At 44.7% G+C, this 144,179-nt stretch overlaps 2 protein-coding genes, 1 pseudogene and 1 gene segment (V, D, J or C); 2 read left to right on the top strand and 2 right to left on the bottom strand.

The window, feature by feature from the left end:
• Positions 1-15,606: 15,606 nt before the first annotated feature.
• Positions 15,607-41,668, top strand: LOC144682588 (Ig kappa chain V-III region MOPC 321-like). The segment is given in 4 exon segments: positions 15,607-15,807; positions 29,977-30,339; positions 31,827-31,939; positions 41,383-41,668. Coding segments are annotated over 4 exon segments (726 nt in total).
• On the bottom strand, positions 18,622-18,717 carry LOC144683144 (U6 spliceosomal RNA; annotated as a pseudogene).
• A 15,682-nt stretch (positions 41,669-57,350) lies between the features above and the next one.
• Positions 57,351-100,114, bottom strand: pnpla4 (patatin-like phospholipase domain containing 4). Of its 4 annotated transcripts, XM_078545056.1 has the most exons (8): positions 99,495-99,690; positions 98,503-98,584; positions 94,767-94,951; positions 84,488-84,582; positions 77,257-77,392; positions 69,101-69,166; positions 59,342-59,494; positions 57,351-57,496 (listed from the first exon to the last, which is right to left on the bottom strand). In XM_078545056.1, exons 3-8 carry the CDS (start codon positions 94,944-94,946, stop codon positions 57,365-57,367), a joined length of 762 nt encoding a protein of 253 aa, XP_078401182.1. In that variant the 5' UTR covers positions 94,947-94,951; positions 98,503-98,584; positions 99,495-99,690; the 3' UTR covers positions 57,351-57,364. The 4 variants fall into 4 exon arrangements, with proteins under 4 accessions (XP_078401182.1, XP_078401181.1, XP_078401180.1 ...); XM_078545055.1 differs by lacking the exons at positions 98,503-98,584; positions 99,495-99,690 and adding an exon at positions 99,998-100,114; XM_078545054.1 differs by lacking the exons at positions 98,503-98,584; positions 99,495-99,690 and adding an exon at positions 99,959-100,080.
• A 3,207-nt stretch (positions 100,115-103,321) lies between these two features.
• On the top strand, positions 103,322-143,538 carry clns1a (chloride channel, nucleotide-sensitive, 1A). Its single transcript, XM_078545051.1, has 7 exons — positions 103,322-103,614; positions 116,200-116,336; positions 117,733-117,846; positions 122,129-122,254; positions 129,293-129,469; positions 134,171-134,237; positions 142,875-143,538. Coding segments are annotated over exons 1-7 (741 nt in total). The 5' UTR covers positions 103,322-103,495; the 3' UTR covers positions 142,876-143,538.
• Positions 143,539-144,179: the final 641 nt, after the last annotated feature.

Genomic DNA, 144,179 nt, shown 5'->3' with positions numbered 1-144,179 from the left:
GAAAGAAGGGGAGAAAATTGGAGGGTGAAATGAAGAAAAAAGCAAAATGGATTTTTTTTCTCTTATTGTTAACACCAGTGTAATCATAGGAAGAGTGCCCGATAATCCGATTGAAAACATATTGCATTACATTCTGTTGTTCACAATAGACTAGACTCAACACTTTGGTTAGGCCACCCCTGTGCTATCAATTGCCACAATCCTGAATGTATGATGCTTGTTTTCTAATTGTTGACCCTCAGATTGGGTTGAATTTTAGTTTCAATGTCCCGATCCCAACACTAGGCTGAATTTTAGGTTGGGAACCTGGAAGTGTTCCTGGTTCCCACCCTCCCTGGTCACCCCTTCGCACTCCCCCCTCCCCCCCACCTTCCCCCCTCAGCAAGCCTGTCGAACCCCGCGTCAGACACAGTGTGCCAAATGGGGGCGATGTAGCAATGTCACTAGACTAGTAATCTGGAGGTTCAGGCTAATGCTCTGGGGACAGGGCCTCAAATGCCATTGAGGAATTGAAAGCTAGTCTCAATAATGGTGACCATGAAAATACCATCGATTGTTGTAAAAGCCCATCTGGTTCACTAATGTCCCACTGGTGAAGGAAATCTGCCATCCTTACGTAGCCTGGTCTACGTGTGACTCCAGACCCAAAGAACATGGTTGACTCTTAACTGTCCTCTGAAACAGCCTAGCAAGCCACTTAGTCCAAGAGCAACAAATGTTGGCCCGCTTGCCAACAATGCCCATATCCCATAAGACCATAAGACCATAAGACATAGGAGCAGAAATTAGGCCATTCGGCCCATTGAGTCTGCTCCGCCATTCAATCATGGCTGATAAGTTTCTCAACCCCATTCTCCCGCCTTCTTCCCGTAACCTTTGATCCCCTTACCAATCAAGAACCTATCTATCTCGGTCTTAAATACACTCAATTACCTGGCCTCCACAGCCTTCTGTGGCAATGAATTCCACAGATATCCCATGAAAAAAATGAAAAAAAGGCTTCCCTCTGTGCCATAAATGTCTATACGAACATACCAACAGGAGCAGGAGTAGGCCATTCAGCCCCTCGAGCCTGCTCCGCTATTTAATAAGATCATAATATGATTCTAAAAATGTTAATTATTCCACTATCTTCTGTGGATAACAATTTCGGAATCCTAAATTCCAGCTATATCCTTTTCAATCTCAGCCTTGACTCAGTGAGTCACTGAGACTTGAACACAAAATCCAGCTAAGAGTCTACGTTGCAGTACTGAGGAAATGCTGCCCTGTCAGAGGTGCCAGTTTTTGAACGTGATGTTAAACCAAGCCTGCTCTCTTAGGTGTATGTAAAAGATCCCATGACACTATTTTTCAGAAAAACAAGGCTGTTCTTTCTACTGTTCTGCCAACAGTATTAAAACTGATTCAATCACTAAAAGTTGCAAGGCTGTAAAGGAAGCAAACTGAGCATTAGGCTTTATTTGTAGAGGGATAGGATTGAAACCTGTATCAAACCTTGATTAGACCACACTTAGAGTACTGTATGTGGCTCTGGGTTCTATAGAAAAGAGAAAAGCCACTGGAGAGAGTTCAGAGAAGATTTAAGAGGACGATGCCAGAAATGTATACATATCAGGGAAGGACTGACAGCCTGTGTCTCTTTTATCATGAAAAAGGCAGGCTGAAGGGTGGCCCAATAGAGCTCTTTAAAATTATGAAAGGTTTGGGCAGAGTTGATACGGAGAGAAGGTTTCCTCTTGTGGGGAAGAGCACAACTGGAGACCATCAATATAAGATAGTCGCCAAGAAATCCATTTGAGAATTCAGGAGAAACTTCTTCACCCAGAGTGTGGTGACAATATGGAGCTCACTACCACAGGGAGTGGTTGAAGGAAATAGCACAGACGCATTTAAGGAGAAGCTAGACAAGCATTTGAGGGAGAAGGGGATAGAGGGTTAGATTTAGATGACAAAAGATGACAATGTTTATACTCTACTCGAGCCTCCTCCCATCTTTCCTCACCTAAATCTGCCATCGTAATGCTCTATTCCCTTCTCCCTCATATATTTGTCTAGCTTCCCCTTAAATGCATCCATGCTATTTGCTTCAATCACCCCCTGTGGTAGCGAGTTCCAGTTGTATAAAAATTTCTGATCATCGAATATTTCCCTACATTACAACAGTGACTACCATTCTAAAATATCTCATTGGTTATACAGAGCTTTTGGACATACTGAGGTCATGAAAGGCAGCCTATAAACACATGCTTGTTCTTACTTAACGACGCTGCTGCTGTACAAATGCTTAAAAACCTGCAATAGTTCGACCATTGTGGTCAGGTTCATCCCAGGGAAGTTTCATGGCTGCAAGGAAGGGTGGGGGGGCAAGTGGCGAGAAGGGTTTACCCATGATGGCCTGGCCAGCATGAGAGCTCGACAGGCTTGCTAGACCAACTGGTCATTTCCTAGCCAGTCAGTTGTATGTCATACCTAATGAGCATGCCAACAAGGATAATTGAGCCAGGTTGAGCGTGTGCAGACATTGGGTCATGTAAATACTGTGGCTCCAAGAGCAGGTCAGAGGCTAGGAATCCTGCGGGGAGCAACCCACCTCCTGACTCCCCAAAGCCTGTCCACAATCTACAAGGTACAAGTCAGGAGTGTGATGGAATACTCTCCCCTTGCTGGATGAGTGCAGCTCCAACAACACTTCAAGAAGCTCGACACCATCTAGGACAAAGCAGCCCGCTTGATTGGCATCCACAAACATTCACACCTTGCACCACCAACGCACAGTAGTAGCAGTGTATACAAGATGTACTGCAGTAACTCACCAAGTCTCCTCAGACAGCACCTTCCAAACCCATGATCACTACCATCTAGAAGGACAAGGGCAGCAGATAGATGGGAACACCACCAGCCGGAAGTTCCCCTCCAAACCACTCACCATCCTGACTTGGAAATATATCGCCGTTCCTTCACTGTCATTGGGTCAAAATCTTGGAACTCCCTCCCTAACATGCACTGGGTGTACCTACACCACATGGACTGCAGCTGTTGAAGAAGGTGGCTCCTAACCACCTTCTCAAGGACAATTAGGGGTGGGTAATATGCTGGCCTAGACAGCCCACATCCCTTGAATGAATTTTAAAAAGCTCTGTAGTTCATGGGCATTGTGTGAAAAGAAGAACAGAAACAAAAAAACAATGAAAGCTGGTGCAAACACTAAAATAGAACCTTCATTTCCTGAGCACAAGTTAGACCTCTGAACAGAATCATTGCTGTAGTGTTCCAAAGCATCTTTGAGGCAACTTTATAGGTAAGTATGACCATTTTAGTATGAATTCGGCACTTTTTAAATGTATTTATACATTTAATTTTTAGATGTATACACTGGACTAAGAAACCAAAGTGGCAAATGAATATGCTTTAAGTAAAGTTTTTAAGAAATTTTATTGGTTAATTATATTTTTAAAAGACGATTGGCAGCTTTTTTGAAAGACATAACTGGTTGCTGGTTGCAGATTGTTAGCTTTTTCCTTACTTATTTAATGGACCAACTAGTATTGAGGTCAGCTCACACAACTTCTTTCACTAATCGTTGTGAAAGTTAAATCAATCACTAATTGTTTCATGCTTGCTATTACTGAGACTGACCTTCATTCCAGATATTTTTTATTAATTAATTGAATTTGAATTCCACCTGTTGCTATGTTGGGATTTGAACACATGTCCCCAGACCATTAGCCTTGGTTTCTGGATTACCAGCTCAGCACCATCTCCCCAATAATCCATGATATGTGTACTGTGCTACACAGAAGCCCCAATTTAACTAGGAGTGGGTGGGTTAAGGGATATGAGGTTTGGGATATTTTACAATGCGTGCAATTCTGAACATCACAGTTTCGGAAGGATGATGAGACCTTGGAGCCAGTACAGAGGAGATTTATCAGAAAGGGACCCAAGGATGAGGGTCTTTAGATATGTGAAGAGATTAGAGAAATCAACCTTGGCTTGGAACAGAAAAGGTTAAGAGGGGATTTAATAGAGCTGCTCAAATTTACAAAGCCATTTGATAGAGCAAGTAAATAAGGAGGAATTGGCAGGAAGTCCACTAACCAGAGGACACAGATTTATGGTAATTGCAAGGAAACCACAGTAGGTAGATGAAGAGAATTCTCTTTCACGGCAAGTTGTTATGATCTGGTATGAGCTGCCTGAAAGTGCAAGGGAAACAGATTCAATTGTATCTTTCAAAAGAGAATTGGATATATACTTGAAAAGGAAACAAATGGCCTCCTCTTGCACTGTAAGATTCTATGACACACATGCATTTTTCTGGCAGTCTCCCTTGAGGGAATGGAGTCACAAAAAGGTGGGTGGGATTGGGAAATCAGGAGCGGGGGTTGGGGGGGGGGAAATGGTTCCCAACAAAGTAAGTGAGGGGCTGGGTGGGGTAGGGGGTGTTGCAGGTGACTGCAGGAGTGGGATGCAGGTAAAGTACAGAGGAGGCACAAGATTTCCACCCCTGACTCTCCCAGGCCACAGGGAGCCTTAAAGATACACCTACCAGTGTCTCTTCTGGCCCAAAGCTTATGACTACCAAACACCATTATTGTAAATAATGAGTGTTATATTGGCTGGAGGATGTATCAAAATATTCTGACAAATTGTAAAACGATCACAAAGCTTATCCTAATTCTTTGTAATGTATGTTGTATGTTTTACTGGGCTTGGTAAATATGGGTCAGAGGTGGATAAAATTTTCTTGCCAGTCATTTCATTTCAATGCCGGTAGACAGATAATCCTTTCATGATCACTTTGATTTCTCTTTTGCAATCTCCGTTGCACGCTGTTTATTACAACCTTTGAAGCAGCATCGATGGAACAAGAGATAACAGCAACTAGGGCGAGTATGTATGTTAATGTCCTTTCAGAGCTCCCTCACTCTGAAATCTTCAAAGAAATGAGCAGGAGAAACAGCAGAATGTCATCATTCTGACTTGGTTTCAATATAAAATCAAATCTCCCTTCAGTTTGTACACTTGGTGCTAATGTGGCCATGTTATGTGCGATTGCCTATTGGATTGAATTGATAACAAGGAACAGGCCACTCAGCCCAACTGGCCATGTCCATGTCGATGTTTATGCTCCTCATGAACCTACTCTCATATTACTCCCAACCTACTAGACAAGGCCCACATTCCCCAAAATAAAAGCAAAATACTGGTGGCCTAGAATAAAAAAACAGAAAGTGCTGGAAGGCCCGGCTGCCTCTGTGGAGGGAGAAACAGTTAACGTTTCGAGTCCAGTTTGACTCTTGGAACCAATGAAGGGTCACATTGGACTCGAAACGTTAACTCAGTTAACGTTAATGCTGCCAGACCCGCTGAATTTTTCCAGACCTTTCTATTTCCACTCCACACTCCCTTGAGTTTAGAAAGGGTCATAGTTTCAGAATAAGAGGTCGGCCATCTAGGACTGAGATGAGAAGAAATTTCTTCACTCCCGGGGCTGTGAGCCTTTGGAATTTTCTAGCCCGGAGTGCTGTGGATGCTCAGTCATTGAGTCAAAAATCCGTAGGTTTTTGGACACGAAGGGAATCAAGGGATATAGGGATAGGGCAGGAATGTGGATTTGAGGGAGAAGAGCAGCCATGATCTTATTGAATGGCAAAGCAGGCCCAAAGGCCCAAATGGCCATCTCCTGCTCCATTTATGTTCCTAAGTACTTCACATAACCCTCACAGCAGATGAAACATTAGTACCCAGACCGGAAATGTTATCCCTTGCACAGTTTTCTCAAAGGCCCATATATCGCTGCCTGTAAGACTCCAAATAATCACCCAGATTGGTGCAGTTATAATTATTATATCTATGAATATGATAAATACCTTTCTTTACAATGCATCATTGAATTTGAATGGTCCCTTACTCCAAATTTCAATTTAAAGCTTTAGGAACAAATGTTATCCTCAGAGATGATTAAATATTTGGGAAATCACAAGGTAATTTCAGCTGCTAAAGTCTGCTAATCTCAGAACATCTTAGCATTTCAGTTTAATAAGGAAAAGCCTACAGTCTCCAGAGGAGGTCTTGTGGTGCAGAGGATAGTGTCCCTACCTCTGAGCCAGAAGCTCTGGGTTTGGATCCCACTCCAGGACTTGATGATCAAGGAAAGTGCATTCATAACATCACTAAACTGGTTGAGGATCAACTTGTACATATGAATTATGAGCAGGAGTAGGCCACTCAGCCCCTCGAGTCTGCTCCGCCATTCAATAACATCATGGATAATCTGAATGTAACCTCAGCCCCACATTCTGGCCAACCCCTGATAACCTTTCACCCCCTTGTTAATCAAGAATATATCTAGCTCTGCCTTAAAAATATTCAAAGAATTTGCTTCCACTGCCTTTTGAGGAAGAGAGTTCCAAAGACTCACAACCCTCTGAGAGAAAAAAAATTCTCCTCATCTCTGTCTTAAATGAGCAACACCTTATTTTCAAACAGTGACTCCCCCCAGTTCTAGATTGTCCCACAAGAAACATCCTCTCCGCATTCACCCCTTAGGATCTTAAAGGTTTCAATTAAGTCACCCCTTACTCTTCTAAATTCCAGTGGATACAAGCCTAACCTGTCCAGCCTTTCCTCATAAGACAACCCACCCATTCCTGGTATTAGTCTAGTAAACTTTCTATGAACTGCTTCTAACGCATTTACATCGTTCTTCAAATGAGACCAATACTGTACACAATACTCCAGATGTGGACTCACCAATGCCTTGTACAACTGAAGCATAACCTCCCTGCTGCTGTGCTCAAATCATCTCTCAATAAATAATAGCATTCTATTAGGTTTGCTAATTACTTGCTATCTAAATATAGTACATCCACCAGTTCCCCTTTATCCACAGCACATGTGACTCATTCAAAGAACCCCAATAAATTGGTTAAACATGTTTCCCTTTTACAAAACCATGTTGACTCTGCCTGATTGCCTTGAAGTTTTCTAAGTGCCCTGCTGTAACATATTTAATAATAGTTTCTAACATTTTCCCTATGACAGATGTTAGGCTAACTGGCCTATAGTTTCCTGCTTTCTGTCTCCCTCCCTTTTTGAATAAAGGAATTACATTCGCTATTTTCCAATCTAATGGAACCTTCCCCGAATCCAGGGAATTTTGGAAAATTAAAACCAGTGCATCAACTATCTCACTAGCCACTTCTTTCAAGACCTTAGGGTGAAGTCCATCCAGACCTGGGGATTTGTCAGCCCGCAGCCCCAACAATTTGTTTAATACAACTTCCCTGGTGATTGTAATTTTCCTGAGTTCCTCTCTCCCTTTCCATTTCCTGATTTACAGCTATTTCCGGGATGTTACTTGTGTCCTTTATAGTGAAGGCAGAAGCAAAATATCTGTTCAATTCATCCGCCATCTCCCTGCTTTCCATTATCAATTCCCCAGACACACTTTCTATAGGACCAACGTTCACTTTGTTAACTCTTTTCTTGTTTAAATATCCATAGAAACTCTTACTGTCCGTCTTTATATTACTAGCTAGCTTTCTCTCATACTCTAATTTTTCCCTCCTTATTAATCTTTTTGTCATTCTTTGCTGTTCTTTATATTCTTTCCAATCTCCTGAGCTGCCATTCGGTCTTTGCATAATTATGTGCTTTTTAAGTTTGATACTGTCTTTAACTTTTTTTAGTTAGCCACGGATGGTGGACCCTCCCCTTGGAATTTTTCTTTCTCTTTGGAATGTATGTATTCTGTATATTCTGAAATATCCCTTTAAATGTCACGACCTCTGTTGACCTATCCCTTAACCTCATTTGCCAGTTCACTTTAGCTAACTCTGCTCTCAGGCCCTCATAATTGCCCTTATTTAAGTTTAAAATACTAGTTTTGGACGCACTCGTTTCTCAATCATATTATGATCGCTGCTACCTAGGGGTGCCTTCACTAGGAGATTATCAATTAATCCTATCTAGTTGCTCAATACCAGGTCTAGTATAGCCTGCTCTCGGGTTGCCCCCAGAATGTGCTGTTCTAAGAAACTATCCCAAAAACATTCTATGACCTCTTCATCTACGCTACCTTTGCCCATCTGATTTTTCTAGTCTATATGTAGATTAAAATCCCCATGATTATTGCTGTAGCTGTCTAGCAAGCTCCCGCTATCTTTTTTTTATACTGTGTCCTGCTGCGTAGTCAAAATTAGGAGGCCTGTACGCCACTCCCACAAGTGACTTTGTGCCTTTATCATTCCTCATAATTCAATATTCGCATGGCAAGCAGTATGAACGGAGGAGATTTCTGGTCAGCTATTCTTGATGCAGAGTTGAGCCCCTCAAGCTATAGCCCCTAGCTTCAGGCTAGTTACCTGTTCCAGGGAAAACAAGCTCTGGAAAACTGATGTAAGCATGTGTTTTGTCTGTCTCAAGTGTCTCTAGATGTGGAAAGTCTACAGCCTCTCCAACCCTAACCGACTCTCAGCTTTTTCATCCCTAATACACTTCCTGACAGTCAATTGTGTGGTGTAATCTGCCCCTAAATTATCATTCGCCAATCAGACACCCGCTTATCCTATTCGTAAGGTTTACCTTCACCCACACTTCCCAAGGCTGGGTCTTGGAAGCCCAACAGAGGCAGACGGGCAGGCAGATGGGCCTGGAATTTCTCAGCTTCAGCCAGCCTACACAATGGTGGAATAGTGGCTGTGGCCATTTCCTTTTTAAAAGTGCTGAGAGGGCTCTTCCATCTTGAGGTTCCCCCTCTCTCTCTCCTCACCTGCATCAGCGAGCCGCAGCTCCTTCAGCACTGAAGACCCTCCTACTGGCCCTCCAGTGTCGGGAGCCTGTCCGCTGTCCTTCATTGGATGGCACTAATTGGCCATCCCTTTGAAAACCATGTCGGGTGGCTATTTCCGACATGGTGCTGGCTCAGGACCCGGATGAGATCCTGAAGTTGGGGTCCCAGCCTCAAAACAAAAATCCAGCCCCAGTTCTCCATATCTGAAAGTCAAGCCTTCTGTAATCTCTCATAACTAAATCCTCTGTTGTCTGGAATCAGCTTTGTAACTCTTCATTTCCTCCAGGTCTTCAATGCTTCATTCCCATGGGACTTGATGGTTTCTGCATTGCTGGTTCCAAAGAAATATCATCTTTCGATAGCAATCTGTGACGGGTGTGAAAGAATGAATATCTGATTAATTTTTGAGGCTTTGGGGGGGGAAAGAAATAGCAGAAGTTTAAGGTTGAATAAATGAGATAGAATTTCAGGTTTTCTTTATTCTTTCATGAGATGTGGGCGTCACTGCCAGGGCCAGCATTTGTTGCCCATCCCTAATTGCCCTTGAACTGAGTGGCTTGCTGGGACATTTCAAAGGGCAGTTAAGGGTCAACCACATTGCGGTGGGTCTGGAGTAAGTAGGGGACATTAGTGAACCAGATGGGCTTTTAAGAAAATCCAATGATAGTTGTCATGGTCACCATTACTGAGACTAGTTTCATATCCCAGAGTTTATCAATTCAAGTTAAATTCCACCACCTGCTGTGGTGGGAGTTGAACCCATGTCCTCAGAGCATTAGCCTGGGCCTCTGGATTACTAGTCTAGAGACATTACCACCACACCACTGTCTCCCTCTGGGTAAACAGGACAAATCCAATCCAGCCAATTAGCCTCATCTACTCATCATTAGCAAAGTGATAGAAGGTGTCATCGATAGTGCTACCAAGTGGCATTTGCTCAGCAACAACCTGCTCATGATGCTCAGGTCGTGTTCCACCAAGGCCACTCAGCTCCTGCTTTGGTTCAAACATGGACAATAGAGCTGAACTCCAGAGCTGAGGTGAGAGTGAAAGCCCCTGACATCAAGGCAGCATTTGACTAGATCAAGGAGCCCTGGCAAAACTGAAGCCCAACTGCAGCTGTTTCATCAATGACCTCTGCTCCATCATAAGGTCAGAAGTGGGGATGTTCACTGATAATTGAACTTGCACAATGTTCACCACCATTCACAACTCTGCAGTCCAACTCCATATGCAGCAAGACCAGGACACCTTTCAGCCTTCAGGTGATAAGTTGGAACTAACATTCACATCATAGGGGTGCCAGGCAATGACCATCTCCAACAAGAGAGAATCTAACCATGTCCCCTTGACATTCAATGGCATTACCATCACGGAATTTACCACTATCGACAACCTGGGGGGGTTACCATTGACCAGAATCTGAACTGGACCAGCCATATAAATACTGTGGCTGGAGTTTTCCGCCCCCTTGGCGTCGGGTATCATGGTGGGCATGAACGGACAATATGGTGAGACCGACAAAAATCAGTATCATGCAGTCATGAAACCAGGTTGCAATCATCTTTTCCCACTGCCGCACGTTGGGAACGTCATTTAAATACATCTGCATATCATTATAATCCCTGCTCATCCAACGCCAATGAGTTTCACAACTGTACATAAACGATGTGCACCTCATGACGGGCACTTCACTCAGGGCTTCGAGGTTTATTTGTGACTTTTATTCGGGCAGCACTCACGGCCGTCAGCGCCAGGCTTCACAGGCAGCACCACATCACTTTTAGTGGGGCTCACGGGCAGGTCTCTACCTACCAGACCAGCCGTAAGGCGGGGGTGGCTTTTCAACGGCTGCAGGGCTAGGGTTTGCTTGGGGAAGGGGGAGAAGTGGCCTCAGGCAAGGGAAGAGGCGGCAGGACGAGGGCTGTACTGGGGAAGGAGGGTATCCCAGGGTGTGTGTGTGGGGGAACATTGTTGATCAGTGCAAGTTGCCTCAAGATGGTGAGGGTTGAGGAGGCAGCCTCCAGAGGAGATGAAGTCGGATTGTGATGTGAGGATGTGTGTGAGGGAGCATGGTAATATCCCTTGAGCTGCCAGTGAGTGAGATGCCAGTGAATGTGTGAGGTCCATGTGAGTGTGTGAGTTTAGAGTGATAAGATGGTTGCCTTATCCTAGCGCATGGATGAAATCATCCATCCATTCACTGCACTGGATGGCCAACCTCTTGTGTGCAGCATTGGCACTGACCACCATTGCCACCGCCTCCCAAGCCGGAGTGGTGAGACTGATAGGCCTCCTGTGGCCAGAGCTGGGGTGCAGGACATCGCGGTGGACCTCCATGACATCCAGAATGCGCCCCAGGGATGTGTAACTGAATCGGGGGGCTTCACTCCTCTTGGCTTTTGGGGCCATGTCTTCACTGGTGCCCTCCTGGACTGCAAGCATTGAGAAGTGTGCACACAGCTGCAGTTTAAATATGGCGCCCTGTGTAAGGTAACAGCTTGGCGGGCAAATCTGAGGGCACCCATCAGCGAGACGGCATGCTTCCTCTGGCTGCATAATTAATGAGGCGGGAATGGGATGCTACAATGCGAAAAGCCGTCATTGCGCCTACTGCCGCACTTAGTGCAAATCCAGGACAATTCCGCCCTGTGTCTACAAGAGCAGGTTAGAGGCTAGGAATCTGCGATGAGTAACTCACCTCCTGACTCCCCAAAGCCTGCCTGCAATCTACAAGGCACAAGTCAGGAGTGTGATGGAATACTCCCCACTTGCCTGGATGAGTGCAGCTCCAACAACAGCTCGACACCATCTGGGACAAAGTCATATCTAGCACAAAGGAAGGTGGTTGTGGTTGCTGGAAGTCAATCATCTCAGTTCCAGGATACCACTGGCGGGTGGGGTGGCGGATGGTGGCACCCCATCCATCACCTTAAACATTCACTCCCTCCGACCCCGGCGCACAGTGGCAGCAGTGTGTGTACCATCTAAAAGAGAAACTGCATCCACTCACCAAGGCTTCTTCAGCAACACCTTCCAAACCTTCGACCTCTACCACCTAGAAGGACAAGGGAGCAGATAGATGGGAACACACCACCTGCAAGTTCCCCTCCAAGCCACTTGCCGTCCTGACTTGGAAATATATCGCCGTTCCTTTACTGCTGCTGGATCAAAATCCTGGAACACCCTCCCTAACAGCACTGTGGGTGTACCTACACCAAATGGACTGCAGCAGTTCAAGAAGACAGCTCACCACCACCTTCTCAAGGGCAACTAGGGATGGGCAATAAATGCTGGCCCAGCCAGCGAAACCCACATCCCATAAATGAATAAATAGATGAAAACTAAAAAAGTGATTAATTAGTTGCAAAGTGCTTTGGGAGGTCCTGTGGTTGTGAATGATGCTACAAAAATGCAAATCTTTCTCTTTAAAGAGTGAGCTTTTTGGTTTTGAGCTGAGGTCAAGAGGTTGTTATCTTCAGTAAGTGGTGTCCTGCTGGTTCACCACCTGTTATTTCTTCCCTCATTGCTTTGTCTTTGGAAGAACACAGGAAGAGGTAGAGGCCATTCAGCCCCTTCAGCTTGTTACGCCACCATTCAAATGAGATAATGGCCGAGCTGTATCTTAACTTCACCCATCTACCTTGGCTCCAAATCCTTTTATTCCCTAAATCTAAGATATAATATTAATTGAAGTCGCATCTGCTACTTTATGTAGGAGGGTGTTCCACACTTCTACTAGCCTTCGCGTGAAGAAATGTTCCCCAACTTCTCTAATGAATAAAAGTGAATGACTGCGGGTGCTGGAAGAAGAATCATAGTGGCCTCGAGACGTTAACTCTTGTTTCTCTCTCCTCAGATGCCGCCAGACCTGCTGAGTTTTTCCAGCACTTTCTCTCCTGGACTCTGATTTTAAGATTATGTCCCCTTGTCCCAGACTCCCACAGCCAGCTGAGGAGTTTTCTCTCTATTTACCCGAGCAATTCCTTCCAAGATCCTAAAAGAACCTCAACCAAATCACCCTTAACCTTCTATATCCTGGGCTGGGGTAGGGGGGGCGATCTCACTGGGTTTGTGTTGTGCCAACGTTGCCCAGCCTGGCAGTTCCTGCTGTTATGATCAGCATCCGGTATTTGTTACACCTTCCATTCCATCTGCCATTCAGTTGTGGCCAACTATTTTGCTTTGTTTTAGCAAGTGGGCAAAAGGTGAAAAAAATGGGTTTACCACCAACTGGCAGTTTAAAAAAAATTCTCCTTAAGCAAGGTTGCAAACATGCAAATATTTTTATATTAACAGATCTAACGCAAAACCTCTGCAGTCAAATTACTATCTTCATTGCAACACTGGAAAAGTGATTCATTGGTGATTCACAGAGTGCTTTGGGAGGGTCTGAGGTTGTGAATGGCGCTTCATGAATGCAAGTCTTTCTCTTCACAGATTGAGCTTCCTTCTTCACTCCTGTACTTCTTTAAATACATGGGTTTCTAGTTATTCCCTCACCAAAGACTTTAACAACAGCAAAACTTCTCACTGTGGAAAAAAATTACATAACGCTGTCCATGTGTAAAAAAACAGGTCGAGGAATATAAATACAAATTTTGTCAAGAATTTGGTTGTGACTTTTATATAGTCATGAAATATGAAAGTCTAATTGAGAACTGTTTCCATCGGAGTTGAAAAGGCAGGTTTACGCCTGATGGGGGCTCAATAGTATTCAAGGAATGAACGCTCATTTATTTGCTCACAAACACTCAAGATTTCCTTGACCAAGATTTCCCGGTTGGCGAGCGAGGGGGGCGGGGCCTGCTCGCCGGCATGTAAAATGATGCGGGATGACATTGGGCGGAACTCCCGACCTCACCCCACCTCATTTAAATTTTCAGGTCGGCGGGGGCTCAGCCAAATCAGCTGTGCACCCGCCGACCTGTCAACAGCCAATTGAGACACCATTGACAAAGTCATTGACGTAATTAGTGGACCTGCCCGTCCAACTTTATGGTTGGCGGGCAGGCCAGGAGCCCTGGCGGGCATTGGAAAAAACATGAAACCTCACGCATGGGTGGGATGAGGTTTCATGTAGGTTTTTAAAAATTTAATAGAAGTGTATTTAAAAGTGATGGACATGTCCCAACTCATGTGACAGTATCACATGAGGGGACATGTCAGGGAAATTTTTTTTTTTTGTTTTTAACATTCTTTAATATGGTGCCAATCTCCCTGAGGCAGCACTGAGCCTCAGGGAGATCTGTGCGTTCTATCGTGCGCATGCGTGAAAGAGCGCACTCTGTGCTCAGGGAATCCCCCCCTGCCCACACAGGGAGGGCACAGCACTTCCTTGCAGACGTCACGCTGGGCGGGCTTTAATTGGCCCGCCCATGTAAAATGGGGCCGCGCCCCCGATCAGGGGCACCAATCGGAGGCGTCGCCTCGCACTTGCTCCTGAACTTCCCCCCCAACGGTGGTGGGTGCTGGGAGAATTCTGCCCCTTGAAATCTGCCTGTTCGAATCTTAGCATCTATCAAACAGCTTCCTGACCTTGTTCCTTGTAAAGGTCCTTGTTTAGGATTCAAGTTTCATAGCAACATTATAACTGTTCATGCCTTGAGTCTAAGTATAGAACGTGGCAAGCCCGTTGGAGTTAGACCACGTAGAAACTCTGGAGAGTACTGGCCAGTGTTCCCCCGAAGCCAAGGCTTCCTCAAGCATCCCTAAAGGGTTCCACGCAATTTTTAGGTCATTTAAAAATGGTACCAAACTTTTCAATATATTTTGTTCCTACATTTAATGTAAAGTAACCGTTAAAACATTTGCGCTTTCATTTATTCATTTAATTTTTTTTTACTTTATTTTCATTTTTTTAATAATATATATATATACAGTTGGAGGGGAGGAGGGAGAGAAGGTTGGGGTTTCACAGAATTTCACAATATATTATAGGGTTCCTTAACCAATGAATAGGTTCAGAACCACTGGTATAAACTGTTATTATCCTCTTCATCTGTAAAATTAACATTGATGTATTATTTCAATTTACCTGACAGCTTTTCGAAAATGTTGTCATTAAATGTAGTGACTCCTCACATTTAGCACAAAGAATAGCTTTCGAATAATAAGTTGCGTCAAATAATTGTCCCCGCCATTTTGCCACACTTAACCAACTCCATCATCTCTTCTACCCCTCCTATGCCACCCTCCCATGCCATCGCCTCCCTCCCATGCCAAACCTCTCATCTGATTCCTTCCAATCCCTTCCATGCCATTTCCATCCCAAACCCTCCAACAATCCCTCAAGGAAACACTGTTTCCAGCCAGGTTAACTTTGCTGTCGGGGTCCCCTTACCTTACACTGCTTCTGATCTCTACTAACGCCACCAACCCCTCCACCCCGCCAACCGTTGGCGGCTGCATGTGCATCAAGCGCTCCAGTCCTCCATGCACTCCACATGCCTCTCCCCGCACCATGCACCACCCATCAAATAAACCCACCAACAGAAACGCCAATTAGACTGACCAGCAGTCCAGACAGGCAAAAACTGAGTATTATTATTATTTATATATAAATCATCTCTGAATGTGATGCAGGTATACAACAAATACTGATCTGAAGAATAAATCAACCTTCTGTAATCATAGGAGGTAGAAACTTCCCACATAATAGAGAATAATTACTGTGTAGATCAATAATTAAATGCACATGTGCACGTATAATGTCTATTTTTCTTACTTTCCTGTTCAAAATAATTCAGGTAACTCCTCTCAACAAATTTTAATATAAAGTACCGTTAAGATTTTTTTTTTACTGATCTTTTTTATTGAAAGGAAATGACTGACTACAAAGAGAGCTTTCACAAGCACCCTGACTGATCACACATAGTGCTTCCGTGTCTGGAGAGGAGCATCTTCAACCTTGATAAGTTGCTCAGGAGGAGAAGGACATCTTCTTTCAGCAATGCTTCCTTTAATGTGGTCACTCCCGCTGATAGCTGCAATTATATACTTACCAGGTAAAAGAAATTCCCACTTTCTTGCAGTGTGATGCATCTGTGACTGACCCAGCCAGTTTACTAGTTATGCTAAGAGAGGGAAGTACAATCAGCAACTCCAGCCTGCCATACCCCAGAATGTTGGCAGCTTGCTCCAATTGATGGCGAGTTCCTGATCTCGGTCTCACTGTCAATTGTGGAATTGAGAATAGCAACACTTAAACAGAGACGGGGTGATGGAATTGGAATGTCAGTCAATGTTCAATTGATGGCAGAACAGGCTCGAGGTGCTGAATGTTTCTCTGTTCCTATGTCACGGAGAAAACCTGGTAAATTCAATGGTAAAAAGATATCTTTGCCCTTATTAAATGCACTTACGTGTCTCTCAGAAATATATTTGCATATAATGAATGCGCTTGAGAGTTTAAATGACTACCTTTCCATGTGTATTGCCTTGCATTATAATGTAGATAATGTTTTTATAATTTTTTCATTATTGTTTGTTATGCTGTTTGGTACTTCAATTTTGTCTGTAGAAATAACTCTTGTTTGTTTGCCCACACAATAAGTCACCAAACTCCAACAGTAACTAACTGAACTGATTTAATGAAGTAAGTCACAGAATATTATTAAATCAAATGTTTCAAAATTAGAACTTTTTTGAATTAAAGCTGACCAAGTTGAAATAATCTTAGATGGAAATAAAAGTTTTATGATAAGTGCTACACTGTATCTTATCTTAATTTATTAATACTTTATTTAATTAACTTAATAAACTTTAAAATAATATAATATCCCTAAACCTGTTGATGTAAATGCATTTATTATTATTTCCCTTTTAAAATTATTTAAAGAGGTGCTGTCAAAATCAGCTCTTAATTCCTTACGTTGTTTTCTTTGGCTGTCTTTACTTGAACAACAGTTTCTAGTTATTGAGATCTTTAGTGTCGAAATCATCCCAAGACACTTTACAGAGGTGTCAGAGGAATAAATGGTGAGTCAAAGAAGGATAGGTTAGTAAGGGTGACCAAAGGCTTGGTCAAGGAGGTGGGATTTAAGGAGGGTCCTAAAGTGAGGAGGAGAAGCAGGAGAGACAGAGAAATTTAGGGAAAGAATTCCTGAAATTTAGAGCTTGCTTGCTTAAGGTGCCGCCATGAATTCTGGCGCAAAAGAGAAAGGGGCTGCATTGGAGACTGGAGTTAAAGCAATGAGGAGTTTTGGGGAGAGGGCTGTATGAGTGGAGGATGTTCCAAAGATAAGTAGGGTGAGGTGTTTCATACATCAGGATGATAAAATTAAAAGGAACATTTTCAAGATTGGAAAACCAGGAGCTAATATAGGTTAACAAATCAGAATGATTGAGTTAAAACAGGACCATTGAGAATTAGCCCAAACATAAAGAGCAGAATGAGACCCATGTTAACAGGATCCACAGGATCCAAGCTGATTATTGAAGCTGAAACCCAGCGCACAGAGCTTTTCTTTATTGAGAGAGTTTATTGACTTGTTCAGTCTCACAGTTCTCCTCCCACACAACCCAGTGATCCAGCTCCCCTATTTACATGTGCTCAAAGACAATTAATACCCATCACCTATTTCTCTTAATCTTAACAATGTAATTGACATTAACAAACATTAACAATGTAATTGACAAGACATTAACAAACCTTGACTTGGTTCAAGTTCTCTCACTGGTTTAACAGGACTTTTAAAGCATTAAAGAGGGAAGAACACCTGAGAGTCTGCACAATGTCCTCTAAACCCAGAAATTTAAGTTAAAGGAATATTTTATGCCATCCAAGGCACTTTATAAAATTAACTTTTCTGAAATAGATTTGTGACAAGTATGGCAAATACTGTGATTTAAATTTCTAACAATTTTAAATTCACAGAAAATTGAAATTCAAGTCAATTTAAATTCATGTGACATTCGCAATAAATTTAAATCCACAGTAAATTTCAAATCAAGTTAAATATAAATTCACACTGAATTTAAAACTCTTGCATTTAAACTAAGCAAATTTAAATTCATGTTACATTAACTTCATAACTTAAATGCGCAAACATGGCAAAAATTTATTTGACAGGAGAAATTTCTGAATTTGAACTGAAACAGTATAGTCGTCATAATGTCTGACACTTGAGAAGAAAGTTTGGCCCGCAAGATACCAAAGGCTTTCTTCCAGAAGCAAAGAAACCCAATTTACTTCAGAATATATGCATTACATCAAGATTGTAGCTCATAAAACATTGGGGTAGCTTTTCTTTCCGTGCAGTGGTGTAAGATGGGTGATAGCGAATCTCGAGCCCCTGTTTACTTACATCCCTCCTCGTGTTCACCTCTATTAAAGTCAACAAAAGTCAAAATGGCAAGGGATGTAAGCCGGAGCGCTAATTTGCCGTCGCACAAAGTCAAAGTTTACCCCAATGTCCTTTATTTTCTATGGCTGGATGGTAGAAAATAAGTTGAAATTTGCTAGGATTTAAGCAGGCAGGTGGGCAGCATTTTAACATGGCCGATTTGCTTACAGGATGACAAATATTCAGAGTTGAGTCATTTCTAAACTGTTTGGGTAGAGAGAAAACCTGGGTGTATGCAGAGAGAGAGAGAGAGAGCTGCACGATACGAGGGTGAAGCACGGGTGGTTGCAGGTGCCAGTCTTGGGTGGTGCTACAAAATAATGAATCACGACGGCCAGGAAACACATATTGATGGTTTATCATTATTTTTGTTCTATTCGTTAAATAATCTGAGTGATATGACTGTTGAATTTTGCAACTGATGCATAGAATCATAGAATGATTACAATGGTTAAAATTCTTAAAGCTGCTGTCAAAAATATGCTTAATAAATTTGTATATCATCCTCGCATCGGGGCCATACTAATCTTCTCTCTATCGTTCCAAATTTAGTACAGCGCAGAATCGTGCCCATGCCAGCTCTCTGCAACAGCAACTCACCTCATCCCACTTCCCTGCTTTTTCCCCGTAGCCGTGCAAATTTTTTCTCTTCAGTTAATTATCCAATCGCCATTTGAAGGCTTCGATTGAATCTGACTCCAACACACTCTCAGGTAGTATATTCCAGATCCTAACCAATCAGTGGCATAAAAATGTTTTTCCTCCTCATGTCACTTAAAATCGGCGTCCTCTGGTTCTCAGTCCTTCTGCCAACGGGAAAAGTTTGTCCCCTTCTACTTTGGCCAGAGCCCCTCATGATCCATCCAATCTCCTCAATCTTATCTTCTCAAAAGAGAATGGCCCCAAGCATCTCCAATCTAACTGAAGTAACTGAATGTCCTCACGCCTGGATCCATTCTTGTAAATCTTATCCACACCGTCTCTAAAGCTTTCACATCCTTTCTAAAGTGTGGTGCCCAGAAATGGGCACAATACTCCAGTTGAGGCCGAACTAGTGTTTTATAAAAGATATATATGTTATGTATGTTTTATGCATAGCACTTTTATTATTTGACAAATACCATTCTCTGTGTTCCCAGCACACAGTCAAACATTAAGAATTGCTCCATTGTTTGCTTTTCCCTCTGTACTTTCTTAATTTGGGTCCTTTAACCTCTACCCCTCCCTTTCCCCAAACATCTTTTTTTGACTCCATGCAGCCTGAAAAACCAATCAATTAAAGATCTGGAACTTGATTCATTTTAAGTGGTGATATTAGGAAAGAGATATCATCCGAGTTCTTGCAACAAAAACATCTTGCATTTGTATAGTGCCTTTGACATAGTAAAACGTCCCAAAGCTCCTCATGGGAATCCTACCAAATGAAATTTGCTACCAAGCTGAAGAAAGGGAAATTAAGAGAGGTTGATCAAAATCTTGGTCAAAGAGATAGATTTCAAAAAGAAAGAAAGGACTTGCATTTCTATTGGGCCTTACATGAAGATAGGATGTCCTAAAACACAGCCAATTAAGTACTTCTCAAGTGTAATCACTGTTGTAATGTAGGAAATGCAGCAGCAAATTTGCACACAGCAAGTTGACAAACAGTAATGTGGTGAGGACAAGATATCTGTTTTAGTGACGTTGACTAAGCGATAAATGTTGGTTAGAACATTAGGGAGAACTCCCCTGTTCTTCTTTGAAATGGCACCATGGGATCTTTTGCATCGACTTGAGGGGGCAGAGGAGGCCTTGGTTTAGCATTGCACCTGAAAGATGGCACTCTGACAGTTCATCATTGCCTCCACTAGATACTCCACTAGAGCGTCACCCTTGATTTTTGTGCTCAGGTACGTGGAGTGGGAATGAACCTTCAGACTCAGAGATAAGAGCGCAACCAACAGAGCCACGGCTGACAGCTTAAGTAATGCCTTAAAGAAGGAAAACGAGGTAGAGAGGCAGGGAGGTTTAGGTGAGGAATTCATCACCCATTGCTTGACTTCGTTATGCAAATCATGGGAACAATTTAAAACCTAGGAGCTCAATTTGACCATTTCGGAATAATAGGATTTGAACTTTGGTTACCTGTCTCGATATCAGGGAGGACTTTCCTGTAAAATAGAGGAATGCCTATAGGTACAGACCATGCAATATTGGCTTTCTTGTCTGACTCATTACATTGACTAAATGGGGGTCATTTTGACTTTGGGTAATGCGCAGAAGGGAAAAACAGTAAAAACTGGGAAATAAGAATACTGGTCCAAACTGGTCTCGTATACCTTAAAGTGGAACGCCTGTAAAAACTGAGAAATAAGAGTACTGGGCAGAACTGTTTCCTTCCTTCTGGGTAGTGTAAAACAGGTGATATCACAAATGCTACACATTATTCACACCTTTTCTCATCTTCATTTACTTGATGTCACAAATACAGATTATCTGGTCATTATCACATTGTTTGTGGGAGATGCTGTGCTCAGGCTGGTATTTGATACATCGCAGCAGCAACCACACTTCAAAAGTACTTCATTGACTGTAAAGCACCTTGGGATGTCCTGATATCATGAAAGGCGCTATATAATACAAGTCTTTCTGTCTCTTTAAATGGTACTGAAAATGAGGGGAGCTGCATAACAAACACTGAATCTGATATCATTTGTTTTAAGCAATCACCCAAAGTCAAAGTTAGCTCTAATTTTTTTTAATTCCCTCACGGGATGTGGGTGTCACTGGCTAGGCCAACATTTACTGTCCATTCATATCTGCCCTTGAGAAGGTGGTGGTGAGTTGCCTCCTTGAACCAATGCAGTCCATGCGGTAATGGATGCAGCTCCAACAACACTCAAGAATCTCAACACCATCCGAGACAAAAGCAGTTAGGGAGGGAGTTCCAGGATTGTGACCCAGCAACAGTGAAGGAACGGTGACATTGTTCCAAGTCAGGATGGTGTGTGACTTGGAGGGGCACTTGCAGGTGGTGGTGTTACCATGTGTCTGCTGCCCTTGTCCTTCTAGGTGGTAGAGGTCGCAGGTTTGGAAGGTGCTGTCGAAGAAGCCTTGGTGAGTTGATGCAGTTCCTCTTGTAGATGGTACACACTGCTGTCACTGTGCGTCGGTGGTGGAGGGAGTGCATGTTTGTGGATGGGGTGCCAATCAAGCTGGTTGACTTTTCCAGGATGATGAAAAGCTTCTTGAGTGTTGTTGAAGCTGCTCTCATCCAGGCAAGTGGAGAGTATTCCATCACACTCCTGACCAGTGCCTTCTAGATGGTGAATATCTAGGGAGTGGGAAGATTAATTGGACCCCAAGAATAAGACATCCTTGATTAGAGGCAAAATTCAAACAACAAAATCATCACAGAGAGAATATCGTAGAGTCAAACAGCAGAGGATGAGGCCATTCACCCCATTGTGCCTGTGCAAGCTCTTTAGAAGAGCTATCCAATTAGTTGCAAACTGCTCCCCTAGGCCCAACTGTTCCATTTTCCATTGTAATATGATTCAATGCTTCGCAAAGTGTTACCCACTTAGACAATGACTAACTCAGAATGTTAAGAAAAACCCCTTTTAAGGTTAAGGTACCAGAGAGTTGCCAGTAATGACAGAACAATATCCACCCCACTTCCACTGTCCCCTTACAAAGAGGGTGGGGAGGAGAGAGTGGGGAAACTGAAAACAAATAGCGCAATTAATTGGATAGCACTTTCAAAGAGCTGGAACAGGAAAAATGGACCAAATGGCCTCCTTTTATCACTGCATGATTTTATGATTTTGGAATTAAAGTTTGCTTTTGAGTAAGGATGGTACATTTTCAGGAGCTTTGGGGCCCAAATATTCCTTTCGCTCCCTAGGGATTGTGAGTGATTTTGACCAAATGTTTCCACCCAAGTTGTGAAATGGAGTTGGAGGACACTGTAGGCTTCTACATTCATTTGCTCTAATGTTAAGGATGAGCAGCTGAAGCCCAGCTGTTTCAATGGCAATTTAGATGGTGAAGTACTTTAGAAACCAAAACCATTATTTTTACTTTGTATAAAAACAAAATGCTGCAGATGCTGGAAACCTGAGATAAAAACAGGAATGCTGGGAAAACTCAGCAGGTCCGGCAGCATCTGTGGAGAGAGAAACAGAGTTAACGTTTCAAGTCCGTATGACCCTTCTTCGGATCTTTGAGGAGAGATAGAAATGTGATGGGTTTTATGCTGTTGAAAAGAGGGGTGGGGCAGGTGAAGCAAAATAGAAGGACAGGGATAAGTGGAAGCTCAGGAGAAATTAAGCGACAAAGATGTCTTGGATACAAATAAAAGGGAGTGGTAATAAAGACTAAGGCAGGTGCTAGTAGTGGCATAAAGATCAGATAGCCCAAGGAGGTGTTAATAGCAGAACAAGGGTCAGCACTTTCTGAAAGCAAGAAGGGTCGTGTGGACCCGAAACGTCGACTCTTTTCTTCTCCACCGATGCTGCCAGACCTGCTGAGTTTTTCCAGGTAATTCTGTTTTTGCATGAGAATAAGTTACAGGCTGGCCCTGGGAGAGAGTGGGTGGGGGTGGGAAGAGGAGGGGGGGGGGGGTTGGGGGGGGGGGTGGGTTGGAAAATAAATCAAAATGCAGGACAGAGTTCATGGTCCAAAGTTGAACTCAATAGTAAGTCCAGAAGGCTGTAAAATGCCTAATCGGAAGATGAGGTGCTGATCTTGCGTTGGGCTTCACTGGAACGCGACTTGTTGTTCAGTTATTGCATTTCATTGGAATTTAATGGTACATATCTGTGGTAAGTTAGGGTTCTGCTCCTTAAATCGAACTTACAGAAACAGGCAGTTCAGCGGAACTGGGTTTATGCTCCATACCAGCCTCCTCCCACACATCACTCTTTATTCCTTTCTTCCTGTACTTATCCAGCTTCCTCCTTTAATGCATCGGAGCTATTTACTTTAATTACTCCTTGTGGCAGTGAGTTCTACATTCTAACCCCTCTCTGGTAATTAAGTTTAACTTGTATTTCTGTATTTTGTGGGTTAAAAAGATGAAGCCTGACTTTTGGTTTCACTTTAAAAGATGCCTGCATTTTAATGAGATCTTATGGCTCTTGTAGGGGAGTTAAAACAAACAAGGTAGAAGAAAAGGCTGGAATTTTATGGCCCCGTTGAGGTGGGTACAGGGCAGTAAAACGCAGCAAGCCATTCTAAACTCCATTGACTTTGGCAGGACCATAAAGTCCCACTGTCATAAAATTCCACCCAAACTGTGCTGTTGCCTAGCAACAGGAGTCCAGAGAGAGAGGCCCCACACACACACACACACACACACACACACACAGAAACTGAAGCAGTTTGAATTCAGTTGGCCAGTATGCTCTAAAGTTGAAAGGAGTTGCCAGCAGGAGCAACATAGGAGAGGGACAGATAGCAAGTCCCAAGCTAAGGTTGATACCAGCTGCCAGGAGAAGCTGGACAGGAGGGAGCTACAGGAAGCAGGTTTCCCCAAAGAACAGAAGAAAAGGAGCCCTGAGAAGACCTTCTAGTCAAAGGGAACAAACAGAAATCTGGAAAAGTGTCCTATTCAGTGAAATTAAGAGTGAGAAGCAGAGAAAGGCTCCAAGCTTAAAGGGAGAAAGCTGCAGGAAGCAGACTTAAAACAATATAGGCTTGTGGGAAGCCAGAAGATGCTAGGAGACAGCCAAAGGTCTGTAATTCTTTACTATGGGCATGCGAGGCAGTGGTGTTCTGTTGGCATGGCTGAGTCAGAGACAGAGTGTGTGGAATAAAGATTGAATGCATGTGGTGATCCAGGGGAGAGGAACATCTTAAGGAGAGTTCAAAGCGCAGGAGGTGGAGCCTTGTGGAAGGCATATGAGAGAAAGCATTAATTTGAGAGAAGATTCCAGAGGGAGTTCTTCAAGAGTGGAAATTGGAATCCCTCATGTGAAAGATGGAGTTCAATGAGACCGGTTGGCTCACACTGTGACAAGCGTCTGTGGGGGTAGGGGGGCGGTGTTAAGGAGAGATCTATAGCATCTGTTTGGGGTGACATCTGTCACTTGGTTTCAGAGTGAGGTGTGCCTGACCACAGGTTGCCTATTGGTTTGCATGGACTATATACTTACTGTGATCATTAGAGTATAAGATAGCTTTTGTAATTTGTGTTGTCCTTACAAGTCTATATATTTCTGTAAAGATATAGTTGTGGGTGAAGGAGCATTGTAATGTAGTTCATATTTTCTTGTTCAATAAATGTTATATTCTTTCGTTAAAAGTTCATCAGTTGACTCCTGTGACTCTGTTCAGTAGTCATTCTCCACATATCTAAACAAAAAAAAGTTAGGCTCTATCAAGCCGGGTTCTACCCTGAGATCTGGCTTGTCCAAAAGTAACATCAACTGGGATCATCACAGTGACTAACCTATCTTGATGCCCCCTCATTGTTAACTACCAAAAGTGGAAACATCTTCTCTGTATCTACCCTATCGAACCCTTTCAGGGTTTTAAAAACTTTTATCAAGTCAACCTCAGCCTTCTCTCCTCTGAGATAAAACCGCCACAAGGGCTGAATTTTGTCTGAGGATGGGAAATTAGGGTGCCGTGCCACTCGCCTGCCTGCCTCATAGTGTATTTACAAGCAGTGGAGGGGCCATCTGGTGGGCTGTCCACCCGTGGCACAATTGAAGCCCTTAAGTGGGCAATTACTGCCCAATAAAGCACCTCGCCCCACTGCCTTTCTAATTTAACAGGCAGCAGGAGAGGCCAATGCTCAAGGTGTTACTGGGAAGTTTAACCATGTGGGCTGCTGGCCCGGTTAAATTGGAGTGGGGGGGGGGGGGGTGGGAGGGGAATAACCTCTTGACGGGCCCCCGGTGCCAACCGGAGGCAGTTTTGCACCCCCCGACATCCACCCTCCCACTCTACCTTGCCCAACATGCCCCCACCAACCCCTCTCCCGAGGGCCTGTCAGCCTGGTTCCAGCGAGATCCCAGACCTGAACGTCCGTGTCCAGTGCTGAGCACCACCTCGTTGACCAACCTGCAGCACTGGCAGTGACCAGTACGTAGAAACATAGAAACTAGGAGCAGGAGTAGGCCATTCGGCCCTTCGAGCCTGCTCCACCATCTATTATGATCAAGGCTTATCATCCAACTCATCCTTGAAAACAACTCCTTCTTGAAAACTCCTGCTGGTGCTGGTGAGCAGGACTGCTGGCCTCTGACTGGCTGGCAGCTCCGTGATGCGGGACTTCCTTCTGGAGAGAAGTCCCGCCTCATATTAATTAAAGGGCCTGAAAGATTAAAAGCAGGGTGAGCCAGCTAAACACAGGCAGGATTACCCCCAATATTTACACTGGAGTGCTGAGAGCCCATCCTCAGAGTACAATTTCAATATCGCCTGATAGTTATAGCCAGTCCAATAGATCGATCACAAACCATGTGTTATCAATGAAGGCCTTTTATACGATGCTATCACTGCTCCAGTCAAGAACCAGTCCACCTCCCTCTTGAAGTTATCGATCATATTATAAGTAGTGCCATAAAACTGGATAATTAAGATCTTTTTCATAGTGCACTTAACTATGAAGGTTTTAATAATCTTCCCTTGTGAAATGTTGATTGGATTACATTTCCCAAATCTCTCATTCATCATTTTAATAATTTATTCATGAAAAGTAAGTTTAATGGCAGAACTGACAAAATTCTAACTGCCCTCCCACCAAGGCTCATTTAAACAGTTGTTATCCACAAAAGGTTATCATTATAATAACTCAACTGCTTTTCCTAGTCGTTTTTACCCGTTCAAATAATCTTTTAAAATTAATTTAACTAATGGCCTCTGATGGTTGTAACCAGGGCCAGGGGGGCTTTAAACTGAAGGAATTATTGGTTCTGGTGGCCCAAAGGAACAGGATTACCACACACAGTCAGGAGCTCTGAGAATTTCAGCAATTTTCTGAATCATTGGGTAGATATTAAAGGGATTTTACTGTCAGGTTACTCTAAGCGAGAGGTTTAGGCAAAAGCTTTCAAACGTAGCAAGTTGTTGTAACCTGGAATGTGCAGCCTGAAAAGGTGGTGGAAGCAGACTCAAGAATGACCTTCAAAAGGAATTTGTATAAGTACTTGAAAAGGAATAAAATACAGGGCTGAGGGAAAGAGTTGAGGTTGTGAGACTAATTGTCCAGCTCCTTCAAAGAGCTGGAACAGGCACATTGAGACCCCTGGCCTCTTCTGCTGTATAATCTATGATGTCTTACACTTCAATTGTGGAATCAAAACTAAGGTTATTGTCGCTTGTTTTATATCACCGTGGATTCTCAGGTCAGGTGTTTCTCACGTGTCAGTGCAGACTCGATGGGCCGAAGGGCCTCTTCTGCACTGTGTGATTCTGAGTTTTAGAGAGCAAGTAGTCTCACTAAATTACTATGTTGGTTATGGTGCTTTCCGAAGTGCAAGCCATTCTTTTTTGATGAGTGCCCTAGATAGATACTGAGAGGTTATTTGCAATATGTGTTATATAGATCTGACTGATCTTTAGGTGTGATAAAATGTTGTCATTCATGCAGACGGACATAATTAAGGGTGAACCTTGAATGAGTCTTCCACTTTAGAGATTAAAATCTTTGCTTTGGTTCTAATTATTTGCAGCTTGCGCATTTTTCTTTGCGCGCATGATCTAGGCTGACTCTCCCCGCGCTGTACTGAGGGAGCGCTGCCCTGTTGGAGGTGCCATCTTTTGGAGGAGGTGTTGAACCGTGTCTGCCCTCACAGGTAGATGCACAAAATCATACGGCACTACTTTGAAAGGGTGCAGGGGAGTTGTCCCAAGTGTCCCGGTCAACATCTGCTTAAACAACATTGCTGAACATACGAACATACGGGGCGTAACTTCCGACGGAGTGGCAATTGAGTCGGACTGCCAATAGGCTTGAAAGTTCTTACCTGAAAATCCAGCCAAACCTATCTCGCCCGACCTTCTGACTCAGGCTGTGCAGCGCGGCCCCAGGGACTAGAGTCGAGGGCTGCAAAGCTGAAGCTAAGTAAGCCACACCCACTTTTTTAAGGCACTAGCCACCTTAAACCGGGTATGTTTAAAGGCCCAGCCAAGTTTAAAGGTCTTTGACAAGGTAAGCGCATAAGGTAGACGGGTAGGATTTTGTGGGAGCAGGGGAGGTTGGGTTGGAAATTGAGGGAAATCCAGAGTTTAGGGTCCATGCAGCAGAAGGCACGACTGCTAATGGAGGAGTGATTAAAATCTGGGATGCTCAAGAGGCCAGAGTTGGAAGAATACAGATATCTTGGAGGGTTGTACGGCTGGAGCAGATTAGGGAAGGACAAGGCCATATAGGGGGATGTGAAAACAAGGATGAGAATTTTAAAATTGAGGTATTGTCAGATCAGGAGTGGTGAGGAGAGGGACAGTGTGGGTGGGCAGTGAGGAGAGGGACAGTGTGGGTGGGCAGTGAGGAGAGGGACAGTGTGGGTGGGCAGTGAGGAGAGGGACAGTGTGGTTGGGCAGTGAAGAGAGGGACAGTGTGGGTGGGCAGTGAAGAGAGGGACAGTGTGGGTGGACAGTGAGGAGAGGGACAGTGTGGGTGGACAGTGAGGAGAGGGACAGTATGGGTGGACAGTGAGGAGAGGGACAGTGTGGGTGGACAGTGAGGAGGGGGACAGTGTGGGTGGACAGTGAAGAGAGGGACAGTGTGGGTGGACAGTGAAGAGAGTGACAGTGTGGGTGGACAGTGAGGAGAGGGACAGTGTGGGTGGACAGTGAGGAGAGGGACAGTGTGGGTGGACAGTGAGGAGAGGGACAGTGTGGGTGGACAGTGAAGAGAGGGACAGTGTGGGTGGGCAGTGAAGAGAGGGACAGTGTGGGTGGACAGTGAGGAGAGGGACAGTGTGGGTGGACAGTGAGGAGAGGGACAGTGTGGGTGGACAGTGAAGAGAGGGACAGTGTGGGTGGGCAGTGAAGAGAGGGACAGTGTGGGTGGACAGTGAGGAGAGGGACAGTGTGGGTGGACAGTGAAGAGAGGGACAGTGTGGGTGGACAGTGAAGAGAGTGACAGTGTGGGTGGGCAGTGAAGAGAGGGACAGTGTGGGTGGACAGTGAGGAGAGGGACAGTGTGGGTGGGCAGTGAAGAGAGGGACAGTGTGGGTGGACAGTGAGGAGAGGGACAGTGTGGGTGGACAGTGAGGAGAGGGACAGTGTGGGTGGACAGTGAGGAGAAGGACAGTGTGGGTGGACAGTGAAGAGAGGGACAGTGTGGGTGGACAGTGAGGAGAAGGACAGTGTGGGTGGACAGTGAGGAGAGGGACAGTGTGGGTGGACAGTGAGGAGAGGGACAGTGTGGGTGGGCAGTGAGGAGAGGGACAGTGTGGGTGTGCAGTGAGGAGAGGGACAGTCGGGTCGGGTTGGGCCTTGGATGGGTGGTCCGGTCAGGTTTGGCCTTGTGGGGAAGCGGGGGGGGATCTGATTGGAAGAGCCTTGGTGGGGGTCAGTGGCATCTGGTCTGGGCTTGCGGGGGTTGGGGGTTGGGGGGGGGGTATCGGGGGTTGGGTTGGGAAGGGCCCTAGATGTGGGGGGTGGGGGGTGGGGGGAGGTGGGGGGTGTACGTGGTTGCACCTTGGGCTGGGCCTTTGGGAGTCCAGTTGGGTCAAGTCGAGCCTTGGTGTCAGATGAGGGGAGGTCAGGTTAGGGGGGTCAGACCTTGGGTGGTTGGGTCTGGTCAGGCCAGGCCTTGGGGGATTGTCAGGATTGGGGGGTTCCATGTGGGCAGGTGGTGGGGGGGGGGGGGGGGGGGGGAGCGAGGAGGTGGTGTGGGAAAGTCCCTTTGGGCAGAGGTGGTGGTTGGCGGGGAAGTCGTCAGAACAGTCGAGTGACATTTTGGGGGAGTCCCCTGTGGGTTTGGGGGCATGAGGTGAGTTCTGTGGTGGGGGGAATCAGTGTGGGTCTGTATAATAGTTACCCAGCAGCTAAAAGTGGTTTTAATTCTAACTTCTCCTGGGTAACTATTGATGTAACACAGTCGGAACCATCCAAAGTTTGAGATTTAAATCGCAATATTTGGAATGGTTCCCAGTGCAGGGCATTTGCCTGTGGGAAGTTTGCACTTCCCAGGCAATTGCCAAGCAATTCCCTACCTGGGAACTTCCAGAAAGGCGGGGGGGGAGTCCCTCCAGTACAACTCCCTCGAGTTTGGAAGTTACTGCCCATGAATTAGGAGCTCAGTCCCTCGAGCCTGCTCCACCATTCAAGTAAGATCATGGCTGATCTGATTGTAACCTCAGCCCCACATTCCCACCTACCCTCGATAACCTTTCACCCCCTTGTTAATCAAGAATCTATCTTACTTTGCCTTAAAAATATTCAAAGACTCTGCTTCCACCGCTTTTTGAGGAAGAGAGTTCCCAAGACTCAAGACCCTCTAAGAGAAAAAGTTCCCTTTGTCTCTGTCTCAAATGGGTGACCCCTTATTTTTAAACAGTGACCCCTAGTTCTATAGATAAGGCAGATTATTCGATCGTTGTCACACTGCTGTTGTAGAGAGGTTTCCGTGTGCAAAGTGGCTGCTGTGGCACAGCAGTGAAGACACTTCAGAAAGTACTTCATTGACTGTTGGGATGTCCTGAGGTGGTGAAAAGTGCTATATAAATGCAAATTCTACCTTTCCCCTTTAAGACTATGTTTGTAAATGAATACAGGCATTGATCATCTATCCATTAGTTGGTGTCGTACACAGTAGATTGGAAATACTGAAAGCTGATTCAAAGTCCCATTTCACTCCCATTTGCCTTTCACTCCACACCTTCTCAGGTTATGAAGGCAATGTTTCAGTGTCACAGCATCCCAGAGAAATCACTGCGTCAGTCGGAATGACAGCCACGATCGCTTGCACGGCGCAGTACCACAACGGAGTCCCTGACCACACGGACATGTACTGGTACAAAGGCCTGAAGCAGAATCACCTAATCATGGCCTTTTCAAAAGACTCCGATTCCCTGTCTAGTCAAGATGGGCGCCTATACGTTTGTGGCAATCTCTCCAAAGTTTATAACATCCTGGTCATAAACAACCTGACAGTGAATGACTCCGGAGATTACATGTGCGAAGTATCAGTCTCCCTACCGCCTCCTCATGTGAGTGGATATGGAGAAGGCACTAGATTAACTGTGCGCGGTGAGTAAAACAGACACAGTCGTGTCTTAATGGCATCCTTTGTGGGTTTGTTTAAAGCATGTTTCGTGATAAACCTGCAGTGCTATTTTGTCGGGTGATGGACAAGTGAGAATTTTGGCAGAATAGGATGTTACTGACAAAGATTTTGATGAGCTACCTGGCCTTTCAGATGGGATGGTTTTTGGGCTGGTGAGACCAAGGGTGAAGAACTGAGGAAAGGAAATGGGAATGTGGGAAACACATGATGGTGCGTGTCCCACCCTTTAATAGTTCCACAGTAACCTCTTAAAAAAACTCTCTGGTGCATAACAAAAATTTAAGTTACAAGGGAAGGATTAAGGAATTTGAGCCTGTTTCTTTTACAGAGGGGACCTCAGGGTAACCCAACTGAAGCTTTCATGATTACAACAGATGTTGAAAAAACCAATCCTCCAATATGATCTTCCTCCTTCAGATGCAATGCCCTAAGAGGGCATTGGTGACCATGGACTGCCATTGGATTGGTCCATGATGATGCTTGGCAAAGTATTGCTGTGGTTTGCCATTGCCTCCTACAGTATAGCTGACCAAGAAACCATCCCACTTTTACCACCTGCCATCAGGCATATCAGAAGGATTTGCAGGCTGTTAATCAACTTGCCTGGCTACATTATGAACATACCCCCTGTGGCCTGATGTGGGACTTGAACCTGGAGCTTCTGGCCCAGAGGTAGGGACACGACCACTGCACCACAAGACCTCCCTCTCCAGTATAATGGCTCTGCCAAAGAGCCAGAACAGGCACAATGGGCCAAATGGTCTCCTTCTGAGATGTATCTTACTTTGGTCAAAGGTTCAAATGCCAAGTTAAAAACTGGGAAGTTAAAAGGTGGAAATTTAGGGCGGTTCATTCCAGCCTAAATCAATGAAATAGAGGAATGATTTACTCAGAAAAGCTGTTGAAGTGGACAAGGTCAAGAGTAAAAAACTGCAGATGCTGGAAATCTGCAATAAAGGCAGAAAATGCTGGAAATACTCAGCAGGTCAGACAGCATCTGTAGAGAGAGAAAGAGAATGGACATTCCATCTGTTCAAAAGGCAATTAATCACTCTTCCATGGAGACAATTGAGGGGAATAGTGGGGAAGTGGATAGGTTTTTTTTTAACTCATTCAAGGGATGTGGGCATCGCTGGCTAGGTCAGTCTAATTGCCCTCGAGAAGGTGGTAGTGAGCTGTCTTCTTGAACAACTACAGTTCTTGTGATATACTTATTCCCACAGTGCTGTTAGGGAGAGAGTCCCAGGATTTTGACCCAGCAACAATGAAGGAGCAAGTCAGGATGTTGTGTGACTTGGAGGGAAACGTGGAGGTGGTGGTGTTCCCATTGCACCTGATGTCCTGTTCTGCTAGGATAGAGGCATGGGTTTGGAAGGATTGTCAATGAGAAAGGCAGGGTTATTGGGTGTAGTGACATTTTCTGCTAAAATTTCTTACAATTTATTTTCAGAGTCAAATTCATGTGAGACATCGAAGAACCCCAAACAGATGTGGAAAAACATTGTTATCCTGGCCATTTTAATCTATAGCCTAGCTGTCACTATAATGATGGTAGTACTCGGTGTAAGTAATTTAAAACAAATTATTATTGCAATTGTTCATAGTGTTGTCGAGCATTCGTCTGTTGCTAACTATCAAGTTGTCAATATAAACAGCACAATTGCTCAGATCTGCAATTACTTTGTTTGTCAGTCTTTGAAATGTTGCTGGTGCATTTTTCATACCAAACAGTATGACTTTAAACTGATACAATCCATCTGGCGTCACAAAAGTCGATATCTCCTTTGCTCTCTCTGATAATAGTACCTGCCAATACCCTCTCAGCAAGTCAATCTTTGTGATAAATTTTGATTGTCCTACTTTCTCAATGCAATCTTCCCACTGTGGTATAGGATATAAATCCGCTTTTGCCACCGCATTGACCTTTCGATAGTCCACACAGTCTTTGTGTTCCATCCAGTTTCAGTACTATCACAATGGGCAAACTCCAGCTACTGCAACTAGACTCAATGATGTCATTTTGAAGCGTGAATTCAATTCCTTTCTGTATTTGTGATAACTTTGCCGGATTTAATCTATAGGGTTGTTGCCTTATTGAAGATGAAACTTCTACACACACATCATGTATAGCTAAATTTGTCCTCCCCAGCTTATTCCCACAAATAGCTTTGTGTGACTGCAATAGCTTCTCCAAATCACTTTGACACTTGTCTGAAAGGTAACTTAATATTATGTTTAAATTTTCAAGTACCCCCTCATTATCTAATTTGATTAGATGAAAATCAATTTCAGAACCCTTCATTTCTACCCCTTTCTCTTTATCTACCACCACTAATATCTCCTTTTGGCCCTCTTCCCTATGAAAGTACTTTTTAAGCATATTTACATGACACACTCTCTGTTTCTTCCTTCTATCTGGAGTACTTATTAAATAATTTACTTCACTCAGTTTCTTTTCAATCTTGTAAGGCCCACGAAACCTTGCCTTTAATGAGTCACCCAGTACTGGTAACAAAATGAGTACTTTTCCCCCAGCAACAAATGTATGAGCTGTAGCTTTCCTGTCTGCTTTCACTTTCATCACTTGCTGTGATATCTTTAAATGTTCCCCAGCCAACTCACATGCTCTGTCCAATCTTTCTCTGAAATTTGATACATAATCCAGGAGAGCAGTTTCCAAATTTTGACCCACCAATTTCTCATAAATCAGTTTCAGTAGCCCTCTTACCTCATGACCATAGACTGGTTTGAAAGAACTAAATCCAGTCGATGCATTAGGATAGTCCTGGCTATATGCCCTCTTCATAGTTTTTAAAGTTTGATGCCATCTTCCCAAAGCCCCTTGTGATTCAGGAGGATAAGCCATTGACTTAAACTATTTTATCTCCAAACTGTTCATTACTATCTTAAACAACTGTGACATGAAATTTGAACCCTGATCTGATTGTGTTTCTTTTGGTAAACCATATCTTGTTAAAAATTTAGTTAACTCTTCCACAATTCCCTTTGTTGTAATATTTCTCAAAGGTATCACTTCTGTATTGGACACATCCATTATTGTCAGTAAGTACTGATTTCCACTTTTAGTCTTAGGGAGGGGTCCTACACAATCAATCATGACCCTGGTAAAAGGTTCTTCAAATGCTTGAATTGGAATTAAAGGTGCCAGCTTAATCACCACTTATGGTTTCCTTATCACCTGACATGCATGGCATGCTCTACAGAACTTGAATACATCTCTATACAACCCAGGCTAATAAAAATGGTTTTGTATTATTTGTCTTGTCTTTCTAATTCCTAAATGTTCCCCCATTGGAATTTCATGAGCTATTCTCAGGATCTCATTTCTATATCCAAATGGTATAACAATCTGATGCACTTCCCTCCAGTTTTCATCTGCTGAAACATGATACAGCCGCCCCTTTCTCATTAATACATTATCCTTACAATAATAACATTCTGGAATACATTCTGCCTCTGTTTCTGAGTAAGCTGTCTGATATAACTGTTTTATCTGTGGATCCTTTTTCTGCAACTCTACCAACAACCTTGAGCTAAATACCTCAGCTGTATTATCCTCCATTCTTTCTTCCTGAACAATCTTATCAAAAACAATATCAGCTAATTAAACTTCAACACCTTCTCCCTGCCTTTTAACTTCCTGTTCTTCCTGTTTCAATTTGTGAGCCTGTGATCTTGTCATCACATAATCTGGAAACAATCCAGGATGCTAATTCTGCAACACTTCTGCTGAAAGCACCTCTACAGGCTGCTCAACTACCATAGGCATCACCCACATTTGTGACCCAGCTATATCATTACCTAAAATAAATTTAACCCCTGCAATGGGCAATTTTTCCATTACTCCAACAATCACCTCACCTGTTTTCCACTTACTCTTTAAATTTACCTTCCGCAACGGAATAAGTTTAGCATCTCCATGAACCCCACTTAATATTATCACCTGTTCCTGCAATACTCCTTCTGAACAATAAATATCACTATCCCACAACATTAAGGATTGACTAGCCCCTGTGTCTCTTAAAATTTTAATATCTTTACCTACTCCACCCTGTACACATGGAAAGACTTTCCCTTCGCACATAAATTCTTTAAACATTTCTGCAACCTGCTCCTCAGAACTCCCTTGGGTAAATTGTGAACACATTCCCACTTCTTTACCTACCACATATTCCTCCTGTTTTACCTGTACATAAACCACTGGTTTTTCCTGTGCCTGAACATCAGAACCCACAGTAATTCTACTTCCAGAAATTTTCTGCATCCCAATAATCCCAAAAGATTTTCCCTATAATTTCCCACACACGGAATTCATGTGCCCAACTTTATTACAATGAAAACATCTCAATTTTCGAGTGTCACTTCTACCCTCAGCACCTTCCTTTTTATTCTGAAAAAAGCTTCCTGGGAATTTCCACCTACTCCTTTTCTTTCTTGATTACCCACTTTCCTTTCAACTTCCCACTTTCTATCCTTCTCTGATTTAAAAAGGTAATGAAAAAAGGTTTAGCTCTATGAACTAGCTCATAATCATCAGCTATCTCTGCTGCTTGTCTTACCATTTGAACACTGTTCCTCCACATGAGTTCTCAGTACCGAAGGAATTGAATCTTTAAATTCTTCCAAAAGAATTACTTCTCTAAGAGCTGCATATGTTGTCTCTACTTTTAATGCCCGTATCCACCGGTCAAAATTACTTTGTTTTATGCTCTCAAACTCAATATAAGTTTGCCAAGGCTGCTTCCTCATGTTCCTAAATATCTGCCTGTATGCCTCAGGAACCAACTCATATGCACTCAAAATAGCCTTTTCTACCACATCATTGAACACTGACATTTCTTCTCATGTGCTCTACCCACCAACCTAGATTGTAACAACAATGTCCAGTTTTCCTGTGGCCGTTTCAACTGTTTAGCTATCTTCTCAAATGAAGTAAAGAACTAGTGTCATATATCACTTCCAACTTCAAATGTTGTGCTATCACTTCAACTATGTCTGTTTTCTCTGCCCCTACAGGTAACTTCAACTGCAACTTATCCGCCAACACTGTTAACTTACCCTTAGATACTTTTTGTAACCCATTCAGAGTTATATCTTCTACTTCCAACAAAGTTTTAGCCATGGATACAGCCATTTTTGCAGTCTCACCACTTCAAAAAGTACTTCACACCAACTCCTAAATTCAAAGTGCTTCTCGTACTCATAACCTTAAGATTCACCAACTCCTAACCAATCAAGGAATTTCAAATATCCCGCAAAGAGTCCACAATTTGTTAGGACATGGCAGATGATGCGCGCCAGGTGGATCTACGCGGGAAACTCGATCACGCGGTCACGACTGTTTTGCAATTTGTATTTTATTTCAAGATGCGTGCCCTGAATTCAGAAGTAATAAGACTACCACGACTTCAGAGGTTTTTAGAAAATTAAATTAAGCATTATTAACAAAAGAAAAGATTTCAAGCACATACACAGATCTACAAATTACTGTTATAATAACTCCTAAAACCCCTAATTAACCTGGCTCCCAGTTACACCTTCACTGTGGCAACAGTAAAAAACAAATAGATTTAAACAGACCCAGGCAAAGCAACACGATACCCTGGACAGTGATATTCAAAGTGAGTTTTCTCAGCTTTGGTTCCTGTCGACAGCAACTTGATACACTGAGGCTGGAGGCTTTTCACACTTGTGTTAGATCTTAGAACGCCTTCTCCTCTGACACATAGCCTCATCTCCTTTATACATGTTTCTCCCTTTTTAATGCAAATTTCATTGTTTCAACATGTCTTTGGAACTTTACCTTTCTCATAATATAGATCTTTTCATAGTGCTCATTTTATCAGTAACCTTTGGGAGAAATAAACACACTGTTTGGCTTAGCATCTTCTGGCTAGGTGTAAGATCTTACCATCTCGTTAGAATTTAAACTAACCTAATTTATCCAAAACTGCAAATTTTCTTTACACCTCACATTCTAAAACTTCAGCCATGTTTATGTATTTAGCATTTCAAACCTAGCTTCTTTTTGATGACTCAAAGCCTCCAGACCAGCTGTCTCCAATCAATTAAATCCCACACACGCACACACACGCACCAAGAAACTATCCAAACCCCACTACTAACCTAACATTTACAATAAATCACAATAATATTATGAGAATTATTACATTTTCATGACAATTCTCTTGACAAAAATGCATAACCTCACACTTACCCACATTGGCACATTACCCACATACCCCTTCTGCCACCTTGTTGTCTATTCAGTTATCCTGTCTATATGTCTTTGCAGCTTTTTGTGTCTTCATCGCAGCTTGCATTCCCACCTAGCTTTGTATTGTCAGCACATGGTGTGCAGTGGTTCAAGAAGGTGGCTCACCACCAGCTTCTCAAGGGCAATATGGATGGGCAATAAAAATGCTGGTCTAGGCAGCGACACCCATGTCCAGTTAAAAGAATTTTGAAAAACTACCTTATATTTTTGGTCCAGTTTTGCTTTCTCCCATAAGTGGAAACGTCTTCTTGAAGTCTACACTATCAAACCCTTGCATAATGTTGAAGACATCTATTAGCCTTCTCTTTATAGATTCATGAGGGGCTTCTCAAATGGCTCAACAGACAAAGGCACTGAGTCAGTCAGGTGAAAAAGGTTCCAGACATGATCCCTGACCAAAGTCGAGATGACAAAACAATGGTGCTACAACTGACGCAGTGCCTCCTGGGTTAAGCAGAAAATGAATGTACCTGGTGGCTGATGAATAACTAAGTAATACACTTGTATGAGCATTGGCTAAGGAAACAAATTAGATTCAACCAGGATGCACCCCCCCACCCCCCAATTGATGAATTGACTACAACAACAACTTGCACTTGTATAGCACCTTTAAAAAACAAATGTCTCAGGGCACTCACAGATAACCACATGGAAAATGGACATGGGAATCAGGAAAGAGGAGGGGTGAGCAGCAACAACAGCTTGCATTTAAAAAGCACTGTTAAAATGGTAAAACATACTAAAGTACCTCATAGCGTTATAAAACAAAATTTGACAGCAAGCCACATAAGGAAATATTATGACAGTTGGCCAAAAGTTTGGTCAAGGAGGTAGATTTTAAGGAGTGTCTTAAAGGAGGAGAGAGAGAGAGGTGAAGAGGTTTAGGGAGACAATTCCAGAGCTTAGGGCCTAAGCAACTGAAAGCACGGCAGCCAATGGTGAAACAATTAAAATCGGGGATGCACAGCATTAGAGGAGCACAGATACCTAGTATGGTGGTAGGGCTGGGAAGGTTACAGATATAACGAGGGGCAAGACCAGAGGGATTAATTTGAAAATAAGGATGCGAATTTTAAATTCCAGGCATTGGCAGGCCAGGAGTCAACATAGATCATCAAGCACAAAGGTGATAGGGAGCGAGATTTGTTACGAATCAGAATCTGGCAGTAGAGTTTTGGATAACTTACATGGAATGGACAATAGGAGGCTGGACAGGAAAGCATTGAAATAAGTCCAGAAAAAACAAGTACATGAATGAGGGTTTCAGCAACAGATGAGCTGAGGCAGGGGAGAATATTATGGAGGTGGGAGTAGATGGTCTTGGTAATGGAACAGGTATGTGGTCAGAAGCTCAGCTTGAGGCAAACAGTCTGGTTCAACTTCAGAGTTTTTCCAGGGAGAGGGGTGAAGTTGGGACCTAGTGTTGAAAAGGTGAGTGTTGAGGAGGTTTTTAAAAAGAGTGCAGAGAACTGGAGTAACAGAGAGATTTAGAGAAGGAATTCCAGAGAGAAGTACCAAGGCATCTGAAGGTTCACCCGCCAGTTAGAAGGTTAGGAGAGAAAAGGGAAGAGGTATTGAACAAGGGGCCAGAGTGAGAGGAATGTAAAAATGTGGAGAGAATGCAAAACTACAAGAAATTACAGAAATAGGCTGCAGTCAAGCTGTTGAGGGATTGGTCCGATGTCTCATAGCTATACCCCCAACATGTCAGTAATCGGAGATGGAGGAGGAAAGAAAACTGGCGGAAGTGATAGTCATGTACAAGATAGTACAGATGCTGTAAATCTGAAATAATGACAGAAAACTTTGGAAATACTCAGCTGGTCAGGCAGCATCTATGGGGTGAGAAACAAAGTTAATGTATCAGGTCGACAACCTTTCATCAGAACTGGGAAAAGTTAGAAATGTAATAGGTTTTAAGCAAGGAGAGGGTGGACAAAGAACAAAAGGGAAGGTCTGAGGCTGGGTGGAAGATAGGAGGCATGAAATGACAAAAGAGTTGATCGCGCAGGCCAAAGGGAGTGATAATGGAACAAGTAAAGAAATAAAAGATGTGTCTAGCAGTGGTGTGAATGGCAGAATGGTGAACAGCTGCCATCAGGAAGCGAAAGTAAAAAGAAAACCAAAACATGCAATAAAAAGGGAAATAAAATGGGGGAAGAGGCTACAGTCTGAAATTATTAAATTCAGTGTTGAGTCCAGATGGCCGAAAAGTGTCTAATTGAAAGATGAGCTGCTATTCCTCAAGCTTAGGCTGAGCTTCACTGGAACACCACAGGAGGCCGAGGACAGAGGGGTCAGTGTGGAATGAAAATGACAGGTGATGGTCAGTAAGCCTTATACAGTGGTTCACGGGCAGCTCTGGGCACTTGCTCTGGTGACGAACATTAGAATCTGGAGGTATTACTCTAGTCACCACCTTCTCAATGAATTTCTGGCCTGCACAGCATTGTGAGCTTCTGCAATCAGGCAGCTTGTCCGTGCCACTTTTGTATAGTCCAGGGAGGATGTTTCCCCTGGCTGAAAATGGGGGGCGCGGGGTTTAGAACCAGGGGACACAGTCTCGGAATAAAGGGTAGACCGTTTAGGGTGAGATGAGGAGGAATTTCTTCACTCAGAGGGCGGTGAATTTTTGGAATTCTCTATCTCAGAGGGTTATGGAGGCTCAGTTGTTGAGTACATGCAATTGATAGTATTCTGCACATTAAAGACATTAAGGGATATGGGGATAGTGCAGGAAAATAGCACAGAGGTAAAAGTTCAGCCATGATCCAGTTGAATGGGAGAGCAAGCGCCAGGGGCCAAATGGCCGGCTCCTGCTCCTATGTTCTCTGTGCTACATGAGGAGTTTTAGGGAACACAACACAGGCAGGTAGAAGTTGAATCATATTTGGAACAGTTTCTCTTGATTCAGTCTCAATGAATACAACTGCATAATATGAGAGAGTGGTGAAGGCACATTCAATTGTGGTTTTCAAAAGAAAAGCGGATAATTATCTGAAGAGAAAAAAATATGCAGGGCTACAGAGAAAAGGTGGGGGAGTAGGAGTAGGAAGTTTACTCTTGCAGAGAGGCTGCACAGAAACAATAGGCCAATGGCCTGCTTCTGTGCTGTAACCATTCTATGATTCTATATTTGCTCTCATTTGCAAGATCATAGAACCATAGAATGATACAGCACAGGAGGAAGCCATTCAGCCCATCTTGCCCCTGTCAGCTCTTTGATCCAATTAGCCAGGCTTCCCTGTTCTCCTAGAGCCCTGCAATTTTTTTTCCCAAGTATTTATCCAATTCCCTTTTGAAAGTTATGATTGAACCTGCTTCCAATGTGCTTTCAGCCAGCTACACAAAAAAAATTCTCACCTCTGATTCCTTTGCCAATTAATCCATCTCTTTGGATTCTGCCTTGTAACTCACTGTCAGCCTTCTATTGCCCAGAGCTTATGTAGCCTAGGACCTGCTAATAAAAAAAAACTAATATAAAAATCCTAGTCATGTGCTCTCACAGCCCACACAACAAACTTTGTTGCAATGCAAAATACTCTTCCAAGAAAGAGAAAGCTAATTATTTCACCAAGTTTTCGCCTTGAAGCCCTTCAGTTACTAGTTCTTGTCCTCTGGTTGACCTCAGAGCTTGGCCACAGCTATACTTTACCAGATATACCTCTTTAGACCACTTCCGCATATAGAGAGAGAACCAGAGGAATAGTCTTAAAGGGGTAGTCCAAGCTGGGTGCTAAAGATCGCCACCCTCCCATTGACCTTAGACCATTCAAGAACAATGCCACACAAGATCCACTGTTATATATAGAATACAGTCTTCGATATATGTAAAATACAGTGCATGGAATTAAAACAGTAAATGGTATACATAAAATACACCAGACTATATCTGCATATAAAAGTTAAAAGATGTATAACTGAATTTAACTTGGTAGAAATAGCAGGTAAAGTGTAATGCTTGTGTGTGACATTGCTTTGGTGACTATCTTTATTGACTTATTTAAAATAAACACGTTAATGCCTACACTAAATTAATGGACAGAAGAACATCATATGAACATACTAAGCATTTTAGACATTAATATTACTAACAAAAACATAGGGAATAGGAGCAGGAGTAGCCATTCAGCCCCTCGAGCCTTCTCCGCCATTCAACTAGGCCATAGCTGATCTTCAACCTCAACGCCATTTAATCGCACTATCTCCATATCCTTTGATGTCTTTAATATCCAGAAATCTATCGATCTCTGTCTTGAAGATATTAATGTCTGAGCCTCCACAGCCCTCTGGGGTAGAGACTTCCAAAGATTGAACATCCCAAGTGAAGAAATTCCTCCTCATCTCAGTCCAAAATGGCCTCTCTCGTATTCTGAGACTGTGTCCCCTGGTTCTAGACCACCTGCGCCCCCGCTTCCTGCATCTACCCTGTCGAGCCCTGTAAGAATTTTGTACACTTCAATGAGGTCACCTCTCATTCTTCTAAACTCTAGAAAATACAGGCCCAGTCTCCTCAATCTCTCCTCATTGGACAGTCCCGCTTTCCCAGAGATTAGTCTAGTGAACATTCGTTGCACTCCCGCTATGGCAAGTAATGTTTTAAATATGTGGGAGATATTTATTTTGTTCATATAACCATTAAGGCAGTGTAAAGTGAGGGTTATGACATTTAGTATTGTACTGATACTGCAACTGAAATTCATTCCAGGTCCTCCTGTGTGGTCGTAAACATCCTGAGAGCAAATTGAATCCTGAAGAAGCATCCAGGTGCCAAGAGGAATCTCACCGAAATACTTTCAGAGGACATACAAGGCCTCTGAGTACAGACCGGGCCAGGGAGATACATAATCAGGAGTATGAAGACATGGCACTCATCAGAGCCGTACGTCAGAAACCAGAATAATAGAGGAATACAAACTAATGGTGCAGATCCTACAGGCATTTGTAGAGCTATGTTATCAATAATAAGTATTTGTTGCTCATTCTTCTGTATATACTTCGTAGAATTTATTTTTAACTGTATAAATCTTTATTTGGTATAGACTGGTGAATGTCATAGTGAGGTATTTTAAATTGGAACTATATTAGTGAGGGAGCTATGATTAACATGCATCGCTACATTGAGGAAAAGACTGGCATGGCAATGAACTAGAATTTTACAACACAGGAGGCTATCTGAAAGAGCTATCCAATTAGTTCCACTCCCCTGCTCTTTCCCAATAACATAGAGTGGTTACAGTACAAAAAGAGACTGTTCAGCCTGTCGTGTCTGTGCTGGCTGTCTGCAAGAGCTATTCACCAAGTGCCACTCCCCCGCCTTTTCCCTGCAACTCTGCAAATTTTTCCTTTTCAGATAATGATCCAATTCTCTTTTGAATGCCTCGATTGATCCTGCCTCCACCACACTCTCAGGCAGTGCATTCCGGATCCCAACCACTCGCTGCATTAAAAATCTCTCCCTGTGTCACCTTTACTTCTTTGGCCAATTATCTTAAATCTGTGTCTTCTGGTTACCAACCCTCCTGCCACTGGAAACAGTTCCTCCTCATTTACTCTATGAAAACACTTCACAATTTTGAACGCCGCAATTAAAGCTCCTCAATCTTTCTCTGCTCAAAGGAGAACAACCCCAGTTTCTCTAGTCTCTCCACATAACTGAACTCATCTCTGGACTACTAAATTTCATTTTCATGCAAGTACAAGGAACAGATGTATTACTGAAGCTTATGAACATTGTGATGTTTCTGTACTAAAGCAAAAATAAGCATAATTTCTAAAGCTATTACAGTGCAGGAGTAATTTAGCCAGAAGGAAATTACATTGAATTACATACAATATTCCACACAGAAACAGGATACTCATCCTAACCAGACCATTTATGTTCTTCTTCTCTCATCCTTCCTCAACTAATTCTATCAGCATAACCATCAATCCTCTTCATCTCCATATGCTTATCTAGCTTTGTATAAACATATCTATGCTTATTGGCCTCAACCACTTCCTGTTGTACAGAATTCCACATTCTCACTGTTCTCTGGGTAAAGAAATTTCTTCTGAATTCCCTGTTTGATTTCTTGGTGACTATCTTATATTGTTGGCCTCAAGTTCTGCTCTTCCCTTTAGGTGCTACCCTACTTGCTACTCTAACAAAGACTTTCACAGCTTTAGCGATCTCTGTTAGGACACCTCACAGTCTTCTCCTTTCAAGAGAAAAGAAACCCATTGCTGAGAAAAGAGACCTGCTGTGTCATTGCACTCATCAGGACAGATTGCAAGATTACCAACAGTAAAGGGAACAACAATTTATACTGCATGAGAAGAGAGAGCAGGTTGGTTGGCAAGTGGACTTTGATTGGTAGAGGCATTGCCATGGAGAATGCAGCAGGGAATAGTTAACTGCCAAGCTTTTGTTCAAATTCAAACCAAACAGGTCAACTCTAATTGGGCAAGGCATTGCCATGGGGAATGAACCAGAGAAGGCTGCCCTCAAGAGTTTGTTTAGTTGAAAAAGGCACAATGTGTGGACATGCTCTTTCCGTCTACAAAAGATATAACCCTGTGTGCGAATATGTGTGGCTTCCAGCACGTGTGAGTGAGCTATGCTATGAGCTGGACTGATGATGTTAAACCCTGCCTGTTCATTCTTTTGGAGTTCAGAGGTCACGCTAAGGCTTTACATTGCACTGGTGAGGCCACATGGCTGTGTTCAATTCTGAGATAGGTACCAGAGAGGATGTACAGAATTACAATAGGATTGGTCTTAAGTGTAAAGGAGATAAGGGAAAAACTGTATTAGAGAAATGCAAGCTCTACAGTCTAAAGGAAATGATGGTCACAGGGAGCAGTGACCTCATTGGGACACATCAAATGTTAAATGGAATCAGTGAGGTAAAACTAAAATATTATCTCAAAATAGGCCCACAAAGTAGGAACGAAAGTCATAACTATAGCGCAGGATTTTTTGGATGGTGAGGTACCATCCGAAGAGTTGGCAGGGAACACAAGTCGGCTGGTACTGGCTGCCCAGTCATTTAATGCTCAGTGGAGCCTTCATTGGCTGGAGATGGAACTTCCACCCCGCACTCGGGAGGAAGTCCCACGTTGGAAAGCTGCTGGCCAATCTGCAGCTGTGAGGTCCCAGCAGCACTGGGGTCAAGTAGTGGCTACTGCTGGGGCTACAGGCAGTTCCCGAAGAAGACAAGCTAAAGGAGGTCGGACTTCAGGTAAGTCCAGGATATCAGCAGGGCCTGGCTGGCAGACTCCAGCGAGGTTGGTAGGGTTAAAGGGGGTGAATGACCTGCTGGGAGGTGCACAAAGGAGGTCACCCCCTTGCCCAACAGCAATTCGCTCAGTAAGAGCTTCTGGGCTACCAACCAAGCTCAGGCCTCCCTCTGCCCCAGGAAAAATAGCAGTGGGAGCAGGATAAGGCATTTACGTGGCCATTAATTGGCCAGTTAAGGACCACAATAGGCCCAAGGGTGCGCGGTGTACAGGTCGGGGACAAGCCACACACTACATTTTAGGAGCCTGCCCCCATCTTCAAACCTGTCCACAGGGGTCCATAAAATTCCAACCTTAGAAGAAAGACTAGGGGGGGTTTTGTTTAAACAAAGAAAGGATAAATGTTTGGATTGTCCTGTCAGAAATGATTATTGGGGGAAAGTAATAGGAATACACAGGAATAGAAGGAGGTCATTCCGCTCCTCTAGCCTGTTTTACGAAATACCTGGGCAGTACAAAAATACGGTTTGCTGCCATCATGGGGAGAGTTAGGGTTCTAGAAAAACAAGCCTTAATGAATGTTATTACTCGTGAGTGTGCTTCGTCCACCATTCAATGTGATCATGGCCCATCATTTGTATTATAGCACTTTTTCCCCCCCAAGTGTTTGAGCAGTAGTCAGGGGAAAAGTTTCATAAAGGCATGGCACAGCCAAGATCACCACCAATGGAACGGTTACATTGAAAGTTCATGAGTGGGGTCAAGAACGTTCAAGGTGATGGATAACATGAGGGGCAAAAACAGTTCCATAACTTTGGGGAGCTGATAGAAGTGGTAGCTGCTTCAAAGAACAGAGGCAGCAAATTTTTCATCCAAAATCCCAATTAGAAAAAGCATTGAAAATCAACTCGTGCACCATTTTATATCGCAACGCGGAATAGGAACATGAGTAGGCCATTCAATATCGCCAGGCCTGCTCTGCCATTCAATTAGATATGGTGTCAGTCGCAGATCAGGGCTCAGCATTCTCGCTTCTGAGTCAGAAGGCCGTGGATTCACGGTCCCGCACCAGAGGCTTCAGCACATCATATATTCTGTCACTCTGGTCCAGTACTGAGGGAGTGCTACACTGTCAGGGGCACCGTCTTTTGAATGAGACGTTGAACCAGATGTTGCCCCGCCTGTTTTTTTCAAGTGGCCATAAAAGATCCAATGGCACTAATTTGAAGAAGAATGGGAAGTTTTCTCCGGTGTCATGGGCGATAGTTATCCTTCAATCAGCATCACTAATACTGTTTATACGTTCTTAACACACTGCTGTTTGTGAGATCTTGCTGTGTAAAAATTGGCTGCCGTGTTTCCTACATTAAAATAGCGATTGCATCTTAAGCGTACTTTATTGGCTGTAAGGAACTTTGGGACGTAGTGTGATTGTTAAAGAAGCTGTTTAAATCTTTCTTTCTATTGCATCCTCTCTGAAATATAGCTTAACTTCATTTATTTTGCCATTGCTCCATACTGCTTGACACCCAGTCAAAAAAAACTATTTATCTGGGTCCTGAAACCTCTAATTGCCTCCCAGTGTCAATAACCTTTCGCAGGAGGGAGGTCCAAATTTCTACCACCCTTTGTGTGAAAAAGTGGTTCCCGATATCACCCCTGAAAAGGCTTAGCTCTAATTTTAAAGTCATGTCCCCTTGTTTTGGGATCTCCCACTATTGGAAATAAACTGTCCATCTTAATGCAGACTTTAATTTCATATTATCGCAAAAGTAACAGGCGAAGTCGTACAGGTTGTCACATTACTGGAGGCTTCTACAACAAAATGCCTCAACAGAGGTAATCTTTTATTCAAAGGTTACCCTTGAGCGCACTCACTAGCTGCTGTAATTTGTCACTGTCAGAAAGGGCTCCGCAGCAAGAGAAACGTTCACCATACAGATTGACTGACTAGCAGGGAGCGGATTTCTACAATACCTCAAGGTGGACGAGGTTTTAGCAAGACCTTCAGACCCTATCCCTTTCTCACTCAGCAAGTCTGCTTAGCTACATTCTCAGTAAAATCACCCAATCCAATCTCTCTCAGAAACACAAGAATATTGCAACAGCTTGGTGTTTATGAACCGCCTTTAACACAGTAAAACTTTCCAAGGCTCTCCACAGCAGCGCTCTCAAAGAAAATGCGACACCGACCCACATAAGGCAATATTCCGGCAGATATGACCAAAATGCTATGTTTGAAGGGGTAGGTCTTATAGGAGGAAAGGGAGGCGGAGAGTCAGAGAGATTTAGGGAGAGAATACCAGAGTCTTGGGGCCTCAGCAGCTGAAGACACCGCCAACGGTAGAACGATTAAAAATGGGGATGTGCAAGGGGCCAGAATTGGAGGGGCACAGAGGGTTATTGGGCTGGACAAAGTTAGAGATCTGAAGGTACACTTCCCACTCTATAGCAATCAGGAAAGGCCGTTGCCTCTTTACCATATGGGTGCTGATACTAACACCATCATACAGCCTAAGATCAGGAACCTCAGCACAAGCACACTCTTCATTTTAAAAAGAGAATATCTTAGATTTCGTGCTAAGCTGAGAAGTACACAGCTTGGCTCCTGTAGCCGTTAACAAAAGGACACGGACTGACTATTTTTTTCCCCTATTATTACTTTCTTACATTAACTTGATAAAACAGTTAAGCCAGGAAGATCCCAGGTTTTGATTCCCAGTTATTTAGAGTCAGCGTCATTCCGGCTCAAAAGGAGGCCATTCGGCCCATCAAGCCCAAGCCAGCTCTCTGCAGAGCAATCCAGTCAGACCCATGAACCCTAAGAGTTTATTTTCCCCAAGTGCCTATCCAATTTCTTTGTGAAATTATTCATCATCCCCACTTCCAACATCCTCGTAGGTAGCAAGGTCATTACCACTCACTGCTTAAAAAAGTTGTGCCTCACATTCCCTGCATCTCTTAAATCTGTGTCCCCTAGTCCTTGCACTGTCAGCTAATGGAAACAGTTTTTCTTTGTTTCCCTCATCTAAACCTTTCATGATCTTGTACACCTCTCTCAAATCTCCAATCTCCTTTGCTCCAAGGAGAACAACCCCACCTTCTCCAACCTATCCTTTCAGCTAAATTCCCTCATCCCTGGAACCGTGCTGGTAAACCTCTTCTGCACCCTCTCAAGGACCCTAACATCCTTTCTAAAGTGTGGTGACCAGTATAAGTTTGCTGGCAACAGCCAAGATGGCAGTAATAGCCTCAGTATTTCAGGATAAGGTAAGAGAGAAGCTAGTCAAGTTTCTTGGGCTGGATTTTACAGGGAGCCCTAGAATTCTGCTCGGGAGCACACTCACGATAAAGCCGGCTTCCCTGCAGTCGTTTAACATGTGGTGGAGCATTAATTGGCTCAGGGCGAGACTTCTGTTCCCATCTGGGGAGGAAGTCCCGCCTCAGGGAGCTGCTAGCCATTCCGATTGGCCGACAGCTCTGTAGTCCCAGCAGCACCATGTTCAAGCGATGGCCACTGCTGGAACTACAGCGTGCCTGAAGATGATGTTGTGGATACCCGGGGTTTGAGTCCGGGGTGAGGGAGTGTTGAATGGGGGGATGTGGCCTTGTGGGGGAGGGGTGGGGGGTGGTGCCTCCTATGGGTGTAGGGGACCTCCAAGCTAAAGCTGACGGGCTACCGCTTGGCATGGGCCTCCTCCTGCTGGGTAAAATAGCAGGGCGGTGGGATGAGGCCCTTAAGTGGCAACTCACCCACCACACGCACCCCCCCCACCCCCCATAAGATTGGAGACAGGTCCGAGGCGAATGGGTAGACAGTGGGCAGGCCGCATGCTGCACTTTATGAGCCCCCATGCCTTCAGACCTGCTGGCGGCAGAGCCTAAAATCCAGCCCCCTCATTCCTAATTTTGTCTCTGATACCCCCAGTTTCCAGTAGGGGCTATGTTCACATCCAATAAGAGCTTGAAGAAAAGACGCGCAACTGAAGCAACTCCTCACCTGTTTTATTTTATTCATTTACGGGATTTGGGCGTCGCTGGCTAGGCCCACCATTTATTGCCCATCGTGCTCAACACAACCATCTCAAGGGCAATTAGGGATGGGCAATAAATGCTGGTCTAGCCAGTGATGCCCACATCCCATAAATGAAAAAAAAAATAGAGGCGTAGGGATTGGAGGAGGCCCTTCAGCCCACCACCAACTAATTGCTGATCTGTAACTTAACTCCACCTACCTCCATTGGTACCTAAACCTTAATGCACTTGCCTAACAAGAATCCATCATTCTCTGTTCTCAGTTTAGAAAATTTCAGTTGACCCTCAACCTCAGCAGCTTTTCTGGGGGGGGAGGCAAGCTCCAGATTTCCACTACCCGTTGTGCAAAGAAGTGCTTCCTGACACCTGCAATTTTAAGTTTATGCTCTGGAATTTAGAAGGTTAAGGGGTGATTTAGAGGAAGTTTTCAGGATATTAAGGGGGACAGATAGGGCAGACAGAGATAAACTATTTCCGCTGGTTGGGAAGCCGAGGATTAAGGGGTGTGTTCGAAAAGTTACAGCCAGACTTTTCAGGAGTGAAATTAGAAAACACTTTTCCACACAGGAACGCTGGAAGTTTGGAACCCTCTTCCGCAAACAACTATTGATGCTAAACAATCATTTTAATTCTGATTTTGATATATGTTTGTTATCCAAAGGCATTAAGGGATATGGGGCAAAGGCAGGTATATGGAGTTAGGTTCCTGATCAGCCATGATCTCACTGAAGACGGAACAGGCTCAAGGGGCTGAATGGCCCCTTTTGTCCTTGACCCTCTTCTCCCGATCACCATAGGTGTGGTTTTCATCTGCTCTATGATATACTTTAATTATCTTAAACATCTCACTTAGATCACCACTTAATCTTCTACATCCAAAGGGATACAAGCCTAATCTATGCAACCTGCCAACACTTGCTGTCTAGACTCACAAACAAACAATGACAATCTTGGCAAAGGATCAGAGGGTGATTGAAACCATCCTGTGGGAATAAGTCAGTCCCTTTATTAGAATATAGAAAAAGGAATCACTTTGAGCAATCGGTGCCAAGCTGAATAATTCCTCTCAAGTCTGAAGTTCAATGGTCTCACCAGCATTAAACTTTTATTAAACGTCACAGAAGCAGGTAGCAATATAATAAAGGGAAGGTTACAGTTTAACTGTAATTACTTTTAGCAATTTGACTTTTAAAAGGATTGCAGATAGCAAGGCTTCCTGGTGTACAAAGGAAAGCTGCTAAGGTACGTTGAGGCAGCAGACAGCAATTTTACAATGCAGACAGGCTCTTTACAAGACTGGCCATGGAAATCATGGAAAATGTGTAATAAACAGACGCATTATAAATGTATTGTTAAAAGGAGGGTAATTTATTAGCGGAAGAGCCCTAAAAGGATATGTCTTCATTCAGGGACCACAATGCATCAAATAATATTTTGAGCACCAAAATCTAGGCTGGCGTTCCAGTATGGTACTGAGGGAGTCCTGCACCGTCAGAGGTGCCATCTTTTGGGTGAGATGTTAAAGCAAAGCCCCACCTGCCCTCTCGGATGGGCGTAAAAGATCCCATGGCAGCATTTTGAAGAAGATCAGGAGACTTATTCCCAGTACCCCGGTCAATATTTATCCCTCGACTAACATCACAAAAGAGGATCATCTAGCCATTATCGCATTGCAGTGCGTGGGAGCTTGGTGTGCGTGAATTGCCTGTCGCATTTTCCACATTGCAACAGTGGCTGCACCTCAAAAGTACCTCATTGGCTGTAAAGTACCTTGGAGTGTCCTAAGATAATGAAATACACCAAATAAATGCAAGTCTTTCTCCTTTCTTTTCCTGTGTGCTCACTTATAAGCTACTGAGATGTCACTCATGCTAATAAGGATTGTTAAGCTAGATGCATGTCAAGAAGTATTCCTTTACCAGGTGGCTTATCAGCAGCTGCAATGGGCTGTTGGGAAGAGGAGTTAAGGCTCAGCAAAGAAACGTCTATATGTCATCACTAAGGGTGTTAAGAGTTGGATGATGCACCAAGTGGGGCCTTCTCCATCTGTACCTATCGTAGTTACAACAACTTGCATTTATCTAGCACCTTTAATGTTGTAAGATCTTCCAAGGCGCACCACAGGAGTGTTATCAAACAATATTTGGCACTGACCCACATAAGGAGCTATTAGGACTGGCGATCAAAAACTTGGTCAGAGGAGGTTTTAAGGGTGACTGTCCCGACGTCATCCCGCACGCGTGCAATCATCAGGTCGGCGGGCACGAGCGGTAGCAGAGGCGCACCCGCCATCAATTAAGAGGCTACTTAAGGCCATTAAAAACCCAACTGCACCTGGTTTTAAATTGCCCTTGCGATTTCGCACTCGTCACATGGGCAAAACGGGCAGGCGGGCAGCCCAGATTTTACAAAACGTCATCCAAGAGCGGGATAAAAAGGGTCAGCAGCATTGCCAGTGTGAGTAGTGAGGAGTTTAGGAGATAGGTTGCTGCTGGTTGCTTATTTGAACTTGAGCTTCATTCTTAGCATTTCTAGGCTTCATTTCAGGACTCATTCGTGTCTCCAAGGCCCCAGAGGATTTTGACCGTGTGGATCCTTCCAGGTATCAGACAGCCTATGTTACCCTGGTAACGGGGATTGTGGTCTCCGCTGGTGGCACCTCCTCTGAGGAGGAAGAGAGGGGCAGAAGGGGAGAGAAGACCAGGTGTCCCAATGCAGCTTCCAGTGGAGCGACCTGTGGGAGGAGAGGCGTAGGCACAAGGGGCACAGGGCCAGAATGTGGACCAAGGCAGAAGGGACCACAGAAGATGCCACTATCCTGCTACCAGGGTTTACAGCAACAATGCAGCTACCTTAATATGTCCGAGGTGCAATGCTGAAGGAGGCTCCATCGCTCCAGGGAGACAGTGGCCTCCATTTGTCAGATGATTGGACCTGAGATCAGCTCCAACTGCGTGGATGGAAAGCCCATGCCAGTGGCTCCGAAGGTCACAGTGGCCCTCAACTTCTATGCATCCAGCTCTTTCCAGGGCTCAGTGGCAGATCTTTGTGGAGTGTCCCAAGCAGCTGTCCACAGTTGCTTAAGCTGGTGACAGAAGTTCTGTTCAGGCAGGTAAAGGCATTTTTCCATTTCCATAGGGACAAGGCCAGCCAGACTAAGCGAACCAGAGGCTTTGCAGCGATTGCTGGGTACCCCCGCATCCAGGGAGCAATCAACTGCGCACATGTGGCCATCAAGGCACCAGCGGGTCAGCCGGGTGCCTTCGTCAACAGGAAGAGATTCCACTCGATAAAGGTCCAGATAGTGTGTGATCACAGGACACAGATTCTGCAAGTCTGTGCAAGGTACCCTGGCAGCTCCCATGACGCTTATATCCTGAGAAACTCCTAGGTACCGAGGCTCTTCAGTGATCCAGCCTGACTGGATGGATGGCTGCTGGGTGACAAGGGCTATCCATTGAAAAGGTGGCTTATGACACCTCTCCGCCACCCAAGAACAGAAGCAGAGCAACGGTACAAGTCATGCTTCCACAAGGGCAACAAAAGAGAGGACCATAGGTCTTCTGTATACGCGCTTCCGATGGCTGGACTGTTCAGGGGGAGCACTAAAGTACTCCCCAGAGCACGTGTCACTGATAGTGGTTGCATGCTGTGCTCTCCACAATCTGGCACTGGCAAGGGCAGGCTCACTGGAGGAAGAGGACGTTGACGCAGCTCCACAGGCCACAGAGGATGAATCCAGTAGTGAGTCAGAAGAGGACCACAGTGAGGAGAATGCCGAGGGTGTGGAGGCAGATCCTTCAGGGAGGCAGAGACACCTTGATCCAACGCTCCTTCACCTAGGTTGCCAAAGATCTGCTTCCACCTCATGCCAGGGGTGTTGCCTCCATCCCAGATGTCTAAAATGACCCTTTCATTTGAACTCAAAGTGCACTCAGTGCCTGTGGGTTAAAGTTTAGAGACACTCACATCCAGCATTACATACCGGCGTACCCTGCACCAAAAAAATACAAAGGTGAAGCATACTCTGGACATTACACCACAAACAAAATTTATCTCATTTTGACAATCCAAAAAAATTATTATATTCTCTGCTCTTCAATCCGAGGCCAGTAAACATAAACAGAATGTTATGCAGCAGAAGATCACCTGTGACCAGTCCCTTTTGTGCTCATGGTGCCTTAAACTTAAGTTTGCGAGTGCTACGTCTTGGTGCCAGCAACTGCCCCCTCCCCCCATCACCGCCCCCACCCTCGCTGGCAGTGGCATTGGAGACAGCCTGCTGACTGTGCCGTCTTGTTGGCCCCGATGACCTTGGCAGTTGTCCTCTGGCCAATGGAACCCTCCCTCCCTCCGCCTGGGAGGGAGCGGCCAGTGCCATGGCTGGCATCTCCCCAGTCATCGCAGCCTCATCAGATGCCACGGTCACTGGCAGAGGGGCGAAGGAGCTGCTGCCGTCATCCAGGTCGCCCTGAGGAGCCCGCAGAGACGACAAGCAGCTCGTGCACCAGTGAGGTCACTCTGAACCTCCCTGCTCGCCCTTGATGGAAGAGCACCTAGCTGGGATACTGGGTGCCTCATCCATCTCCCACACTGGCAGCAACCACCTGAGGTTATTGCCTGTGTGAGGGCTTGCAGGTCCAAGCGCAACCTCAGGAACCTCTGATTCTGTTCCTGGAGCTGCCTCTCCATGAGAGTCACCACTTTCTCAATGGAGGACACAGTGCACTCGGCCATGAGAGTCAATGCAGTGCTCATGTTCTGCAGGGACTCCTCCACAACAGAGACCATGGCACACGTGTCCTCAAGGGTCTCCGCCAGATCTTCCCACTGGACATCCAGTATCTGCCACCTAATGGACGACTCCAGAGGGTCAGCATCTGCCTTCGACTCCGCATCATCCTGGTCCTCGGACTCGCGGCACCCTGAGAACTCTCTGCCTCTGCCGATCCTCAAGAAAGTACGAAGTTCCCTCACCGCTGTGCTCTGACATTCCAGCTGAGGGTCTAACACCCACTGAGGTGCTGCGCTGGTGACTGGTTCAGGAAGCAGGTGTGGCGCAGGTGCATGTGAAGCCTGGTAGTCCTCTGGCATCAGAATCCAGTTTTGAGGCTCCCATCAATGATGAGACTACAGAAGAATGTTTGCACCATCTGAAACTCTCACCTCAGTGCACCGCACCCTTACCCTTCGCCTGACACCCCAGCCTCTCCGGCCGGTTGACCGAGGTGCATGGCGTCTCTCCAGCTCCAAGGCGCTCTGCTCAAATCTGGATAGGATTAGGGAGGTTTGGGGGGCCTCTGTCCGTCTGTGAACTTTCAGTGTTGTTATGGGTCATCTTCACCTGAAAGGACAGAGGAGCGTGGATTAGTCCACTCTCCACTTGCAGTGCCACACAGCCTAGCCAGCTTCGCCTGAGGAACACCTTGCAGGGCACATCCAAGTTGTGGCCCTCAAGCTGCAAGGCACTCAGTCCAAGCAGCCAGGGCTCACCCCTTGGCCAACTCCGGCGTCATTGACAGTTGGCACTCAGATTCTAACACCCCTGAGCTCCACGAGGGCCGGACAGCCCTTAACACTTCACCACACTGATCCATGCCAACACGGTACTCACCCTTTCAGAGCGCAGCAGGGCTTTTGCGGCACTGCACCCATGTGCGCCACACAACCTCGTGGTTGCTGACCTGAGCTGCCACCTCCTCCCAAGCTCCTTTTGTTAGGTGCGGTGGTCTCCTCCTTCCATCTCCGGGGACAAGGGTGTCCCTCCTGGCAGCCACGTCCTCCAGGAGGAATGGGAGGCACTCGTCCGAAAACCGGGGGGGGGGGGGGGTGGGGGCAAGTGCCCACCCGACCTGCACTCCTGCCTGGCATCTCCAGCCGCAACTGATGTCATAACTTCAGTGTTCAGAACGCTGCAAATATGTTCTTCCCTGGGAGCTGCCTGTGCTATTTTTAAACCAGACACTGGGACGCCATTGGACCCGGCAACCGACAGGCCCCCGCCCCCACCTGCCCCTTCCCAACCATTGGGAGGACGCGTTTCACGCTGGGTGGGCCTTAATTGGCCAGCCAGTGAGAAATCGCGGTCGGGGTGCCGATCGCGGGCGGTGACCTGTTTCCCGACCGGTCGCAGGCCTGTCGATCACGCCCACCCGCCAAGGGTAAAACTCAGGCCTTGGAGTTAGGCTGCAGATCAACCAGGATCTCATTAAAGGTGGAATAGGCTCAAAGGTTAAACAGCCTACTCCTGTTCCTACATAACTCTCACCTATTAGTCCGAAGGTTTTGGCCTCCAACAATTGATTACATCATCCAGAGTGACCATCGAATGTAGTGCTGCAGGAGTACTGCATTGTCATTGGTCCAGTCTTTTGGGTGAGGAATTAAAGTGACTACCTATTCAGGATAAGTAAAAGATCTCACGGTGCTATCTGAAGGGAGTGCTCCTGATATCCTGTTCAACATTTATCCCTCCATCACACAATCAGGACAGGGTGCCTTGGCCATTCCATTGCTCTTTGTGAGGCCATGTTTTGGGCAAATAGGCCAGTAACAAAAAAAAAAGGGGCAGGAAACTTGTCTAAATCTCTCATGAAAAGAAACAGACAAGAAAACGACATTGGCAAGCACGTTAAAAAATAAATCAAGAGGCAGCACTAGGGAATCCGACCGAAGAAACCTCATCCACCGTACATTCATTTTATTGCAGCATCAATGCAGAATTACAACGCAGCACAAAAAAAAATTACACCAGATCATGAAGTAATACGCAGTCAAAAGTTCAAAAATAGATTTTGCTTTGAGTTGAAATTACTTAAATCACATTTAGCATTTTGAGAGTTGATGATGTCCTCATTATCATTTTGGATCGTGTTAAAGCTGAGATACCCTGGTGTGGAACTGAGAGGGCCATTATCAGCAAAAGATGCAGGTAGATTCAGAAAGTACTTGCTGTGTGCAATTAATTACTTGTGTGCCATGGCAACAATAAGAAATGATGGTGGTGGTGATGGTGATGGTGGGTGGAGGGGGTAATTATAATTGTCCTTACTGTTCCCAAACTAGCAAAGAGACTTTTTTTTTTAAAAAGAAGAGCCTGACCACTATCCATTTGGTAGGACGTAGCACTCTTGCCTTTTAAGTCAGGAGATTATGGGTTCAAATCCCGCTCCAGGACGTGAGTGCAACAATGGTGAAAGAGCTTTTGGAACCATAGGGCCAAAGTCACCTGTTCCTCCCAAGCACTTACCACATGTCACGTCTCAAATTACTCACACACTGTATCCCATTTTATTTTGTGAAAGAAATCCGTCTACTTTACATCTAAATGACTTAATGTTATCTTTTTGCACCATCTCCCTTGGGAGCCGATTCCACAGATCGACCCTTCACTAACTGAACTATTCCTTCCACAGATTAGTTTTGAATTCACCCTCCTTGAAGTGCAGGCCATGTCCTCTGGTTCTACTGTCCTGGCCATGGTCTATGGATCTCATCCTTTCAGAATCCAAGATATAGCAATCATAGCAACTCTCAACTTTCTCTTTCCCGGTGAGAACATGCCAATTTACACAATCACTCCTCATAATCCATATCTTCAATCATTCTGTTTCCTCCTTTTTTGTTATCCACTCAATAGCTGATTTTTATACTGTGATAACCAGAACTCTACACAGTATTCTAAGTGTGGTCACACCAATAGTTCCTATAGCAGTGGGGCAACCTCACAATTTCACCCCAATATTAATCTTTTAACATATCAAAATTTTACTCACTGCTGCAATAGTTCGAGTTATTGTCAATCAGATTGCTCTCATTTTCCACACACGTTATTATCTTTCCATTTAACCAATAGTGGGGGTCTTGTGGTGCAGTGGGTAGCATCCCTGCCTCTAAGCCAGAAGCTCCAGGTTCAAGTCCCATCCCAGGACTCGATGGCCAAGGAAGACATGTTTGTAACGCCACCAAACAGGTTGAGCATCAACTTGTAAATCCTTCCAACACACAATGGCAGGCAGTAAGAATGGAAGAGATTGCTGGTCAGCCATGTGATGGAAAGAAACGGGAGCCTCTACCATTACTATTCATAGGTCCAGACTACAACATGCATGCCAAGTTGGTTGGCTCAGTTGGCCGGATCAGATTGCTGCCAACAGCATGGGGGTCAATCCCCATTTTGGCTGGGGTGGATTCGGGATCTGCCTCCTTGCCCAACCTGTAGTGGAGATCATGGCACTGTTGATCAGACCTGCCTTCAGGCAGAGAACTGAAGAAGAACTAATAGACCCTTCTGGACTTTTTGTTCCCCATTTGAATCACTTTGCATTTCTCTACATTGAATTTCATTTGCCATCTGTCTTTCCAATTCCCAAGTATATTCAAAACCTCCTGTAGCTTATCCTGTTCAGCTTTCGAGTCTACCGCCACTTTGTAACTGGAAATTAACACTAAATTCTCCAATTCATCAATGACCAACCCAGCTGTAATGTCAGTCCCAAAGGAGAATTTTAAATGAGTATTTTATTGGTGAATCAACAAGGGGCTGTCAGCACTGGGAACCTGAGTCAGTGTTTATATCAAGTACTCACAGGTCAGGTACAGCACAGGTTGGAGACAAGGGTCTTGAATTTTTGACTGGCCACCCAGGCATGTTATGCAACAACAACTTCTGTGTCTATTGCACCTTTAATATACAAACTGACCCATTTCACCTCCATTATGTACAATGGAAAAGTAAATTGGGAGGTTTCTATAATGAGCTATGATCTGCTCTTCCGGTTTTATGCCCAGTCAACAAGATGAAAATCTACCTCAAGACATAGTTTCCTCTACATTGCCTCAACAGTACCCATTAACCGTAACCTCAGAAAAGCATGACATTTCCAATTTCCACTAAGAAATGGACTAACACTGCCCAATCTCGATTAAATGTAGAATTCTTGTAGGCGAAGTAGAGTCTTTCGTCTGTGTGTGGGCAGTATCACAGCATAGTCCTAGAGATAAAAGTACATTGTTCTAATAATGGTAGATCAGTTTTAAATCTGACACTAACAACTGCACCAGCAGATTTAATCTCTGCATTTTCATTCATAGTTGGAGTTCAATGAGTCTCTTTTGGTACTATCACATATCTCACTGCTTTCCTTGCTAATTTTAAAGTAAGCACACGATGGCAAGGTTAGAAGCATCTTGGAAAAAATATGTTTAAGCAATTATAGGCTTATAATAAGGTTGCTTTAAACAATATCTTATAACTAAAGGCCACTTAGTTTATTTTAAAAGATAGGAGAAAATGGTCTCCAAAACATCCAAAAAAATCTCAAAATCCCATTGAATAAAAACAAGAGTTTGACTTATTCAGTCTTAATATTCTACTTTTATCGATGTATGGTACAGTGTTCAGACAGAAAAAAAGGCTAGTAAAATTAAGGCAGCTATTCAAAATAGCTTTTATTCTGTAGAAACTTCACAGCATCGTTGAAGCCCTTGTGATACAGAGACTCCATCGTCGCTTGGCCCGGTGGAAACAGCGCCTGATTGAGCCTCACGAAATTTGCAATGGACAGCTGTAGTTCAAATAGGAGAGGATGGTGAGAAGGACAGAAAGCAAAAAAAGGGAGGAGTTATTAAGAGAATATACAATGTTGAAATGCGGTGCTGTACCTTTTGAATTGTTTCCCTGTTTATTAAAATAAACAATCCTGATCGGAAGCTAATCTTACACGATCAAAGGGTTGCATACAAGGAATGCACTTAGTAATAAAGACAGAATAATTCACATAAAAAGGGGAATAGAATTAGGAGGTTTGGTGGGTTACAAACTGGTGGCTATTCGGCCCGTTGTCTCTGTGCTGGCTCTCTGGAGGAGTAAAGTACCCAATGTCAGTCCCTTGCCTTTACCCCATACTCATGGACATTCTTCCTTTTCAGTTAACAATCTAATTCTCTCTTAAATGTCTCAATTGAACCTGCCTCGATCAAACTCTCAGGCAGTGCATTCTAGATTCTAACCACTCAAATCGGTGCCCTTTGGTTCTCAATCCTTCCACCAATGGGAACAATTTCTCCCTATCTAGTCTGTCCAAACCCCTCATGATTTTGAACACCTCTATCAAATCTCTTCTCAACTCTCTCTTCTCCCAGGACAATAGTCCCAGCTTCTCTAATCCTTCTACATACCTGAAGTTCCTCATCCCTGGAATATTCTCCTGAATCTTTTCTGCACCCTCTCTAATGTTTTCACATCCTTCCCAGAACTAGTTGCAATGCTCCCGTTGAGACCAGACTAGTATTTTATATAGATTTAACATAACTTCCTTGCTTTTGTACTCTATATGTCAGCTGATAAAGCCTAGGATGCTGTATGCTTTATTAAGCACATTCTCAGCCTGCCATCTTCAATGATTTGTGCACATATATGCCCAGGTCCCTCTGCTCCTGCACCCTCTTTAGAATTGTGCCCTTTATTTTATATTGGAAATAAATGAGTTTGGGGGGGGCTGGGGGGGAGGGGCAGTGGGACAAATTAACAAGTGCCTGAACCAGGGCTTTACACTGAAAGGGTTTGCTGGATCCAGTAGTCTCAGGAAGCAGGACCAACACATGCAGTCAGGAACTCCAAGAGTTTCAGCAGAATTTTTCGCACTTGGTTGGTTCATAAGAAATGGGAGCAGGAGTAGGCATATGGCTCCTTGAACCTGTTCTGCCATTCGATTGTATCATAACTGACCTACCCCAAATCCCTATATACCTTAGTGTTCAAAAATCTATCGGTCTCAGGTGTGAACATCACTGAGCATCCACAGCTCTCTGGGGCGGAGAGTTCCAAAGATTCATGATCCTGAGTGAAGAAGTTTCTCTTCATCTCAGTCCAAAATGGCTGACACCAATTTTATAAAGGTGGTCTAAAACAGGTGTTAGGCCTACTATGTGTGTAAATACGGCCTTTACTCTTGTTTTAGGCAGCCACCAACGATGCCTCAAAAGAAAAGAGCCTGGCCCAATATTGGGTTGGACATCTGTCAGGCATTGTTTGGTAACCAGGTGTTGGTCCCCAAATTGACCTGGTCATGCCTGTTTTCTGACCAATTTATATCCCTTAATATCACAATTTATTCTCATTTGCCATAGAGATTAAGGTCAGACCTGAGTCCACAGTAAAGCAAAGCGAACCTTCGTCCTCCGCACAGTCTCACTTTGCTTTTATATGGTGTCACATCAGGGCCCAATTCTATATTCAGGTCACAGCCAGGTCAACAATTGCATCACTGGTGCAGAAATATTGCAGGGTAAACAATCTTTGTAAAACCGCACTATAAACATAGATACTTAAATAATGGAAAATATTTAAATCAGCATTTTTCAAGTATTTTAAGTATTTGACCAGTGAACACACTTTGAAAAGAACTTACGATAAAGTCCTGCTTTGCAATCGTGACATACAAATTGCTTTGAGATTTGTCTTGAGGGCAGATATCCAATTTCCCACTGAAAGGTGATACAGTCATGGTCCGTCCAGTGGATAAGATTGGAAGCCTGTTTGTTAACCCACCATCAATCCAAGTCTAACAAAAAACAGCAAGGTTTTAGAATGAGTCCCTTGTTCACAAGGTCAGAATGAGTAAGACAGAATTAATAAATCCTGTGTATATACAATTACACAGCTCTTACCTCATCTGATTTTTCTTTTAAAAATCACTTATCCTGTTCCGGTCACCACTCTGAAATTGTCCCCATTTTATTTATGACACCAGCACCAGCAGTGTTTAAAGTGAACTTTACTGTAGCAACGAAAGACAGACCTGTATTTATAAAATGCCTTTCACGACCTCAGGACATCCCAAAGTGTTTTACAACCAATGATGTACTTTTGAATTACATCAGTGACAACAGTACTTTACTGTGTAGGGAACGCGGCAACCAACCTGCGCAAAGCAAGGTCCCACAAATACTAGTGAGATGATAAGCTGTTTTAGTGATGTTGCTTGAAGAATAAATGTTTGCCAGGATACCATTGCTTTTCTTTGAAATAGTGCCATGGAATCTTTTATGTCCACCTAAGGGGGGCAGAGAGGTCTCAGTTTGGACAGCATCTCCAACAGTGCTGTATTTCTTTAGTGCTGCACAGGATTTGTCAGCCTAGATTTTTTGCTCAGGTCTCTGGAGTTCAATATAGAGCCTTCTGACTCTGAAACAAGAATGCCCCCACTGAGCCAGGGCTGACACCTAGTAATAGGAAAGACAAGTCTGGCAGGGAGAGGAGAAAAATTGGTAGGACAATGCATTAGAACTATTGTCCCTTCAGCTGTAGGACTAGGTTGTAAATCCACCTCAAACTCATGCGATGACTGCCTTTGCTCTGTCCATAGCATGAGTGATGTACAAAATGAACTTAGGCAGCCCCAAGCGTTTCAAGTCTCCAGCACACTACCACTCGCATTCTAGGAACATCAGAAGCGGGGGAGGCGATGGTGCAGTGATATTGTCACCGGTCTAGTAACTCACAGACCCAGGATAATGCTCTGGGGCCTGGGGTTCGAATCCTGCCACAGCAGATGGTGATATTTGAATTCAACAAAAATCTGCAATTAAAAAGTCTAATGATGACCATGACTAATGAATGTCCTTTAGGGACGGAAATCTGATGTCCTTACCTGGTCTGGCCTACATGTGACTCCAGACCCACAGCAATGTGGTTGACTCTTAAATGCCCCTCTGAACTAGGGCAACTAGGGATGGATAATAAATGCTGATGGATAATAAATACTGGCCTACCCAGTGACGCCCACATCCCATGAACGAATAAAAAAAATAGAAAAGAAAAGAAAGGGCCTGTTCTGCCATTAAGTTAGATCATGACTGAGCTTAACTTCATTCTACCACCTTTGCCTCATAATCCACCGACACTTATCTTAGTTAACAAATATCTATCCACCTCAACATTGAAAGCATTAAATCCTTTTAAAACTTTAAATACCTTGATCAGGTCACCCTTCAATCCTCAATGCCCAAAAGAACACAAGTAAAATTTATGCATAACCCTCAAGTTCTGGTATTGTTCTGCACTGAATCCGCACTACACCCTCTCCAAGGCTAATAGCCCCTTCCTTAAAATTGAACAAAGTTTGCTGCCGATGTTCCTAACAGAGAACTCCATCACTGTGCCAGTGCAATACTCCACTGCATCATGGTATCAATACAATACCATGCTCCATTACTATGCCAGAATACCAGGCTCTATCAGACATACCAGTACAATATAGTATTTCTGTGTGTGTGATGGAGCTCTGTAAAGAGCTCCATCACCGTACAGAGCTCCATTACTGTACCAATACTAAACTGAGCTCCATCACCTCACTGGGTTGTTATCAATGTGATACACTACTCTATCAATAGAATACAGCTTTACAACACTACCAAAACAACACTCCTTTCTTTTTAGGCAGTCCCTGGGGATCAAGGATGACTTGCTTCCACTCTGGTTTAATGGGTTCTGAGATGGCTGATAAGTCCAATGTGTGATCTGCAGACTCTGCCACATGTGAGGCATGAAAGGTCAGGTAGGTGAGTTGTTTGGAGGTTTGTGCGCTCTCTCCAATGCCATGCCTTGACTTCGCCTCTGTATGTTCCTGACAAAGTCTTTGGATGTGTTCGGTGCCTTCCCAAATACACCTTTGGTCAGTCACAGGCTAGGAGTTCCCATGAGTTGGCAGGAATGTTTGACCTCTTCAGGGATGCTTCAGGTCGGACATCCCTAAAACATTTTTGCAGCAGAATCTCCTTTATCACTATGAATGTAATACTGTGCTCCACTGCTGTCAATGTAATACTGTACTCCTGGGTCATGGAAGGGTGCAAATCAAAATCTGTCATTGTTCCCTTTTCTGGTTACTCCTGTTGGAAACTGCATGCGCTGACATTGTGCAGGTAGGTTCAGGCTGCTCAGTGATGCAAATTAGTCACCCAGCATTCACTGTATACCCTCATCATAGAATCATAGAATGGTTGCACACAGGAGACCATTCAGCTAGCCAGCTCTCTGGAATAACTCACCTATGTCCCAATCCCTCGCCTTTTCCCCGTAGCCCTGCAATTTTTTTCAGATAACGATCAGATTCCTTTTTGAAGGCCTCGATTGAACCTGCCTCCACCGGACTCTCAGGCAGTACATTCCAAATCCTAACCACTCAACGTGTAAAAAAAAAATGTTTCCTTATGTCCTCTTTGCTTCTTTTGCCAATTAGCTTAAATCAGTGTCCACTGGTTCTCAATCCTCTTACCAATGGGAACAGTTTCTCCTTTTCTATTCTGTCCAAGCTCCTCATGATTTTGAACACCTCTATCAAATCCCCTCTCAACCTTCTCTTCGAGGAATGATCTGTGCACATGTGCCCGAGTCCCTCTGCTCCTTCAGCCTCTTGTATTCTTTGGTACCATTTATTTTATACTGCCTCTCCTTGTCCTTCTACCAAAATGTATCACTTCACACTTCTCTGCATTAAGTTTCATCTGCCACTTGTCCACCCATTCCACCAGCCTGTCTATGTCCTCCTTACAGTTCACAATGCTTCCAAGCATTGTGTCATTTGCAAATTTTGAAATTGTGTCCTGTACAGCCGAGTCCAGGTCATTAACGTATGTCAAGAAAAGCAGAGTTCCTAACCACAACTCCTGGGGAACCCCACTATAAATCTTCCTCCAGTTTGAAAAAAACAACCATTCACCACTGCTCTGTTTCTTGTCACTCATCCAATTTCGTATCCATGTTGCTACAGTCCATTTTATTCCATGGGCTCTAACTTTGCTTACAAGTCTGTAATGTGGCACTTTTAGCAACTGCCTTTTGGGAGTCTGTGTACACCACATCAATCCTCTGTTAGCTCATTGAAAAAACTGAAGCAAGTTAGTTAAACACGATTTGCCCTTAACAAATCCATGCTGACTTTCCTTAATTAACCTACATTAGTCCAAGTGACTGTTAATTCTGTTCTGAATTATCAATATTAAAAGCTTTCCCACCACCAAGGGTAAACTGGCAGGCCCATTGTTGCTGGGCCTGACCTCACTCTGTTTTTTGAACAATGGAACCAGACGAAATTATGCATATGACATGACAATAGCTAGTGCCTTTCATGAGAGCGGAAATTGAAAGAGAAAAAGAAAAAAAAAATAACCTAAAATGTGAATCTGACACAGTTAATACCCTGATCCCAACACTAGGGTTAAATTGTACAGCAAAAATAGCATTCTGGATTTCAATCATACCACCTTATACTTTCGAATCCATTTTAATAATATTCCACCACACACTCATTCCGGAACAATGGTTTACTTTCCAGTAAAGAATCTTGACATCAGTGTGAATAGGCTTTGGGTGTCAAGTGAAGACAGTAAATAGTTACTTTTGGCTTCACGTCTAAAGTTGATGATTACTAATCTGAAACCTAGGATGTTGCGAAGGTTCATGATTTGGGAGCAGTTACTGATGCTATGTTTTAATCTCTCTCTTTATTCAGTCGATTTCTTCTTTCTCCCTTTACAATTTATTTTGCATAATCTGTGCCAATGATTTGAGAAGCTAACCATACCAAGAGCTCAGATCACTATCCAAGACCATATCATTCCAGTTCCCCAACACTGTCTGTTTATGCCCCCACCTCACCTCATTGTTCTTTCATTGCTCTCCAAGAGAGAATTCGCAAATACTCTCCTTAATTGCCTCTGCTTTTCAGATATTTCAGCTAAGATCTTGGCTTCAAGTATCCTTTTGCCAGGCACCATCAGTCTGTCTCTCTGCAATTTTAAATCCTTGTCCTCATCTTTACACCCCAACCTAACCCACGAATCTCCCCAGCCACATGTCAAATTTTATCGGATTCCTCTCCTGTGAAGCATATTGGGACGGTTTACTATGTTATAGAGAATATTTCGAAGCAAGTTGTTGTGCGGAGATCTTGGAATGGTTTTCCCATTAGTATTTTGTGAGTGTCGGCGACAAATCTGCGGCATAATTTTGAGTTCAAGGGTAGCCTTCTCCACTGCGACACATTGAACGTGTTGCACGCACATTTCCACTACCCCAGCTGGTGCTAGAGAACCCTGTTGTGCCTCCATCTGCTCCATCACTGTCAGAGACAAGAAATACCTGGTGGTGGCATAGCGGATTTGACACGGCTCCTATCGCACAAACCACAATCACAAAACTGAATGGTGACGGCACCATAACTATTTGTTCACGTTGTGACCTGCAGGGTACCATATTCATGCCATGTGGTCTCTTTCAAATAAAATAATGGAAATTTTGCAATGATATTTTTGGGATATTTGAAGCACACAGGTGCATGCGGTGTAGCTTAGTGCTGTTAGTCGATGTGCTAATTCTGCTAGTTAACTCAGACTTGGAGGTGTAGTAGCAACCCAAGCAATGAAACAATGATTGGGGAGGGCAATAACATACGCATATGTGAAGTGTCCAGTTCATGACCAGTTGACATTACAAAACTAGAGAAAATGAATTGGAAGAAAAAAAATAACGATAGGGTCCTTCCTCTTACCCTTTCCCTTCTTTTAGGATTTGATAGCGCAAATAAGGAGAAATTGTTGTCTCTAGCAGGAGCGTCAGTGACCAGAGGACACAGATTTAAGGCAAAAGAACCAGAGGTGGATTAAGGAGAATTTATTTTTTTTTTTACACAATGAGTTGTTATGATGTGGAATAAGAACATAAGAAATAGGAGCAGGAGTAGGCGATTTGGCCCCTCGAGCCTGCTCCACCATTCAATAAGGTCATGGCTGCCTGAAAGGGCGGCAGAAGCAGAATCAGTGGTAACTTTCAAAAGACAATTGTATAAATACTTGAAAAGGAAAAATCTGCGACACCATGGGGATAAAGATGCGGAGGACTAATTGGATAAAGTAGCTCTTTCAAAGAAAAAGAAAATGACTTGCAAGTGCTTTTCACAACCACCAGATGTCTCAAAACGTTTTTCAGCCAATGAAGCAGTTCTGAAATGTTGTCACTGTTTGAGCATGGGAAACGCCACAGCCAATTTGGACACAGCAAGCTTCCACAAATAGCAATGTGATAATGACCAGATAATCTGATTTGGAGAGGTTGATTGAGGGATAAATATTAGCCAGAACTCCAATATTCTTCTTCGAAATGGTGCCTTGGGACTTTTTTTTTTATATGTCCAGTGGGAGGTCAGTAGGGGTCTTGAGTTAAATTCTCATTAAAAAGACGGTACCTCCGGCAGTGCAGCACTCCCTCAGTACTGGACTGTCAGCCTTGATTTTTGTGCTCAAGTCCTGGAGTAGAGCTTGAACCCAGAACCTTGTGACTAAGAGGCAAGAGGGCTACCAATTGAGCCATGGCTGCCACAAAACTATTGTCAGCTCAATAGGATACGAACATGCAACCTTCTGGAGACAAGATGAGCCGAATGGCCTCCTTCTGTTCTGTATGAGTCTATGGTTCTCGGCACAAGGAGAAAGCATTTTTATGTTCTGAAAAGCAGAGTAATTCATTAAGCATCATGATGGGCTTGAAGCCCCTTATAATTTTCTTATTTGTGAGCATCGCTGGCAAGGCCAGCGTTTGTTGCCCATCCCATCCAAATTCCCCTTGAACTGAGTGGCTTGCCACACCATTCCAGATAGCAGTTAAGAGTCAACCACAGTGCTGTGGGGTCTGGAGTCGCATACAGGCCAGAGCAGGTAAGGATGGCAGATTTCCTTCCCTAAAAGGACACCGGATGGATTTTTAGGACAATCAACAATGGTTTCACGGTCATCGTTGTCAACACAAGCTTTTCAATTCTAGATTATTAATTGAATTTATATTCCACCAGTTGCCGAGGCGGGATGTGAATTCATGTCTCCAGAACTTTTCTCAGACAAAGACCACCACCTTCAACACCTCTTTGACCCTCTTGTCTCTGACATCTTTTGATTATCTGCTCACACCACACCCTCAATGTGTCTCTTCCCCCACCAACCCCACCCACCTTAAACCAATTTATATTTCTCCCTTGTTGAAACAATGCTGCAGTTCTGCCGAAGGGCCATGAGGGCTCGAAACGTTGACTGATTTCTTCTCCGCCGATGCTGCCAGACTTGCTGAGTTTTTCCAGGTAATTCTGTTTTTATTTTGTTTTGGATTTCCAGCATCCGCAGTAGCTTTTAGCTTTTTGTTTTTATCTCCAGAACATTAGTCCGTTCCCCTGGATTGTCAGTCCAATAACATTGCCACTACGCCACCATTCCCCTCCTAACACTGCTCTGGGTCAAAAGAAGTCCATTCACTTCAGATACAGGGGTTGGAATTATATCTAGATTCTAGGATAAAAGCCTCTTCGATCTTTTGCTTTCAAGGTTCCTCGTAAATAAGTATAGTGACAAACCCCCATGTCAATTTACAGGTGATTTCAATCACAAATCGTACAAAGTGGCAGAGTGGCTTGCAACATCCTGGGGAATTACCATTGACTAGAAACTGAGCAAGACCAGCCATATAAATACTGTGGCTACAGGACAGGTCAGAGGCTGGGAATTCTACAGCAAGTAACTCGCCTCCTGGCAACCCATAGCCTGTCCACCATCTGCAAGGCACAAGTCAGGAGTGTGATGGAATACTCCCCACTTTCCTGTACGAGTGCAGCTCCCACAACACTCAAGAAGCTCGACACCATCCAGGACAAAGCAGTCCGCTTGATTGGCACCACATCCACAAACATTCACTCCCTCCACCACCGATGCACAGTAGCAGCAATGTGAACCATCTACAAGATGTACTGCAGAAATTCACCAAGGCTCCTTCGATGGCACCTTCCAAACTCATGACCACTACCATCTAGAAGGACAAGGGCAGCAGACAGGTGGGAACACCACCACCTGGAAGTTCCCATCCAAGTCACCCACCATCCTGACTTGGAAATATATCGCCGTTCCTTCACTGTCACTGGGTCAAAATCCTGGAACTCCCTTCCTAACAGCACGGTGGGTGTACCTACACCACATGGACTGCAGCGGCTCAAGAAGGCAGCTCACCACCTTCTCAAGGGCAACTAGGGATGGGCAATAAATGCTGGCCCAGCCAGCAAAGCCCACATCCCGTGAATGAATAAAAAAAAGAGCCCGCTTGATTGGCACCCCATTCACCACCTTCAATATTCACTCCCTCTACCACCGAAACAAAGTGGCCTAGCCAGTGACACCCACAACCGTGTAAAATAACAAGTTTTTTAACAAGTGCCTTATGTTTCATTCGCTACCACAATGGGTGGATCACATAGATGTATTTAAGAGGAAGCTGGATAAAGTATGTGAGGGTGAAAGGAATAGAAGGCTATGCTGATAGGGTGAAATGAAGTAGGATGGAAGGAGGCTCATGTGGAGCATAAACACCAAAATAAACCAGTTGGACCAGGTGGCCTGTTTCTGTGCTGTACACTCCATATAGTTTTGTCAACCCACAGCAGCTCACACACAACAAGTTTTCTTGACCAAAAACAAAAATACCTGGAAAAACTCAGCAGGTCTGGCAGCATCTGCAGAGAGGAGCACAGCTAACGTTTCGAGTCCGCATGACTCTTCAACAGAATTGACATCTGCCTGAACTCAGCAGTAGCAGTTTCAAGGTATTGAAATGTAGGATGAGGGCAGTATTTTTTGAAATAGTGTTCCACTAGTTGACTCAGGCATAAGGAGCAATAGCAATCAGAAAGTTGAAAAAAGGATCCAGGGCTGACACTCCAGTGAAGTACTGAGGGTGTGCTACACTGTCAGAGGTGTTTGCACTCTTTGCACTGTTCCAAAGAGGAGCAAGATTCATTCTCTTGCAGCAACCTCTGCTTGAGAAAGTGTGTGTGTGTGTGTCTGTGTCTGTGTGTGTGTCTGTGTGTGTGTCTGTGTGTGTGTGTGTCTGTGTGTGTGTCTGTGTGTGTGTGTGTCTGTGTGTGTGTCTGTGTGTGTGTCTGTGTGTGTGTCTGTGTGTGTCTGTGTATGTGTGTGTGTCTGTGTGTGTGTGTGTGTCTGTGTGTGGGGGGGGGGGGGGGGGGGCGTGGGGGCGTGGGGGGGGCTCGGCTGTTATGCTGCCCCAAAAATCCCGGCAGCCTGTGCACGAACACAGGAAGAGTCAACTAGGCAACATAATGGACAGAGGGGAAGAGGGCGGAAGAAGATAGGTAGAAAATCTAATGGGTTGGAGGGGAAACAAGTTATAATATAAGAAAGGTACAGGATTTCAGGTTCTCCTTGTTCAGAAGCTGTAATCAACTGGGTCAAGGTGGCCGAGGGCGCTGCAGCATCTATGCAGTCGTAACCCATGTTTTGTCCTGATGTTACTTCTAATCTCAGCTGTGTTGCTGCTAACAGTGCACAGTACGAGGCCAGCAACTTAACATGGACGAGGAAACAAAGAGGAAGAAGTAACTCCTAGCGGGTACTTTTACGCATGACTTCAAGGTAAGCTCGGACCAACACCTGAAAAATCCAGGGAGCTGGTCACGTACGGATTCAATGGAGGCCTTCAAAACGGAATTGGATAAAAAACCTGAAGGGATAATGGGGAAAGGGTAGGGAAGTGGTATAAAACAGATTGCCCTCCAAAAGAGCCGGCGCAGACTTGATGGGCTGACTGGCTTCCTCTGTGTTCTACTATTCCACAACTCTGTGATCAACGTAGGCTGGGAACATGGAAGAAAAAAAGTCCAGCAAGTTTCTCTGATTACAAACAGAATAAAGTGGGACGCATTGCAAATTATGCTGGCGGTAACAGTAAGCTGGTTAATACCTTCATCAAAATAGCAGATAAAGGGATCTCCTCAGAACAAGGGGCACTTTTGTTATTAATAAACTGCATAGTAGATTTTGGTCTGTAACTTAATCCTTCTGCCAAACAGAGCCATTCTTTGGAGAGATTCCCCATTTTATATTTTGGCAGCCTCTGTCCTTCTTCTTGTCTCAATTCATTCAACTCTTGTTCTAACCTGCTGCACTTCTGCCCTCAAGTGTCCATTTGTATAGCGCTGCTGTTGTTTTTTGCAGCATAAGTTCATTCAGGTTCTCACGTAATGAATGTGTAATTTACACGTTATGCCTTGAAATGAAATGTCTACAGAAAATGCAAATAATAAATCATAGCTATTATACGGAAGCAAACCGATACTCACTTCTCCTCTATACTCCACTGCCTTGATCCCAGCATAAAATGGCACAAAGCTACTGGCGAGCAGAACCTGGCAAGAAATAGAAAGCATCAACTTTCAAAGATAAATCTGCAAAAATAACATTTTTCTGCTTACAGGTGGCTTAATGTACATCTCCACATGGTATGGGCAAAGGCAAAGAATCTCCCAGATTGTGTTGAGCTTGCTGTGCACAAATTAGCTGCCGTGGTTCTGGCATCACAGTGACTACACTTTGAAAAGTGTTTCACTGGCTGTGAAGTGCTTTTGAGACATCCTGAGGTGGTGAAAGGTACTTCTTTTTTTAATGCCCCTACAATATTTTTATCTCTTGGTTTGTCCTGGAGATTATTCTTTGGTTCCCAGAGATTGCAAGGCAATACTGGAGTGTGGGCTAATCCTAGGTCGGTGACTTTTTTTTATTGATGCATGGGTTGTGGGCGACACTGGCTAGGCCAGCATTTATTGACCACCCCTAATTGCCCTTGAGAAGGTGGTGGTGAGCTGCCTTCTTGATCCATGTGGTGCAGGCACACCCACAGTGCTGTTAGGGAGGCTGTTCCAGGATTTTGACCCAGCGACAGTGAAGGAACGGTGATAAATTTCCAAGTCAGGATTGGTGAGTGGCTTGGAGGGGAACTTGCAAATGGTAGTCTTCCCATGTATCTGCCACCCTTGTCCTTTTAGATGATAGCGATCGGGGTTTGGAAGGTGTTGGCTAAGGAGGCTTGATGAGTTCCTGCAGTGCATCTTATAGATGCTGCCACTATGTGCCGGTGGTGGAGGGAGTGAATGTTTGTGGGTGGGGTGCCAATCAAACGGACTGCCCTGTCCTGGATGGCATCAAGCTTCTTGAGCGTTGTTGGAGCTGCACTCATCCAGGCAATTGAAGAGTATTCCATCACACTTCTGACTTGTGTCTTGTGTTATAATCCCAGTTGATGTTACAAGCACTTGGACAAGGCAGATCACAGGGTGGAACCTGGCATGATAGATCCTAACTTTTATTTTTTTTGTGTAGAAAGGTGGATGGTGGCTACTGAACAGAGTCACAGGAGTCAGCTGATGAACTTTTAACAAAAGAATAAAACATTTATTAAACAAGAAAAAGATTCACATATTACAATACTCCTTCACCACAACTATACTTTCACAGATATATACAGGTTCGTAAGGATAACACAAGTTACTAAAGCTAACAGTAAGTACACAGTCTATGTGAACCAATAGGCGACCTGTGGTCAGACACACCACACTCTGAAACCATGTGACAGATGCCACCCCAAACAGATGCTATGGGTCTCTCATCAACTCCCCCCAGACACTTGTCACACTGTGAGCCATCCAGTCTCACTGAACTCCGCCTTTCACACAAGGGTTTCCAATCTCCACTCCCGAAGAACTCGCTTTGGAATCTTCTCCCAAACGACGCTTTCTCTTGGACCTCTTCTACAAGGGTCCACTGCCAGGGTTTCAAACTCTCTTTCTGATGTTCCTCTCGCCTGGATCGCCATGTGCATTCATGCTTTGCCTTCCACGCACTCTCGCCCAGACTCAGCTATGCCAACAGAACACCACTACTTCAATAGACCACACTAAAGGAGTCACCAACCTTGACTGTCTCCTCGAAAGCTTACTTTGCCATGAGTTTGCTTCCTGCAGCTTTCTCTCTCAACTTGCAGCCTGCCTCTCTGCTCCTTGCTCTCACTTCCACTGAACAGGGTTTTGTTCCAGATTCCAGTCCTTGTACTTTGACTCAAAGGGCTTCTTGGGTTCTTTCTCCTTTTCCTTTAGGACCTGCTCCCTGCAATTCCCTCTCCCAGTAGACTACTGACAACTTGGTATCTCCCTCGAGATCCAGGACTCACTCGACATTTGCTGCTACTTTAACTTTAGAGTAACTCATCTAAGATTCTTAGACTTATTTTCCTCAGCAATCTGCTAGTATGTCCAGCTAGAGAGAGATGTAAACTGCTCCCTTCACCTTACAGTATAATCACCAACTCAAACTGCTTTCAGTTTTTGTGTGCGTGGGTCCCCCTCTGGACCCCTGTTGCTAGGCAACAGCACAGCTTTTTCTACCTTGTGTTTGTCTTAAATCCCCTTCAAAAGTCATAAAATCACATTAGAATGCAGGCATCCTATAAAGTGAAACCAAAACTCAAGTTTCCCCCATTAACACACAAATACAGAAATACAAATTAAACTTAAACTTAAAGATATACCTAATTCCTAACACACGCAAATACACATATAACTTACTTAAAACTGTCTCTAGTTCCTACGCCCTTCCTAACAGCATTGTGGGTGTACCTACAGAACATGGACTGCAACGGTTCAAGAAGGCAGCTCATCACCACCTTCTCAAGGGGAACCAGGGATGGGCAATAAATGCTGGCCCAACCAGCATCCTGTGAATGAATGAAAAAAAAGCACTTGCAGATGGTGGACAGGCTTTGGGGAGTCAAGAACTAAGTTATTTGTAGCAGGGTTCCTAGCCTCTGTCCTGCTCTTGTAGCCATTGTACTTATATGGCTTGTCCAGTTCAGTTTCTGATCAATGTTAACCCCCAGAATGTTGACTGTGGGGGATTCAGCGACGGTAATGCCATTGAATGTCAAGGAACAATAGTTAGATTCTATCTTGTTGGAGATGGTCATTGCCTGACACTTGCGTGGCATGAATGTTATTTGCCACTTGTCAGCCCAAGCCTGGATATTGTCCAAGTCTTTCTGCATTTGGACATGGACTGCTTCAGTATCTGAGGCGCGAATGGTGCTGAACAATGAAGCTTGCACAGTGAACATCCTGACTTCTGCCCTTATGATGGAAGAAAGGTCAATGATGAAGCAGCTGAACATGGTTGGGCCTAAGACGCTACCCTGAAGAACTCCTGCAGTGATGTCCTAAAATTGAGATGATTGATCTCCAACATCCACAACCATTTTCCATTGTGCTAGGTATGACTCCAACCAGTGCAGGGTCCTACCCCTGATTCTCATTGACTCCAGTTTTGCTAGGGATCCTTGATGCCACACTCGGTCAAATGCTGCCTTGCTGTCAAGGGCAATGATTCTGACCTCACCTCTGGAGTTCAGCTCTTTCATCCATTTTTGAAGCAAGGCTACAATGAGGTCAGGAACTGAGTGGACTTGGCAGAACCCAAACTGAGCGTCAGTGAGCAGGTTATTGCTAAGCAAGTGCCACTTGATAGTATTGTTGATGACACTTTCCATCACTTTACTGATGATTGACAGTAGGCTGATGGGGCAGTAATTGGCCGGGTTGGATTTGTCCTGCGTTTTGCACACAGGACATACCTGGATAATTTTCCACATTACCGTTAGATGCCGATGTTGTAGTTATATTGGAACAGCTTGGCTAAGGGCGTGGCAAGTTCTGGAGCACAAGTCTTCAGTATTATTGCCAGAATATTGTCAGGGCCCATAGCCTTTGCACTATCCAGTGGCTTCAGCCGTTTCTTGATATCGTGTGGAGTGAATCAAATTGGCTGACGACTGGCATCTGAAATGCTGGAGACCTCCGGAGAAGGCCACGATGGATCATCCACTCGACGCTTCTAGATGAAGATTGTTGCAAATGCTTCAGCCTTATCTTTTGCACTGCTGCGCTGGTCTCCTCCATCATTGAGAATAGGGTTATTTTGGAGCCTCCTCCTCCAGTGACTTGCTTAATTGTCCACCACCACTCATGATTGGATGTGGCAGACTACAGAGACCTGATCCATTGGTTGTGGAATTGCTTAGCTCTGTCTATCGCTTGCTGCTTATGCTGTTTGGCACGCAAATAGTCCTGTGTTGTACCTTCACCAGGTTAACACCTCATTTTTAGGTAAGCCTGTTGCTGCTCCTGGCATGCCCTCCTGCACTTTTCATTGAACCAGGGTTCACCCCCTGCCTTGATGGTAATTGTAGAATGGGGGATATGCCAGGCCATGAGGTAACAGATTGTGGCTAAGGGCAATTCTGCTGATGCAGATGACCCACAGCGCCTCATGGTTGCCCAGTCTTGAATTGCTAGATCTGTTTTAAATCTATCCCACTTAGCACGGTGGTAGTGCCACACAACACGATGGAAAGTATTCTCAATGTGAAGACCGGACTTTGTCTCCACAAGGACCGTGTGGTGATCACTCCTACCGATGTTATCATGGACAGATGCATGTGCGGCAGGCAGGTTAGTGAGGATGAGGTCAAGTATGTTTTTCCCTCTTGTTGGTTCCCTCACCACCTGCTACAGACCCAGTCTAGCAGCTATGTCCTTTAGGCTTCAGCCAGCTCAGTCTGTAGGGGTGCTAAAACACTGCAGATCACAGCGTAAATCCACAGGTCTAAGATGCACAGGACCTGGTAGGGCTGTGTCTCTCCGGCTGCCTGTCTCTCTTTTCCGCAACTGGACAGTTTCCACAATGGGCAGCCGATTCACGGTGCCGTTTCTCACGCCTGACGGCAATCTGAGAATCCATCCCATTGGTTCCAGAGGTTGTCATGGCCCACCAGCACCAGGCCTAGCAATCATACTTCATGAAGTGGCCCAAGGCGATTAAGGGATATTGTTAAAGAGACAGCACACTGTATGTAGCTCCTCCTGCCAAGTATCAGAAATTCAAGCCTGGGCCCAGTAGGATTTAATGTCTGTTAATACTAATGGAAAAGGATCCTTATGTGCTAGTGTTTCAATAATAGCATTTGTAACCCACGAAATTATGCCCCTATAAGGAGTGACTGTCTTCACGTGACCAGAAAGCAGTGGTAAAAGGGAATATTTTCACTTAAAAAAATAGGCCAAGAATGTTTATTTGTAACTTTTTTTTTAAATACCCTGAATTTTTACAGCCTGGTTATTTCGATAGGTGAAGAAAAATTGAGAACAGTTTACATACTGTAGACTCACGATCTAATCTGCAATGTCACAAGTAAACTTAAATTAAAACAGTTTGAGAGAACAAAATATGAAATTTATAAGAATTTGTTGGTATTAAGGGAAAACCAGTGGTAATAAATCACAGTGCAGTGTAATAATAAAACAGCAATATATTGGACAATAAGCTATTATGGGATCAAAACCAGCTTTATAATAAAATTTTCTGTGTCGGTCCTGATCATCATCAATATCATGACTTTCATATCTGCCATTTTCCCTCCTCCTCATTAAAAGTTCTGTCCCATCACTTTTACCAACAATTTCTCTCTCCTCCCTTCTACAAGCAACAGAATGTACCCTGCAGGGAGTCTAAATATTCTGGATAACTGGTACACCTCCATTCCCCCAGCCAAGTACACCCTCTGGCACGCACCCTGAAACCCACCACCACCATCCCGAAAACAATTAGATAAAACTTTATATTAAATAGTCATTTGGTAGTACAGAACTTGAGTATTGCCAAAAAAAAGAGACAGGCTGTCGAAGTTTTTCATCTTGCAATATGGACAGACGCAAGCAAGAATGCCAAATTTCAAAGGGAGCAACAATTACACTAGCAGCCAATTGAAGGTTATTATAGTTGGGCTCGCAATGTTGTTCACTTACACTTGCTAGAAGCTACATATGTTCATATACAGCGACCCGTCCTCTGCAGGCAAAAGGAACATGTCCAGGTATTGCATCTTTTTTGAATTAAACATAAGCATGGGGGAATAATAGTTCCCTGGCGCATTCTCCATGCAACACCTGGACCATCAGTGTCAACTTGCTAACCAATCAGCACCTTTATCTCATGTAATATAAATTGCTCTTCCTTGGACATTTGGCATTCTTGCATCCGTGCCAATGAGTGGAAGACAAAAAGCTTCAACAGAATGTCTCTTTATTTCAGCAATACTTTGTATTAAGTCTGTCTTTCTGCATCCTCCAGTACCACCATTCCTAAGAGCTACTGCAACTTTCATTAAGTACAGTAAACAGGTAGGAGTCACTATCCAACTACTTCTCCCTATCCCCTAAACACACGTAGCACTTGGTCCATTGTGCAGGTCTGACAGCATCTGTGGAGAGAGAAACAGAGTTAACGTTTCGAGTCTGTATAACCCTTCTTCAGAACTGCTCTGAAGAAGGGTCATACGGACTCGAAATGTTAACTCTTTCTCTCTCCATAGATGCTGTCAGACCTGTTGAGTTTTTCCAGCATTCTCTGTCTTTATTTCAGATTTCCAGCACATGCAGTATTTTGCTTTTAGCTTGGTCCACTGAGTTTGTTCCCTACCTTGAGACCCCGATTACCAGCAGCAACTTCTAATGAAACTACTGTAAGTTATTGTCACCTCACCTTTGTGATTTTAAAGTTGCCGACATGCTCACGATTACACCACACCTACTTTTTCATTGTCTGCCTCCACCTCCTCCTCCACAGTCTCCCATTGAATGATGGGGAAGGTAAGGAGCAATAGAGTCACAAAAACAAATGGGGAGATAAAACAGAAGAACAAAGAAAGGGGAAACAGAAAATGAAAATGATAGGAAAGACGGGAAAAAAGAGTGAAAGGGAGAATATATAGAACAGGAGAGGGGAGAGAAAAAGAGAAAGCAAGGGAAAGAAGGAAAGAAGGAAAGAAGGAAAGAAGGAAAAAAGGAAAAAAGGAAAGAAGGAAAGAAGGAAAGAAGGAAAGAAGGAAAGAAGGAAAGAAGGAAAGAAGGAAAGAAGGAAAGAAGGAAAGAAGGAAAGAAAGAGGAAGCCAGAATGAGAGTGCGAGAAAGAGAGAGAGAGGGAGTGAATCAGAATTAAGAGGCTGTGGCATGCACTTCTCAGGTTAGTGATACAGAATGTAAAGCAGTATATGTAATAGTGAATCCATTAGTCAGGTCACAGTGCATAGCTTTTGGCTCTACACTACAGGTAGGATGTTATGGCAAACAAAAATACATGGCTGAATTTTACAGGGGGGTTGGTGAGCATACTGGTCCTCAACACCCCTCTTCATCCTCCCCAAAAAAAAGTCAGTCGAAATCCAACCAGCTTTAAAAAAAGCCACCCCATGACAATAACACGCGGCCAGCGCTCTAAACAAACTGAGGATCAGGCTTCTGGCAGCTCTTGAAGTTCCAGCAGCGCCAGAATTTAGCAGTGCGTACTGCTGGGAAGGCCCTTGAAGATCGAAGGTGAACATCCGACCCAGGTAAGTTCTGGGCTTTTTGGGTGGAGAGGGATCAGGCATCCTGGGAGGTGGGAGCAAAGGGGTTGGAGGTGGATTTTGGAGGACAGGGAGAGAGGCACAAGAGAGATAACATTTTGGGGAGTGCCCCCCCCCACCGCCGCCCTATGTGCCAGGACACCTTCCCCAAAGAACATGAACTCCTCGTTCCTTCCCACCTTTAAGTTTGTTAAATAAAAATGGTATTCCCACTCTCGTCCACCCTCCACTGCCCAGTGTATTCTGGCAGTGCAGGGGAGCTGAGGACCTTACTCGGCCACTTAAGGGCCTCAATAGGCCTAAGGGGCAAGGACGAGCTAGTGGGCGCCTTACCTACACTCTCTGTATTATGGGGGCCGTGTCGGGGTGAGTGGGAAGGTGTTGGGCTAGCCACTTGACATACTTTATGTGGCCCCTGCCAAAAACACGCCCAGTGGGAGGGACACCGGGAAGGCGGCGGCTTGGGGGGGGGTGGGGGGGGGGAAGGGTGTGATCCAGCCAACAGTGCGGATTCGATAGGGTTATGTCTACTTTAAGTAACTACAAATACAAGGAACGACCAGAAAATTGTAGCTGTATTCACCGAAATAGAAGAGGTTATCAGTGACATAGATGTGTTAAAATTATGAAGGCTGGGGCAAAGTTGATAGAGCCAGTCTGTTTGCATTGATTGAGGAGTCTAGAACGAGGGGTCATTGAAAGGAGTAAAAGTAAGATATTAAGGAGAGCGGGAGATTCTTGTCTATTTTTGCACAGAGGGTTGAGGATAGGGAACGGAGAACCAGAGTTAGTGATTGAACTGTTGTAATGTAGGAACAAAATTGCAACAGTGGCTGCATTTTTCAGAAAAATGGCTTCATTGGCTGTAAAGTACTTCAGGACACCCTGCATCATGAGAAGTGCTGCATAAAAGCAAGTCTTTATTATCTTTTTCTCTTAACATTTGCACAGCAAACCCAACTATCCATTCCCACGCAATCTGAGATTAGTTACCGTTATGAGGTCCTCCCTGGTTGGAAACGAGGAGATCAAACAATTTTTCAGCGTCTTGACGTTTGTGATTGACACGTGGAGCTGTTTGTGAGCTTTCTTATGGGCATCAGCAGAAAGAATGGACTCCATCCCCTCCCTTAGGAGTAAAAGCACAAATTACATTACTTGCCTTCCACTGTTAAGCATTCCTGGCCTGTCTGGAACGCTATGTTTTTATATAAGAAAAGGCAAAATCTACATGATTCATATACAAGCTTCCTGCAATCTAACCAAACTAAAGCTTCACCTTAATCACATTCACATTGTGAGTTAAACATTCATAACTGCAACATTGCAGCCCTGAATGTGGCATCAGAAGAGGGAACGCGAATTAAGAGGAGCAGGAATGACATAAAATGGTTACAGCACAGGAGGAGGCAATTGGCCCTGTCGTACCTATGCCGGCTCTCTGCAAGAGCAACTCAGCCAGTCCCACTTCCCCACCCTTTCTCTGTGGCTCTGCAATTTTCTTCTCTTTCAGTTGCTTATTCAATTCCCCTTTTGAAAGTTCCAATTCAATCTGCCTCCACCACACTCAGAGGCAGCGCATTCCAGATCCTAACAACTCCTGCGTAAAAAAGATTTTCCTCATGTCGCTGTTGATTCCTTTGCCAAACACCTTAAATGCTGACCCTTGTGCCAATAGAAAATTTTCTCTATAGAATCTGTTTAAGAGCTTCATGTTTTGAACACTACAATCAAATCTCTTTTTAACCTTCTCTTCTCCAAGGAGAACAACACTAGTTTAATTCTCCAATCTTTCCACGTAACTGAAGTACCTCATCCCTGGAACTATATTCGTAAATCTTTTCTGCAGCCTCTCTAAGGCCGTCACATCTTTCCCAAAATGCAGGGCCCAGAATTGGACCCAATGCTCCAGTGTTTTAGAAACATTTATCATAACTTCCTTGATTCTGTATCCTAGGCCTCTATAAAGCCTAGAATTCTGCATGCCTTTTAAGCCAATTTCTCAAACCTCCCCCATTGAGCTTGGTTCAGTTTGGAGGGGGGAGGGTGTCACGTAAAATAGGGCAGGTGCCCAACCCACCATCTTCCCACCCACCCCAAGCTAACCCCCACAATATGGAGGGTGGGTGGGCAGGCGCAGAAATCAGCAGCCCACCCTCCATGTTTAAGTAGATAATCAAGTGTCAATTAGGCTTAAAGATAAAAACAAAAAGCTAAAAGCTACTGCGGATGCTGGAAATCCAAAACAAAAACAGAATTACCTGGAAAAACTCAGCAGGTCTGGCAACATCGGTGGAGAAGAAATCAGTTAACGTTTCGAGCCTTCACGGCCCTTCGGCAGAACTGAAGCATAGTTAGGAGAAGGGAGAAATATAAACTGGTTTAAGGTTGTGGGGGGGGGGGGGGGGGGGGGGGGGGGTGGCGGGGAGAGAGGGACGTTGAGGGTGTGGAGATGAGCAGATAATCAAAAGATGTCACAGACAAAAGGGTCAAAGAGGTGTTGAAGGTGGTGATATTTGTCTAAGAAAAGTGCTAATTAAGAATGGAAGACAGGATATTCAAAGTACAGCTCTAGTGGGGGTGGGGTGGAAAGACTAACAAGGTTTTAGTTTTAGATTTAAAAATAATGGAAATAGGTGGGGAAAGAAGAATCTATATAAATTATTGTAAAAAAAAGGGGTGGGGGGGAGAAACGGGGTGGGGATGGGGGGAGGGGGAGTTTAAGATCTAAAGTTGTTGAATTCAATATTCAGCCCGACTAGGCACTTTACAGCCTTCCGGGCTGAATATTGAATTCAACAACTTTAGATCTTAAACTCCCCCTCCCCCCATCCCCACCCCATTTCTCCCCCTCCCCCCTTTTTTTTCAATAATTTATATAGATTCTTCTTTCCCCACCTATTTCCATTATTTTTAAATCTAAAACTAAAACCTTGTTAGTCTTTCCACCCCACCCCCACTAGAGCTGTACTTTGAATATCCTGTCTTCCATTCTTAATTAGCACTTTTCTTAGACAAATATCACCACCTTCAACACCTCTTTGACCCTTTTGTCTGTGACATATTTTGATTATCTGCTCATCTCCACAATCACCACACCCTCAACGTCTCTCTCCTCCACCGCCCCCCCCCCCTCCACCTTAAACCAGTTTATATTTCTCCCTTCTCTTAACTATGCTTCAGTTCTGCCGAAGGGCCATGAAGGCTCGAAACGTTAACTGATTTCTTCTCCGCCGATGCTGCCAGACCTGCTGAGTTTTTCCAGGTAATTCTGTTTTTGTTTTGTCAATTAGGCTTGTTACTCAGCCAATTGACCCCGACAATACGCTGCCCACGCCATAAAATGGTCAGTGTGGACAGCCCAATTTCTTTTCAATTCTTCAAAAGGCAGGAAAGAAGGTTCTATTTTCAAGGGCTGCACTTTGCAGATTGGGGGCAGTCTCTCCCCCCCCACCCCCACCCAAGATAGAAAACCCTTTCTTCCTACCTTAAAGCCTTAAAGCCACCACCCACCTCCCTAACCTGCTCAAACACTCCCTGCCCAAGACCCCAGACTTAACTGCTTCCCGGGATCCATTGGGCCTTCTGCTCCCTTGTCGCATTCCCAGCAGTGCCCACTAATGCACCCTTGGTGCTACCAGGACTGATGGACCTTCCGGCCAATCAGATTGGCCAGCAGCTCCTGAAGGCAGGGCTTCCTCCCCAGTGAGGAGGAGAAATCCCATTCTGCCACTGTTTAGCCCACCTGCAGTGCTTTATGGCTTTGGGGCAGACCAACATGGAGTGGGTAACTCCACACTGACTTTCCTTCCAGTTGGGGGGAAGGGGCAGCGGTGGGGCGGTTTGAGCCATCCACCCTCACAACCCCCAGGCTCCTTGCTCCTACACCCCCTTTAAAATTGTATCCTTTAATTTATATTGCCTCTTCCTGTTCTTCCTAATGTCACGACTCACTGGGGATAGCAGCCCCACTGCTACCAGAGTCGCAACAAATGTGAAAAGGTTTGATCAAACCACCAGGTTTGTAAACTTAATAAGTAAATAGCTGTTTATTGAACAAACGGTCATTAACCAGTGACAAAAGAAAGAAATATGAACTGCAAATTTCTAACTCTATAAAACTTAAACTCTACCCCCTTCTTAAATCCCTATACACACACACTTACAAGACACATACGACACACAAAAACAGGGATTTTAAGGATGGGATAAAATACTTCAATAGCACCAATTCCAGAGTACAGGATTCAATGGGTTGATTTTGATTGATTTCTTCCAAATTCCTTTCAGTTCTTGTTGATGACACGAGGTGGTCTTCCAGCACTTTCAGTATTTAGTTCACTGGTTGAGAACTTGCTTTGCAATGTCTCTAATAGTGGTTTTCCCCAATTCCTTTTTAGAGGGGTTTCCTCAGAGAGAGAAAAGTTATAGAGATATGAGGAAGAGAGATTTTAGATATTTTCTCTTTGAAGGCCAGGAGCTTTCTGCTCTGCTCCCATACAAAACCCTTGTCGCCTGATCAGGAGCCAATTAAAATGCTGTTGTCAGGCAGTTCCCTTGGCCCAGGACTCCTTTCTGGCACCATCCTGTCTTTCATGGCACACCCTGTTCCAGGACTGCAACATTGTATATATCTCTCACCCTGTTCCAGTGGACATGTCTTTCAACCTGTAGCTATTGTAATTCTAATCCACAGTCCAACAGAAAATAAAAAAAATGTTCTTTACAACAGTCCAACAGAAAAAAAAAGTTCCTTACACTAACAAAATGTATCACTTCACACTTCTCTGCATTACCTGTCTATGGTCCTCCTGAAGTTGACCACTTAACGCCCTCACAGTCCCAAATCCTTCCGAGTTTTGTGTCATCTACAAATGTTGAAATTATGCCCTGTACACCCAGGTCTAGGTCATTAACATAGATCAAAAAAGACAGTGGTCCCAACACTGACCCCAGGGGAACTCCACTATATACCTTTCTCCATTCCAAAGAACAACCATTCACCACTACTCTTGTTTCCTGTCACTTGGTCAACTTCGTATTTATGCTGCCACAGCCCTTGTTGCTCCACGAGCTTCAACAATTCCATTATGTGGCACTTAATCAAACACCTTTGGGAAGTGCATGTACAACATATCAAGCACATTACCCTCATCAACCATCTCTGGTACTTCATCAAAAAAACTCTCTCAAGCTAGAACATGGTTTGCCTTTAACAAATTTGTGCTGGGCTTTCCTAATTAGGCCACACTCGTCCAATACACTGTTAATTTTGTCCTGGATTATTGTGTCTAAAAACTTTCCCTTCACCAATATTAAACTGACTAGCCCTTAGTTGCTGGGTTTATCCTTATACCCTTTTTTTTTGAACAAGGGTACAACATTTGCAATTCTCCAATCCTCTGGCACTGCTCCTCTATCTAAGGATAACTGGAAAATATTGGCCAGTGCCTCCTCAATATGTCTCGGTATGCTTGGATGCATCTCATCCAGACCTGGTGACTTATCAACTTTAAGCTCAGCCAGCTTTTCTAATACCTGCTCCTGTTTATCAACTCTAACAGTGGCAGGATTGTCACTAAGCGTATGCAGGGAAGACAAAATAATTAAACCAAATTTCATTTTTAGTGGTTAAAATCTTTAAGTTATAAGTAAACATGGGGGAAACAATAGATTAGCTGTGTTGCAGATATATCAATTACTATTAAGAGGAGTCACTAATAGGTTTAATCGCCCATGAAATTATTTTTAAAAGCTGGAAAATAGTGAGAACTTCTGGATGAAATACAATGATCATCAGTAGATTTTCTTCATCTGGTCGTCACGTTGGAAGTTTTTTTTTATTCATTCATGGGATGTGGGCTTCACTGGCTGGGCCAGTATTTATTGCCCATCTCCAACTGCCCTTGAGGTGGTGGTGAGCTGCCTTCTTGAACCGCTGCAGTCCATGTGGTGTACGTACACCCACAGTGCTGTTAGAAAGGGAGTTCCAGGATTTTGACCCAACGACAGTGAAGGAACGGCGATATATTTCCAAGTCAGGATGGTGAGTGACTTGGAGGTTAACTTTCAGGTGGTGGCGTTCTCATCTATCTGCTGCCCTCGTCCTTCTAGATGGTAGTGGTCGTGGGTTTGGAAGGTGCTGTCGAAGGAGCCTTGGTGGATCCCTGCTGTGCATCTTGTAGATGGTACGTACTGCTGCCATTGTGCATTGGTGGGGGAGGGAGTGAATGTTTGTGGATGGGGTGCCAAACAAGCAAGCTGCTTTGTTCTGGAAGGTGTCCAGCTTCTTGAGTGTTGTGGGAGCTGCACTCATCCAGGCAAGTGGAGAGTATTCCATCACACTCCTGACTTGTAGATTGTGGACAGGCTTTGGGGAGTCAGGAGGTGGGTTACACATCACACGATTCCTAGCCTCTGACCTGCTCTTGTAGCTACAGTATTTATATGGCTTGTCCAGTTCAATTTCTTGTCAATGGTAACCCCCAGGATGTTGATAGAGGAGGATTCAGTCATGCTGGCGCCATTGAACATCATGGGGTGATGGTTGGATTCTCTCTTGTTGGAGATGGTCATTGCCTGACACTTGTGTGGCATGAATGTCACTTGCCACTTGGCAGCCCAAGCCTGGATATTGTCCAGGTCTTGCTGCATTTGCACATGGACTGCTTCAGCATCTGAGTCGCTGTGAATGATGCTGAACATTGTGCAATCGTCAGCAAACATCCCCACTTCTGGCCTTATGATGGAAGAGAAATCATTGATGAAGCAGCTGAAGATGGTTGGGCAAAGGACACTACCCTGAGGAACTCCTGCAGTGATGTTTGAGTGTTTCTTGGAGGAGATGTTTAATCCTCGTATGTGACAGGCCAATAACCACCTGTACTCGACCTCAGAGGAAAATTTCCTTTGGCCATTAGTTTTGAAATTTTAAATGTGTTGATCTGAATACTTTTACGATTCCACTAGAAATATTAATGAGGAAACATTTCTTTTCTGTTTGCAATGTCACTAATGCACAACAGCCAAAGAAAATAAAGAAGAATTTATATTAACATAAGAAATAGGAGCAGGCCAAGCAATCCCACACGCCTGCTCCACCATTCAATAAGATCATGGCTCCTCTTTCCCGTGTATTCCTCATATCCCTTAATGTCCATATTGCATCTAATTACATCTTAAACCACTTCATATTAGCAGCAAGTGGCAAGTGAGTTGAATCTGGAGGGGAGTTTTTTTTTGCTCCTGTTGGTGGAGGGAGGAATTTAAATCTGGATAACAGCTACACCATCTGCGTTCTTCATTGATCAGCAGCATGGAACCAAATAAGTGGGCAGTCACAGAGTTGGTTTATCATCGCATCCACAAAATGGTTCCTCAGACCATGCACCCAGAGGCAGCTGGCCAGTACAATGAGTACAAAGTTGGGTTGGTTGCCTCCCCATTGATCGTGAGGGGACCCGGCGGAGGCCAACAGTGGTTTTCAGGATTGTGGTAGAGTTTGAAACATTCAAGTGGCCATTTAACATTTGGAGGCAGTCGCTTTAAGGTTGGCCCTTTAAGATTAGGCAGTACGTAAAATTATCCTGAGCACAGCAAGCCACATTCAGGTCTGCCCAATTTCAGAAAGGACTTCTAAAACAGGTATTAAGCCCTTTTATTGCACATGAAAACAGCCTACCTCATATTTGAGTAGAAAGCCCTGGAGGTCTAGACTGGAACCATGGCAAGTAACGCATTTCTGGAGTGAAACGTTCATGCACCCATCCTTACCATATTGGCCGCTTAGGCACCTATTTTATGCCTGCAAAGTAGGTGTGGAGTCTGTGAATTCCTAAGCCAAAAAGTTTTCTTTTAGTCACATAACCGTCAAAGGGGAGGAAATTTTCCACTCAGCTGAAATTCTATTGCAAGTGCCTTTGTGACAATAAGGAGCCCCAGAGAAACTGGGTATAATATTAAAATCAGAGCTAGGCCATTCAGTGCTGTTGTCAGGAAACACTCCTTTACATGTGGGGCTGTGGAAATCTACAGCTCCCTTCCCCAAAAAAGCTGCAGAGGCTGGGGGATAATTTGAAAACTGAGATTGATAGACTTTTGTGACACAAGGGTGTCACAGGGTGGTTAAATGGAGTTAAGGTACAAATCAGTCATGATCTAACTGGCTGGTGGTACAGGCTTGAGAGACTGAATGGCCTCCTCTATTCCTATGTTCTTCTCTTACCTCAATTGCTTCATAAAGTCATAACCAGGTGTTATAGCTCCAAGTTTCTGTTTCCGGACATCAGCTGCAAATCCGTAAGTAAATTCTCTGCATTGCTAAGCAGGGGGAGGGGGAGTGAGGGAACAGATAAAGAGAAATTGAAAATTAAAATGGTCTCCCTCCAATCATTTTAGGGGGGTTGACTGAACCATACAGAATGGTAAGGCATTAGGTTTAAAAATTAGCCGGTGTCCCATCTCCTGATCACCAGCCATTTCGTACAATGATGCAGCACAGGGGGAGGCCATTCAGTCCATCGTATGTGTCAGCTCTTTGAAAGAGCTATCCAATTAATCTCACTCCCCTATCCTTTCCCCACAGCTCTGCTAACATTTCCCCTTCAGTTTTTTTGCCGTTTGCTATTGAATCAGTTGCCAACATCCTTTCAAGTAGCCCATTCCAGATCAGAACAATTCACTGTCTCATTTTTTTTTCCCCTAATCTCGTCTTTGCTTCTTTTACATCTTAAATCTCTGTCTCCAGTCACCACTTCTGCCACTGGAAAAAATTGCTCTTTATTTAGTCCATCAAAATCCTTTGTGATTTTGAACACCTCTATTAAATTTATCCTTAACCTTCTCTGCTCCAAGCAGAAGAACCCTGGCTTCTCTAGTCTCTCAACATAACTCAAGTCCTGCATAATGGTAATATTCTAGTAAATCTCCTCTGCACTGTCTTTAAGGCCTTGGCATCCTTCCTAAAATCTTTCCTGCCCAGATATGTATGCAATACCCCAGCTAGGGCCTAACTAGTTAGGTTTATTAAGGTTTAGCATAGCATCCTTGCTTTTGTGCTCTATGGGCCGAATTGGGCCTTTAAAAGGAGTGTACAGGACCTGGGTGCAGAAGTCCCCATTTCAGGCTATCCAATTCTGGGTCACAAATTGATGGAGTGGACGTAAACGTTCTTCAAGGGTGGATAAGGTCTGTATAGCTGTCATGATATGAAGCTTTTTAAATCCCCTGCTCTTTAAACTTAAAAAAAAACAGGCTGCAGCTGCCAATGAGAGTTAAACAAAACCTTCTGCTGAACTGCTTTGATTGATGGGTCATCTGCTGCAGCTTAGGTGAAAACAGTAGCATCTGTTCATGCAGTTTTAACAGTTTTTTGGTGAAATTTCCGCAAGGGCTATCATGATGTCATTATGAATGCTTGACTGGGTTTCAAAAACTTTTTATCTTAGCAAGATGTTCAGAGTTCACAGTTTGATGACAGTTTAAAGAGGCTATTAAAGGATTAGCCATCACTGATATGGGGTCTGAATAGAAGTGTGCTTGTTTTATGAGATTAAACACTTGGAGAGATTTAAAAGCATTGAGTGGGTTTCTGGAATGGGAGTTTTTTTTTCCCACTATCAAGTGTGGAAGAGCGAGAGCTGTATTAGATTGTTAGGAGTTTTTTTTTCATCTCCGTATGGCTCCTGAGGTCTGCGTGAGTTGGCATGGAGGGTATGAGGGGCCAAGGGAGTTGGTTGAGGACATGAGTTGGCATGGAGTTGGTTGAGGACATGAGTTGGCATTGAGTTGGTATGGCACTTATGAGAGGCCGAGGGGCTGGGTGAGGGCATTGGTGGGACCCATGAGTTGGCATGAAGGTTATGAGGGGCCAAGCGGAGGTTGAGGAGAGCATAAGTTGGCATTGGGTTGGCATGGATGGTATGAGTGGCCTCGGCACTCACCCGCTCCCGTGGCCACCAAAGCTCTGCTCCCTGGATCGGAGGTTCAAACTCCAACCCACCCTCCAACGTGAAAATCACACGATTCAGGGTATGTTTTACCGAGGCAGGTCCAGTGAGTCATGAAATTTCCTGGCGAGCTACCTGACTTGGGAGCGAAAATCCAGCCTGATGTTTATAAAGCCAAGTATTCCTTATGCATTTCAAAATAATAAGTATGGACATTAGGTGAGGACAGAATGAGGAACTGATGCATCATTTGCTACCCACGTTGTGGTAATAGGTAGCCGACAGTCACCATCAAGTTTCACAGCTTATGTGTGGATGCCAGCATGGCACCGTTGGAGCACATCCTAGCGTTCGCCACCATCTCCACGAGAGGAGGGAAGAAAACACACAATGCTGTACAGTAGCCATCCAAACATCTAGAGGCATTAAACATATACTTGTGGGCATTAGGTTTTATTATCAGCAAAGAACCCCACAACCCGGTATCACACAAAAAATAATCTAACACAGCTGTGAATTTTGAAATTCTGACATGCACAGCAGGTGCAGCAGTTTCTTGAAAACAAAGGGAAGACAGATCGCTGTGGTCCTGGAAGTTGGCTGAAGGCCATGGTTTGTTTATTCACCACTTGAACAGAGGAGTGTTAGGATTCCTTTGCCAGAACTGGAAGTAAAGGGACTTCAGGGCTGATAACAGCAAAGAGGGGCGGGGGAGCAGGGGGAATCCAAATAACAGTCATGTGTACAGATAATGGCAACTAATATCTAAATGGGCAGTCAAAGGTTTAATGGCCCGTGAACAAATTTCATAAAACAGCTAGAAAATGGTGACGAGGGCTGGCTGAAATGCAAGACTCATCAGGAGGTGGTGGAAAGCGTACATGGGAAAGTGAGAGAAAAAGTGACCGAGCTGCAACGAGGACAAGGGCAACCAACAAAGGAAGCGTGGCAGACATCATCAGAAGCGTCACCTACCGCAGATAAGAGAAAACCTCTGCACAGGGAAAAGGGTCATATTTCAGAAGGTCTGGCGCAGAAAGTGCTTTGCTTTGGTCAGCAACAAACAACTTGCATTCATATAGCACCTTTAATATAGTAACATATTCCAAGGGACTTCACACAACTTAAGTAGACAAAAAAAAACTGATTCAAAGGAGGAAACGTTAGGACAGGTGACAAAGAGTTTTGTCAAAGGGGTAGGTTTTAAAGGAATGCCATAATATACAGAGAGAGGTTTTAGGGGCAGAATTTCAAGGTTCAGGGCTTAGCCAACTGAAAGCACAACCACCACTGATGGGACAATGGTTATTAGGGATGCACAGGAAGCCAGAATCGGGTGAATGCAATGTTTCAGAGGGTTGTGGGGGTGGAAGAGGGTACAGAGATGAGGGGGGTGGGGGGGGGGGGGGCGGGGGGGGGGAGAATGGGACCATGGGCACAACTATAATAATTTTATATCCAAGGTAATGGTGGTGGGGGGGGGAGTATGGGACAGTGAGCACAGTGGGTGAAGGTTGATCAGGACTTGATCCAAGTTAGGATAAGTGCAGCAAAGTATTGGGTAAGTGGAAGATGTGTGGCTAACCAGGTTTGTCCAATTCTTTAGGGCTGGGAAGCCAATCCACATTACAAAGCCAGATGGGTTCCTTCAGAACTGCACTGGAGTGTCAGCTGAGATTATGGGAGGATTTTCCCTGTGGTACTTCTGAGATCAGGCTCAAATGTGGTTCAGATCCTTCACTGTGTGGAAAATACTGATTCAACATGACTGTCCCCAGGGGCAGCCAGTTAACGGCCAGAGAGCGGGCTCACCATTCAATTAAGTTCAGCGTGCTGGTTCTCAAAGCTGGAGGGGCCAATCAGAGGCCTTCCAGCTTGAAAGGAGCAGCAGCAGCCTGCAATGGAGGGTAAGGAAGGAGGGGGCACTTCAAAATGGAGGCGCCCTCTCTATTCAGCTTTCGTAAATTTAAGATTAAAAATGGCTTTTACAGACAGAACACCGCTGTCGTGCATGGGGCACGGGTGGAGGGTGTGGGAGGAAGATGTCTAGAGGATGGCCTGCAGCTGCTGTAGCACACAAGCAGACAGGAAGGGCCTCTAGGCCTGCCTCAAGTGCTGTCCCTGGCCCTGGCGGGGCTTTAAAATCCTGCCCTACTCCTCTGAAGTGGGAGGGCCTTAAAGCAGGAAAGGGAGATTTAGTTACTTCAATACTTTTTGAACAGGAGCCAAAATCTGTCAGCTCTTGTGGCCTCCAATGAGTTAAAGCCTAATGAAGATATACATTAGACAGCGCCTTCCAAACCCACGACCACTACCACCTAGAAGGACAAGGGCTGCAGATAGATGGGAACACCACCACCTGCAAGCTGCCCTCCAAGTCACTCGCCACCCTGACTTGGAAATATATCACCGTTCCTTCACTGTCGCTGGGTCAAAAAATCCTGGAACTCCCTTCCTAACAGCACTGTGGGTGTACCTACACCACATGGACTGCAGCGGTTCAAGAAGGCAGCTCACCACCACCTTCTCAACGGAAACTAGGGATGGGCAATAAATGCTGGCCCAGCCAGCGAAGCCCACATCCTGTGAATTAATTTTAAAAACATCACACCCTTGTCTCTCTAGCTGTGCATATCTGTATTTTTGTGTTAATATATACACATGGATCTGTATTTGCCTCAGTGTGGGGGCCCTTGCCTTTCTAAGCTGATTCATTTCTCCATTTTCAGCTTTTCTGTGGTGTCTCTGTATTCTCTCCATTAGGGAACAATGGACAAATGGCTAAAGTCTTTAGTTCAGGACACCAAGAGCGGAAGGGAGAAGCCTTGGGAAACATGCCAAGTTTGATTTTCAAGAGAAAGCAAAGAAAGAACTTGCATTCATATGGCACCTTCCAAGATCCCCCAAGTCCTTTACAGCCATTGAAGTGCTTTCTTTGAAGTGTAGTCACTGTAAGAATTATGGCAGCCAACAAGTGCAGAACAATCTCTCACAAATAACAATGCAATGATGGAAAAATAATCTGTTTTGCTGATGTTGATTAAAGGATAAATATTGACCAGGAAACCATGGAGGACTCCCCTGGCTTCTTCAAAATAGTAGCCATGGGATCTTTCATGTCCGTCAAACATCACATCAAAAGACAGCATCTCCAACAGTGCAGTACTCCCTCAGTCCTGCACTGGACTATCAGCCTAGATTGTGTGTTCAGGTCTCTGTGGTGCGACTTGAATCCATTACGAGCTGACTCGAGAGACAAGTGCGCTACCCACCGGACCACAGATAACTTTTCAATTGCTTCAAGTCTGATCAAGTCTGTGACATTTCAGCTGCAGTTTCTGATACACTGGCATTACACATCACTGTGGTTTAAGTGACAGTTCTGAGCACTGTGCACAACTTTGGTCACCGTGATATGGAATGAATAAAGAGATCATAACCCACAACATAAGCGGTATTGCCACAAAACCAAGGATTGAACAACACCGTGACTTGTCATTCAAATAAGTGACTATTAATTTGAGCAGAAATACTTAAGAGGGATGGCCTAACATTATTGCTGCAACGCCAAATATTTATGTAGTGCCTTTAATGCAAAAAAATGTCCTACGGTTCTCAAATCTAATAGAGGTGTTCATCTTTTGAGAAGGTTAAAACAGAGAAAAAAATTTTTTCACTTACTAGTAATGAGAAGACATAAATTTATGACTCACACTAGAAGCAGAATATTGACACAGATCAAAGCACTGACCTCGTAGAAAGCTGCCCACGGGCGTCTAGCACAAGGGCAGCAGATGCATGGGAACACCACCACCTGCAAGCTCCCCTCCAAGACACTCGCCACCCTGACTTGGAAATATATCACCGTTCCTTCACTGTCACTGGGTAAAAATCCTGGAACTCCCTCCCTAACACCACCGTGGGTGTAGTTACATGAGATGGACTGCAGTGGTTCAAGAAGGCGGCTCACCACTGCCTTCTCGAGGCAATTAGGGACGGGCAATAAATGCTGGGGTCTAACCAGCGATGTCCATATCTCGTGAACAAATAAATATAGAAGTACCCCGTAATAGAATTGAAGGAAAGTAAACTTGTACACACATGATTTTTTTTAAAATTCAAGCTAAAATGTCAACCTGTTAGGATAAATATTGACCAGGAAACCATGGAGGACTCCCCTACCTTTTTTCAAATGGATTAGTCATCACGGGCCCCCATTTAAATTAGCATACTCATGATGCAAAAGTACTGAATGTAAAGAGTGGTTTAATAATGCTTATAAGAAAGCAGATAGTTACTTAGAGCAGCAATTTGAGGACTCATGTAGACAGTGATGAGGCAGACCAGGCAAACCAGAATCCCAGAGGGTCCCAGAGGACTGGAAAATCGCTAATGTAACCCCCCTGTTTAAGAAGGGAGTGAGGCAAAAGACGAGAAATTACAGGCCGATTAGCCTGACCTCGGTCGTTGGTAAGATTTTAGAGTCCGTTATTAAGGATGAGATTTCAGAATACTTGGAAGTGCATGGTAAAATCGGGCAAAGTCAGCATGGTTTCATCAAGGGGAGGTCATGCCTGACAAGTCTGTTAGAATTCTTTGAGGAGGTAATGAGTAGGTTAGACAAAGGAGAGCCAATGGATGTTATCTACTTGGACTTCCAGAAGGCCTTTGACAAGGTGCCGCACAGGAAGCTGCTCAGTAAGATAAGAGCCTATGGTGTTAGAGGTAAGGTACTAGCATGGATAGAAGATTGGCTGTCTGGCAGGACGCAGAGAGTGGGGATAAGGGGGTCCTTCCCAGGATGGCGGCCGGTGACTAGTGGAGTTCCGCAGGGTCAGTGTTGGGACCATAACTTTTCACTTTATACATTAATGATCTAGATGAAGGAACTGAGGGCATCCTGGCTACGTTTGTAGATCATACAAAGATAGGTGGAGGGAGAGGTAGTACTGAGGAGGCGGGGAGGCTGCAGAAGGATTTGGACAGGTTAGGAGAATGGGCAAAGAAGTGGCAGATGGAATACAGTGTGGGCAAGTGTGAGGTCATGCACTTAGGTAGGAAGAATAGAGGCATAGACTATTTTCTAAATGGGGAGAGAATTCAGAAATCTGGAGTGTAAAGGGACTTGGGAGTCCTAGTCCAGGATTCTCTTAAGGTTAACTTGCAGGTTGAGTCGGTAGTTAGGAAGGCAAATGCAATGTTGGCATTTATTTTGAGAGGACTAGAATATAAAAGCAGGAATGTGCTGCTGAGGCTTTATAAGGCTCTGGTCAGACCACATTTAGAATATTGTGAGCAATTTTGGGCCCCGTATCTCAGGAAGGATGTTCTGGCCCTAGAGAGGGTCCAGAGGAGGTTCACGAGAACGATCCCAGGAATGAAAGGCTTAACATATGAGGAACGTTTGAGGACTCTGGGTCTATACTCGATGGAGTTTAGAAGGATGAGGGGGGATCTGATTGAAACTTACAGAATACTGAAAGGCCTGGATAGAGCGGACATGGGGAAGATGTTTCCATTAGTAGGGGAGACTAGGACCCGAGGGCACAGCCTCAGAGTAAAGGGAAGACCTTTTAGAACAGAGATGAGGAGAAACTTCTTTAGCCAGAGAGTGGTGAATCTATGGAATTCATTGCCACAGAAGGCTGTGGAGGCCAGGTCATTGAATGTATTTAAGACCGAGATAGATAGGTTCTTGATTAGTAAGGGGATCAAAGGTTACAGGGAGAAGGCAGGAGAATGGGGTTGAGAAACTTAACAGCCATGATTGAATGGCGGAGCAGACTCGATGGGCCGAATTTCTGCTCCTATGTCTTATGGTCTTATGGTCTAACCAGGGATAATTGATAACTGCAACTCCACCAACATTCTTGTGCAGTCCAACAGAACTGCTTCTATTGTGGTTGAAGATTGCCTGTTAATGACACGCATATACAATCACTTCACAGATCACATGCAATGGCAGCAGCAAATGGCCAAATCAGTATTAACAGCAGTCTCCCCTATTTAAATGTCTAACAGATTGACATTTTAAGCTGAATTTTTTTTAAAATGCACGTACAAGTTTACTTTCCTTCAATTCTATTACAGAGTAATTTTTCTATATTTATTTGTTCACGAGATATGGACATCGCTGGTTAGACCAGCATTTATAGCCCATCCCTAATTGCCTCAAGATGGCAGTGGTGAGCCGCCTTCTTGAACCACTGCAGTCCATCTCATGTAGCTACACCCACAGTGCTGTTAGGAAGGGAGTTCCAGGATTTTTACCCAGTGACAGTGAAGGAACGGTGATATATTTCCAAGTCAGGGTGGCGAGTGTCTTGGAGGGGAACTCACAGGTGGTGGTGTTCCCATGCATCTGCTGCCCTTGTCCTTCTAGATGGTAGAACTCACGGGTTTGGATGATGCTGTCGAAGGAGCCTTTGCGAGTCACTGCAATGCATCTTGTAGATGGTACGCACTGCTGCCATTATGCATCATTGGTGGAGGGAGTGAATGGGTTGCCAACAAAGCGGGCTGCATTGTCCTGGATGGAGTCAAGCTTCTTGAGTTATTGCAGCTGCATTCATCCAGGCAAGTAGAGAGTATATCATACTACTGATTTGTGCCTTGTGGACAGGCTTTGGGGAATGAGGAGGTGAGTTACTCGTTGCAGGATTCTTAGCCTCTGACCTGCTCTTGTAGCCACAGTATTTATATGGTTTGTCCATTTCAGTTTCCGGTCACTGGTAACCCACAGAATGTTGAAAGAGGGGGATTCAGCGATGGTAATGGCATTGAATTTCAAGAGGAGATGATTAGATTCTCTCTTGTTGGAAAAGATCATTGTCTGGCACTTGTGGTGGCACGAATGTTACTTGCCACTTATCAGCCCAAGCCTGAATATTGTCCATGTCTTGCTGCACATTGACACAGGCTGCTTCAATGTCTGAGAATCATGAATGTTGCTGAACATTGTGTAATCATCAGTAAACATCCCCACTTCTGACCTTATGATGGAGCAAAGGTCATTGATGGTTGGTCCTAAGACACTACCCTGAGGAACTCCTGCAGTGATGTCCCTAAACTGAGACGATTGACCTCCAACAACCATAACCATCTTCCTTTCTGCTAGGTGTGACTCCAACTAGTGGAGAGTTTCCCCCTTGATTCCCATTGACTTCAGTTTTGCTAGGGCTCCTTGACAACACACTCAGCATAAAATTAAGTTTTCAGGGCTAGAGAGCTTAGTTAACAATAATTACAAACTTAGTTCATTGTTAAAAATACAATTCAAAGTGTAACTTTTTTCAAGAGCTATTTACAGTAAGATTAATAGTGTGAAAGGGCAAGTTCTCGTCAGTTCAGTGATTTCTAACCGACTCCAAACTCAACCGCACACCCAATAGAGAAGCTCAGAATCGCTGACAGCAACTGCTAAATTTCCACACTTCAGTGAGCAGACTCCAAAGTTGCTGTCAGTTTCAGAGGAGATTGTGAACATTGGCAGTTTTGTTGTTATTACTACTGCAAAATCGGAGCCATTGTTTCACACCGATGGTTATTAGAAGGTGCAATGCTTTGCCACAAATGGATTTTGAAGCCAATCACAGCATCTAGACTGGAATCGACAACAACATTATTTATATAGCACCTCCAACGTAATAAAGCATCCAAAGGCACTTCACAGGAACATTATAAAACAAAATTAGATACCAAGACACACTTTTTGTCCTTATTCTTTCATTGGATGTGAGCATCATTGGCCAGGCCAGCATTTGTTGTCCATCCCTACTAACCCTTGCACCAAATGGTTTGCTAGGCCATTCCAGAGGGCATTTAAGAGTCAACCACATTGCTGTGGGTCTGGAGTCACGTGTAAACCAGGCTGGGTAAAGACAGCAGATTTCCTTCCCTAAAGGATATAAGGAGCTATTAGGTCAGGTGACTAAAAGTTTGGTCGAAGAGGTAGGTTTTAAGGAATGTCTTAAAGGGGAAAAGCAAAGTAAAAAGACGGAGAGGTGTAGGGAGGGAATTCCAGAGCTTAGGGCCAAGGCATGGCCATCAGTAGTGGAGCAATTAAAATCGGGGATGCTCGAGAGGCCAGAATTAGAGGGGTGTAGATATCTCTGAGGGTTGTGAGGCGAGGACATTACAGAGATAGAGAGAAGCGAGTCCATGCAGGGATTTGAAAACAAGGATGGGAATTTTAACATCAAGACGTTGCTTGACCGGGTGAAAATGTAGGTCAGCAAGCACAGGGGTGATGAGTGAATGGCACTTGCTGAAAGTTAAACCATGGACAGTGGAGTTTTGGATGATGTTAATGTTATGCAGGGTAGAACAGGAGGCCAACCAAGAGTGCACTGGAATTTAGAGGTAATAAAGACATGAATGAATGAGGCTAACACTTGAAAGAGAAAGTGAAAAATGTTAAAGAGCACGAGGGAAGAGCAGGAAAGTGAGGTTAAATAACATCAAATGGAAACTCACATGCAAAAATGCTGCCTGATGGAAATCCTGATTGCAGATAATCCATGGTCTGGTGCTTATTGTATCTCCTTTCTTACTCACCTCTAGTTTTTCAGGTTGTAAAAGCAGAACAGCTGCAACCAAAGCTCCTCCAGAGGCTCCTGCATAGTTCTGTATTTTACTGAGCAACTTGTTTCCATGTCTGTAAAGAGCAACTGCTGCCCCCAAGTGGTAAATCCCCAAAAATCCACAGGCACTAAAAGTCAGGTTGAGGGGACACATTTCAACTGTATGAATGGAAAGAAAGAACAAGGTAAAAATCATTAAATGAAGCATCCAGCTCTCCCCTCAGCCAAGTTCCAGTGGTTACTCATAGCATCCCAATTGTCAGTACTGGGGAGAACTGCTAAGAACTGAGTGCATTCACTTTATAGATTTTGGAGTGATTTTAAGGCATGTCAAATAGTTAAAAGGCTAATTGGTGTTATTATTGATCAATTATTGCTCAGTGGGTAGCACTCACACCTGAGTCAGGCGGCTATGGCTTCAAATCCCATTCCATAAGACATAGGAGCAGAAATTAGGCCATTCGGCCCATCGAGTCTGCTCCGCCATTCAATCATGGCTGATAAGTTTCTCAACCCCATTCTCCCGCCTTCTCCCCGCAACCTTTGATCCCCTTACCAATCAAGAACTTATCTATCTCCATCTTAAATTCACTCAATGACCTGGCCTCCACAGCCTTCTGTGGCAATGAATTCCATACATTCACCACTCTCTGGCTAAAGAAGTTTCTCCTCATCTCTGTTCTAAAAGGTCTTCCCTTTACTCTGAGGCTGTGCCCTCGGGTCCTAGTCTCTCCTACTAATGGAAACATCTTCCCCACGTCCACTCTATCCAAGCCTTTCAGTATTCTGTAAGTTTCAATCAGATCCCCCCTCATCCTTCTAAACTCCATCGAGTATAGACCCAGAGTCCTCAAACGTTCCTCATATGTTAAGCCTTTCATTCCTGGGATCGTTCTCGTGAATCTCCTCTGGACCCTCTCCAGGGCCAGAACATCCTTCCTGAGATCGGGGCCCAAAATTGCTCACAATATTTTAAATGTGGTCTGACCAGAGCCTTATAAATCCTCAGCAGCACATCCCTTTTATATTCTAGTCCTCTCAAAATAAATGCCAACATTGCATTTGCCTTCCTAACAACCGACTCAATCTGCAAGTTAACCTTAAGAGAATCCTGGACTAGGACTCATGTCAGTTTAAAATAAAGTTCAAAAACTGGTTGTTGATTTAGCTTGCTAATAGTTGCATCAGTCTAGCAGGATATTCTTTGGAATGTGAATTTACAAACTAGGTTGCCAGTCTAGTACCTTATCCAGGCAACTGTACATGTTGCATAAAGCAGATTTGTATAACTAGACAATAATATATTTGATCATTTTCTTTGCTATTGACCAAAAAATTATCTAAAACACACTAACTAATCTTACAGAATAATGAGTAATGAGTAACTCCCTGGGTGGGAGGGTGAGCTGTGAGGAGGATGCAGAGATGCTTCAGTGTGATTTGGACAAGCTGAGTGAGTGGTCAAATGCATGGCAGATGCAGTATAATGTGGATAAATGTGAGGTTATCCATTTTGGTAGCAAAATCAGGAAGGCAGATTATTATCTGAATGGCTATAAATTGAGAGAGGGGAATGTGCAACGAGACCTGGGTGACCTTCTACACCAGTCGCTGAAGGTAAGCATGCAGGTGCAGCAGGCGGTAAAGAAGGCAAATGGTATGTTGGCCTTCATAGCCAGAGGATTCGAGTACAGGAACAGGGATGTCTTGCTGCAATTGTACAGGGCCTTGGTGAGACCACACCTGGAATATTGTGTGCAGTTTTGGTCTCCTTATCTGAGGAGGGATGTGCTTGTTATAGAGGGAGTGCAGCGAAGGTTTACCCGACTGATTCCTGGGATGGCGGGACTGACATATGGAGGAGAGATTGAGTCGATTAGGATTATATTCGCTGGAGTTCAGAAGAATGAAGGGGGATCTCAGGGAAACCTATAAAATTCTAACAGGACTAGACAGGGTAGATGCAGGAAGGATGTTCCCGATGGTGGGGGAGTCCAGGACCGGGGGTCACAGTCTGAGGATATGGGGTAGACCATTTGGGACTGAGATGAGGAGAAATTTCTTCACCCAGAGAGTGGTGAGCCTGTGGAATTCGTTACCACAGAAAGTAGTTGAGACCAAAACATAGTATGCTTTCAAGAAGGAGTTAGATATAGCTCTTGGGGCAAAAGGGATCAAAGGGTATGGGGAGAAAGCGGGAGCAGGCTATTGAGTTGGATGATCAGCCATGATCATAATGAATGGCGGAGCAGGCTCAAAGGGCCGAATGGCCTACTCCTGCTCCTAGTTTCTATGTTTCCTCTTGCAGCCATGTCTCCATGATGCCCAGCACATCATACCTGCCAATTTCAATCTGCGCCACAAGCTCATTTACCTTATTTCGTATACTGCGTGCATTCAAATACAACACCTTCAGTCCTGTATTTCCCGTCCCCTTTCTCATTGTCGTCCCTTTATCTGATGTGCTCGAAGTTAGGTTCCTAGCCCTTTCCAAACACACTGTCCTATTTTGTGTTCTGGAGACTTTAATAGCCTCTCCTGGGTTCTCCTTTCTTTTCAGCTTTTTCATCATTTTCCATGAAGTTGAATCCACCCCCCGCCACTTCCCGCGCTAACCTGCTGCTTTATTTTCCATTAGTCATACTTCTTGGAGTTTTACCCTTCCCATCCCCCCCACTTTCTAGTTTAAAGTCCTGTTGACCACTCCAGGGCTTGAACACAAAAATCAAGGCTCACACTCCAGCGCAGTACTGAGGGAGTTGCTACACTGTCGACGGTGCCATCTTTCGGATGAAACAACCAACCAAGGTCACCCTCTCGGGTGGACATAAAAGGTCCCATGGCACTATTTCAAAGAAGAGCAGGGAAGTTCCCCCTGTTGTCCTGGCCAACAATTATCCCTTAATCAACCTCACAAAGATAAGATTATCTGCTCACTATCACATTGCTACTTGTGGGATCTTGCTGTGCACAAATAGGCTGCCACAGTTCCTACATTACAGCAGTGAGTGAACTTAAAGTACACTAAATTCAACAACTCCAGATCATGATTTCTGTTCTCCATTTTGAATTTTTCCCCAAGTGCCAGTTTGTACCCTGCTTTCATGTTTTTTTCTTTCAGAGCTGATCTTTTGCTGCTATTAACACCTACTCTGGACCAATGCTTTGTTTCTTTACTATTTCCATTGCCACTCCCTTTGCCTGTGTTCCATGACATCTTTGGTACTTAATCTACCCCTCACTCTAACCTACCCCCGACCTTCCCTTTTGTTCCACCTGACCCCCCCTCCCTCCCTGTTTCTCAACAGCATAAAACCCATCACATTTCTACCCTTCTTCAGTTCCGAAGCAGTGTCACATTGGACTCGAAATATTAACTCTTGTTTCGACCTCCTCAAGTGCTGCCAGACCTGCTGAGTATTTACAGCACTTGTTTTTATTTCAGATGTCAGCATTTTGCTGTTATTCAAAAGTGCTTCGTCGGTTGTAAAGCACCTTGGGTGGTCCTGAAAGGTGCTATTAGGGTTGCCAACCCTCCAGAACTGGCCTGGAGTCTCCAGGAATTGAAGGTCAATCTCCAGGACACTGCTCTGTGCATCCCTGGAGAAAAATCGTCAGGGCATTTAATAAAGTTGGGGTTTTTTTTTGGTCATTTTCTTTGAACTTTTCTCTTTACCAGATATAAAAACATTGAACAAAAACAAAAATACCTGGAAAAACCCAGCAGGTCTGACAGCATCTGCGGAGAGGGTGACAGTTGACGTTTCGAGTCCATATGACCCTTCATCAGAACTAAAGAAAAATAGAAATGAGATGAAATATAAGCTGGTAAAAGAGGGTGGGACAGGAGAGCTCGATAGGGGGCCAGTGATAGGTGGAGGTCAAGAAGAGACTGCCAAGATGTCATAGACAAAAATGTTGAAAATTGGGGGCGGGGGGGAAGATATTCAAGCATCATCCAATTGGGTAATGAGTCTTTTTGCTTTCCGATTGGCGTAGGAAGGCAGCGGGTCACACCCGACTGACTAATGGCTGGGTGGGGGGGGCGTAAATCATGGGATGAAACCACCTGGATTACATTTAATCAGAGTTCACTACAGCCCCACCCACCCAACCCCCATCCCCTACCACCACCACCCCCACCCCACCCACCACCACCAACGCCACCCCACCCACCACCACCAACGCCACCCCACCCACCACCACCAACGCCACCCCCTCACCCGCCCCACCACCGCCACCCCCTCACCCGCCCCACCACCGCCACCCCCTCACCCGCCCCACCCACCGCCACCCCCTCACCCGCCCCACCCACCGCCACCCTCACCCGCCCCACCCACCGCCACCCCCTCACCCGCCCCACCCACCGCCACCCCCTCACCCGCCCCACCCACCGCCACCCTCACCCGCCCCACCCACCGCCACCCCCTCACCCCCACCCACCGCCACCCCCTCACCCCCACCCACCGCCACCCCCCCAACCCCCCCACCGCCCCCCCCCGCCCCCCACCCCCCCCCACCCCCCCCCCCACCCCCCCCACCCCCCCCACCCCCCCCCCACCCCCCCCCCACCCCCCCCCCACCCCCTCCAACCCCCCCCCCCCCCTCCAACCCCGCCACCCCCCCCGCCCCCACCAACCCCAGCCACCCGGGCGCTATATAAATGCAAGTCTTTCCCCAAGTGTTGGATTGTGTGTCTCACCCACGACGAGGGGCAGATGAGGTCCTCAGTGTCCGTCCCAGGGCAATGGGGAAACGGGCGGGACTTTCCAAGTGACAACCCCGAACCTGCTGCTGAAAGGAGACGTTTATCCGCGTCCTGATCATTCCCAGTTGTTGTTGTTGTTGTTGTTGTGGCTGAGCCTCCCTCACCCCAGCAGCAGGACCGGCGTGTGGAAGGTTTACCCCACCCTCGCACCGCCGCTCAGCCGCCAGCTCCCCCCCCTCGCCCGCCCGCAGGCTCCGCCCCTGCGCCCGGTTGCTAAGGGCCCGCTCTTAGCAACCCAGACGGGGGCGGCTCCTGGGCCAATTCCAAACGCGCGCGGCCGCCCCGCCCTCAATCTCCCCAAACCCCTCGCCAGCCGCCTGTTTACTCCCTAATCCCGGGGTTTCCTATTTGCTCCGTGTTACATGTTGACCACAATTACTCATCAACAGAATCGTTACCAGCGCAAGTCGACGCTCATTGCACCGCAAAATGTTTACCAGCTATGAATCCGCCTGGTTGTTGGCTCTATTAAACCTCCCCGTCGCTTGGTGGCGTTGCGCTGCAAAAATTACTCATCCCGGCCTACAGGAGGCGCTGTGCCTTAACAATTACTCATCCCAGCCTACAGAGGGTGCTGTGCCATGACAATTACCCATCCTGGCCTGGTGGAGGTGCTGTGATGTATCAATTATCCATCCCAGCCTACAGAAGGCGCTGTGCCTTAACAATTCCCCACCCTGGCCTACAGGAGGTGCAGTGCCTTAACAATTCCCCACCCTGGCCTACAGGAGGCGCTGTGCCTTAACAATTCCCCATCCCAGCCTACAGGAGGCGCTGTGCCTTAACAATTCCCCACCCTGGCCTACAGGAGGCGCTGTGCCTTAACAATTCCCCATCCCTGCCTACAGGAGGTGCAGTGCCTTAACAATTCCCCATCCTGGCCTACAGGAGGTGCAGTGCCTTAACAATTCCCCACCCTGGCCTACAGGAGGCGCTGTGCCTTAACAATTCCCCACCCTGGCCTACAGGAGGCACTGTGCCTTAACAATTCCCCATCCCAGCCTACAGGAGGTGCTGTGCCTTAACAATTCCCCATCCCAGCCTACAGGAGGCGCTGTGCCTTAACAATTCCCCATCCTGGCCTATAGGAGGCGCTGTGCCTTAACAATTACACATTCCAGCCTACAGAAGGCGCTGTGCCTTAACAATTCCCCATCCTGGCCTATAGGAGGTGCTGTGCCTTAACAATTACACATTCCAGCCTACAGAAGGTGCTCTGCCTTAACAATTACACATTCCAGCCTACAGAAGGCGCTGTGCCTTAACAATTCCCCATCCTGGCCTATAGGAGGTGCTGTGCCTTAACAATTACACATTCCAGCCTACAGAAGGCGCTGTGCCTTAACAATTCCCCATCCCAGCCTACAGGAGATGCTGTACCTTAACAATTCCCCATCCCAGCCTACAGAGGGTGCTGTGCCTTAACAATTCCCCATCCTGGCCTATAGGAGGCGCTGTGCCTTAACAATTACACATCCCAGCCTACAGGAGGTGCTGTGCCATGACAATTACCCATCCTGGCCTGGTGGAGGTGCTGTGCTGTAACAATTACCGATCATGGCCTACAGGCGATGCTGTATGTCAACATCCCATCCCTGGCTGTCACTTGTTATAATTTCACTTCCCTGTACTCTGGCCTGAAAATACACCCCGAACTTCCTCTGTTCCTTTCACTATATTTCATTTATGATTGCAAGCCGACCTGTTAGCTGCATTGTGACATTCCTTTCGCTGGCAATGTTTTCCTGTACCTGCCAAGTGGTATGTTGTTGATGTAATGACATCTCCAAATTGAGGGTATTGGGTATACATTCCACCTGCAAATGGTGTGGTGTCTTGTAATGACACTTCCAAATCACTGGTGCTGCTGTATTGCTGTAATTTTTTTTTTATTCATTCATGGGATGTGGGCTTCGCTGGCTGGGCCAGCATTTATTACCCATCCCTAGTTGCCTTTGAGAAGGTGGTAGTGAGCTGCCTTCTTGAACCACTGCAGTCCATATGGTGTAGCTACACCCACAGTGCTGTTCGGGAGGGAATTCCAGGATTTTGACCCAGTGACGGTGAAGGAACGTTGAGATATTTCCAAGTCAGGAGTGACTTGAAGGGGAAGTTCCAGGTGGTGGTGTTCCCATCTATCTGCTGCCCTTGTCCTTCTAGATGGTAGTGATTGTGGATTTGGAAGGTGCTGTTGAAGGAGCCTTGGCGAATTCCTCTTGCACCATTTACAATGTGTTATTATGATACCTTCCAGTTGCTGACGATGCTGTAATACTGGAACTGCACCAGTGGCGATGTGTTGTAACTATACCACCCAGTCACTGGCAGTGCTGTTTTACTGTAATTACACCAATGGTCTTGTGCTGTAATGGTATCCCCTGGTCACTGGCGAAACTGGGTACTCCTGCAATTGTACCAATGCAATGTGTTGTAATGATACCTCCAGGCCACAGGTGGCACTGTCCTTCCTTCTTTGGCAGTCCCTTGGGATCTGGGATGACTCCAGTTTGAAGGGTTCGAAGGCTGATTATTCCAATGCGCAATCTGTACACTCTGCCACATGTGGGGCAGATGATGCTTGGAGATGATGCTAGATGGGTTTTTTGGATGTTTCCAATGCCTTAACTTCACCTCTGCGCACCCTATTTTGGTCAGTCACAAACCGGATCTCCCATGAGTTGGTGGGGATGTTTGACGTCTTCAGGAATGCTTTGAGGACATCCATAAAGCATTTCCATTGTCCTCTTTAGAGATTCCTGCCATGACTGAGAGTTGTTGCTTTGGGTTGTTAAGCATAGGAATGGCATACCCTGCCTAGCAGGACAATTTTGAGTGATGAGCACCACAATGTTGGGCAAGTTGGCTTGGGAGAGGACACTGCTTTCCGACTGCATTTCTTGCCACCAGCTTTGGAGGTTCTTGTGAAAGCACCACAAGGTGGTATTTTTAATAATCTTGCACAGGCATCTTCCATTCATCGAAATGGGAGCTGGAATGTCACGGCCCTCACAGATAACCCAAACAGTGAGAGACCTGAGTGCCGCATCACCATCATAGCTTGAGAACTCAGGCATTTGGACATTGACCTTTCTGTCCTAAGTAAGATATGATATACTGAAAAAGGCCAATTAAAGGAGTAAGGCAGTGGATATTTCTTTTTCTGGAAGGCCCTCAATGGCTTCGCTTCTGGGACACCGTCTCTGGGTTAAGCAGGCGCCTCATGATTGTCTGGCTCACCTTAATGGCACCATTGATGGTATGTTTTAATAATGCCTCCGAGCCGCTGGCAGCGCTCTATTCCTGTGATTGCACCGATGCCAGAATGTTGTAATGATACCTCCAGGCCGCTGGCGGCGCTGTAATACGGTGCTTGCACCAATGCCAGTATGTTTTAATAATGCCTCCGAGCCGCTGGCGGCGCTATCTTCCTGTGATTGCACCGATGCCAGCATGTTGTAATGATACCTCCAGGCCGCTGGCGGCGCTGTATTACTGTGATTGCACCGCTGACAATATGTTGCAATGATACCTACCAGTCGCTGGTGGCGCTGTATTACTGTGATCGCACCGATGACCGCGTTGTAATGATACCTCCAGGCCGCTGGTGGCGCTGTAGTACAGTGGTTGCACTGATGGCGCTCTGTTGTAATGTTACCTCCAGGCCGCTGGTGGCGCTGTATTACCGTAATTGCACTAATGGCGCTCTGTTGTAATGATACCTCCCGGCCGCTAGCGACGCTGTGAGCAGCCGGAAGCGAGTGCCGGTTGCTGGGTGACAGTTTCCGGGAGGGTGGGCTCGGCCTGGGAGGGCGGGAGCCGCATGGAGCGGTCGGGCTGAGAGAGACAGAGAGAGAGTCCGAGCACTGGGCCCCGCAGCTCCACGGTGTGTACCCGCGGGGAGGGTTTTCCAGGCGCCGCCGCTCTCCGCCGGCCCCATGGTTTTCCTCAGGTGTTTCCCGCCCCCGGCCGAGGGAGTCAGGCTCCAACAGCCCGAGATCGCGGCGATTCTGGATGGCAAGGGCCTGGGCACCGGCACCTTGTACATCGCCGAGAGGTGAGAGTGGGGTCAGTAATACTGGAGAGGGGCGAGATGGGGGGTGGAGAGGAGGGAGGAGGGGGTGGAGAGGAGGAGATGGAGAGGAGGGAGGGGGTGGAGGAGAGGATGGAGGCGGGGTGGGGAGGAAAGGGGTGCAGGCGGGGAGTGGAGTGGGGGAGAGGAGGGGATGGAGGCGGGGAGAGGAGGGGGGAGAGGAGGGGATGGAGGTGGGGTGGGGAGGGGGGAGAGGAGGGGATGGAGGTGGGGTGGGGAGGGGGTGGTGGGGGTTAGGGAGGAGAGGAGGAGGGTGGGGAGGAGAGGGGTGAGGTGGGGGGTTGGGGTGGAGAGGGGAGAGGAGGGGTGTGGGGTGGAGAGGAGTGTGGGGGGGATGGCAGAGGGGAGGGGATAGTGAGGGGGGTTGGCGAGGGTAGTGAGGGAGGGGTTGGGGGAAGGAGGGATGGGCAGTGAGGGGGGAATGGTGAGGGGAGTGAGGGGGTATGGAGAGGAGAGTGAGGGAAGGTGATAGTGAGGGGGGTCGGAGAGGAGAGTGAGGGAAGGTGATGGAGAGGGGAGTGAGCGGGAGATGGAGAGGGGAATGAGGGAAAGTGATGGAAGGAGTGGGGATGGCCCATGAACAGGAAGGTTGGGGAGGGGGAGGGGCTCTATTTAAATCATGCAGCATTGTAACAAGATAGATGAGTTGACTGCACAAATAGAAATGTAAATATGACGTGATAGCTATTACAGAAATGTGGTTGCAGAGTGACCAAGACTGAGCTCAATATTCTAGGGTATCTGACATTCTGGAAAACTAGGCAAAAAGGAAAAGGAGGTGGGGTAGCTTTGTTAATAAAGGAAGGTATCAGTGCAGTGCTGAGTAGTGATGTATGTGCAATAGATCGTGATGTGGAAATGAGGAATAGCAAGGGGAAGAAGTCACGTGTGGGAGTTGTCTATAGGCCCCCGAAGAATTGCCTCACTGTAGGACAAAGTATAAATCAGGAAATAATGGAGGCATGTAAGAAGGGCTCCACAATTGTCGTGCATGATTTTAATCTGCATATTGACTGGACAAATCAGATTGGCAGTGGTAATATGGAAGATGAATTTGTAGAGTGCATCAGTGATTGTTTCTTAGAGCAATACTTGCAGAACCTACCCAGGAACAGGCTGTTTTAGATCTAGTAATGTGTAATATGGTGGGATTAATAAGAGATATCGTAGTTAAGGACTCTAGGGGGTAGCGATCACAACATGGTAGAATTTCAAATTCAGTTTGAGGGCGAGCAACTCGGGTCTTAATTGAGTGTCCTCAACTTAAAGAAGGGCAATTACAGAGGTATGAAGAAAGAGTTGTCTAAAACTGGCTGGGAAAATAGACTAAGGGGAAGGTCAGTGGATGAGAAGTGGTAGACATTTAAGCAGATATTTCATAACACTCAGCAAAAATTAATCCGGTCAAAAAGAAGGACTCAATGAGAAGGATGACCACCTATGGTTAACAGGTGGCCAAGGAGAGTATCCATCAAAAACTGAGGCATATAAAGTGGTGAAAACCAGTGGTAGGCCAGAGGATTGGGAATTTTTTAGGAACCAGCAGCTGATGACTAAAAAGTTAATAAAGAGGGAGAAAAATTGTTTATGAAATTAAATTGGCAAGAAATATAAAAACAAACAACAAGAGCTTCTACAGGGATATAAGAACGGTTGTGGCTAAAGTGAGCGTGAGACACTTGGAGGCTGCGCCTGGAGAATTGATGATGGGGAACAGGGAAATGGCAGATAATTTTAACCAATATTTTGCATCGATCTTCATGGTGGAGAACAGCATAAACATTCCAAAGATATCAGATAAGCAAGGAGCTAATGGGAGGAAAGATCTTCTAACAGTGTCTATCACGAGGGGCAAAGTATTTGACAAACTAATGGGACTAAAGGCAGGCAAGTCACCGGGACCTTATGGCCCGTATCCGAGGGTTTTAAAAGAAGTGGCTGCAGAGATAATGGAGGCATTGGTCGAAATATTCCAGAATTCACTGGATTCCGGGAGGGTCCCAGCGGATTAGAAAACCGCTAATGTGATGCCCCTGTTCAAGAAGGGAGGGAGACATAAAGCAAGAAACTATAGGCCAGTCAGCCTAACATCTGTCATTGGGAAAATGTTAGAGTCCATTATTAAGGAAGAAATAGCAGGACATTTAGAAAAGCTTAACGCAATCAAACAGAGTCAACAAGGTTTTGTGAAAGATAAATCATGTTTGACAAGTTTGCTAGAGTTCTTTGAGGATATAACAAGCAGAGTTGATAAAGGGGAAACCAGTAGATGTGTATTTGGATTTCCAGAAGGCATTCGATCAGGTGCCATGTAAAAGGTTATTGCACAAGATAAGGGCTGACAGTATTGGGGGTAATGTATTAGCATGGATTGACGATTGTTAAAAGACAGAAGACAGAGAGTTGGGATTAATTGGTCTTTTTCAGGTTGGAAAGACGTAACTAATGGAGTGCCACAAGGATCAGTCCTAGGGCCTCAATTATTTACTATCCATACTAATGACTTGGAAGAAGGGGCAGAGTATCCAAATTTGCTGACCATAGAACCATAGAAAAGGTACAGCACAGAAGGAGGCCATTCGGCCCATCTTGTCCATGCCAGCCTGAGGACACCCAGGTGCCCTTTCTAATCCCACCTTCCTGCACCCAGCCCATAGCCCTGCAGCTTACAGCACTTTAGGTGCAGATCCAGGTACTTTTTAAAAGTGTTTAAAGTTTCTGCCTCTACCACCAACTTGGGCAGCGAATTCCAGACACCCGCTACCCTCTGCATAAAAAAGTTCTTCCTCATGTCCCCCCTACATCTTCTGCCACTTGTCTTGAATCTATGTCTCCTGGTTCTAGAATTCTCCATCAAGGGAAACAATTTTATCCTGTCCACTCTATCTATTCCCCTCATAATTTTGTACAGCTCAATCAAGTCACCTCTCAGCCATTTTTGTTTTAAGGAAAATAACCCCAACCTATCCAATCTCTCCTCGTAGCTACACTTTTCTAACCCTGGCAACATTCTTGGAGACCTCCTCTGCACTCCCTCCAGAGCTATTATGTCCTTCCTGTAATGTGGTGACCAGAACTGCACGCAATACAAAATAGGTCAGAGGACATGTTGTAATGAGGGCAAAAGGAACCTGCAAGGGGATATAGACAGGTTGTGGGTGGGCAAAAGCTTGGCAGGTGGAGTTTAATGTAGGAAAGTGTGAGGTCATGCACTTTGGTAGGAAGAATCAGAAGGCATACTTATTTAAGTGGAGAGACACTCCGAAAAAGCGCAGCACAGAGAGATCTGGGTGTTCTTGTGCATGAAACATAAAGAGTTAGCATGCAGGTGCAGCAAATAATTAAGATGGCAAATGGAATTTTGACCTATATTGCTAGGGGGTTGGAGTTTAAAAATAGGGAAATCTTGTTACAACTGTACAGGGTGTTGGTGTGGCCACACCTGGAGGAGTACTGTGTACAGTTTTGGTCCTCATATTTAAGAAAGGATATACTGGCATTGATTCCTGGGATGGCGAGGTTGACTTATCAGGAACGGCTAAACAGGTTAGGCCTTTATTCATTAGAGTTTAGAAGAATGAGGGATGATCTTATTGAAACGTTCAAGATTCTGAAGGGGCTTGACAGGATAGATGTTGACAACATGTTTCCATTAGTGGAGAATCTCGAATTAGGGGACATAGTTACAGAATAAGGGGACATTCATTTAAAACTGAAATGCAAAGGAATTTCTTCTCTGAGGGTAGTGAATGTCTGGAATTCTGTACCCCAGAGAGTTGTGGAGGCTAGATCACTGAAAGTATTTAAAGAGGAGGTAGATAGATTTTTGAAATATCGGGTAGCTGAGGCGTGGGGCAGATCAGCCATAATCTTATTAAATGGTGGGACAGGCTTGAGGGGCCAAATGGCCTACTCCTATTTCTTACATTCTTAGAGAGTGGGGGGAGGGGAGAGCCAGTGGAGTAGAGTGAGAAAAAGCAGGTGTGAGGGTTGAGTGGGAGACCGATTCAGGATGGGAGGGAGCTTGGAGCATTATTAACCAAAGTATGACAGAGCCACATCAGGAGAAATTAGGACAGATTTCCAAATGTTTACTCAAAGCTTTTAAGGAGTATCTTAAAGGAGGAAAGCAAGGTGGAGAGGTGCAGAGAGGGAATTCCAGAGCTTGGGGCATGCTAAACATTGGTGGAGCTATTAAAATCGTGAATGCACAAGTGGCCAGAATTAGAGGAGCGCACATATCTCGGAGGGTTGTGGGGCTGAAGGAGATTACGGAGATAGGGAGGGGCAAGACGATGGAGGGATTAAAGTCAAGAACCTGTTTGTCCAGAGTCAATGTGGGCCAGTGAGCATGGGCGACAGGTGAATGGGACTAGGTACAAGTTAAGACATGCACAGCAGAGTTTTGGATGACCTCAAGTTTAAGGAGGGTAGCATATGGAGACCAGCCAGGAGTGCATTGGAAAAGTCGAGCCTAGAGGTAACAAAGGCCTGAATGAAGGTTTCTGGAGCAGATGAGCTGAGACTAGGGTGATGTTATGGAGGTGGAAATAGGTGGTTGTAATGATAGCAGATTGAGGACAGATGCTAATCTTGGTTGCGAACAGATTGCTTTAATCTCAGATTGTTGTCAGGGAGAGGGATGAAGACAATAGCTAGGGAACAGAGTTTGGAGCGGGATCCGAAACAATGGCTTCAGTCTTCCCAATATTTAATTGGAGGAAATTTCTGCTCACCTGGAATTGCAGCCTGATAATTTAGCAACAGCGAAGGAGTCGTGAGAGGTGGTGGTGAGATAGAGCTGGATGTAGTCGATGTACATATGAAAACTGATGCTGTGCCTCCAGGTGATGTCGCTGAGCATGTGGATGAGAAATAGGAGGGGGCCAAAGATAATTCTTGGGGGACGCCAGAAGTAATGGTGCGGGAGCAGGAAGAGAAGTCATCGGAGGTGACTCTCTGACTACCGTTAAAGCATAGAACCAGGTGAGAGCAGCCCCACCCAGCTGGACGACAGTAGAGAGGTGTTGGAGGAGGATGGTGCAGTCAGCCGTGTCAAAGGCTGCAGGACTGGTGGAGAAGGGCGAGGAGGGAAGTTTTTCTTTGTCACAGTCACGTAGGATGTCATTTGTGACTTTGATCAGAGCTGTTTTGGTACTCTGGGTCGGAAACCTGATTGGAGCAATTGAAACATGGAGTTCTGGGAAAGATGAGAAATGGGGTGACATTGACGGGAGGTAGCAAGGGGCGGGTGGTCAGAATGGGAAATTCAAAGAGAATGGGGCTCGGAGACAGGTTCAGAGGAGGCGGAGTGGAGAGGGTTAGTCGCTGGAGGCAGAGAGAAAGAGGCCTTGGAAAGATTGTGATTTTAATTTTTGTTTCCAAATTATATAACGGTTAAGAAGTTTGATGTAAGCATCATTTTTTATTATCATTCTCGAGGTATGAACAGGGCTGACATTTATTTCTCATCTTGAGATGGTGATGGTCCTCTTGGAAGACCATTTCAGCGAGTTAAGTGTTAACCATGTTGGTGTGTGTGTGTGTGGAGTCACATATAGACCAGAGTGGGCAAGAACGGCAGGTTTCCTTCCCAAAAGGGCGTGAACCAGTTGGGACTTAGCAGCAATCCGACAGTTTCGTGGTCGCTTTTACTGATACCGCTCTTTGCTTCCAGTTTTTTAGAGCTGAATTTAGATTCTCAAACTGCTATGATGGGATTAGAATTCATATTGTCCGGATTATCAGTCCAGCAACATAACCACTCCGCTACTGTATCCATTTTTTTTATTTTAATAAAGGAAAGAAGTTGAATTTAATGCATTTCATGACCTCCCACCTTAAGCATCTCATTTTGTCAACATAATACATTAAAAATCTACGTGCTCATCCTGCCAATGCGATCTTTCTTGTCGGATTTTTGTCAGACTGTGTCAGCTATTTTAAATTGCTGTGTCCACATTTATCATGGGAATTGCCTGTGTAAACTTGTCACCTTCCTGACAGTACTAACACTGTGGTGCTTCAGTTTTGAGTCTCTCGACTGTTCCGCCTGCACCATGGAGAAACTCCTGACGCTCCAACCAACTCTAAAACATAGGAATGGGGGAGGCCGTTCAGCCCCTCGAGCCTGTTCTGGCATTCAGTTGAAACACGGCTGATCTGAATCTTAACTCCGTCGCTTAATACCCTTTAGTTGAGCCCAGCTTTAGCAGCTTGGTTTTTTTTTGTGGGAGTAGGGTGGGGTGGGGGTGAGGTGAGGGTGGTATGGGTTGAGTTCCCGATCTCTACTCGCCTCCATGTGAAGAAGTGCTTCCTGACATCGCCGCTGGGTATCCCAGCTCTAATTTTAATGTTATGCGCCCTTGTTCTGGACTCTCCCGCCAGGGGAAAATAGTACCCGTCATCCTAAACAGCTCCAGTAGATTACTCCTCATTTCTACATTTGGGAATGCAGGGCTAGTGTGTGCAAACCAATCCCCCTAATTTAATCCTTTTAACTTTGGTAGCATTTTTTTCCCTAACTGGCTTGGAATTTAAGTACAGATAACAGTTCCAAAACAAAGATTTTGTATAAAAATAAGGGAGGAAAGAATGGGTTTAAAGCCTGGGCAGATTTATGTCTGTGTGCTCCGTTTCAGTTATCCCCCAGTTGCCAAGCACCACTTCACCTGAAGACAGCACTTGGTAGTCAGACCCAGTGCACAGCTGATATTTTATTTATACGTTTCATGCTCCACTGCTTCCCTTGATGGATCAGGCACTCGACCCTGCACAGTTAGTACAGGAACAGCAGCTCACTGCTTGATCATCACCTGAATGGGAGTTTCTATCGAAGTCACTTCTCAAGACAGTGCTCTTGTGTTCTGATGTGCCAATTGCTGTGTCCCAGCTCCCAGCATATGCGCTGCATGCATAACTGTTTCTGGCAGCTTCTTGCCAGAAGCAGAGATCTTTGATGGGCCTATTTTCACATTGAAACCAGGGAGTGGGATGGTGCCTTGCTCTTGGAATCCATGCTGACCATACAGTTTAATAACAATAGTTCTTGTGTGAAAGTGTAAATGGATTATTGTTTGGCCTGAAGACTGGATTCGCATTTTTTCTATTCATAGGCTCATGCAGCTCTCAGCTGATGTAACTCCAGTAAAGATCCTCCTTCGAATGCTGATGCCGTTCAAGGATACAGGGCAATCTGCATGAGTTTCCTACTATCTGCAGTTCACCTCCCCCCACCATGCCCCATTTCCTATCCATGTGTTCGTAGGTCCACAAATACTCACCTCTGTGTAGACCCAAGCAGTGCAAATTCACCATATCTCATCCTTAAACAATATTCATGCACAATGCCATTCAAGCTGGGCCCCTTGGATAACTGGCAAGAATCCCAGTTTATTTTCTTTAACTTCCTCCCCTATCCCAGGGGCAGAGTCAAATTGTAATGTTTCACAGCACCATCCTGGCTATGATCGGCTAATTCAGCAGACAGCAGGCTTGAGTTTGGGATGGACCGCCATGGGATGTTGGAATCCAGAGGCCTGGACTAATGATCCAGGGACATGAGTTCAAATCCCACCACAGCAGCTCGGGATTTGAAATTCAATTAATTAATAAATCTGGAAGTAAGAACCTAGTCTCGGTAATGGCGACCATGAAACTGCTGGATTGTCACAAAAACCCATCTGGTTCACTAGTGTCCTTCAGGGGACGAAATTTGCCGTCCTTGCCTAGCCTGGCCTATGTGTGACTCCAGACCCCCAGCAAAGTGGTTGACTCTTAACTGTCCTCTGAAATAGTCGAGCAAGCCACAATGCCCACATCCCATGAATGATTTTTTTTTTAAATTATGTAGAGACTTATAGCTCAGAAGAAGATTATTGAGCCCTATCTGTGCTGGAATCTGGAGGAGCTCATTATGGCTTGTGAAGCGGGTTAGAGTTGGTACCCCTGCCCCCCTCCACTCCCACTTTAAAGAGATCCATTTCCTTCTCCTGCAAACCTAACTAAGCTTTTCAGTTGGCACCTAGTCACTGATCGTGCTCCCCTCAAGTTATTTCATTTAAATTCAGTCAAAGTTTTCTCCGCATCATCTGAGTGATTTTTTTTTCTCTCTCCCTCCCATTACCCAGGATCTACACCATAGGCGAAAGTTTGGTCTTCCATCCCAGTCTGTGTGGGAATAATTCTGCATCTTTTGTACTGCACACAGTTAGTGACACAAGAATGCCAGCGGCTGCTATTTAAAAGTTTTTCTTTTGCCTCGGTGTATTTTTTCGTTCATCAAGGTGAGGGGTGTTCATACACGAGGAATGAAAGACAATTTATTCGAGGCAACCAGCGCCAACATGAAGCGCAGGTTATGTGTAAGCATGGATATACTGACTGCCCTTTACATTCCTGAACCAGTTCAGTTATTGTGCCAGTTCCCATTGTGCTGAATGTGCCCAGTTTTGTATTGAATAGCAACGAATTATACACAAGCAGTGAATGTGCCATTTGTAAATCTGCTATTTTGGCTGTCAACCTTACTTAATGTCAGTGCAAAGTCTGTGAAGAACAGCAATGCTAAAAATGTATTGGTTGTTACAAGCTGGCTAAGGGTTCAGCATGCCCACAGGTAGACACAAAGTGACAGCTGTGACACACAATGCCATTGAGGTGAGCAGTCTGCCTTTGCATCTTGATGGCAACCAGATTCAACCATGAATTATAAAAGAGTGTGGGGCGTAAAATAAACTGCCGAGCTACAGACTTAGCGCCTCTTACATCACCACTTCTCACAACAGACACCCTCTAGCTTTTCTAAGTCAGTGATGAATGAAAAGAGCTGATTTTGTCCTCTGGGTGCATGTCCGTGAGGAATTTGAGATTATTCTGAACGTACACAGACAGAAGCAGCAACTGGGAACTATAACAATAATGTGGATCATACAGCACAGACAGGTCTTCCAATGTGTTTGGAGAAAATAACTATAATTTGGGGACATACAGCCATAAAAAAACACTGCATTTATCTAGTGCCTTTCACAACCTCCGGACACCCTAAGAGCACTTTACAGCTAATATAGTGGTTTGGAAGTGTGGTTGCTTTGGTGAAGTGTGCAGGAAATGCAGCTGCCAATTTGTACGCATGAAGCTCCCCGAAGCAATGATGTGATAATGCCCCAGATAACCTGTTATAATGATGTTGGCTGAGGGATAAATTGGCCGAGATACTTGGGTGAACTCCTGTGCTCTTCTTCGAAAACAATTTGCCTAATAGGTCAGACGGGGCTTCAGTTTAATGTCTTATTTGAAAGGTGGCACCACTGACAGTGCAGCACTCCCTCAGTACTGCACCGGGGTGTTAGTCTACATTTTTATGCTCAGGTCTCTAAGAGTGTGTCTGAATCTATGACCTTTTGACTCAAGCACAAGTGCTACCTGCTGAGCAACAACTGACGACTTAACAAGCTCCCAAAAAAGATGAAAAGAGTAGAAGATCGCAAGGTGCATTCACCCAGAAAGCCCCATGGCTCATTATGATGCTCAGTTTCTTGTATTATTCCGAGATTTTGTTTTCATTGTTCCACCCTGGGGAACACATTCCATTTGTTAATCACCCTTCATGTGAACGTTGCACTAGTTTAAACCTCTATATGCTTGTCTTACTACCATAACTTAGTTTCAAATAACTTGCCATTTAGAGCTGGATGTCACCTCCTTTTGAGACTGAAAAGCCCAATTTCTCCATCTTGCTTCCTAACTGTTTTCTGATGTTAAACGTTGGTTTTCCTTCCTGAGAGGAGAAGTGGGTCTGGTGAGCAGGGTGTAATCTTGCTGTTGTGCACTTCGTGTGTAACTTGTTTTTGACCAGGGCTCCAGTGTTTTTATTTATATATTCATTTTACTTTGCAAAGAAATTACTAGGCTTTAAAAACCAATTTATTCTTTTTTGCCAACCTGGACTGATTTTATCTTTTCTCCCCTTTCTTAGTCCAGTTGCAACACTGACACAAACTCCATCTACCAACCAGGGGTCAAAACTGTCATTATCCTGCTCTGTGTGGCTGATAAGCTTGCCATGTATTTACCCCCCACCCCGCCCCAAGCAATCAAGGCTGCTCAGCCAGTACAGTTTCATCAAACTCTCTCTCACAAGGGATGATGGTGGACCTGTCTGATGATGACCGTCAGCTTCCTGACCCTTCTTTTCCGTTGGCGATTCTAGACAGAGAAATGTTTCCACATTCAAACATGAGTAAAAATGTTGCAGCTGAGCGATCACAGAATGGTGTCGTACACAAGGAGGTCATTCAGCCCATTAAGTCTGCGCCTGCTCTTTCGAAGAGCAGTCGTTCGTCCCAGTCCTCTGCTCCTGCTCCATTGTACTACGATTTTTGCTCCTTCAGGTATTTAACCAATTCCTTTTGAAAGCTACTATTGAATCTGTATCTTCAACTCTATTAGGCAATGCATTCCAAATCTTAACCACTTATCACGTGAAGTAATCTTTCCTCGTGTTGCCTCTGATTCTTTTGCCAATCACCTTGGAGATGAGGCCTCTGGTTATTGATTGGTGGAAATAGTTTCCATATTTACTCTTGTCTAAACCCTTCATGATTTTAAACACTGCTATCAGACCTCCTCTTAACTTCCTGTTTTAACAAGGACAACACCAGTCTAACCATGTAACTGTAATCCCTCTTTGGAACCATTCTAGTAAAGCTCTTCTGTGTGACCTCTCTCATGCTTTCACGTCTCAATGTAGGAAAACTTGCAATTGTTACTGGGATTGAAAGTCTTGCACTGCTGGTGGTGACCTGCTGTCTGCAACCTTGCATCAATGGCTTGAAATCAATAGCACTGTTTGACTAAGTGAAACCAAAGCCCTTGCAACATCAGCGCTCATAGCAAAATATACAATGGATATTGTTTTCGCCACCAAGGACCTCTGTAAAAGTAACATTGCATAGAGCATCTAATGGAGTATCATGCAGGACACCCAAGGTTTAAATGGGTGGGAGAGAAGACTTAAGTCGAGACATGAGGACTGTGCACTATTGGGTTTTTTAAAGGCTATAGATTGTAAAACCAATGGAGGGAGGTAAGAGAATCCACCTTTTCAGGGTCTGGGGAAGAATGAGTTCGGTTCGGACCCAGCGCAATGAGTCTTGACCAGTTTGGGAAAGGACTATCTTACTTCACTACCTTAGCATAATAAAAATTCTATCTCAACGGTCCTAACATTTTTCTTGGGAATTGCTGAAAAAAGACATTTTGTCGAAGCTTTTCATCTTGTACTCATCAGGACAATCGCAAGAATACCAATATCAGGGGAAGCAATAATTTTATACTGTAAGAGAAGAGAGTGCTGATTGGTTGGCAGGTGGACTCTGATTGGTAGAGGCGGTGCCATGGAGAATGCAACGGTAAATGGTGACTAACAGCTAACTGCCAAATGTTATTTGAAATTTAAACCAGGTAGCTTGACTCTGGTCAAGGCATCGTGCTGAGGAATGAACCAGCGAATGGCTATCACTTATTTGGTTTAGCTGAAACAAGCGCAATGTATGTACATGTTCTTTCTGTCTGCAAAGAACTGGGCCTTGTGTATTAATATATGTAGCTTCCAGTGCATGCAAATGCACCACACTGCAAGCCCGACTGACAATCTTAAATCAGTTGTTAGCATAATTTTTCACACACTGGCGGGTCTAATCAAACAGCATGTCCCCTCCGCTGTTTGCAACGGGCAAGGTACAGACCGTACCCAACTAGCCCGTGCTTGCAAAACTCAAAACAGTGTCCATCCGAAACTGTGCTGTTCGTATCCTCATTTATTACAAGCCCTGTTCTCCCATCACCCCTGTGCCTGATGAAGTTCGTTGGCTACCTGTCCTCCAATGAGTCTGATCCTTGTTTTCAAGTCCGTCCGTCCCCCCCATGGACTCACTCTTCCCTATCTTTGTAATCCACAACCCTCCAAGGTGTCTGTGCTCCCTCAATTCTGGTGGCAATTGTACATTACTGACTTCATTCGCCCCACCGTTGTGTAACTTCTAAGCTCTGGAGTTACCTCCCTAAACCTCTTCACCTCCACCTCTCTCTCTCTCTTTCTCTCTATACACCTTTTGCTCATTGTCAATTTATTGTCTGATTACACTTCTCTGAAGGACCTCCGTGAGGTGTTTTGTGGACTGTATTGTGTGTAGCAAGTGTACAGTTTGTATGTGTCACCTTGTAGGGATTAGTCGCCCCGTTAAGAAAAATTACTGATATTCCATTCTCATATTTCCGCAGACTGTGACCCCAAAGACTCTGGTTATAGCCTCGTAGTAAAAATAAGAGTTTGACTTACTGAATTACTGTAAACGCTGGCACTTGACTTTGAGCATTGTGCTAATTTCTCTATGAAGGAAAATTTGCTTCCTGTACTTTACTGCGCAGTTTAGTGATTAGCTGTGGTATAGGGTAACTTCAGAAAAAGCAAGGACCCTATTTCAGGATTTTTTAAAAAATTGTTTGCAAGCCTCTTATTTTAAAATTTTACCTTGTTCTGATTTTCAGCCGACTATCTTGGTTTGATGGATCTGGAATGGGATTCTCCTTGGAATATCCAACCATCAGTTTACATGCTGTGTCCCGAGATGCCACTGTTTATCCACAGGAGCACCTGTACGTGATGGTGAATGCCAGGCTAGAAGGTGAGACTTATGTCTTCCCATATCTTTTTTAGCTTGAGGGGTGGTGGGTGGCCTGTTTTGCTTACCTCCCCTTGTCTCTTGAAAGCTCTTACTCTTTATAGAGTTTACTGGTAGTACTCCAGTACCTCCAGCAAGTAGCTGTTCCACATGAACCTTGATGTGGCTGTTTGACTGTGGGGGCATCACAGCTTAATCTGATCATCTTTCCCCCTTCTGTCCAGGCACTTCATGGCCTTTTCCTTCCTGAAGTACACTTTCGGCCCATCTAGCCCAGCAATGGCCATTCTCCATTTCTAAGTGGACATGTGATTATTGAAGTCCTGACAACATGGCCTCTAAAATGCAGGCAGCTCGATCCCATTCGAGTTTTTCTCTCATTCATTCAATTGCCCTTGTGAGCCTGAGAGTTTAGCAAGGGACTGTTCTTAACACTGGTACCTCACTCGTGAGTAAATTCTAAATCAGTTAACCCAATACAGTTTCTGTTAGTAGTAGAACTCGAAAGCCAGCTGTGACTCAATGGCTCTTGCCTCCGAGTCAGAAGATTGTGTGTTCAAGTCCCGCTCCAGAGACTTGAAATAAAAAGCAAAATTGCTACACAGTCAGATGTTCCGTATTTCAGATGAAGTATTAAACCGAGGCCCCTCCTGCCCTTTATCGCATCTTTATTCATTCATGGGATGCGGGTGTCACTGGCAAGTCCAGCATTTGTTGTCCATACCTAATTACCCTTGAACTGAGTGGCTTGCTAGGCCATCTCCGAAGGCAGTTAAGAGTCAACCGCATTGCAATGGGTCTAGCTTCGCATGTAGGCCAGACCGGGTAAGGATGGCAGATTTCCTTCCCTAAAGGACATCAGTGAACCAGATTTGCTGTTTGTGGGGAAATTGCTACATGCAAACTGGCTGCCAAGTTTACCACGTTACAACAGTGGCTTCATGTCAAAAGTGCTTCATTGGCTGTAAAGCACTTGGAGATATCTCAAGCTTGTGAAAGGAGCTATGTCAGACCTTTCTTGAGATGCATGAAAATAAAGTGGAGCTTGCGGCTCCATGGTAAGTACCCCTCTGGGCAACAGAGATCACAAATTGGACACCCCTAACGGAACTTGACCATCACACTATCCCCTTTTCCTTTGGCAAGCATACTTCCAAAAAGAGAATCAAAAGGTAGAGTTAATGTTTCAGACCAATAACCTTCTTGGTTCCGACGAAAGGTCATCAACCTAAAGCGTTACTCTTACCTTCCTCTTTCCGCAGATGCGGTCTAACCTGCTGAGTGGATTCCAGCTAGTTATGTTTGATTTTTTTTTTATTAATTTTTGGTTTTTAAAACAAATACTGCACACCAATGATACCTTGGCTGAAATAATAATGCTATCTTTGCACGCATGCAGAGGAATGTAAAGAAACAAATATGGATGATAAGGCACCCGGCGGAGAGGAGGAAGATGACGATGACACTGATCCAATCACAGAGGTTCGATTTGTGCCGGTTGATAAAACAGCTCGTGAGTACCAGTTTGCATGCAGTCCTAGCAGGAACCCCATTCTTTGTGTCAGTCACTCTGCGTGGAAAAGGCTGCCTGACATTATTCCTAAGTGTGCTTGTCACCAGTTTGAACCAACCCTCTATACCTCTGCCCTACAGTTGTGGTAAAGCTTAGCTTGACTTTACCTTTTCCAGTCACGTTAACTGTTTTAAATGCCTTCAGCCCATTGTGTTTGTACTTGTTCTTCACTTGAGTGCTCTCAGCTAATCCCTGTGCCATCATCTCTTCCCCAAAGTACTGTGCCTCTGCTTCACACATTCATTTCATTTTCCTTAAAAGATAACAGTGGTATCTGCCTTAACCAGTCTGACAACGCATTCTGTCCTTCAACCCTCCGTTTCAAATAAATTCCTACTAATTCTTCTCCTTACCTTGGGCTACCATTTTAAATTGATGTCTGCTGACTCCCGAACCAGAGGAAATAGTCTTCAAGTGCTCGCTGTATCATTAAGACATTTTTAAAGTAGCTAAAAGAAACTTTACAAAGAACTTGTATTTACAGAGCTCCTTTCACATCCCCAGACCTTCCCAAAAAATTTTACAGTCAATTAAATACTTTTGAAGTATACTCACGATCATTAACTAGGCAAAGGTAGCAGCTAGTTTGTGCACAGCAGAGTTCCACAAAGTGCAATGAGCTAGATAAGCAGATAATCTGCTTTTAGGTGTTGATTAAGAGCTAAATGTTGAGCAGGACACCACCCTCTGATCTTTTAATAATGCTGTGGATCTTTTAAACTCACATTAAAAGACAGATAGAGCCTCTGTTTAAACAGCTCATCCAAAAAGACAGCGCACCTGACAGTGCAGTCCTTCCTTGGTAACTGCACTGGAAATGTCAGCGTAGATTATGTGCTCAAGTCTTTGGAATGGGACTTGAACCCATGCCCTTCTACCCTGAAGGTAAGAGTGCTGCCCACTGAGCTACAGTTTCTTGGAGTGGAGTGAGGGGTTGCCCCAGTATCTGAAGTTTCTCCTCATAACTGTGGTTTCCCATCCCAGATGTTATCGTGATGCGTGGGTTTTCCACCCAAAGTGGTTGACAGGGCCCTCAACCGTGTCCGGCCCATCCCCCACGTGTCCGCCCTCACATCTTCCTCTCCCTCCCAGAACCATGAGAGGGTCCCCCTTGTCCTCACTTATCACCCCACCAGCCTCCGCGTTCAAAGGATCATCCTCCGCCAACTCCAGCATGATGCCACCACCAAACCCACCTTCTCTTCACCCCCCTTGTCAGCATTCCATAGGGACCATTCCCTCCGGGACACCCTGGTCCACTCCCCCATCACCCCCTACACCTCAACCCCCTCCCACGACACCTTCCCATGCAACCGCAGCAGGTGCAACACCTGCCCCTTTACTCCCCCCCACCCTTCACCGTCCAAAGGCCCAAACACTTCTTTCAAAAGAAGCAGCACTTCACTTGCACTTCCCTCAATTTAATCCACTGCATTCGCTGCTCCCAATGCGGTTTCCTCTACATTGGAGAGACCAAACGCAGACTGGGTGACCGGTTTGCGGAACACCTTCGGTCTGTCCACAACCGTGACCCAGACCTTCCTGTCGCTTGCCATTTTAACATACCATCCTGCTCTCATGCCCACATGTCCATTCTTGGCCTGCTGCAATGTTTCAGTGAAGCTCAATGCAAACTGGAGGAACAGCACCTCATCTTCCAATTAGTCAATTTACAGCCTTCCGGACTTAACATTGAGTTCAACAACTTCAGATCATGAACTCTCTCCTCCATCCTCACCCCCTTTTTGATTCCCTTTTTTCTAATAATTATTATATATTTTTTAATATATATTTTTCTTTTCCCACCTATTTCTATTATTTTTAAAATTTATTTCCAGCCATTGTTTTATCTCCACCTTTCAGCCTATTTCGATCCCTTCCCCCCACCCCACCCCCACTAGGGCTATCTGTCACTTGCTCGTCCTGCTTTCTACCCTTAATGTCACCATTAGCACATCCTTTAGCTAATATCACCACCGTCAACACCCCTCTGTCCTTTTGTTTATCACATCTTTGGCAATCTCTCCTTTGCCTCCACCTATCACTGGCCCTCTATCCAGCTCCACCTGTCCCACCCCCCTTAAACAGTCTATATTTCACCACATTTCTATTCCCCTTTAGTTTTGATGAAGAGTCATACAGACTCGAAACGTTAACTCTGTCTTCCTCTCCACAGATGCTGTCAGAGCTGCTGAGTTTTTCCAGCAACTTTTGTTTTTGTTTCAGATTTCCAGCATCTGCAGTATTTTGCTTTTATCTTAGTGATGCGTGGGTGTTGTGCTAATTGGAGGAGCCCTCTGGCTATTTCATAGAGTGCAGAAGAGGCCCTTCGGCCCATCGAGTTTGCACCGACATGTGAGAAACGCTTGACCTACCTACCAAATCCCATTTACCAGCATAATATAAAAGCAAAAAACTGCAGATGCTGGAAATCCAAAACAAAAACAAAAATACCTGGAAAACTCAGCAGGTCTGGCAGCATCTACGGAGAGGAGCACAGTTAACGTTTCGAGTCCGAATGACCCTTCAACAGAACAGAACAGTTCTGTTGAAGGGTCATTCGGACTCGAAACGTTAACTGTGCTCCTCTCCGTAGATGCTGCCAGACCTGCTGAGTTTTTCCAGGTATTTTTGTTCCAATTTACCAGCACTTGGCCCATAGCCTTGAATGTTATGACGTGCCAAGTGCTCATCCAGGTACTTTTTAAAGGATGTGGGGCAACCCACCTCCACCACCCTCCCAGACAGTGCATTCCAGACCGTCACCACCCTCTGGATAAAAAAGATTTTCCTCTCATCCTCCCTAAACCTCCTGCCCCTCACCTTGAACTTGTGTCCCCTCGTGACTGAACCTTCAACTAAGAGGAACGGCTACTCCCTATCCACCCTGTCCATGCCCCTCGTTATCTTGTACACCTCGATCAGGTCACCCCTTAGACTATATATTTTTCTTTTCCCACCTATTTCCATTATTTTTACATGTATTTTCATCCATTGTCTTATCTCTACCTTTTAGCCTATTTAGTTCCCTTCCCCCCCCACTCGGGCTATCTGTACCTTGCTCGTCCTGCTTTCTACCCTTAATGTCACCATTAGCACATTCCTTAGATAATATCACCACCGTCAACACCTCTTTGTCCTTTTGTCTATGACAGCTTCTGGCAATCTCCACCTATCACTGGCCCTCTATCCAGCTCTCCCTGTCCCACCTCCCCTTAAACCAGCTTATATTTCACCTCTTTTCTATTTTTCCTTAGTTCTGATGAAGAGTCATACGGACTCGAGACGTTAACTGTATTCCTCTCCGCAGATGCTGTCAGACCTCCTGAGTTTTTCCAGGTATATTTGTTTTTGTTTTGCCCCTCAGTCTTCTCTGCTCCAACGAAAACAACTCAAGTCTATCCAACTTCTCTTCATAACTTAAATGTTTCATCCCAGGCAGCATCCTGGTGAATCTCCTCTGCACCCCCTCCAGTGCAATCACATCCTTCCTATAATGTGGCGACCAGAACTGCACACTTTTGTAGTCATGGCCACTGGCTCCACTATGCTTGATTCTGGCTTTAGCTATGCGCAACAACTCATCTGGAACAATAGAATTGCCTTAGTGTTCTAGAGGGAACACAGAGAGAGTTGCATGCCAGACCTCTGGGCATTTCGTTGTTTGACAGAAAAAAAATGTCAGTACTGTTCTCTCAGAGCATGAATAACTGAGACTGCTGAAGCAGTGAAACCATTTCTTGCATTCTCTGCAGGGCTATTGGAAAGTAAAACGTCCTTAACAGGGAGGCTTTTATATTTGCGGCTCCCTTCCAAAGATTAACTTTTATTTCATCCAGCCCATTTTACTATATACATTACTATCCCTTCCTATCCCACCTCACCCTTCAGGAATCTGTTAGAACTTCAGTGCCGTACTCAGTACTGAGGTATTTTGAATGAGCCATTAAACCACATCCCTGTCGCACATCACTATTTCAAAGAAGAGCTGCGGAGTTCTAGGCAACATTTATCCTTCAACCCACATCACTAAAACATTATCAGGTCATTGTTACATTGCTGCTTCCAGGAGCTTGCTGTGTGCAAATTGACTACTGTATTTCCTGCGTTATGGCAGTGAGTGCACTTCAAAAGTACTTCATTGGCTGTAAAGCACTCTGGGATGTCCTGAGGTGTTGAAAGGTGCTATATAAAAGCAAGCTCTTTAACTGTTCCTTTACAGTGGAGCCAATGTTTACAGCGATGTGCGACTGCCAGGCCCTGCATCCTGACCCAGATGACACTGACTCAGAGAATGATTTCGAGGAGGACGATGAAGAGGGAGAGGAATATGATGTGGAAGCACATGGTCAGTAAAATCTTTCCCAAGTTGATTCTATACATAATAGCTATTTCAACAAAAAATAAAAAAACTATAATTTTTGCTGACATGTAATTTTCTTGTGTTTAAAGACCAAAACCTGTGAAGGTGCTACTTATCATTCGGCCTTGCCTCAAATTTATGACGAGCGTTCCGATACAGAGGCGTGTGTGTGTTTTGGACCCTCATTCGCTGAAGCTTCTAAAAAAGCTCCTGCAATTGCCCATTGACCAACCAATGTGACTTGTACACTGCAGTGGGACTGTAATGCGTGTTGTAGCACATGTTGTGTGTTGTGGCAGTGAACTCCACCCAGTGGCTGGGGTTGTGGATAACTCTGGGGTTACCCCCAAAGCATATGGTTGCCCGCTCTGCCACTGCCGGCCATGGTCCAGTGGGTTAGCCCTCTCGCCCCTCAAGTTGCTGTTTGTGGGGGCTTGCTGCGTGTAAATTGGCTGCCATGCTTCCTATGTTACAACAGTAACTACACTTCAAAGGAACTTCGTTGGCTGTAAAGCACTTCATAAATGCAAGTCTTGTTATCTGGTGCATTTTGTCTGCAATCAGGGTCCTGACCATTATCATCTTTGGGTGGAGCAGAGTTCTGTCTACAGACTGCTGGTTAAATTACAGCCAGCCATGGGCAGTGGGGCAAGAACAAGGGCATTGATTACAAAGAATGTTCCCTGGTTCAGTTTCTGAGGAATAGTTTCTCTCAAAGTGCATTATCTTCCATGGTGCCTCAATCCATTTTGTGCAATGATTAAGGCTTGGAGAAAGGATCCAATCTGATAGGTTGGTGAATGAGTAAGTTAATAACTAAATTATTAACTAAGCTGCTCAGTGAGTAAGGGCATCTCTCAGCACTCAGAACATGATGGTCCTGGATTCTGATGCCCGGTCTGTGTTGCGTGCACTGACCTCTGCTGGGGAGGTAATGGGATAACTGCAATTGACCTCATAGCTCCCCAAGCCAATCTTTCTCAAGTGAGAGCAGCAAGCGCTGGAAGTACACGTCAAGCATTTGTAAAGAAAAAACTGCAAGTTAATATTTTGGAAAACTGAAATATAAGCACACATAAAAATAGAGAAGTGGGGAGAAAAGGCAGCTACTCCTGTTATGGAGAGTGAGTCAGATGACCTGCAGACTACTTAATCATAACCTGTTAGATGATGTGTCTTAACCCTCAGTCTCTTTTCCCTCTTGTTTCTGCTTTTAATCACAGTTGCTTTTTTTTTTGGTCCTTAATTGTCTGAGGTCTTGAGCATAGTGATTATTTTGCTTGTGAGTTCAGCCAAAACTCGATTGAGGGAGGAATTACAATTGGGCAAGACACAACACAAACAGTTGTCTGTGAGCAAGTGGATTATGTAGTGAATTATTGGCTTTGCATTCAAACTCTGCTGACTGTCATGCTGTTGAGGAGATTGATTTTCTTTTCTTCGTCCCCTGACAAGGGTTTCTGGCTTTCAGCCCCGCCCCCCTGCCTTAACCCAGTACAGAAAGATTGCTCACAGTTTGGCCCTGGCTGTGCGAATAGCATTCTTGACGAGTGTTGAATGGCAGCACAGCTTTCTAATGATCTCAGTTTGCCAGAATGTGGTGTTCAGAAAGACCTGAATATTACGGGGAGGGGACTAGCTGGCTTGTTAAGTGGCGCGAGGGGAGGGGGCAGGCTGGGTAGTGCTTTGCAAACCCCGTATGATGTTTTGGTGAGTGGGGTGGGGAGATCTTTTAAGGTTCTTTCCACTGAGCCCCTCATATTCTCATTCATCATCTGTGGTCAGAGAGGCAGCCCAGTCTCTATTCTAAAACAGGCACCCTGGAGCTGGCTGAGCGGCCCAGGATGAGTGTCTCGATGCTGTATTGATGCTGCACTGCTGAGCACCCAGACTCACTGGAACTTAAGGATGGTAAGAGAGAGAAGCAAGAGAGATTGCTGATAGCTGTGGAACATGGGTTAGAATAACCTTGAGCTCACTTGGAACAGTGACAGGAATGTTATGTTTTAAAAGCGTTTTACTTGATGCTCATTTTATTTTTTCAATCTGTAGTTATCAAAATGCAAGGCTGCAGAACCTGTCACTCTCCAGAAGTGTAATTCTCTCTTTTGAAGGAAGAATATGTTAGCAGCAGTGTTTCTGACTTATCCATGTTCTTTTCTAAACAAAAACTGCAGTTAGAAGTAGTAAATTAAGCTCCCGAATGACAGTTCCAGACCATCAAAAATCTCTCATTAAATCTGTTGTCAGTGAAAGCAAACACTCGTGTATTGATTGAGAATATTAAATCAATGAAGTTAGAATTCAGGATTTCAAACTGAGATGAGGAGTTTCTTTCCCCCAGAGGACTGGGAAGCTTTGATGTTCTCTACCCCAGAGAGCTGTGGAGGCTGAGTCATTGAATATATCAAGTATGAGATAGGTAGATAGGATGTTCCCGATGGTGGGGAGTCCAGAACCAGGGATCACAGTCTGAGGATATGGGATAGACCATTTAGGACTGAGATGAGGAGAAATTTCTTCACCCAGAGAGTGGTGAGCCTGTGGAATTCGTTACCACAGAAAGTAGTTGAGACTAAAACATTGTATGTTTTCAAGAAGGAGTTAGATATAGCTCTTGGGGTGAAAGGGATCAAAGGGTATGGGGAGAAAGCAGGAGCAGGCTATTGAGTTGGATGATCAGCCATGATCATGATGAATGGCGGAGCAGGCTCGAAGGGCCGAATGGCCTGCTCCTGCTCCTAGTTTCTATGTTCTTGAACTATAGGGGAATCAAGCGTTATGGGGAACAGGCAGGAAAGTGAAGTTGGGACCAAGATAAGATCAGCCATGGAGCAAGTTTATGGGGCCTTATGGTCTACTCCTGTTTCTTAGTTCTTATGAGTAGGCTTGTCAAAGAAACAAGCTTAATTGGTCAGTTGTCCTTTTCTTACTTCATGTCTGCTTATTGTTAAATATCATCAGTTTGCTTTGTTGCTGTTGCTGAATTGTTTTTCTTCTTAAGAAAGGCTTAAGATTTTCAGTGACCTATTGGACAATAAAATAAAGATCTGTGGAAGAAAATAGAGGCCTTTGAACATGAATGTTAAGACATATGTTTAAAATTCCATATATGGACCATAAGACAAACAGAGGTGCCTGAAATAGCGAGTAAAAAGAACTCAAAACAGAAAAGAAAATGTCAGTATTTCAGCCATTTGATCAGACCTGAAAAGATACAGAGACCTCTTCCAGAGGGGAAAGTGGAAGGCAGCAGAAAGCCCTAGGCGTAGTTGGATGACGGACGTAACAGGGTGGTTGCAGTTGAGCTACAGTGGATGTGTGAGGATGGCACAAGACAGCATGACATACCATGACAGCAGATCCCCTGGTAGGAGTAACTACCAGCAGCAGCATCATTTGAGCAGAGTCGGTATTTTTAAATCTACAGCCATGAAACGTGACTCAGAATGCATGGAATTGAGTATCTGAAGTTTTCTTTGTCTTAGCTAACTTGGTATAATTGTACAATACCTGTGCATTGCAGGAATTAAATAAGTATGAGTGATTCACTTCGCACACCCTGCTATTACTTTGCCTTCTCAATCTGACTGCCATCAACCCACAAATCACTCCAGTATTCACAAGGTTATTATGAATGGGAAGGCCATTTGACCCATCTAGGTTCCTCCATCCAGAATGATCTTAAAGTTCCACCACCCCTTCCCTTATCCCCATTGCAGCAACTAATTGATTCTTGAATGATTCCTGGGTTTTGTCTACCTGAGGGTGCACTCCATATATTGGAACTGTTTTTGCTTCTGAAGGAATTATGACATCAATCCAGAATGTGCCTGTTACTAATTTACATCTGTATGCCTCTAGCCCTGTTCCTACCATTTAATTTGAAATAATTTTTCCAGGTTTACCCTTTCCAAGCCAATTGCAGTCTTGTATGGCTCTGTTAGATTATCTCCCGGGCAGTGTTCCCTCTATCTTCATTTCGATGTGCGTGGCCTGCTTGTTGAACTGTCCAGCTCCTTTAACATTGCCACTCAGCCACCCTTGTGCACACCTTAAAGGGAATGTTGCCTGCGCGTAGCCTGTTTGTTCCCTTCATGGCATATTCCCGATTGCTGCATGGCCATGCACCCACACAACTTCGAGGATGCGTTGTTCTTGACACTTTCTTTCAAAGGCCAACAAGTCAAATATCTCACTGGTCCTTTTCCTCATCAATCACTCAAATCTCTGAGATTGAGGATCAGCTTTATGCCTCGTCTTTGCACTGCCTCCAGTGCCCAGTTGTGTCGCACTGAGAAGGAATATTTCCAGTGCTGTATGTGTGGTCTGACCAGAGGACACTGTGCACTCGCTTAGCAATAACCTGCTCACTGATGCCCAGTTTGGGTTCTGTCAGGGCTACTCAACTCCTGACCTCATTACAGCCTTGGTTCAAACACGGACAAAAGTGCTGAACTCCCAAGGTGAGGTAAGAGTGACTGCCCTTGACATCAAGGCAGCATTTGACCGAGTATGGCATCAAGGAGCCTTAGAAACACTGGAGTCAATGGGAATCAGGGGGAAAACTCTCCGCTGGTTGGAGTCATACCTATCACAAAGGAAGATGGTTGTGGTTGTTGGAGGTCAGTCATCTCAGCTCCTGGACATCACTGCAGGGGTTCCTCAGGGTAGTGTCCTCGGCGCTACCATCTTCAGCTGCTTCATCAATGACCTTCCTTCCATCATAAGGTCAGAAGTGGGGATGTTTGCTGATGATTGCACAATGTTCAGCACCATTCGCGACTCCTCAGATACTGAAGCAGACCATGTCCAAATGCAGCAAGACCTGGACAATATCCAGGCTTGGGCTGCCAAGTGGCAAGTAACATTCGTGCCACACAAGTGTCAGGCAATACCATTCCCAACAAGAGAGAATCCAACCATTGCCCCATGACATTCAGTGGCATTACCATCACTGAATCCCCCAGTATCAACATCCTGGGGGTCACCGTTGACCAGAAACTGAACTGGACTAGCCATATAAATACTGTGGCTACAAGAGCAGGTCAGAGGTTAGGAATCGTGCAATGAGTAACTCATTTCCTGACTCCCCAAAGCCTGTCCACCATCTACAAGGCACAAATCAGGAGTGTGATGGAATACTCCCCACTTGCCTGGATGAGTGCAGCTCCCACCCACAACACTGAGGAAGCTGGACACCGTCCAGGACAAAGCAGCCCGCTTGATTGCCACCACATTCACTCCCTCCACCACTGACACACAGTAGCAGCAGTGTGTACCATCTACAAGATGCACTGCAAGAATTCACCAAGGCTCCTTCGACAGCACCTTCCAAACCCACGACCACTGCCACCTAGAAGGACAAGGGCAGCAAACACATGGGAACACCACCACCTGGAGGTTCCCTTCCAAGTCACTCACCATCCTGATTCAGAAATATATCGCCGTCTCTTCAGTGTCGCTGGGCCAAAATCCTAGAACTCCCTTCCTAACAGCATAGTGGGTGTACCTACACCACATGGACTGCAGCGGCTCAAGAAGGCAGCTCACCACCACCTTCTCAAGGGCAACTAGGGATGGGCAATAATTGCTGGCCCAGCCAACGAAGCCCACATCCCATAAATTAATTTTTTTTTAAACTTTTATCGTAACTTCTTTTGATTTTGTCATCTACTTTACCTACAGAGCTTCCTGGGTTAGCCAGAACTGTGTGGTAGCTGCAGCGCAACAGCCATCCCACAGGAAAGGACTCCATGCGTAAACTCTTGCCCGGGACTCTGTGGCAAATGTCCTCCCCACTTCGAGAAACTGCTGCTGCTGATGGTGACTTGGCTTAGCTGATCGCTCCAAATGCGCTCTCCAGAAACAATCAAAGTTTAGGCGATCAGATTCTGTGGTTGTCGTCTAAGTCTTTTTTACAGTTTAAGCAGAGTTGCTGTGAAAATTGCACATGCCAGTCATTAATATATTTTCTAGAAGTTACAGTGACGGCAATGGTGTTTTGCTTTTGCTCATTTCAACCACAGGTTGGCAGTGTTTGAACAGAAACTGCTCTCATGGCATTTTCCCCCAGTATAAATTTCCTGACCTTCCTGCCATTTGGAACAATTAATGTAAAGCTACTGGTGGATTATGTGGCTTATTTGTACTGCTTCACAATAGTGTTTAAAAAGTTTGCTTTATCTCCTGTATTCATAGATTTATGATAATTGGCAAACGAATTAGATGGGGGAGGTGGGAATTGTTTTTACTCAGTGAATTGTTGTGACCTGGAATGCAATGCCCAATAGGGCTGTGAAAGTGTCAAAAGTAACTTTCAACAAGGAATCAAATTCTTGTTTATAGTGTATCTTTGCACACTTTTTTCCCCTTTTGGGGAATGGTGGCGAGGTGGTGGAAGGATTCCCAGGCTGAGTATTAGCCCATTGAGCCATGTCATGAACGCTCCTTCCGTGACCAACATGTCCTGGTGTGGGATTTGACCCCAGAGCTTCTGACCCAGAGGCAGGGACACTACCCACTGAGCCACGAGACCTACATGGAATCAAACGTATACTTGGAAAGGATAAAAATTGCCTGGCTATTGAGAAAGAGCAAGGCAGTGGAACTAATTGGATAGCACTTTGAAAAAGCTGGTAGAGGCACGATCGGCCGAATGGCCTCCTTCTGTGCTGTATGATTCTATGATGAGGGAAATAGTGATTGTTTCGGCTGGTTTTTGAGTAATAACAAGGAGTATAAGCTGTCACAAACAGAATTAAGGGGAGGGGTAGAAAAGAAATTCATTTCTCTGCACAGAATGGTTCAAGTTTAATGATTTTCTTCTTTGCTTGGTTTTGGAAATGGCAGATTCCTGTGAGGGTTGTGCGTGTGATTGTGCATTGTTGGGAAAGCCCCTTTGTTTCTGGAGTGCACTGACCAGTTGGGCTTGTGATCCATTGAGTGAGTGCTGCCGTGCTTTTACTGAGGCTTGTTGCTCTTTGACACTTAACCATCCATTTCTGCCTTTGCTCCTGACAGAACGAGGACAAGGAGATGTTCCCACATTCTACACGTACGAGGAAGGCTTCTCCCATTTGAACCCTGAGGGACAGGCGACTCTGCAGAGACTCGAAGGCATGTTAGCTCAGTCAGTCAACCAACAGGCCTTTCATATGGCTGGGGTGCGGACAGAATCTTCAGCAACTGACGCTGAAGGTGAAGTAAACTCAACCCCTTTTAAGCTTAAGGTGGGGTATGGGGGTGCACGTAATCTTAAGGATAGATAATGACAGCTTGAAAATGTAAACGGTGAGGAGAACAGTAACAGAATTCAGGAGAACTACTGAAATGGGTAGACACGTGGCAGGTGGAATTTACTGCAGAGGAATGTGTAGTAACATATTTTGGAAGGAAAATGAATGAATGGGATAATTTTTAAATGGGCCCGGGAACAGAGACACCCGGGGTTGGGGTACATTAACCTTTTGAAGGTGGCAGGGCATGTTGATATAATTATCCTCTGTATACCCACGTCCATATCATTAAAATAACTTAAAAAGAACTGGAACCCCTGGGGGCCACCGCTGCATAATTTGTTTGGAAAAATAACCAGCATTCTCAGCCAATTTCATATCCATGCTGCCACTGTCCCTTTCACACGGGCTTCAATTTTGATATCAAGTCTTCTATTTGGCACTTTATGAAACACCCATTCAAAGTCCAGATACACAACATCCATTGCACTGCCTCCATAAAATAAAATCATACAGCTCAGATGGAGTTCACTCGGCCCATCGTGCCTATGCCAGCTCTTTGAAAGAGCAATGCAATTTGACCCCCCCACCCCAGCCCTGCTCTTTCCCCTTTGCTCTGCAGATTTTTGAATATATCTAATTCCCAAGGGAGTTGGGGAGGGCTGAGAAAGGGATGGGAGTATGGAATAGGGATGGGATGGCAAAGGGATGAAAGGAATCGGATAGGCATTGCTTGGGAACGATGTCCTAGCATGGGATGGGGATTTAAAGAAACACTGTTGCAGGAGAGATACTAATTTCACTCTAACTATTTTGCGGTTCTCTGCTAGTACGGTTTTAAAAAATTACTTGGCAACCCACATATTAAGCTTAAAGGTCATTCTGAGAAATTGTCCATTAGTCCCTGTCCCTTGTGAAATGTATTTGATTCACACGACAGACATACTGTGCACTTTTTGTACAGGTCTCCCTTCTGGCTGTTACTGCTTATGTGGTGCAGCCCTATATCAAACCCACCATTTGCTGAGTGATCGCTGCATCTTGTTTCAAACCGCACATCCAGTTTTACTGCCTTCATGCATACTTGTGGAAGTCTGCCAGTCCTCTTATTTCATTGAAGAACATGGCCAAGTTTGTCCGATACTATGTGCCTTTAACAAATCCATTTTGCTATTTGTTAACCCATGTTCTTCTGATATGACATTTGTCCTGGTTTATAGTATCTTAAATTTTCCCATTTAGGATAATTGGCCTGTAGTTAACTGGCTTGTTTTCTCTTTCTCTCTCTCTCCCTTTGTTGAGCTTAGGTGTAACATTTGTAATCCTCCAATTCCCTGGCACCGCTCCCATACCTAAGGAAGATTAAAATATTGTGGCCAAAAATCACAATTTCCACCATGTATCCCACCCAGACTGGGTGCCTCTGCTACTTTGACAAGTGTTTAAATGCTTTCTCTTTATCCATGTTTTTCCTATCCAGTTTCTCTACTACCACCTCTTTTAATGTGACATTAGTGTGACATTCACTTCTCTGAAGAGAAATGCAAAGTAGTCATTTAGTACCACAGCCATGGCCTCTGTCGAAAAGGAAGACTTCTTTTTGGTCCCTAATGCAGCAGCACCTGTCCTTTGGTCACTCTGTATTGATAAGATACAGTGGTGTTCCTTTTACTGTTGCCCGCTAATCTTTTCTCATCCGGTTCTTTGCCCCATTATCCCCTTCTTCAGTTCTCTACTGCATGCTCTGTACTCTGCATGATTCTGGACTGTATAACATTTTCATAAGCCTCCTTTTTTGTGTTTCGTTGTAATTTGTTTCTTTAGTCATCCAGGCAGCTCCAGCTTTGAATGCCCTTCCTTTTCACCCTCACAGGAATGTGTCTAGTCTAAAAGAAGCAATTAAAGCAGGAATGTCCCACTGTTGCTGTATTGAAGTTTTTTATGACGTTGTTTCCTTCCTTGCTTGATCCATTGTGAAGCTCTTGAGTTGGGTGTATTGGAGGTTAAGCTGCAGTGAACTAATTTGGGTTACACATGTTACTGACCTTTGCTGTCTTTCTGCAATCTTCCTGTTAGTTGCAGGCATGATAAACATTGGTCATACAGTAAACCAAACTGTGCTTCCTCCCTGCTGTCTTTCACTACATACACTGCGGGTAGCTAGTAATGTTACTTTGTTCACCCTGGAGTGACCAGCTAGCTTTTCATAGAATTATGGAAAGTTTACAGCAGAGGTGGAGGCCACTTGGCCCATCATGCCTATGCCAACCGAAGAAACAAGCCACCCAGCCTAATCCCACTTTGCACTGCACTGTGCACCATAGCACTACAGGTTACGGCATTTCAGATCCATACCCAGGCACTTTTTAAATGAGATGAGATTTTCTGCCTCTACCACCCTTTCAGGCAGCGAGTTCCAGACCCCCTACCACCCTCTGGGTGAAACATTTTTCCTCATCTTCCCTCTAATCACTTTAAACCTACACCCCCAGTCACTGACCTTTGCTAAGGTAAATAGGCCCTTCCCATACACTCTATCCAGGCACCTCACAATTTCGTACATTTCAATCAAATCTCCCCTCAGCCTCCTCTATCCCAAGGAGAACAACCCCAGCCTATCCAATCTTTCCTCATAGTTGCAATTTTCCAGTCCTGGTAACATCATCGTAAACCTCCTCTGTACCCTCTCTCACCCAGTTACATCCTTTTCTGTAATGATGTGAGCAGAACTGCATGCAGTATTCAAGTTGTGGTCTAACTAATGTTTTATATAGTCCCAGCTTAACCTCTCTGACCTTATATTCTATGCCTCAGCTAATAAAGGAAAGGATTCCAAATGCCACCTTAACTACCTTATCTGGCTGCCCTGCTACTTTCCGGGATCTGTGGACGTTCTCTCCTCGGTCCCTCACTTCCTCTACACCTTTCAGTATCCTCCCATTTATTGTGTATTCCTTTGCCTTGTTGACCTCCCCAAGTGCATCACCAGACTTCTCTGGGTTGAATTCTATTTGCCACTCTTCTGCCCACCTGAGCCGTTTTGAACACCTGCCAAGCTGATCTAAAGCAGCCTTTCGCAATACAGTCACTCCAGGTTATCCTTTGAACCTACAAGCTAAGGAGGGAACTGGAGTTATAAAGCATGGTGGCTGAAAAATAAAGGAACTGAATGGTGCTTATTAGGAATTGGGAGCAGGACATTCAGCTCCTCAAGCCTGATCTGCTAGCATTCAATCGATCATTATTGACCTTTATGTTATCCATTTAGCCACCTATGCTCCATATCACTGGATATTGTTACCTAATAAAAATCCATCATCGTAGTCTAGAAAGCATCCTTGGCCCCCTAGCATCCACGGCCTTCTGGGTTAAGAGAATTCCAGATTTCTGCTACTTGTGTGAACAAGTGATTTCTGATTTCACTCCTATATGATCCAGCTCTAACTTTAAGACTACGGGGGTGGAAAAGGAGCTAAATTTGGGTTTTTACCTAAAAAGCAGCATGGCCTCTTTGATTTTGTACTACATGATGGATCAATGGCTAGCGAAGATGACTCTCACTGCTGTAGTTTCAGAGGGCCATGTATGTAGGATGTTCACTGTTGTGTAAAATTTACTAGTGCTGAGCTAACCCAGGACAGAGCAGGGGTCAGACCTGGGATTTTCTATTCCGATTAAATTACTAAAACAACAAAGAATGTATCTATTCCCTGAGCTCTTGGGTAGCTTTGTTATATTCTTATAAGGCTGCTGCTAATTTTTAAGACCTCAGTGGTGTGTGGTGCTAAATTCAGTAGTGTGATGTTTGTAGAGTTAAAGAGAAAGAACACTAATTTCTATAGCACCTTTTACAACCTCCAGACATTCCAAAGCACTCAGCATCCAGTGAATACCTTTTGAAGCGTAGTCTTTGTTATAGTGTAGGTTATTGATGTCATCATGAACATCACCTATTTCCACCTCTCTAACATGGCCCAACTTCATCTGCTGCTGAAACAATTGTTCATGCTTTCGTCTCCTCTAACCCCCTCTATCCAAACGTGCTTCTGGCTTGCCTTCCACGTTCCACCCTCGGTAAACTTGAAGTCATCCAAAACTCTGCCTGATCTTTAACCCACATCAAGTCCCATTCCCCCATCATCCCTGTGCTCACTGACCTGCATTGACTCCTGGTCAAGTCGCATCTTGATTTTAAAATTTTCACCCTTGTTTTCAAATCCCTCATGGTCCCTGTCTCTAATCTCCAACTCCACAACCATCCAAGACATTTGCATTCCTCTAATTCTGGACTGTGGAGCATCACCAATTTTAATCACTTTAGTGACTGTGCCCTTCAGTTGTTTAGACCCTAAGCTCTGGAATTCTTGGGATGTTTTATTATGTTAAAGGTGTGATAGGAATATAAATTAATCTGGCAACCAATTTGTGCGCTGCATGTCCTACAAACAGCATGAAGTTAAATTACCAGCTAATCTGTTTAAGTTTTGATTGGAAGAAAAATGCAGGCTAGGAAAGTGGAACTGAGTCCTCATAGGCAGACAGGGCCTTGGTCTACTGTCCGACTGACAGCATCGCTTGGCAGTGTGGCATTGTTACCATAGTTGATATGATATCTCTGCAGTCCTGCAGTGCTTTGGGATCCAATTGTAACTTCTCTTTGCAGATGGGATGGAGGTGGATGCTGCTCCAGTAGAGGCCGGACAGTTTGACGATGCTGACGTTGATCACTGGTAAAAGCTGATTTAAAGTGTCATCTTAACGCAATGTTCTATAATGTGACCTGTAGAGGGAATGTAAGGGAAGGCTTTCCAATGAGATTTTTATTCTTTTATTAGCTGGAATTTGCTGGGGAAAGTTTTTTTTAAAAAAAAACGGCTGGTGTCTGACAAGCCTGTCCGCCCTCCAGCCATGTGGGAGAGACCAAATAGAGAGAAAACACAGAGGAAAAAGTCCTCTGCAAAATTCCTCTCTGACTCCCTCAGGCAATCAGAACCAATCCTGGAGATCTCACCCCCTTGGTGTTATCTGTAAGAACACTTGTCTTTGATACGCTGCTGTGCTATCATTTTCACAAGACATTATTAAACCATTGCCTCTCAAGTGAGCAATCATGGAAAGCGTGTTGCTTTGCTGCCTTGCAGTGACAGTGCTGCAGGTAACCTGCTTAATGTTAAACAGTCTTAGCGACGCTGCGTGGTTAGCATTGAAAACAGCCCCAAAATAGAATAAACCTCTCAAAGAGAATGGAGCAGTCAAGTGTCTGGAAGTAAACCAGTAACCTAATCAAGGGGCCAGGAGGGAAGTCTGGGTCCTTTCTAACCCAAACTCCTGATTAGATTGCTGACTCTCAGTCTGTCCAAAATGTTCAATATTCTCCACTTAAAGGTTTAGATAACTCTTATTGAAGGGGCACCGTCTTCTTGATAAGTTTATTTTCTAGGCAAACCCTTATTTTCAGTTTTCTCCCACCCCCTCACCCCACCCCATCCCATCCCTCACCCAATTATGTAGGAATAACTCCTTGATGGAAAAGAGCTGCTTGAGAACCTCCTCCCCTCTAGTACCTCACACAAGCAGTCACTGCTCACGAGCAAGCCTTAATGGCAAATATTGGGGTGTTTTCCCAGGATGGATCGAGTGGGTCCATCACAGCCAAGGCTGATTCATTTCTCACCTGCCGCCTACACTGGTGAACTTCGAGGGGAAGCCAGTCAGTAAACACGTGATCAGGAATTGGAATCTGTTTCATCCCCACCAACCCACACCTCTACTTCAGGGATGCCAGGCCCAATTGTGGTGCCCCATTGTCCTGTAACAGCTAACTCCACACACTGACCAGAGCAGAAGCTGGAATCCTCCTGGTCTGTGTCTGCTGCAAAGTCACTGTGGCAACCAGTAAACATTCTTTTTTTTTTCCAAATGTACAATGTGTTATCACTTGTCACATCGCAGCTGTGTATTCGTGTGCATAAACTCTGTGACCTGTGCCCTACCAAATCATTCAAAAAAATCTGGAACACATTTTTAAAAAGAATAATGATATTGCTTTAGATAGAGGCTTCAAGGCATCAAAACAGCACTTGTGTGATGCCAACCTCAACCCAGTCTCCACCGCCCAGACTAAACCTTTTGTACCTGATTTTCATCTTGTTCTTAACTATTTCTAATTGTACCAGAGCAGGGTTTAATGAGTGCTGAACTTCCAGCAAAATCAACATAAAAATGTTTTGCTCACCTCCTCAAATTGTTGTTATATCACGGTTGCCATAGGATAGGTATTGAGGCATGGACTAGAACAATGATTAAAGAGAAATCAGACAAACATTCGAAAAAGGAACACGAGGATACAGAAAGAAAAAAGATGTGCATTTATATAGCACTTTTCACAACCACATGTCTCTCAGAGCTTCACAGAGAATGAAGTGTAGTTGTTGTACTATAGGGAACATGGCAGCCATATGTGCACAGCAAACTCCCGAAAACAATAATGTGATTAGATCCAGATAATGTTTTTGTGTGATGTTGATTGAGGGATAAATATTAGCCAGGGTACCATGGAGATCTTCCCTGCACTTCTTTGAAATAGTGCCATGGGATCATCCATCCAAGCAGGCAGATGGGGCCTTGGTCTAACATCTCATCCAAAAGGCACCTCCAACATTGCAGCATTCCCTCAGTACTGTATTGGAGTGACAGCCTTAACTTTTGTACTCAAGCCTTGGAGTGGGATTTTAAAAATTCTTATCCTTATGTTTAAATCCATCCATGACGTTGAGCCTCCCTATCTCTAATCTCTGCAACCCTCCGCTTTCCAAGCATTCCTCCAATTCTGGATCAATGCAAATACTTGATTTTCATCGGTTCTCCATTGGCAGCTGTGCCTTCAACTCCTTGGGACTCTCAGCTCTGGAATTCTTTCCCTAAACCTCTCCTCCGCCTCTGTACCTCCCTCTCCTCTTTTAAAATGCTCCTCAAAATCTACCTCTTTGACCAAGCTTGTCCACCAGTCCTCTTAAACCTCTTTGTGACTCTGTGTCATATTCTGCCTGATTGCATTCCTGCGCGGCACCTTTGGGATGTTTTACCACAAAAGACACTATATAAATGCAGGTTGTTGCCTTAATTGGCAGTGCGGGTTGAGAGGCAAACAAATAAAAGGAAAGTTGAACAATTTGCTCACTCAGCAGTTTCCCTGTGAAGGCACTGAGCCCTGGATCTGGTACAGTTTCACACCTGCCAGTACAGCATCTGATATCTCAACCACGTGGTCGTTAGTTACAGGAGAGTTTTGGCAGATTGTTTTACTGTGTGTGCTGTTGCGGCCACGTTCAGTGGTTGTCATGTTGAATATCAACTCTGCTAACTCAACACAGTCTAAAGTTTGAAGTTTGGACCTTCCTGCCCTTTACACATCAGCTACTCATTGACTAAGTTTGCTGTGTCACTGGGTGGAATATATTAAAAGTTAACAGAGTGAAGTGGAAGAATAGGGTCATAAGAACAGGAGTCCATCACTTGACCCATTACGTGTGCTTCACCGTTCTGTTAATAATTAAATACCTTTAACAATAAATCCATAAGAGAAGGAAAGGGAATCATAGGGTGATGACAGGTTAAGTACTTAATTCTTGAACTTTAATATCAAAAAATTGTATTTTGTGTTCAGTTTTAATAATATGTTAATCAATCCATTCCTGATTGCATAGTTGTATTTCTGCAATAAAAATATCCATTTCAAAGTCTGCCTGAGCTGAAAGCAAACAAAACCAGCCAATCTGGGAGAGAGATTCCCTGAAACTGCCGACAGTCTATGGGTTAATCCATTTTGGCACCAGAAAAATCCTCCTTTAATTTTGCTTGAAGTACTGGGTGGGTGTTCAAAATGCTGCGACAAATTAAACAATCTTCTGTAGACAAAAACAGAAAATGCTGGGAAAACTCAGATGAGCGCTGAAGAAGGGGTCATACGGACTCAAAACGTCAACTATGTTTCTCTCCCCATAGATGCTGTCAAACCTGCTGCGTCTTTCCAGCATTTTCTGTTTATGTTTTAGATTTCCAGCATCCACTGTAGATCCTGCCAGTAAACCCACATTGCTTTGATTGCTACTACTTATCCCATCCTTGTCTGTCAAGGGGAGATGGTGGTGTAGTGGTAATGTCACTGGACCAATAATCCAGAGGCCCAGGTTAATTATCCGGGGGCATGGGTTCTAATCTGACCGTGAATTTAAATTCAGTTATCAAATTTGGAAATAAATGTTGGTCTCAGCAATGGGTGACCGTGAAACTATCATTGATTGGCATAAAAAGCCCACCTGGCTCAATAATGCCCCTTTAGGGAAGGAAATCTGCCATCCTTACCTGGTCTGGCCTACCTGTGACTCCAGATCCACCGCAAACTGCCTTCTGAAATAGCCTAGTAAGCCAATCAGTTAAAGGGCAATTACGGATTGGGCAACAAATGCTGGCCTTGCAGGGATGTCCACATCCCATGAAAGAATAAAGAGTCTAAGAACAAATCCCCAAATGAGTTAGTGGAGTTGAGTTATCAAGTAACCCTGGACTGCATTAATGATTAAGCTGCCAACTTGGAGCCTGGAAGCCTTTGCGATTGAGCAACTCAAAACTGTAGAGCTCCAATCATGATATAGGCCAGAGTAAACTTTCATTTTTTGATCCTCGGTCATGCCTCAGTGCAATAAATGCAGTGTTAAAAATGTATCTTAAAGTGGAAAATCTAGCGGGACAATGCAGGACACCACCGAAGTTTAATAGGAGAGAAGATGAGATGAACAGAGAAATTGTCGTTACATGGGGTTCCAACAGCAATTAAACACATTGCAATAAACCTAATAGAGAAGGAAAGGGAATCATAGGGTGATATCGGGTGAAGCACTTACTTCTTGAACTTTGATATAAAAGATTGTGCTTTGTGTTCAGTAGTTTTAGTAATATATTAATCTCTTCTTAATTGCATAGTTGTATTTCTGCAATAAAAATATCCATTTCGAAGCCCACCTGAGCTGAAACCAAACAAAACCAGCTAACCTGGGAAAGAGATGATGTAAAGATGATAGAGAGGGGGTTGATGGCTCATTTGATGGAAGAGATACGAGGCTGAGGCCACACACATCTGAAAGTCCATTGTTGAATCCCTGGTTTTACAGAGTTTGCTGATTGCGACAAAGCTGCAGTGGGGGTGCTACGAATGAACATAATATAAATATGAATAGGAGTAGGCCATTTGGCCCCTTGAGCCTTGCTCCGCCAGTCAATAAGATCGTGGCTGATCTGATTGTGGCCTTGACGCCACTTTCCTGCCTGCCCCAGCTCCAGTCGACACATAGACTGCTCTGCGTCGTTGAGAACTCAGTCCATGAGCATTTGCAGCTCATTCAGCTCCAATGTGTATCCGCTTCAACCCGACTCTGTCCTCACCTGATATGCAAGCAGTCACATTCCACCAGGATTGCAGTGGTTAAAAAGCTGCTTTGACAGACAATTAGTTTAATTTTCTTAATTCCCCCCCCCCCCCCCTAACTCAGTTATTTATGTCATTTGTAGCTAGTTCATTGGGAAGGTTGATCTGTGTTCTGTGACTCTGTATCACTGGCAGGAGGTGGGCAGAATGGCTTTCTCCATTGGTGGACCCAATTGGTTTTCCAAAGATGACATGCCAAATATGGAAACTCAGAACCAACTTGTGTAGTTGTGTGGCAAACTTCCAAATCTGGCACCACAGCCAGACAGATTCAGCAGCACTCTAGGACACTGTTAATTTATCAGCCAGCCCAATTCATTAATGGGAGCTGGAGGAGGATAGACCTGATCAATGGGTGTTGGAATCCATTCCACTTAGCTTTTATTAAGCCTGCAGGATAATCCCCAGTAGAGTAGGGTAGTCCTGACTAGACAAGCATCAAGAGGCTGGCTGATGCTTTGCATTGATAAACCGCTCATACTCGAGGGGCTGGCCCCTGAACAAATACTCCACTCTGGATAGTTTCTTCTGGAAAAAAAAAGTATCACAGTTGCAGGTGCTGAAAGTCTGAAGTAAAAACTGGAACATTTTGGAAGCATTCAGTTCAACCTGTAAAGAGGGAAACTGAGTTAACCCTTCGGGTAGGAGATCTTTCGCCAGACCTGGAAAATATTGGAGATGAACAACTTCATTAAACTTATAAGTTGTGAGCCATTTTCCTTATTTGAGTTAATTTAATGTTGACTCAAAGTATTGCTGTTCATTTAATGTTCAATTGTTTTGTTGGACTTTTGTTGTGCCATTTTGTCCATTCTGGAAAGTACATGAATCCTGTGGAAGCAGAAGGCAGACTGTAGTAGCAAAGCAATCTAAAGGAAAGGTTTATATTTCTTATTCAGGTCATGTTATCAGACTCTTGTGGAAGAGCCATTACTGTCAAGGACATAGAGAGCAAGGCTTGGCTTCTAGAGATAGAGAGCGAAAACATTTTGGGAATAAAAGAGCCCAAAAATGTAACAAGATACCTTCTCTGCAATCTCTTCTGACCTCTCAGCCACCTCTATACTATTTATGTACCCAATATCAAATCACATGCGATGATCATCTGCGTTAGTTAATCTCAGCCGTGATAGCTTTGGAGCATATTATGTATAGCCTTCGGGTCCCTGAGCTCAGGATAGGAAATAACAGGGCGTCCAACGATCCCTTTCCTTTCTCCAGAGACCCCCACCAGTTGGACAGTGCAATTGTGTGGACATTGGATAAGGACAGAATCAAGCCAGTCTTTGACACTATAGGGCTTTTAAAATTTTCTTTAATTTAAATCAATTCTCAGGATGTGGGTGTCGCTGGCAAGTTCAGGGTTTATTTACTGACTATGCTCGGTTGCCCTTGAATATGATGAGTTGCTGGCTTGATCTACTGCAATCCATGTGGTGAAGATTCTTAGGTAGGGAGTTCCAGGACTCTGACCCAGCAACCCAAGGAATGGTGATATCATGCTAGTTATGTGAATTGGAGGGGCTTGGAAGTGATAGCATTCCCATAAGACCCATGAAATAGTGTTAACGTCACTGGAGTGGTAATCCAGAGACTGAGGCTCATGCACCGGGGGGGCCTATGGGTTCAAATTCCCTAAGGCAGCTGGTGGAATTTGAATTCAGTTAATAAATCTAGAATTATAAAGCTAGCTTCAGTAGTGGTGACGTGACAACTATCATCAATTGTCATTAAAAAAAAAAAGACCTCATCTGGTTCACTCATGCCCTTTAGGGAAGGAAATCTGCCTTCCTTACCGGGTCTGGCCTACATGTGACTCCAGACCCACAGCAATGTGGCTGACTCTTAACTGCCCCCGAAATGGCCTAGCAAGACACTCAGTTCAAGGGCAGTTAGGGACAGGCAACAAATGCTGGCCTTGCCAGCGACACCCACACCCCATGAAAGAATTTTTAAAAAACCTGCTCCCTTGTACTTTTAGGCAACAGAAGTTCTAGGTTTAGGAGGTGCTGCTGAAGCAAAAAGCCTGTATGGCAGTTGGATTAGTGTTGAGTAACTTGGACCCAGTTGGTGAATCAGGTATTGGGTTGATGTACCTGGCGACGTGTAAATTCAGCACTCCACCCCCACCCGCCCCACCACCCACCCAAAAGGGAGGGTGCTGAGCTGGAAGGAAAGATGAAAAAGACCTCATCTGGTTCACTCATGCCCTTTAGGGAAGGAAATCTGCCTTCCTTACCGGGTCTGGCCTACATGTGACTCCAGACCCACAGCAATGTGGCTGACTCTTAACTGCCCCCGAAATGGCCTAGCAAGACACTCAGTTCAAGGGCAGTTAGGGACAGGCAACAAATGCTGGCCTTGCCAGCGACACCCACACCCCATGAAAGAATTTTTAAAAAACCTGCTCCCTTGTACTTTTAGGCAACAGAAGTTCTAGGTTTAGGAGGTGCTGCTGAAGCAAAAAGCCTGTATGGCAGTTGGATTAGTGTTGAGTAACTTGGACCCAGTTGGTGAATCAGGTATTGGGTTGATGTACCTGGCGACGTGTAAATTCAGCACTCCACCCCCACCCGCCCCACCACCCACCCAAAAGGGAGGGTGCTGAGCTGGAAGGAAAGATGACCAACAAACCTATTTTCAAAAAAAATAAACTTGCTATTTAAATATTTTTTTTTTAATCTACGTTACAACCAGGTTGGGAGGAGTGTGCAGTTTATCTAGCCCTTACTCCGCAGGTCGCACCATTAGTTTAAAAGTTTAATTCACTCACCAAAATGGCTAATTTTACTGTTAGACCCAGAATAAATGAGATTTTAACCAGGCTGCTTTCAATAAACTCGGAATGGTTGATTTATTATGAAACAAAACCTTTGTTTTAAAGCAAGATGCAAGAACTGGTTAACATGCAATTGTAATCTGGAAGTTAATCTGGATAACTATCTATCCCTTTTTAAATTCCCCAGCGCATGCGCGCGCACACAAACAAAGGACAAACAGATTCTGCAGAGATAGGCTTTGGAGAATAGACTTTAACAAAGTAAAAGGATAAAGATCACAGGATCTGAAGCTCCCTCGTGTGAAGACATATCGTTAGTTCCAGTAGAGACTTAGAGGTTCTCACCAGCAGAGCCTTGGCATGGAGGAAAATAAATTTGGATCAATCCTTCTCATCTCAGTCTCTCAAGGTTCCAAAGACAGACAAGTTCCACTGAGATGAGGATTCTTATCCTGTCTTGCATTCTTAATTAGCACTTTTCTCAGACAAAGACCACCACCTTCAACACCTCTTTGACCCTTTTGTCTCTGACATCTTTTGATTATCTGCTCACACCACACCCTCAATGTGTCTCTTCCCCCCCACCCACCTTAAACCAATTTATATTTCTCCCTTGTTGAAACTATGCTTCAGTTCTGCTGAAGGGCCATGAGGGCTCGAAACGTTGACTGATTTCTTCTCCACCGATGCTGCCAGACTTGCTGAGTTTTTCCAGGTAATTCTGTTTTTAAAGAGAGTGCAAGCTGGGCAGTTTTTCATTTTCTCAATTCAGTCCCAACCAAATTCAAGTCCAAAACTTAAAGCTCATCCTTGTCATGTGATTTCCAGTAAATCACTCGCCTTTGTCTTTAAACCAGGTTTTTTTTTTCCTCATTAAAATAATTGCAGTGCAAACAAGCAAACAGCTCTTCCCCACCAGTACCCATGCTGGTCAGGTGATTTCCAGGGAAAAGGCATGATTGCTGCCAGTCCAAAGGTGAACTTATGACCCTTTTTTTAAAAAAGAAATCCAGATCAGCTTCCAAGTGACCAGCTAATGCAGTGTCCTTCCATATTTTAAAAGAAAAAAAAATGGTTTAACACCTAATTTACTATTTGTTGCAGACGGGCCTCAAGAATTGGCAAGTGTTCCTAACTGACAAAGACTGCATCTCATCGTGACGCCACAGTGGTTGACCTGATTAATGGAAGCTTAATAATTAACGTTTGGAAGAAAACAAAATAGACAGCTGCCTAACCTGGTTTATATGTAACAAAACTGTTGGAGGGGGGGGGGTGTAAAATGTGTCCTGTACTGACAGCTACCACTTAAATTGCTCAATATAAAGTTGGGATGCGCGATGCTTAATATAGTGCTGTTTTCACATAGTGTACGTCACGTTTTGTGTCGACGCGTGTTTGCGAGATTACGATGTTAAGTAAAACCTCATTTTGTACTGAGTGGATAACTGATTCTCAGCTGCTTTTTGAGTCTCTTATTTGGGGGACCTGGAGAGGGGGGCTCGTGAGAATGAGAGTGCCCCAGTTTAGGGCAGATTTTCTGATTGTATTTTTTTGCCATGTAAGTAAAGGGCAATAATATAGTTCAAAAATGTTTTACAACTAAAATGTTAATCCTAACAACAGTTTAAAATAGCTGGTCAACAATTGTATTTGGATTTTAAAATAAACTACCGACCTTTTTTTTTAGGGGAAAGTGAATAAATTGCAAAATTTGTACCTCCACAGCTGAAGGCGAATTAAAATACAAAACTCTTCTTATGGTCAATTTCTGGTTATTGTCACTATAAGCTTGTGGGCACCAGGCTGGCAATGAAGCATTGCAATCAATGTTCCTGCCATCCAGAATGCAACACGTTCCCAGACTCGGCAAGCAATTCATTGGACGGGGGCTGCTGTAAGTGATCCTGCAGAAAGAGGAAGAGAGCGTTGTAATAAAGGCAAAATACTGCAGATGCTGGAAATTTTAAGCAAAAACAGAAAAATGCTGGAAAAACCCGGTGGGTCTGGTACCATCGGTGGAGGCAGAAACAGAGGTACGGTTTCAAGTCCAATATGACTCCTCTTCAGAATTGGGAGAGTGTGATGTTCCTTGTTTGTTCATGTACACCAACAGGATCCTTCTAAATAGAGGCAGAGAGTACAAAAGCAAGGGAGCTGTAGGAAAGCGTTATAAATCGCTGGTCGGGCCTCAGTTGGAATATCCTGTCCAATTCTGGGCACCGCATTTTAGGAAGGATTTTATGGCATTGTATAGAGGGTGCAGAGGAGATTTACCAGTATGGTAACAAGAGATAAGGGGCTTAAGTTATCTAGAGGGACCAGAGAAGTTTTTTTTTCATAGACCAGAGAAGATTGAAGGGAGATTTAATAGGCATTCAAAATTACGAGCAGTTTGATAAGAGCAAA

The sequence above is a fragment of the Cetorhinus maximus genome, chromosome 7, assembly GCF_964194155.1.
Source record: "Cetorhinus maximus chromosome 7, sCetMax3.hap1.1, whole genome shotgun sequence".
Taxonomy (NCBI): domain Eukaryota; kingdom Metazoa; phylum Chordata; class Chondrichthyes; order Lamniformes; family Cetorhinidae; genus Cetorhinus; species Cetorhinus maximus.
This window is presented reverse-complemented; position numbering and strand designations above follow the sequence as displayed.

Bases quoted from the DNA above. Each gene is read 5' to 3' on its own strand.
- pnpla4 (XM_078545055.1), bottom strand. From the start codon at position 94,946: ATGTGTCCCCTCAACCTGACTTTTAGTGCCTGTGGATTTTTGGGGATT. The intron at 77,393-84,487 runs GTAAGAGAAGAA...TTTACTCCTAAG, and splicing joins GACTTTATGAAGCAATTGAG to GGAGGGGATGGAGTCCATTC. The intron at 57,497-59,341 runs GTAAGTTCTTTT...TTTGAACTACAG, and splicing joins TTGCAAAGCAGGACTTTATC to CTGTCCATTGCAAATTTCGT.
- clns1a (XM_078545051.1), top strand. From the start codon at position 103,496: ATGGTTTTCCTCAGGTGTTTCCCGCCCCCGGCCGAGGGAGTCAGGCTC. The intron at 103,615-116,199 runs GTGAGAGTGGGG...TCTGATTTTCAG, and splicing joins ACCTTGTACATCGCCGAGAG to CCGACTATCTTGGTTTGATG. The intron at 122,255-129,292 runs GTCAGTAAAATC...TGCTCCTGACAG, and splicing joins ATATGATGTGGAAGCACATG to AACGAGGACAAGGAGATGTT.